Source organism: Amblyomma maculatum, chromosome 2 (genome assembly GCF_055883805.1).
Source record: "Amblyomma maculatum isolate TAMU_Amacu chromosome 2, ASM5588380v1, whole genome shotgun sequence".
NCBI classification, from domain to species: domain Eukaryota; kingdom Metazoa; phylum Arthropoda; class Arachnida; order Ixodida; family Ixodidae; genus Amblyomma; species Amblyomma maculatum.
Window position 1 is genome coordinate 175,954,462 of NC_139345.1, and position 144,179 is coordinate 176,098,640.

At 47.2% G+C, this 144,179-nt stretch overlaps 2 protein-coding genes and 1 pseudogene across 3 annotated transcripts; 1 reads left to right on the plus strand and 2 right to left on the minus strand.

Moving 5' to 3' along the window:
• Positions 1-2,170: 2,170 nt before the first annotated feature.
• Positions 2,171-21,845, plus strand: LOC146200489 (chitinase-3-like protein 2). Its single transcript, XM_084592378.1, has 10 exons — positions 2,171-2,231; positions 6,522-6,659; positions 9,563-9,801; positions 10,921-10,994; positions 11,185-11,311; positions 12,435-12,544; positions 14,165-14,297; positions 16,286-16,453; positions 20,284-20,403; positions 21,533-21,845. Exons 1-10 carry the CDS (start codon positions 2,171-2,173, stop codon positions 21,662-21,664), a joined length of 1,302 nt encoding a protein of 433 aa, XP_084448504.1. The 3' UTR covers positions 21,665-21,845.
• A 6,604-nt stretch (positions 21,846-28,449) lies between these two features.
• Positions 28,450-89,151, minus strand: LOC146200490 (4-vinylphenol methyltransferase 1-like). Of its 2 annotated transcripts, none has more exons than XM_084592951.1 (5): positions 89,054-89,151; positions 37,695-37,932; positions 32,364-32,694; positions 30,741-30,897; positions 28,450-28,763 (listed from the first exon to the last, which is right to left on the minus strand). In XM_084592951.1, the coding sequence occupies exons 2-5, from the start codon at positions 37,925-37,927 to the stop codon at positions 28,600-28,602; spliced, it is 885 nt and encodes a 294-aa protein (XP_084449077.1). In that variant the 5' UTR covers positions 37,928-37,932; positions 89,054-89,151; the 3' UTR covers positions 28,450-28,599. The 2 variants fall into 2 exon arrangements, with proteins under 2 accessions (XP_084449077.1, XP_084449076.1); XM_084592950.1 differs by lacking the exon at positions 89,054-89,151 and adding an exon at positions 61,565-61,717 and having other exon boundaries at positions 28,451-28,763.
• A 39,803-nt stretch (positions 89,152-128,954) lies between these two features.
• LOC146200491 (4-vinylphenol methyltransferase 1-like) overlaps positions 128,955-144,179 on the minus strand; it is a 51,779-nt pseudogene continuing 36,554 nt past the window's right edge.

Below are 144,179 nucleotides of genomic sequence, written 5' to 3' on the forward strand. Positions count from 1 at the left end.
AGCGAAATGGGATGCTTCCTTCAATCAATATGATAGGATAACGTATTCGTAGATATAGTTGATTAGAAAACACGGACCCATGATCTCCGAACTTCGCGGCTGGTTCGCTATACCATTGAGCTACTGATAAGTCTTTTGAATCTTATAATTTTTCAGGTATTGTTTATGTTGCCTGTAAGTTATCCTTCAGTGTGTGTACTTGCGCCACGCTTGTCCATATCGGCAGACAAAGGACGCCTTCTGAAACCGCGAATGTGCCACGGAACGTGGCAAAATGGCGAAGGTGGAGCTGCGCGGTAACCTATGACATCAAGTCTGTCAGAAGGGCAACATACGAAGCTCTGCGCGCATTACCTGTACCACAGAAAACAGAAACAAAAACTCTGGTTTGCGCGAAAATTGTGTAGGGTAGGTTACACAAGAGAATTGCCATTAAAACTCGCTTTTATTACGAGAGAAAAGCAGGTGATCATCGTCTCAGCCGGACATTAAAAAATAAAAGAAATAAGACGTTTGAAAAACTAAATTTCATAAGAAATGTTTCCACCTGAAAAGACACAAATAAAACGACAAATAATGTGGATATGCGGATAATTACAAACGTTATTAGGAACCTATCACTCAAAACTTTAGACAGCCGATTTTGAGGACTTCGCATGATATAATGTGACAGAAAAGAATTTCGGAGTGCGTTACATTTGAGAGATTCTTAGTACGCTTTCTTCATATTTTCTTTGTCCTCAATTTAAGCAATGAAAGCCAAATCGCTTTGCACGGTGCTCGTGTTACTCCGTGTTACGTCCAATATTGAAATGTTTTCGCCATGTCTTAGGACTGTGTAAATGATCAGATCTCTTAATACGATTTGACGTGTGTTTGATTATCGCTTCATTGTTCTTAGGAAAATGGCATAAGGCTAAATAGAGTTTTTACACAACGTTATTATGTAATACTTTGTACTGGGATGTTATAGTCTCCTGAGATGTTCGTTTGCCATGCGCATCGTTTCGTGGCATCACAGTGTTTGCTTTTGATAAGCTTTCTTAAGCTTTTGAGAGACATCTTTTGTTCGAGTCCCCTGCATCACATGGGCGGTGTGACGTCTGAATATAGATAACATTGTTACTACATAAATTCATGGACGATAAATGATATTGTGAGATATACGCGAGACAATTAGACTTGTATAGGATGGTACGTGATTATGTCTTCGCCCGCGTATAGAAATGAGAGATGAGCCGAACGTCGTTTGTGGATCATTTACTGCGATTTTTCCATGTGGCGAAATTTCGAATGGGAGGTGCAAGGATCCCGGTGCTTGTGACCTGCCAACTAGCACCTTAGAGAGGCACGCCCGCAATTTATGATATTGGGGCACGAATATACTCGCATACTGTATGCTGGAGATGTGAAGTCACATGCTAGAGGATTTTTGAGGATACAAGGTTTCAAACAGTCGACGCCAACGAACAGTTATTATTATCTTCTTTTTGACAAGGTGGCGCGCATAACATAGAACGGCTAACGTCTGTAAAGTAACGAATACTGCACGAGTACAGTGCGTGCCGAACCCTTCGCACGCAAATCTGCGAGGAGGATGCGGCGAAAGCGCGCGGCAAATGCTGCGAACAGCTCTAGACGAGTGACCGACTGCCGAGAGAAAAAAAGCGAGAGGTTACTACTCGAGGGAGAAGGCGGTGGTGACGGCTGCGCAGCAAAAAGAAAAACGAAATAAATTCACCACCCTCCGCGGGGGCACCTCCAAACGGGCACTGTCGCGAAAGCGCAGAAGCAAGCACACCCCGGTGCGCCACTAACCGCGTCGCATAGTCGGACGAGCGCCGGCCTCCACTCGCACCTCCAGCTCGCCCTAAGATTCCCGCTCCGCATCTCCGGTCTGCTTTTTCCGCGGGGCTTCGAGGGCGGCTCATACGGGGACACGCCTCGAGAGCGCTCGGCCGAGACGACCGCGACGAAGTACCACACCACGCTGGCTGCGGAGGCGATGCTGACCCTGAGCCGGCGGCTCGGAGAGCAGCTGGCCGACCGGCACTGGTACCGACGCACCGGCACTGCAGCTATGCAGATGTGTTGTGTGCAGTGACTACATCGCGACCAAAGGAGAGAAAGGAAAACGCGTCCGTGCGCCGGAGTTTCGTAGTAGCCAGTCATGGGATCCACAGCTGCAGAGGTGGTGGCCAACTTCACCGCCGACCTTCTGGCTCAGTCGAGTGAGTGAACGTGTTTTGAATTCAGCTGTGATGACCTGCGCTTTCACCAGCTTTTTTTTTTTCCTTTTTTTACGTTGGCCCTCCGCCCCCGACTGCATGAAAAAAAAAATAACGTAATTTTATTGTAGATACGACCACTGACATTTCCAGGTGTAGCTTGTTCGTTCTGCGACAGAATACTCATTACAGCGTTTTGGTAATATGTATTTTTTCGTTTTCATGTACAGTAGACCTCGTTCGGATGAGGATGTCTTACGACATTGCGAAGACCGAAATAAGCAAAATATTTACCTGAACTGGCTAGTGCAGCACTAATTTATACGCTGGGGAAGATTTTCGATTTTGCAGACGAAGCATCTGCGCATGCTGCTTACATTTGCTGATTCTTAGGCCAGGTAATAATCCCTCTGGGAAACACCGGTGCTACACAACCACAGACTCTTGCCTGCTGGAAAATGGCTTCTCTGGTATTTAACGACCAGCTATATATGTACCACGAAGTGATTAGCGAACATAAGAAATAGCTTGCAGGTACGTTGCTACATTAGGACTAATGCCGTGGGTTATCAAGCCCATGATCTTAAGCGGTTTTAGTCGTTCCATACTGCCGTGGTCTTTGGTGTCAAAGCGTCCTGAGCGAAAAATGTTTTTGTTTGTTTGTTTTTGTGCCCACAGTAATGGTTTGGCATTAACAAAGAACATTTTTAGAGCGAACGTTTGCTGTAGCGTTGGTGAGGAAGCGTTTTGTAGCTGTTGTACTATAATGGTCAAATAATAAAAGCTTTTTTAAAATGCATGGACTGTGACGTGCTCGAGGTAATCAAGAGTGTGAGTTGAGGAGGGCTCACGATTTTTGCAGGATCTCAGATTTCGAAGCGAATGTCCAAAGAGTGGCTGTGCCTTTAGATAGAGGTCACGTCACGAGAATTAAGTGGCGGTTCTGTAATTTCTTTGTTTCGCTGTCACGTGCCGTTTCGTAAAGAAACATTAGCAGACATTATTGTACCTGCGCTATCTCTATTGTACCGTACATAGGGTATCGTGCTGTATAAAGGGATTTATAGTGATTCCTTTCTCCGAATCATATTCGACCAGATGACAATGTGGCCATTGTTTTGTGGTCTGGTACGAAACTGATCTGCCATGGACATCTGTTTTTATTTATGCGTCAGACGTTATTTGCGCTTTTCGTTCTACGGTTTAATTGCATAAGAGTCGATGTACAACATTTAAATTGTTTATAAAATTTATTATTGTGTGCTTGTGCTTAGGGCCACAAGCTTGTGTATTACATCCTGGCATAACGTATCTGGTTGGTAATGAAGACAATTTTGCATCGCTTCTAGCACGCACATAGTTTGCGGAACATCGAAGACCTCGGGCGTCCCCAAAAAGATTAAAAGTCGGATGGAACCACATTACGACTTTACAGAGTTGGTTTCGGTACCATAAATGTCTATAGTGTATTCCAGCCCATCAGCGATAAGGGATAGCTGCTCATTGGCTTCTCCTGCTAGCGGAGGCAATAGCTGGAAATGAGATGACGCTATCGAGATCAGATTGCGCACATCTGACCAGAGGCCCTACCAACTGATGCTTGTGCAGACGGCAGTATGACATTCGCGCACATACGCGCTGCAGACGCAGCATTAAAGGAACGTGCGGAAAACGACGCAGAAATGCCTTTACAACCAACAGAACACTATTATTGGAAGGAACATACTATCGTGTAGGCTGACGGACAGAATACACTGAAAAGGGCGAGAGTATGTGTAAAATGGCGCTCCTCTGCGTAAATGAATCGCAGGGTGAAATGCTAGATAGCCTTTGACTTAACCTGACGGGAGAATGCTCTATTGGCAATTGCGTCTTCATAGCTAAGTGGCACGAACAATATGTTTTGGTCTGCCTGGCTTAAAGGCGTACACTCAGGTGCAACGTTTGTGGAGCGTGATATCAAATTACGCTTCCATTGGTAACATGCGGTACTTTTCTCGGGCTTTCTCAGCTGAAATGAATAAATATTAAAAAAAAAATGCTCCATTTACTGTTTCTATTATTTATGTAATGAACAGGCTGAATTGTTTCGCCCACTCACGCGAATAATTAGTAAATTAAACGAATTATAAATGCTGGTTTCAACGCTTTGAGGGGAATGGGAAAGCTATAAATCCTCGTAAATGGTTGCCTCCTTGTGGTTTCGACGAGGCTACCTTAGCCTGGAGCTTAAAAATGAAAGCCCGCGATGTTTTATAATGCCACATCATAGCGTGTTCCGATCACCCTTCCTGGTATGTGCCGTTTACCAAGGTAGAAGAAGGACAAGAAGAGAGCGTGTTGTGTGGGCATGAATGTTCTTTAAATGCTCCATGATTACAGCGACTTTTCTGCGCTGTCCAAAGCAGAACTTCGCGCCGCTGTTCGAGATCAGCGCCGACCATACAGTTTCTTACTATTACTACCTGATATTGAAAGTGGACGTTAATTTCTACGCTAATTTCTTAAAAAGCACTTCATCCTCCATGGAATATGCTGGAATATGCTCTAAGCACCGTTTGGCAGACGAGATACTGATAGCAGAACCGCAAATATTGGTAAAAAAGATACTTGAATACTACTTGAAAATTTTGTTCTACGATCATTGGCGGCATTTATTAAGCTGCCCAGAATGGACACAAACAAAGTTGACTAGAAAAGCACATCAGCGTAAACGAGCGAGCGCAAATTTGCCGCAAATGAGAGATAACCATCTTCTCGAGCTATTTCTTTTTGCGTTTAAACATGCTCACTTTGAGAGAAACCTTTAAAAAATATTCAAACTCAAACAATAAGAGCAGTTTTTCTGGCACTGTGGCAAACAAAAACATTCTGTTCGCGTTGTCTTCTATTTATTTTCGCCACAATTGTTTTTCGCTCGTGGCTCGAGAAACTCGTTTGAATTCGCCAAGTGCCGGCTGTCATGCCGCTTTCGCGCACTAATTTTGCAAAAAAGAATTTTAATATGAGGCGAAAATTTGCTCTCCTACCTCAATTGACGCTCTTGATCATGATGGATGGCGTCACATGCGAATCTTTCTGTGAAAGAATTCATGAAGCCGCTTCTGCGTGCAAGCTCCTTATATACTGGTATTTAAAACAGAAGTGACTTCGTGTTTAATAGGGGTGCCACCATGGAAACAGATGGTGTTCTAGCGTTCTCAGGTAGCATTGAGAAATGAAACAAAAGATAGACAAAAGACAAACTAACAATCTGTTCACCGGGCCCTGCGGTGGTTCCGACGACAGGAGAACCACGGTGGGGCCATCCTGAGGATTTGCGCGCGCGTGTTCACAGGTCCCCGCTGCTGAGTGTCAAAGGTTTGATTCCTGGAAGTCGTGCGCAGGAGTCAGTTGTCCACTTCTAACCTAGGCAGGCGCCCGCACACACGTAATGTCTGCAGTGCGATCTTTCACTATTCCGCCTACGCGCGTTGTCAATGGTCAGGTGGCGAGTACTACTCTGTAAACTTTCGAGTATTCTCTCCTCCAGTCTGTGACTGCCTTTTCTGAACGTAGTGGAGAGGACATGGCGACACGCTGAAGGCTACGCACTTTCCGTCGGTCATTGGCGGTGGTCCTTCTATGGTGGCACGTGGGCCGTTTTACTATCAGGTCGCGTAGGATTAACGGGTGCTTGATAGAAAGGAACATATATATAACTGACCACTCACCGAAGGAGCCCATTGTAAGCATACGCACGGCACCACCGAGCACGCGCTGTTCTCTTGCTTGAAATCAAGTCTTTAGCTTGTAAGCGCTACCTGTATCTAAGCTCCAATATCCTTATTTTCTTCAGCGCCTTTTTCATCCGGACGATTCCCAGCCAACTTTCCGAGACCCTTTTTATGCTTTATTCAGTGTATTTAAGCAAGTTTATTTTTCTCGTAAAGATCATTTCAAGGGTTGAGACGCGACCAGTGGAATTTGATTGGCGCTTGAAATTCTTATCCGCGCAACTCAAGTAAAAGCCTTACATCAAAAATGCCTCATATGAGCTCTGAACTATATAGGAATCCTTTAAAGGCATTCTTTCTTTTCATTCAACACATTTCTAATTATGCTTTCTTTAGCTGCTGTCAATCTTATTGATTGTATCGACTACTGTTCTAAATGCAGGGCAGAACTCTTTCTCGTTTGTTACTTGCTGGTTATTTGCAGATTCTCAAAAGGTCGGTATACACTGGGTATGTGAACAATAGGAAAATGGGAAACTTATCCACCCATGGCGACGATGTCACGCTTGCATTTCAGGCAACCCGCAGGCAATCCGCAACGTGGAGTACGCAGTAGGCACGATGGCCATGCTGTTCCTGGCGGCCTACTACCGCGCCTACACCGAGCTCTACAAGCACTACAAGAAGAACATGGAAGACTACAGGCATCACCAAGGTATGCGTGCCACTCCGGCTACTGGGAGGCGCCGAGAAAGCCAAACTTTAAGACATGCTGGTGGCCCACATCCGGAGTCAGGGCCTGTTTCTGCACCAGCATATCGACGGCTTTGAGCAACTTCTGGAGGCTCTTAGAAAATATGCGTTCATTGCCTCACTATGTTGCGGCCTGTGAAATATTGAATTGAATATGCATTACCCGACAATAAACCCTCAGACAAAATTCATGTACATCAGCATTCTCGGTTGGGGCCCGCAACCCACGGATATGGAAATTTATACTTTCCACGGCTCGCGTGCACTCCATCTGTAATTGCTTGCTCGATTGATATAGTTGTTTCATGAGAAGCACATGAAAGACTGACGACAGAAATGTTAAGGAACATTGCTGCTTACGCGAGTCTACCTAGAGGAGAGTATAGGCGACAAATATATTTATTTACATTGTCGAAAGTTATCTCCGCAAGAGGCCTCACCTAGACGGCCGCGATTTCTCGGCAGCCGGAGTAATTAAGTTGTTTCAATGGAACAGCATTGAACAAGCTGTTTTGCGAATCGGCTCGTACAATACGTTTTAAACGAGTATTGTGGTTCCAAATTACACTCGAAGGCAACATAATGGATGAAACACACCAAGTAAATGACTTACTAGGTATATTATTAGTTAATAAACGGGATGCTTATTCAGTGCGCCGCACAAGAATCAGGAATGTACACACATTTTAGTCTACTTTCAAGAAAGCACCCTGATCCATTGATAAGGGGCGCTATGCAACCAGTATTCAGCCAGAATATAGCGAATATAGCCTTCCAAGACATGGAAGGGGCGTGCGACAACGTAAACAGGTAATGTTTGTGAAACCTATTAAAATGTGATGGTGTAGGCCACGAGGTAACGAATTGCTTATAGAAAATATGCCGGGATAATAAAGTAGAAATTACATGGAAAGGATAAGAATTGCGGAAACTGTCGAGATATAGAAAGGACTTAGACAATTAAGCATGTCCTCTCTCACCACTACTGTACTACTGTTTATGTTTTATATAGTAAATATAGAAAGATGGCTGCAAGAGAGTAGTCTGGTTTTTGTCTATCGTATCGATTAGGCGAAAATCTCGTAGAGCAGCGTCTCGCGGTTTTAATGTTCGCGGACGATATTGTACCGTTAGAAGATATCTAGGAACACTTACAAACTCTAGCTAAATCTTGTGTAAGCGAAGGGGACACTCTAGGTTTCAGTGTTAATGCAATTACGTCGGGTCTGATCATTTTCAGTGGCTAAGGAAGAAGAGATGCCGGAATTATGAAACATAGAGCATTGTGGGGATAAAACGGGTAAGCGGTGCTGATGGCTATTTGTAAAGGAAGTATGGTGCCAGTGATTACTTTTGGGAAATAGGTTTTGCGCCTAAAATCAGACGTACAGTCGACATTAAAAATAAATCAGAGAGCCGTTGGACGATTAGCACTGCGTACCCACGGCAAAACCACAAATGAGGCGGTACAGGGAGATATGGGCTGGGCATCTTTTGAAGTGCGGGAAGGTCAGAGTAAAATATTATATGAGGAACGCCTGAGGAAATTGCTCAGTAACAGATGGGCAGCTAAAGTATTTAAATATCTGTACTTAAAAAGCGTTGACTAACAATGGAGGAAAAAAAACTAGGAAACTAACTAGTAAGTATGTTAGTCACAAGGACGGAGAAATAAATACCGTTAAAGAGGTGAAAAACACAGAACGTAAAAATTGGATGATTTCTATGGAAAAGAAGCTGAATTTAGGAATATATCGAAATTGGAAGAGGCAGATCAGGAAGGAAGCTTTCTTTGAAAAAGATGTAGCGCCAAAACGGACGACACTCAGGAAGAGACAAAAAGGACAGGTCTCTTTCTGAGTGTTGTTCGTTTGGCGCTACATCTCTTTCAAAGAAATATGCACCAACTAGCCCCCCAACAAGTATTAAGGAAGCTTTCTTTCACATCTCAAGAGGCAGTGCCCTACTTCTTGAAGCTAGATCAGGCTGCCTTAGAACACGTAGTAAAAAAGAAGTAATTTAACCAAGAAGATGACACATGTGCAGTATGCGGTAAATCCATAGAAGCAATTGAGAATCTTATACTCGAATGTGATGTTGTCCATCCGGATGTCGATGCAGAAGTCGTCAGTCTTCATGAGGCCCTCGGGTTTAGAGACACCAATGGCCGGGTGAATGAATCTGCGGTGCAAGTTAGCAAAAGCGATCAGAAGATTGGTGGCTGGAAAGCAGAAAGATGACATAAGTGTAGAAAAAAATTTAATAACAGTGCTGACGAATTAGTTTAGGGGTTTATAACTGCATCCAAGATATAGGGGGAAAAAGCCGAGCACGGTGGAAACTGCCATCACCTAGTTTCAGACGGGATGCTCTCACAATCCATCCATCCACCCTGATCTACAGTTTAAAGAATGAAACCACGAAAGCGGGACTGTGTATGTTTGCTGCAAACCTCAATGTAGTTAATTTGACCACGTCGCTTTCGTCTACGTGACGGCAGAATGCAAATGCAATCGCGTACTTAAAGTTAAAATAATCTTTATTCCTCTACTTCAAGAACCTATAGGTATGGAGTCTTTCGCAGAGCAATGTAATAGTAAGGGTTTGGTGTCTATTTCAGAGCCTCTCCCACTCCACGTTGATGGCTTCTAATTCTGTATGCGGGGTTACCTCGGTACCCGCGCATCGAAATAGTTTGTTAGCAAATGTGTTAGTAAATTAGTGCTGCTGGTTAATGTGAGAAATAATTTCCCTTGCGGTGCTACAGCCGAAGCGTGTTCCTCTAATGATATCCGTGGACGGTACTGCAAATGAGTGTCAATACGACACACCCTGTACTTATGACCGGTACTCGACTATTCGCAGATAGAAAGTACCGTTACTTCGAGATGAAGCGCGTCTGCTACTTCCTACTGCCGAGGGAAGATGGCGCCGGCGCACACTGGGTGGATTCGCGGCCGAAGCTGAGTCCCGATGCGCTGAACGACACCCTCTGCACGCACGTTCTAGTGGGTGCACTGGCCGTGTCATGGGACGGACGACTGGTAACGCGGCACCCTGCCCACGAAGACATCTTCGCAAAACTGGCAGACACCAAATTGAAGGTGAGCGAGAAGAAATGACTTTTAAAATAATATGAAAACACTTTCAGATCGGGTTTTTGAAATGGTTCTTTTAGGAAAAAAGATGAGAACAAAGTATAAAAAGTTGAACTCACAGTTTACATCAGTCGTGGCTAAATTATAAAATAAAAATTGTTTAATACAACATTCTTGCTTATGTAAACCTGGAAGAAATGCGCCTCGCACAAGATTGTCCAGGATGGCTTCCACACTCTCCGTAGACCTTTCCGCACGCGCTTTATGACGCCTTTGCTCTGTGGCGGAAGCCTCGCGTATGTGCACCATAGTGAATTGGAATCGTCAGCCACCATTTTAGGGTAGACTGCCTGAGCTGGGCGCTACAATGTTGTTCCAAGACTGCGCTGGTAGCAGAAGTGCAAAACGATGGCCACGCCGTTAGTGACGGAGTTGATAAGTAAGTACATCTGGGCGGGAAGCCGGCCGCTACATCTTGCTGTGTGTTCGTACACAGTCGTCGCTTCATGGATTCGTTTTCCCACGGCGATTTCATCGCTGCACAGACAGCATCCGCTGCCAGTGCACTTGGACACAAACTTCGGGGCATCTCCATTAACAGTCCTTTGAGTAAGTGTCCAGACGCTAAAAAAAAACAAAAAAAAAACAAGCAAGCAAACAAACAAAGACACTGTAGATTGTACTGATTTGTCCTAGCTCGGCAAGCAACATGACCAAACGCGCACTGTTTGAGATCATTTTGCTTTAACAGGTCTCTTGTTATTGCTTTCTAATGTGTTGATATCAAAGTGTTACTGCGTCATGTTGTAATAGTATAGCGTTTTGTGCAATACTAGATATTGCTGTGCCGCTTAATTATTAAAGTAGTTCGATAGGTATTGAGGGCAAAGTAAAAATAGGTATTGTAAGCTTGAGACTCGAGATTTAATAAATTGTTCATCGTGCTTCAAGGGCAGGGTATGCATGCAATTAGCGAGTAGCATTAATGAGTAGCATATGCAAATATTTCCCGGAAGCATTTTAGAAAACGACCACTAGGCTGCTTTCAGTGGCGCTCTTATAGACGGTGCACGGGACGGAAAACTGTGGAATGCAGCCAATGTTTCCTACACTCGTCGTGTGCAGGTTCTTTTGTCCGTGGGGGCCCATGGTCCAGCAGCTTTTTCGCGCGTCGTCGCCTACAGGTGGACAAGGCTGAAGTAAGTATTAGCATTCCAGTGGGATCATCAACCTCTCTGTGCCAAGCCTTTAACTGCTTCATTTGTCGCTGTGTCTATACAACGGAAAGCGAAATACGCAGTGAATAAAACACCCCAAAGCTGTCGAAAAACTACTGCTTTGGGTTTCAAGAGTGGCAGCTTCCTCCTCTCTTACACGTTTCGTAACCAGGTTCATCAGATCCGCTGTGCGCATGGTCCGGCGATTCCACCTGAGCGGCATCGACTTCGACTGGGAGTTTCCTGGATGGCTGAGCGGACACGTGGGCGACCGGTACCTCTTCCGGTTGCTCGTGCAGGTTTGTGCCCGCCCTGTGAACGCGCAACAGTGTCCATACTTCGCAGATAGGTGTTTCATAGATAAGTTTGGTTTATGGGATTTAATGTCCCAAAGCGACTCAGGCTGTGAGAGACGCCGTAGTGGAGGGCTCCGGAAATTTAGACCAGCTGGGGCTCTTTAACGTGCACCGACATCGCACAGCACACGGACGCCCTGCTTTTAGCCTCAATCGGAAAGCGGCTGCCGCGGCCGGCGGGGACATAGATAAATTGCGTCAGTAGAGTCGAGCTTGAGGATATGCCAAATTATTGCTTACAGCATTAATAAAAATTATTAGAACTTTTGTTTGATGAATCTCTTGCAAAATTTATTCCAAATTGTGCAGCAGTATTGTTCACGTGTAAACAACCTCATGTTTAGCGCAAATTCGATACCTCGAATAACGTATCAGTGGGCGGTGCGTCTCCCAGCGGGCTCTTCCGAGGCTTTTCACGAAAAGTCTTGAGTACCTGGTAGCTGCACTCTAGCGCTATGATATCCTGTGCCGAGGTGAACGTGGGTGTACAGAGGAAGGGAGGGGGCAGCATTCGGTTCCCTGCCATTTTCTGTGCCGCATCGACTGCACCATACATACCATCTGAAGATTGGTTTGCATTAAAGAGAGGGCAGAATAAAAGCGAAATATGTTATAGCTGCAGCCCAAAGTTATAATATGGTCACCCCAATGAAAAAAAAATCACGGGAGCAGGCCGGAAAAACCAGTGATACTTTTTATTTTCGAATCCAGAGAAATTGAGGTGCTGCTTGTGTGCCTTTAGCGGCAGCATGGCGGTCGTGCAAGAACTACCGGCTACTGACTTTGCATTAGGGAGATATAAACATTTATCTATTCTTTCGTGTTAGTTCACTTGGTTCAAAAAACGGCACAGAGAGCTGGACGCTTTTGAAAGAGACTTGTCAATAAGAACTGCACGAAGCGGGGCCTCTCTTCTTGCAGCACCATTCTCATTCGCGTGCTTTGAGCCGTAGTGTATTTGAAATCGCGCATGGTGGCTAGCCATTTTGAAAATATTTTAATAGGTCACAGTTATTCAACGTTTATTCACGGTTGAGTTCTCCCCACCATTTCTGTACTTGCGCAGGACTTTCGGACTTACATGAGCGAGACAAAGAAGGAGTTCCTCCTGACGGCCAGCGTGTCCGCAATCCCTGAAATCATGCTGACGGCGTACGATGTTAGAGGGCTCGCCAAGTATGTGACCATTTCATTTTGTTGCTGTTAAATTCCGGGTGAAGCCGGCAAGATTACACGCCTTTATGCGTCGTGCTGCGTTTGACTGATTCAGACGTCACTTTCAGCGCTGAGAAAGTACTTACAGAGAAGAAAAGGAAGAGTACGGGACAGTATGTGCATGTCCTTCTGTCTTTCTTAGCGTTAAAAATGTCATCGAATCTGAAAACGATTTAGCCCTTCTACAAGTTCTCTTAAATCAATTGGATCACTGCACGTGGAGGATCCTGGTATAAAACAAAACGAAAGCCATCAGCAACTAACACTATGCGGACAGCTGTAAACGAGGTGTGTTTCTCTGTTTTAAAGGTGTTTACATCCAATGAGAATACATTTTGAGAAATCGAGACATATTGTATGGCGGCCGGTCCAGCGCTACGTACCACTGGTTTCACCTTACCGTTGTGTAGGCTGCAATAGCGCGCACCACGTATACGCGTGCGCCTCTATGGTTCATAGCTAAAAATGCGTAGTGACAGTGAAATCAGTCTCGAAACGCAATGACAGCCGACTATCAATTCTTACTTCTTATTCCTTCCGAGCATGATTATAAGCTTACGGAAAGTTCTGCCCCCACGGTCATTTGTGACCAGTCTGCCACCCCTTTACAATCAAAAACTATCAATGTTAATTAAGAAAGCAAAAATAATATTTTACATTATACCTGTCTTGGTCCCAGCCTAAGCATGACGCGCAGAGTTCACTCCAGGGTCACTGTTTACTGCTAGTAGCCGCGTTAAGACAACACCACCCAACGAATTGCGCAAGCAAAATAGGGCCTGATCCTTTCGTGCATGTGGGTTATATAGTTGGATATGACCCGAAATTCGCACAATTTGAACCAGAGATCCCTCATGCAAGGCTCGTTTCTCTGCCGTAGCTTGAAAATTGGAGCAATTTGAGAAACTGAGAGGGATTTGGTTCGTAAAATTCTCTTTTAGAAACATTTTTCTTCTCAAATTGTTTAAAAATTAGTTGTGGTCTAACTCTGGTTAACCCTAGTTCGATTGCGATTGCAACGGCTGAAGCTTCTTTTGCCTGCTACATCATCCCCCTATCCTGCCCTATCAGTGTAAGGTGCTACATTATTGGGGACACTTAGACTCATCCTTTAGGAGTATAATGCGAGAGCGTAAGTTATCAGTCTTCTTAGTCTTCTTCTCCTTCTTGGGAGGAGGAGGAGCGTGGCCAAGCGTGACCTCCGCAGGGACCATGCGACGGCTGGAAACCTCGCGCAATATTGCTATCGCAATAAAAAAATGCCAAACTGCGGAAGCGGAACACCCCAGCTGGAGATTTCAAGCTCGGTCATAAGGCACAGAGGCAGATCAGGCTCACACCTAACGATGATGTTGGAGAGCTTGCCGGGATACGCTGTTATTGGGTGGCAGAAGGCGGTTATAAATGGGTATTACTTGACCTCTGCTCTGCAGTGAAATTAATATTTCCCCTAACACTCTACTAATGTTGCCAACAATGCTGTTCTTGGAGATGAATTAGGTTGAACTGATATTGTTGTGTCTTGTGCTCAACGGCGTATAATAGTACTTCTGTAGGAACGTGTTCAATAACGTGTCGCAGGCATCTTGATTTCATCAACCTTATGGCCTACGACCTCGACTTCTTTCATTGGCGGCGTCCACACACCAGTCATCACAGCCCACTTTTCCCCAAGCTTCTGAATAAGCACAAGGAAGAGACCACCTACAGCGTGGTGAGTAGAGCATGCGAATCCAACATTTTCAAACAGCGCACGAAGCTGTGATAAACATGAGTATAGCTCATATGGAAAAATGGCGCTGCGCAGACGTCTACGCTCCCGTCTAGGACACCGGAGGGACGTGCTGCTTTGTACGCTAGTGGTACACACTGTCGACCTTTATGATCATCTGAAGGTCAACAACACCCACAGCAGGAAAAATGTTACCTTGCTTTGTATCTCATTATATTCCCCTCCTGTCTGAGCCTACTAAAACTGGCAGTATCGAATAAATAAAAATAAAATAAATAGACGCGAATGTCGGGTTTTTGAAATTAACCCCGTTAAGCGTATCGAATCATCTGCAAGGGGCGAGCATCGGGACGCCCAGTATAAAAGAACTGTCCGGCACTGACTTTAAATCCCTTCGGGGGGAGACAGCAGATAGGAGAGGAAGAGAGGAATCATCATTTACGCTTTCTGAGGTAGAGGAGGGAAGAGAAGGGGAGGATGGGAGCAGGCGGTTAGCTAGAGGCAAACTGCGGCCGCCATTGGGCTGAGTGGTATCACAGTTAAGATGAGATAAACCGCGTGGCGCTCTGCTTCCTGGACTGGATCGGGTGAGTGGATAGGAAGCTTGGCGTGTCACTCGACGATTACTTGCCTCGAGTACATCGTCCGTTTCTACGGTCTGAAGTCGTCAGTGGCAGCATCTACTCCTGCAACGGACGACACTAAGGCTAATGCCTACTCTGCCACATGGGTGTCATAATTGATCCCCCTGTTAATGTCTTCCTGCGCCCTTCTGTCAAGTGCACCCACTGAAGTTCCTCATTCCAGTGGATCCAAGTTGCAACACTCAGTTGGATGCTTGACCTGGGCAAGTCAGTAATTCCTGATTTAGGAGAGAAGCGCAAAAAAAATAAGATCACGAAGGATGAAGGGCAGAAACGCAAGTCATAGGTGGCAGCATCTGTTATGCGTGTCTTTTTTCTTCATCCTTTGTGTTTTTCAAGCTGCACTCTGAAGACAGTTCACTACTGCTCTAGCTAATTTTAGAAACACACGAAGCAGTGACGCGCAAAACCTGTTGCGTCAATTTGTATGCATCATGAATGTGCTGTTTCCAGGACCCTGCTTTCATTGTGCAAATGTAGCTCACGTCCTAGACGTGAACCTACATATTTGGATTTGAATATAAATGCTCGCAAACGTTTTTACAAGAGAGAACGTAGTGACTCTGTTCTGGACGGTGGTACAGAGCCCCCTGAAGTGCGCTGCCCGGCCTTAGTTGAACGTTGTACGGGGTCTTCAGAAGTTCCGGTTGTCGCTGGGACGCCAAAGCGGTGTTGCAGACACTAAGGATTATGTACGAGAGGATTAAAGTTCGTAACGAAGTCACATATATGATACATGCGCGAGGCATGGCTTGAGACGCAGTCGTAGTCCTAGACATCAAAGCTGTAATGATGGAGTCGAACTTCGGACCTGCATACGACATGGAGTCCCAGGAGCACATTTATAAAGCACATGTTTGATCGTCATGCTCTGAGCGGCGCCGGGAAGCTGGCTCAAATACATTGTTTCTTTTTCTTGGTAAAGGTTTGGATTAGAGACCCAAGTAAGTAGGTCTGCTTCGACATTAGCAATAAGACATAAGAGAAGCGATGGATGCACTTAATCTATGCCACCTCCTGTGCAAAATGTTGATAAGCGCTCATTAGCACTTTCACGGAGAGATATAAGCAATCGTCATAGATTTCAACACAGCCATTGTTTTACTCGCTTCTGTCGATACTAGGAATGTTTCGTTGTTGGCGTAGAGTGTATGTTTTATTCTTTTCCTAATGAGTTACGAAAACTTGACGATACTTGTCTCTTCTTTCAACGCCTTCGTGACAGTGTAGTGCAATTATTATCGGGAAAACTTGTTCCATTGCACCTTTTGTTCTTGTCTGATGCCATGCTTGGAACTTGCTGCTACTTGGCTAACTTCTGCACAGGTGTCGGCGGTGGACCATTGGGCCGAGTTGGGCATGCCGCATGAGAAGATGGTGCTGGGCATCCCACTGTACGCTCGCACTTACCGTCTTGCGAACCCTACTCAGCATGACTGGGGAAGCAAGGCACTGGGGCCTGGACCGGGCCACGGCATTCTGCCCTACAGCCAGGTGCGTAGCATTCAGCACTGAAAGGAAGGAATATCACAAAGTGCCTCTAAAATGCCCTCACCTGTTGGAACGGCAGAAATCTTACAATTATTATGATGCTTTTCTGCCAGCTGGCAACCCAAGTGTATACAAGAGAGCCATTTCTATCGGAGCAACAAAGGATGACACATTACTGCAATAAGTTCTGTCGCTATAGTAGTATTTACACGCTGTGATAAGAGTTCAGGATGCACACTGATCTTAGGTTTAACGAACTTTAAGACTACAAAACATAGTGATTTTTTATGCTGGGCCATTGTAATTAAACGGCTGTAGCGTCTGTAGGCACTGCATAGCGAGGAGGACCCTCTTGTTTTCTTCATCGTTGTGCCGCCTAGACTGGGAACATTTTCTCTCACTGCTAGCAGGTAAATAAGGGTGATCTGAGAACTGCTGAAATAGTCAAGTCTTGCTTTTGGCTAGCCATATTCACTGCGAATGCCTTCATACCAAAGCTCAGTAAGCTCCGAATTAGCGTATTAATTAGTTAATTTTCCAAATTTGGTATTTGGGATTCTCGAGTAATGTGCGTACGTGGGATAGCGCACGTAATAAATGGCGGAAGAACGTGCCTGTGGTTTTGTTTATTGGTCATCTCGAATTTGTCCCGCACCGTAGCTTTTAATCTGGGATCATTCTTCCCTCAGTCAGGCGTAGTACTTAGCTTCTTAGTGCTTAAATTAAAAAAATCACTTAAGCGTTCTTAAAGCGCAAGCATTCTAAGCTTACTGAGGTCAAGCAGTAAGGTTTAGAGACCGATATTTTTAGCGCCCCCCCCCCCCCACCCACCCCCATCTCGCATCTCTCTCTCTCTTTTTTTTAAACTGTTTTTTTTTGTATGACCAACTGGCAATTATGTGTTGTTGGTGGAGTCCGGCCGACAGATTTCGCTTCGTGTGAATAAGGACATTATTGATCATAGCTGCGTGGCAGGGCCGAGAAATATGACTCGCAAGCACATGCATTACGAAATATGGAGAGCTGGTGCCAGCATCACTGGTTCCTCGAAAACATGCCAGCAAATAACAACACAAAGAATAGGAAGAAGGATTGGGAGAGGGTAATCTTCCGCCACTATATGAAAGATGCCTCAGATAAGCTCCGAAATGCAGAGATGAGATGCAGGAGGAAAGTAAATTGATAGTGTTATTACCTTCTAATTTGATCTAGGGGGTGTGCAAGTTGGTATTGGACATTAGTGGGCTTTCTCACGGACAAAAAACAATACTTATTTTTGACGGGGAAGGCGCGATTACAATGAGAACGAACTAAATTTATCCGCCTACTGATATCCGCAGCTGCACATAGGCGTCGTTTCTTTCGGCAAACTATTCAGTGAATAAGTCTTTCGTACGCAGCCTAATAGTGTGACATTTCAGAGCTTTTAGTTTCTCGCAGTCTTCAGGATGGGCGTCGGTGCAGCAGCACACCTGCACGTTCGCAGGTGGGGAACTGTAGAGGGGAAAATGTCCCTCTTATCATATAGGCGAGGGGGAGAAGGAAATTTGAAGAGGGGGGGGGGGGGTAAGCAAGAGTGACTGGCGACGGATGCTCCAGTGGATTTGGAGGTTATGACAAGACTGGAAGAAAGCTGAGTCATAATGTGGCAAAAACAAAATGAATCTATAGAGTGGCTACAAAGGAAGGAAAAAGATGTAAAGAGGGCCGAGGTACGCTCAACATGAAGAGGATACCACGGGAAGAACTCGGAAAGTGGTCATCATGGAGGAAATGTATGGGGCGGAAGCGGAGAAACGCGAAGGGCACGCGCTTACCAGCTTGTCTAAGAAGGGGTACATGCAGGGCAACTGTCACTGATGTACGCAGTGTTCCTAAATATGTTCACAGTATTACTGCAGTCTTGAGCACATCCAAATTAACCTCCGGGTGTCTTATTTTGCGAGAGAAAAAAGAAAGTCTTGATGAGATATTCCCCACTCTCACACGCAGCACACATAACACTGCTTCGATTTTTCGACCCAGCATGTAGTCGGAGAAACTTATTTTGGAGCGACCAGACAACCACTAAGGTGTTGGGAAAATTTCGCGGCTGCTTCAATCCACTTCACGCGGCACTGGAGGACATCTTTTGGAAGCCGCTATTAAAAATGAGGAAGCATGATAGCCTCCTTGGAGGACAAGTATGTCTCCGCCTGGATCGTCACGCTGTGACGTTATAAGAACATGTAAAGTGGCCGAGCGTTGACTGTTAGATGGGGTGTGCAATGTCATGAGACTAGGTGGAATTGCCGAGTTTGCAGGTGCTCTGGTCGCATGACATGGCCGAGAGCGGTTGCGCGCTCTACAGCACCTGGTAGCTCGCTTGTAGTGCGCAGATGTGCCTACAGCGCTTAGCGTATCAGATTGGAATGGAGCCAAAATCAATGGCAGATGTGTCTACCGCAGTAAGAGAAGCATGCTGAGCGGACTTCAGCCTTTAGTGCTGTCGCATTCTCGATGTGTGAAGTAAATAAGGACCCCTTCAATTTTTTTTAATTTTTTTTATACTAACTTCAGACCCCAACTCTAAGCGTAGCGATTCGTGACACATCGATTGAGCGGTCAGTGAAATACTTCGTTTGGCAAGCTGTTTGCCAAACTAGTAAAAATAAGGACGATCAAGAGCAATAAGATTAGCGCGCCCTACCTTAATTTGCTCTTACTTTTTTCGACGCGAGCTTTATATTTAATTCTGCCATGCACGTTTAAAGTTGAAGTAAAAGTTGGGCAGAAATTTGAGCCCCGCCTCTAAGGTTGCGAAAAAACATGCGATGACTCCCGTCTTTGGTGTCCATTGTGGGTTCTCGTTCGCTTACATGTGCTCTGCTACTGAAATAACCACGCCTAATTTCGACCTGTGTTCTTCACAAGTACTCTTTATCAGAGAGTCACATGACCACTCGGCATAGATATAAAGCCTCGAAGCCTCCTTTAAACAGTATTAAATAGCACTCAACAAGTAATGGGGGCAGCCTCAGTTCTCAAGTGAAGCCAAAGTTTAGACAAGGGTTTCTGAAGTGAGGCTTCTCCTCAAGGCTTGTTCAATGCTCTTTCATACTGTGTAGCCATCATTTTGCTCTCATTCTGCCCCTTTAAACAAATCATGCCAAAAAGCCTCCCTTCTTTGCCCAGGGTAGAATATTTGACTCGGGGCCAGAGCGTTCCGGGTAGTTACATTCGAATCTCATCATCCCATCTTTAAGGAGCGCCAAAGCTGTCAGCCACTGTCATCTTCGATTAACTCAACCTTGGCACTTAATTTCCTCACGAAATACAATCCCACTACCAATAAGCTGCCGGCAATGTCATCTGCCAACCATGCCACCGGCCAAAGGGCATGGCTGCGAATTTACGCGCAGATTACACCACACTACATGTGCCTTATGCAGTGCCCATATTCCACAATGCCACGCCGAACCAATGGGAAACTGCGCTGTCCAGTTGGGAATCGAAAGACCAGCTTTGGCTTGTTGAACGGGCCTGCCGGGCAGCAAAGGTCGCGGGACACCTGCGATGAGGCCCAACCACGGGAACTCTACAATGATTTTTAGAATATATAAAATTCTTTCTTTCTATTTTCTCTCTCTCTTAAACACAACAGGGACAATTAACACCGACGCCGGATACAATAGAGAATAGTAAATAACACACCATAGCATTGAACGGGACCTTGCGCTGGTCGCACTTAGCGCTGTTGTGCAGCAGGCAGCTGTGACCAGAGGAGGAAGTCAAACGAGGAGAAAGGCTTGGATAGTTGCAGGTTTCACAACAATGCTTATCGTTCCCTGCAGGTGTGCCAGCTTTTGAAGAAAGGCGCCGTCACTGAGATAGACAAGACCGCGTACGCACCTTACGCATACTTGGACGCCATCTGGATCTCCTACGACAGCGTCGAAAGCATCGTGCTCAAGGCAAGTGAGCACCTCCTTTCCAGACCTTTCGTTACACGCGTCAATCATGTATGATGTAAACGTTTGGGCAGTACCTGACTCAGTCTGATTCTAGGCGTTAGATTGCACATTTTTCTAGATTTGGCTTCATGTTGGCTTCATTCGCCCTTAACAATACAGCATTCTGTGATTATATAGCCATTTCCGCATGGCGTAATATAGATTGATTCTACTTCGAAATTTAGTGAAATTTCAAGAGGCAGCAGGTGAACTGGCTCCGTATGTTTTAGGACGCCCCTAATTCCAATGTGTTCTCCTAAAACTCAGCATGTAAAATTTGTGCATGTGATGAAAATTTTCGCTGCCAGCTACAGGCAGTGAACGATGACACGACGGCTAAGCAAAACACCCTTAGCAGCTTGAAGTCGTCTGCCATTGGTGTAAACATTAGTTATGCAACTGCCGCACGTAGCAACACAAGATAGGGAGAACATTTATTTTTTTCAAACATTGGAAGAAACAAGATTTTCACCCTCAAGCGAGCTTTGTACTAAGACGACCTGTATACGTTTTTCAATGCGCAAAGCTGACACCGCACAAAATTGTTTTCAATAACATGGTTACCATTTCAAACATGGCATCACCCGCTATCGCAGTCATTCAAGAAAGGGAAAATCAGAGCGTTCAAAAAAAAAAAAAAAGAAAAGAAAAAGTTTGTATGGTGCCTAATAGAAAACATCAAATTGCATTTTGTGCAATTTGATGTTTTGGAGTAGACCCAATATATATACCGCCAGAGTGAAGGAAATCTCGCTATGATTGTGCGTTTAAACGAGTCTCCTAGTCAAATTCGTCGCGGTTAGCTCCATTAGCAGGTCTTTTATTCTGCGTGTGTGTTTAAGCCCTACTGAAGCAGGTCTCTTGATATCAAAATACTTCTTCATCCTCAACCACCTCATATCTTCTCCTTTGATCCCGCCTCGCTTCTTGGAGGTTATTGTTGAGGACAGTGTGGAAATGTAAAGCATTTATTGTAACGTAAGAGGGCGTCTCCACAGCACTTTTACTGCTGATGTCTTACATTTTGCTCGTGTGACACCGCATACCAGTAACTTGGCCGAATCTGACGTGGCGCCATCCTTGTCTGCAGTGCCTGTGGGCAGAGTCCATGGGTCTCGGCGGCGTTATGACGTACGCAATCCAGATGGACGACTGGGAGGGAAAGTGCGACAACAAGACCAAGTTCCCCATTCACAAGGCCATCTGGAAGGCAATCGGCTGAACAGGGCCCGATCTGCGCGCTTTGATCACCACCACTGTGCCGATGCTCACCGAACTCGGAGAAGAGCTGGCGTGCGTCTCTGCGATAGTGCAACACTCTAAACAAACAAACAAAAAAAAACACACCAATGAGTGCGTTCTCTCGATAGTTCAAACCTTTGGTATAGAAGACAATGTGTGAATGTGCGTTCGTCACTGGACTTTGTCAAGATGGCGCCATAGTTGGAACTCTACATCGCGCGTATTGGGTGAAACATCAGGGCAAGGAGTTGCGTGTCTTCTTCCGTGAGTAGGTGCTGGCACAAACTGACACTGTGGGCTGCTGGCAGCCTCACACTACAAAGGTAACTATAATTCATGTATTTTTGTTTCCATGGTACAATGTACCGGTGTGATTTTCCTATGCGGCTGTACATCAGCAGCTAAAGACATTTGCAATAGATGGAGAATGCGCTGAGGTCTGAAGAGGAATATGGTTGACATTAAATTGCTGCAATAACCGCAGCAGTGAACAGGAGGGTGCGTCTAGTGCACCAAACGTCTCAAAAGCTTACGGGGTCACCAGAAAAACTAATATGCTGTGCTAGAAAGGCCACCCAATTGATCTCTTCCTTCGTATTCCCTAGATAAATAGTAAAAAAAAAAAAAAGACATATCTTTACGTTTTTTGCTACTTCATGTTTGCAGATTTCATAACGTCGTCTTATCACAGGCATTTCCGTTGCCTCAAACCTACAGTCCTTAATAGTTGCTCGCTATCCAATGCCAGTCGACATTATCATCTGCGGGCGTAACGTCGCGAAACTAAGTGCCTGACATAATCTCATTTTGAATAACTTCCTCTGCAGAGCAATCTCATTCGTTATTCCATTATCCAGTCTCATGTAAATAGCGTCACCGCGCTCCACAATTGTACCTGCAACTTCCTTTATGCCTTTCTGAGGTTCGAGTTTAGGTGCGGCCAGCAATTCGCGGAGAAAATATACCGCAGTGAAATAAAGGTAAACACCCGTATGCGGATGTTCCTAGTACGGCTGTGAAGGGTGGACGGGGAAATGTTCATCATTTTTCTATCAATTGCGAGCAAATGAGGCGCGTATATGTAGCTCGTCATGCTGATTTCACGTTTCCATTTTATTTCACACTAGTTTCTATTGTTGCTGACTAAGCCCTCCTAAGGCGGAGAAAGTTCTGAAGTTTTTGTTTTAAATCTGCGTGTTATCAATGCCCTGTTCTGTGCAATAAAGCTGTTGTGATGCAAAAGAATTAAAAGGCTCATCGTGAGTGAAACACGGCGTCGAAGGCGGCGGGGTGCTTTCTAGATGGCGCCAAAATTCGGAGGCACTGTAGGAAATACCCATGCAGTACGCATAAGAGCCATAGTGACTATAGATGGAATTGATAATGAGTTGAGTAGAGAGTGTAAATTCGTAACTGCTAATTCATGATGAGTAATCATTGAATAAAACATGAAAATGCACCGAAAGTAATTCAGTGAGGGAAAAATGTTGGCTAATTCACTGGATTTAACGCCTAATTCATTCATTCATTCATTCATTCATTCATTCATTCATTCATTCATTCATTCATTCATTCATTCATTCATTTTTTAGCACTTCAAACCAACTATTTTGAGCGGCTGCGAGCCTTTGCAAATTGAAAAGCTTTAAATTATATATATATTGTTTACTTTGAAAGCGCTTAAGAATACGCGAGCTTGCAAGCACGTCGTAAACGTGCGCAGCGGCGTCGGCAATGGTCGTTGAGCGAATATGCCAGCCATGACGCCAATTCTTTTCGCTTTTAAGCAGTTTTGTTTTACTCCTAAAAACTTTGTTTTGGGTGAAATTGACATTACTGGTACTGTGGTTGCGTACTCTGTTATGTAACAGGTGGGTGCCGACGACAATGAATTTTTAAGTGTCCCCATGGGGTAGAAATTGCCGGCAGAATGCCCCACTGTATACAAAGAGCGCTTGAAAGGGGTATGCCACATCAAATGTTTGGGCATCACGTTGAACAAATGTAATCCATTAGAGCACGGAAGACACTGATCTGTATTGAATGGTGCGATGCTGCATTTCCGCTTTACGAGGCGAGCGCAGATGAAGCCACCGGAAGTGTCGCCTCGTCCTTGAAGTCGGGTGTCCAGTCTGTATTTCACTGGAAAAGGTTGCTAATTTTCGGTCTTTTATTCAAAGCGTATAGCTGTGTCTTCATGTAATATTCGCTCTTATAACAAAAGAACAAGAACTGTGAGCATCGTTTGGGGAGCCTTGTATTTACAGAGATTCCGAGCAAACCGGATAGGCCAGTGCCACCCAGCGGTGGTAAAGTTGCACGTAACATAGTACACATATTCTTTCTGGTTTTTTTCTTGCGATTATAAGAGCGAAACTGATTCTAAAGGCGACTCTTCATGCACAAACAAAAGAAGAAATATGACGCAAATCACAAAACCCGTCCTTTCGCAGGTCTGTTGACGTCGCTGTTGGGCGACAAAACTCACTGCTTTACAGCTTCCAATGTTTTTGCAATGTTTTTCAGTCTAGTGTGTGTTTTTAACCTAACTCAATTGCGCAAACACGATTGGGCGCTACACTTGTAGAAACTATAAAATTTTCCGGTTGATGATCAGTAACTTAGCCCAAGACAAATGGGCAACAGAAAAGAACGCGGGAAGAGAGCTGAATGAGGCATCTTAAATAAGAACTCATTCAGATGTTTTGCATGGTTTGGTACAATTCTAAACAGTAGAGTAGGGTCTCCGTTAGAAAAGTAGTGCCGCACTTTCTGCAGGCGCTCAAGCGAACCAACACAGTCAGCAGACTGCCGGGTGCTAGCCGCGTCCATGCTACTGATTAGTCGGTGCACCAGTCAGGTGCCTGGAGAAGGCCTCGGCTACCCGTTTCTGGCATAACTTCTGTGTGTGGGAACGTGCATCATATGAAGCCTGGCATTGGCGACGCTAGTGCAAAGGGACACGCAGAGCAGAGCAGGAGGCCCTGCGCATGTCGTATGCAGCGACGTCTAGTCGCCTGGAAGTGTTGTCCCATCCCAATGCATAAGGCCCATTTTTTCCAAACCTCTTCCCTGAAGATTTTCTTAGTATTGTCATGTCATTGATGGCACAACAGGTAGGCACTGCGGCGGAAAAAAAATGAGACGGCAGAATCGACAAACTGCGAAGCGCATAATGAAAAGTGCAAATTAAAAAAATAAAAAAAAATAAAATGGAGGATTCTTAAGCATCGCCTTTAAGAGTTGTGGTTTCTACTTGGACATAGGCCACGAACCACCGCGGGTTCGAGCGTCGCGCGAGCCGAAGCCCCAATCAGCCGTCACCACGCGCACACTGAAACACTGCAGCGCGCACTCAACCTCCATCGGGAGGAGAGCACTTCGCTGCAAGGACACAAACCCCCGAGTTCACAAAGGAGACGTTTATTGAAACGCCATCCTCCAGCGGCACACACACACATACGCACACACATACACATATTTACAAACGCACATACGCACACATATACACATATTTACAAACGCACATACACACACATACGCAGTCACCGTGTCAAGGGAGCGCGCGAGGAGCTAGGCTCCCCTGCGCGCACGAAGTGACACGGAGTGCGCGCCGCAAGCACGCAAGGGCGTGCTGTGATCTCTCTCGCAGTGACCAAAGGGTTCCTTTGAGAGAGTGTGGGCAACCACCGCAAGGTACGCCTGTCGCGGATCGTTGGATCACCATCGACAGGCTCGAGCTTCGCTCTCAGGTAAGACCCGGAGCAGACGAACTCGAGTACACACTGGTCTGCGCGGACAAAGGCCGGCAGACAAAAACAGTAGCGTACGCACCTTGCGATGTCTCGGAGGAGTCTCCCCCTGAGCTCCGCTCGGACAGTAGCGCGAGCGCGGCTGTCGAAGCGGTGCCGTGTTCCCGCCAAAAGGCGCCAATGAGAACCACCACTGGAACGCCAGGGCGGAGCTGTGGCCCGAACGACAGTGACAAGTCGCTCGAGCCCCTCTCCGCCGCCTCAGGCGGGAGAAAGGGAACGGGGAGAACAACTGGGAAGCGGGCGGCGGCCGCGCTGAGGGCAGCCGCAGCAAGCCCGGATCCCACAGAGTTCACCGCGACAGCGTTTATACTCCAATGCTTTAAAAGTGATGAATTGATGCATAAGGGTTTGAATCGGGCGGTGACTCACGCCATCTGTTGCGGCAGCGCCATACGGTCGAAGAAATTTCCCGATGAGTGCTGAATCGCATCTAAGCGAACCTGAAATGTTCTTTGTTACTCCCTGAACTATTAAAACCTTAAAAGCGTTAACTATTGGGCTAGTTGGTTACCAGTCTTAAGATTCGTGTAGTTTAGCGCAAAAAGGACAGGACACACAGTAAGGAAACACGATGTGGTAAACAATATTAATTTTAAGCCTGAACTTTAGTTACGTAATTAGCTTCTTTCTAATGACGCACCGAAACATTAACTGATAGTCTTAAGGCAATGCATACAATAGGCCCAACGTTTTTCGAACAGAAGCAATGTGGTTTTGTGGCAGGGTAATCGCATGCTCGCCTCGCACTGCGAAGGAACCGTGTTCGACTCTGCAGGTTTCAGCAAAGATTTATTGTTTCTTTACGTTCTTATGATTTTCGCGTTACAGTCACAATGTCGACACCGGATTTTCTGCGACACCTAGGTTAACCAGGTCCTACGTACCAACACGCTACTGCACTACTACACTAGTACACTACTACTACTGCTACTTGAGTGGTAGCAGGTATTACCAGGTTCAATTCGTGGTGCTGCCGGGTACCCACCGGCTTTTTCAGTGGGTACAAGCTATCCCCCGGCCTGGGGCTCGGCTCTCATAGGGTGAAATGCTTGGGGAAGGGGTCATGGCCCAAATAGTTGCGCCGATGGGCCAGTGATTCGTTCCGCCATCGGACAACCATAAGTCCGCCTCGCGAAGCAGAAGCCCTTATGTGGCACTTTTTTTTTTCTCGCAAAGTCAGACAGCCGGAAATCGTGACTTGCCCAGGACTGCAGTGATTCTCTGGAAGTGAACTTCATCAGTAACAATGAACCTTTACGTATTTCGACACGCTGGTTTAGAGCGTTAATGCTATAGTGTTGAAACCGTGGTGACTGCCCAATTTCGTGCATTGTCCAAGGCCGACTTCCCGGACGTGGTCGTTTACTTCCGATCATATGACGCACATAAAACACGAAACGACAGTGAGAACAGGGCCGGCTTGCACGATAAAGTCCGAGCTAAGTCCAGACTTAAATGGTGTCTTTAGAAAGACCAAGCTTATTTAAGACGGCTCGTGTTCCGCACGTCGAACGCTTCGGGTTCATGTTCACCAGAGTGGCTTCCCAGAACGGCCTCAGCAACCACTTGGGGCATTTTTCCTCGTAACACAATCTTAAGCCGCAAAAAGCAATGGCACGGATTTTACACAACGCAAAATTGACGGAATGTGTACATCTTACAGCAAAGACAGTGCCAGCGCATCCCTGTATTTCCCTAATTTCTCTACTTAGACACCTGGCGTCCTTGTGTCTTAACCAAGACAGCACTAGAGTCGTAATCATACAAGCGACTTATTCAAGTCAGGACTGAAGCCCAGTCTTGACTCCAGTCTTAAGCGGCCATGCTATTGGCCTATTCTTTAGACTCCAGTTAAGTCTGGACTTAGCTAAGACAGTCTTAAGATTGTTTTGTGCTAGCGGGCCCTGGACGGACAAGAGCTCACTAGCAACTGATGCGTGATCGAAGAATAACCTCTGACTCAGTGAGCATGCGCCAGGACATTCAGCAGTGTCAACAGCACAAAAGACAAATCAAACCATGACGTAGCTGTATACTATATACATACGGAAGAAACCAGGACAAAAAGTAAAGCCAACGGGTTATCGAAGCAACCAATCTACACATGTTAAAGGCGAAACCCGCATGAAAGCGCTACAAAAACGGCTATCAGATACCGAGGAACCTGCGTTCTTTTTTTAAGCAAAAAAAGAAAAAGCTGATAAAGGACTGACACACGTTACTACCTGTGGCGATTATGTTCGAGGCTTCCAATATCTCTCTATTCATCTCCCGATAATAAGTTGCGCACTCAGGTTGATCACACATCCGGCCTCACAGTCTTTGCATCTTTTAGCCAGAATAGCAGCTTAGGCTTGTTGGTTATGCATCTTGAGGTAACAGCGCAAAACGTCGTTGTGTCGTCTTCTAATCTTGTGCTCCCGTCCACGTTTTGCGCTGTTACCTCAAGATGCATTTTTTGGAGTGCAGGGGAAGGTACAAACCATGGCCTGTTCTTAGCGACATAGCATGGTCGCGTACACTTTCGTTCACGCATTTACCCGTCTGGCCCACGTAAATACGGCCGCAGTTAAGGGGAATGCCATACATGACACCTGTCGCACAAGGAACGAACCTATTCTGGTGGTTTACCCCACAGGAAGTTTTCTTTGTGTGCCCTGCATATTTTGGAAAGCTTATGCGAAGCGTAAAACACGAGACGAACACCAGCCTTTTGTTTCTCTTTCAGTCGGGTTACTCTTTGGAACTAATTACTGCTGCGTCTGAGTCATTACTGAAGGGCTACCGAAAGAAGAAACCGGTTAGTGATCTCTGCACACAAGTGCTTAATCCTACCAAACAGGCCTTCGAGGTGATACCTTACATTGACAGCGTGTCTTACAACCTTGAGAAAGTAGCAGTGTTTTATGTGCGCTGTTATTACATGGGACTACGAGGACTACGAGGACAATGGGACTACGAAGACGAAGACATGATTTTGGACATGTCATAATATTTGTTCTGATATTTCAGAAATTGTAACTGCACAGACTACTGGGAAGTTTTATTTTTAAGCGTAATACAAAACGCAGACAGGTCCGGGCAAAGAAAGTAGTAACAATTAAGGTTTAAATGCGTGCACAACGAAACTGGCGAATGGCAGTGGGTTGTTTTCGTGGTAAGCAGAGCGCCAAGCTGGAACGTGCTTCCTGGCGTCCGCTATGAATGCTTCCTTTTCTTCCTCGGGCAGAATAGGCAGAACCGGATTCGACATCAGGAATATCTCTGTTGGAGAAAAAACGGAATATAACCCATTGCGCTGGCATAAGCATTCCACCCTGATGGTTCTGTTCTTGCTCTGCAATAACTTGTTTGTGAAACTGAGCTCCCTAGACACACTTTGCAACTCATTTAAGGTGACTCATGAGGTGAGATAACATGGAGGTCGGTGGCATATCTCTGTATACAAAAACATAATGGGGCTCCCGTCTTTCTCCACCCTTTCAGAAACGACTATGCCTCTTAAGACACCTTAATATTGAATTCGATAGTAATTGAGTTTTAAGGCACATTACGTTTGTTTTATTTGTTTGATTTACACGCTTCAAGACGCAACGCGTCTGAGGCTATGAGGAACGATGCACTGGAGGCCTCCAGAAATTTCGACTACCCGGTGTACTTTAACGTACACTGACATCACACATTAAAGCCCCTTGGTGCCGCCGTGGCCGGGATTTGACCCCGCGTCCTCAGGTTCAGCAGTTCAGCGTGGTTATAATCAATGTGCCAAGGCGACGGGGGTGCTTCCTCGATTGTCTGCGTCAGTTTTATTGTGGCATTCATTAGCGGATTTGCCGACGCCTACTGGTGGTTAAAGTAGGGCACCAGATTTTTAGGTTGGGTCAATGCGCAATTTTAGAATTTTGAAATTGTGCTCTTGATTAGTTCTTCGTAGTCACCTGACCTTTCTGATGACATTACTGCTTCGGCTTATAAAATAATTTTGTATTTCATGCCTTGGCCTTCTCTTTTGACCGGGTTTGTATCACCCCCAAATATTTGTGATTTTCGAGACTCAAAATTTTGTGTTTGACTTCTTCAATTGGCGTTTTGTGATCGTCCTTCGTGGTAACGTGCCCTCGGTGACGTTATCACTGTATAGCCCAATCAGAGAATGTGGGTACATTCGTGATGTCAAAAGCGCTAAATAATTAACATCTGTGGAGTGCTCATTGACAGCTGTCAATAAACATCGCGGTTGCAGTGCTTGAATTCACTATTCGCTGTCAGGGGCACCCAGCCTTCCAGCTGGCCAAACACAACACGCATTGCGAACTCCGCCAACGATGTTAGGTCTACCAGTCAAACGGCTGAACAGCCGGTAGAAGCTGACGTACATAATATTACAACGAGTGCGTGTCCTTTAAAGCGCGTGACAAGTCGTCGACAAAATTGGATAACACAAGGTGACATATATCATCTCGGCTTCTGGCTTGTTTGACTTCCCAAAGTGACGCAATTAGTATACGCTAGCTTTGAAATATAAGCGCACACTTCAAAGCACGGCATTAAATGTTGAACTTGAATGCAGGGCGGAATATCTCAATAGTAAAGAAAATAAATTGAAATAGCGGACGTAATATGATATGCGTTAAGAAATTTCGAGTTATGTATTACTTCTAAGTAGCAGAAGCGCCACAATTATCGCTAGAAGAAAAACACGCTGTATTGTGCATATTCATGAGATATTTAATAATAATAGAGTCGAACGCAGAGCTAGTTGGTCACACATCTCTTGGAAGAAGGCAGCAGAGTAGGTTGAAGAAGAAAGTAGAATTTTTGCGCAAACCGGCAGGATGTTAAAGACAAGGAAGAAGTTGGCTGCAGACGTGAAGTGAAGAAAGAAGATGTGCGGTTGCTAGTCAATATAGTTGTCAGTGCAACGTTGTCCTTGTGTGCGAGTGTGTGCCTCTTACGCTTTGTGTTGTTACCTGCTCTGCTGCCTTCTTCCAAGAGACATTTAATAAGTTTAAGGAATGCATTTGCGCACGACGATAGAAGTAATATTGAACAGGTGGGCAATCACGTATTCGTCAGTAATACAACAGCGAACAATTCAATGAACGAAACAATTCGAAGTGAGCACAGGAAAAATGTGATCTCTGTTAGAAAAGCAAATTTCCTTTCCCCCACCGCATTTCTTACAGCATGTGCGGAGGCAAATACTGAAAGGAACCTGGTGCAGCGTGTATGTCTACTTACCAACAGCTTTTTCCGTGTCCAAAAACGAAGACTCTCGCTGCCAAATATCTAATGTTATTAGCGTCAGGCCGGCAGAGTGGACAAGGTTCTCCACGTAGGATTTAAGCTCAGCCGCATCGGTGATGTCATGGGTCTTCGGCACGGCCCCTTCGGAAACCTACGACAGAAAAGCTGGTAAGCTTTTAAGGCTACACTCAAAACTGCCCGAGAAAAAATGTTTCATCTAGGTACTTACTACAACGAGGTATTCACGAACTGTCGTCAATAACAATAACGAGAATGACAAAATATTTGTTCACAAAGATTAGCGTAGTTAATTTCCGCGTGATTTGGTCATATCAAGAGACAGTAGTGAAATCAACACATTAGAGAAACACCGTGACAGTGTTTAAAGCGAAAAACGACAATTTCACTGCAAGGGTGAGAATGAGGAAGACCGGATAAGGCAAAAAAATAAAGACGAAAGCCATATAAAACAGGGCAAACCAGGATGGCGAACAAACGCAAAGGAGAAGGTCGATGCCGACTAGCAATTGCACTTATTTCATATTGTATGCCATTTTGTTTAAAAACACCCACTCGCACTCAGCGAAGTACGGGCATGAAAAGTAGCCTATAAAAAAACAAACAAAACGCACAAGTATTTTGAGAAAAGGAATGAACAAAGCATGAAACAGGCATCTGTTGTAGGCCGTGAAAATATCGACATTGAAGCACGTCTTGTTTTTACATTTTTACTACTTTAAAAGGAAGCCTGTCTTGTGCATCAGCGGAGCCTCTTTCCAAAACAAGTGCCATCTTTGCCAAAATTAACCAGGCTGCAGCCGTGTGGTAGTAAATTCATACCGTATCCGAAGCTTCAAATCTCTGTAAAGTGAAGGCGAGCGCCTGTCCTCACTACTTAACGAGTTGTGATTCTCTGGGAATCCTTATTGGGCTTTATAATACAAGTGAGAAACCAAACAGAAAGCCTGGTTACTTTTGGCAAGATGGTACTTATTTTCTGTATTGTTCAGTGTAGTTGTGTTGCTATTAGTGGCCGCAGGTGTGAATTATGAATATATATTTTGTACGGAAACTGGCCTGCATTAGGAATAAATTCACTTGGTAGCGCCTGTCTATCTTCTGCTTCCTTTCGCGTTCGTCATCAAAGTAACTGATGCCGCAATAGCAGGAATTCCAACTCCTTTTTATGTTCGTAAAATGAGCTAAAATGAGCTATAGAACTTAAGAGCTATCAAACTAGACTTTTAAAACGTTGTGCATTCAGTCTTGCTGACATACCGTCCTGAAAATTCTTATTTTGCAGCTACGATGAGTTAATGTTTTGATTTAGGCTCATTAGATTAGATTTGAAATTTTCCTCCGCGTCAGTAAATAATTGCAGACATTGTTGTTTGTTCTGAGCTCTAGCTTTACACTGTTTCAAGATCAATAACACATTGTTACTGAGGCTGCCTCTGTTGGAATGCCGACACACGTTGGACCTACCGATTTAAGAATAAATACCGCTGGTAGCATGAAGAAAATTATCTCGTATTACTAAAGAAGATGCGAAGAGATATTGTTTAAAGAAAAAAGGAGACAGAACGCGACCGCTAGCTTTTTCAACATCGCGCGTACATCGGAATACTTTGTCCAAGGCTCCATCTTGGCCATCCGCCGAATAAAGTCGAACACGTCGCAGCGACCCAGGAACAGCAGCAGGCACTCCCCGCCGGGAGACATGAGGCGGGAAATGTTGTCGAAAGCCTTGGCCTGGTCCTTCACCCAGTGCAGGGTCCTCATGCTGTACACGCGCTGGAATGTGCCGTGCTCGGCCAGGAATTGCTCCACCTCCATGCCTATGTCCAGATGCTTGTACTCGATCTTGGGGTGCGGGAAGTGTTGCCGGGCGTACTCCAGCATCTTGCCAGAGAAGTCCGTGGCCACAATCCGTCTACATGGTGGACACCTGCCAGACCCAGTGTAACGTGTGAATAAACGCACAAAGTAAACCGAATATATATATATATATATATATATATATATATATATATATATATATATATATATATATATATATATATATATATATATATATATATATATATGCCGTCGCCAGTGACTGGCTTGATTGAATAAGCTAGAAAATCTATTTGCCTCATAAGTGACAGAGATTAGCGGGCATAGTAATGTAATTTATTTTGTAAGGTTTTATTTTGATCCTAAAGTACTTTGTAGTGTAGGGGGCAAGAAACTATGGCGAATAGAGTGATAGAATGTAGTCGCAATGGTGACAGCATGAAGACGATACAAATAAGGAGACCGCATGATGTCAGTGGCAACTGAAGCGTCACAGACCATCATGTCGGTCGCCTGAGTCTTTGGACACAGGAACGCCGTAACTCACTGCGCCTATGTCGGTAGGCATCAAGTCAGCAAGGTCGTACTAATTATGTATTACTCTTTCATTGGAAGCATCACGAAATACTCGATAGTCAAGGTTACTGGAAAAGCAGAAGCGAAGCCTTTTACTGAGGAAACCATTTATTCAGTTGGGACTCATGCAGGAAGAATATTGTGCTTGCAGTTCTACAAGACGAAGTATATAGGCGAGTTGGTTGTGTACGTTACGGTGACTGATATGAGTAATTAACACAATTGACTTTGCGGCAAAGACTGTCAATAGCTCTCAAAACACTTACGTTTTATTCTTTAGGCGCATCAAGCTGCGATTGAAGCTGCGACTTAAGGGTATGACGAAATAGCTACCTGTAGTCCTCTGTGGTGCTTCTACATTGATAATTCGAAGACACGCAGTCTGCACAAATAAAGTCGCTTTCAAACTTCGAACGCGAAGACGTTATCTGTCTTGATAACGACGTATCACGGCTCGACTTGTGCTGGTGGCCACCGCATATCTGCGCATATTTTTACAACACATTTTTTTTTTTTTTCAGTTATGGGGTACGGCTGCGGCAACGAAGACTGCGATGCCTATTCGACCTAACGAGCTGAATAAGTTAACACAGCTCAGCACAATTTTCCCAAAGCTGCTGCTTCTAGGGCAGAAGGCCGGTTTGAATACGAAGATGAGTAAGAATATTGCCACAGACCATCGTGAATATATATAGGCATTTCAAAAATGAGACATCCTTCTCCGTGTTGGTCGTTTCATCGAGACGATTATCAGGGGTAGTCTAATACTGTATTGGCACTAACGGCCCTTACATACGCTAAACGCTGGTGTGATTTCAACGTTTTTTCGAACAGACTAGGAGGGGAGAGAGAGGGGGAGGAGATTATGAATAGTGCACACCAGTTAAAATCTAGAGATGCTCTATTCAGCTAGAAGACCAGGCGCAGCTGTTTATGGCCTTTTAATGTTTGTTTAGCCGCTTGCATTCAATACCGAAAGTTCATTGCCCCTTTTTTCCAGTAACTTCGTCGGTATGGCAGATGCAGTGCGCATGAATACAAGAGCTTATGCCACGTTTGATTTTGCATCAGTCGCCGCGTCTACCTAATAAACACTCTGTCAGTTATTATCTACGTCTTCAGCTTTATGTGAGGAGGAACCTCCTAAAAGCTTTGGGATACGCTCTTTTACATACGTAGCGCCTACTCTTTGCATTATGATCTAGATTTTCTTCAGGGCAAAAAGAGCAGTCCACAAGAGCCACTTTGCTCGAGGGACAACAAGTGAGCAATTTGGTCGGCCGCGGTCTTGCCCCGGCTACGTGGACATGGGGGGCCTTGCTGCTTGCTCGCAATGCGAACGCCCGTAGTTTTTAAGCATAGCATGCTCTTAGCTTCCGTTGTCGGCCACCTTGAACTGACGTCGACTCAACACCGAGAGCGAACATCCGGGCACCGATTCCTATACATGCAGGCTCTGACTGACATTTGACGAGACAAACTCTCCACTCTTTAAGGCTTCTGTGCCCTCCCCAAGTATGACGCCTCAGCAGACATGGCAGTAATTGAATTACTGTAATTCAGTTATTGTGTCCGGTAATTTAGTAATATAATCAATTAGTTTTTGACAGCAATTTTGCAACAAAAGTGAATACTTCATTATTTTTACAAAATGTATCACTACTCTTTCGATAGACAAAACTGAGAGTGTCACAAGAGGAGGAATGACGAGCGGCCAGCCTGGGTCAACGAAACGGATCGGCAAAGGAAACATAATTGAGAACTCTGCGTCTAAGACCTGTTTCATGTGTATCCGGGTCGCTTAGTGCGGCTACAATTTGGGTAGTTTCAATCATTCCCCAAGCAGCAGGATGTCAGGCGTCAAGCGCCGTTGAAGGGACAAATCGTACAAGACGACCGGAGCTCAGAACTAGTTCGGAGCTTGCAGTGGCACTCCCTGTTGCGTCGCCTAGGACGCAGTGGGGCCTGGTAACACTCGTCACCACAGGCAAAAGAGCAAAAGAGGGTGGGGTATTCGGCCGGAAAGGGTCCATGGCGTGAGCATTACTGAGCCAATGTGTCATGTCGGTTCTTAGGACCTCGGAAGCAATAAATAACGTAGCTTCGGGGCCATCAAACGGTGGAGCTCTGGGCCAGCAAGACGCTGGGTTCGCCGATCATTTGTGAGCTTTCTACCATGCTTCTGTTTTCGTTTTTTTTTTTGCCGTTGTGTTATTTTTATAATTATACGTGCTGTAATAAAGCGTGAGGAAAACGTTTTCTGGCTCGAAATTTGGCGGGAAGACGAAAGAATATGTGTGTCGCGTCTATAGAGAGAAGCTGTTTTCTAGCTTTACTTCGTGTTTGCATGAATAAAAGGTAGAAAGTATTTAAAAGATAATTGTAATGCAGTTTCATTACTTTTTGGAAGCAGTACTTAATAATGTAATTCAATTACATATTTTGTCAATTTCAAGAAAGTAATTAGTAATGTAATTTAATTCATTTTAAGGGATAAGTTCGCCATCTATGCGCCACGGTGCCACACACTTGCGCGTAGAACATCACTCGACATCGGCGATAGGTTCAAATGTGTTCGGGTGTTTGGAATTAAATCTGCCACTGCGATGCGGCCGGAGCTCGTGGCGTTCATGGTCGTATATACGCGCAGAGAGTACTCGAACTGTCAATTTCCCCTATATTCTTGTCGCGCAAGGGTTTCGTAGTGGCCGCGTACTATTCTGCATCGTTCCGCCGTCAACGCCAAAGATGTTTAAGCCGAACAATGAAGCCTGCTGAAAGGAGAGGTAGGAAGCACCTTTCGAAAAACGATCGCTTTGTGAGTTATTCGTCAAAACTGAAGACTGCTCGCCCCTGCCAACAACGTGCTGCCCCCGTAACCATCTCATTCTCATGCATACTCTTGGTTACACGGGAGAAGCAGTCGTTCATTTTTTTTTCATGTCTGTTTTCATTCTTAATATTGCTATATGTTCCCAAATGACTGCAAGCTTTAACTCTTTTCTTTGCTGCTTTCTTTCGTACATTTGTTTGGTTCCCGCGATTATTTTTTCTTTTCTTTTTATTTTTTGTTCTGTTGCTATAATTCCTTCCGTAACATTTCCTCTCTCCTCCCTGTTTTTGATGTCTGCCCATATTTATTTCTTATATTATTTTATACTCGACTTCAGTTTCCTGTAGGCCATTTATCTCGTTTTTTTTCTTTTTTTTATCTTTCATTTTCCACCGATATTTCTCAGCCCCTTCCCTCCCCTCCCCTGGCCACCTGTGAGCACATCTGACGCTCATGGGCACTCTGGATCCAACCGTGCTTCATTTAAAGCGAAAGGCGTCATTATGCGAAACTCCCTCTAACATTATTCTTGCCTTTTTCAACAAAAACCCGTTACCCATAAAAATGGTGTCGGCGTACGGCATCACTAACAAAACTCTATGAGATACCAGATCTCCCGTTTTTCGTGTCATAATTGTGACGCAACCGTTTTTAGTGCAGTTTCAGGTAGTGCCATACTGTTTCATTTCAACTGAGCATGCATCTGATAGTTGGAGACTTATCAGAGATGAGGTTCAAACCGACAACATACGTGTACTACGTCCAATTGTATGCCTCAATCAGCTCAACACAACGTGATCTAGGTGGGGCTGCCAGAGAAGCAGAATGAGTACAAAGGGCTCCAAGCCGCCATTCACGTGGTGGGAAGCGCCACAAGAAGATGAGTCGTCGCGGCTGCGCATCGCGTGAGTGAGCTTTCGCTTCATATAGGCAGGTGGTCTCTGTTGAAAAGTTTCTGGCTTCATAATTTAAATCCCTCTTAAGCCTCTCTGGCCTCCAGAAAGCCACAACCCCTCGTCATTTCTTTTTTCTACAAATTAGTATTTCTCGGATTTTTATTCGGCGTCTGCCCTTTTCTTTAAAAAAAATGGTTCTGACTGCGATAATATCTCCGTTTAGACGGGCTTCCTCACGCATTTATTTTAGGCTGTTCCGTTCTATTGCTCTTTCTTAAAAGATATTAAGCCCCAACTAACATCTTTTATGTGGCCGAAACTAAAATATTTGGCTGTAATCGACTGAATTTGGAAACGTAGATTCATTTTTGCAGTACTAAATACTTTGCATCGAGATGTCAGCGCACATCACTAATGTTTATACTCAAAAGTATTGAGCGCGTTAGTACTGCAGCCTTGGCAACAATTTAAATAGCTCCCAAAGCTGAGCTTTTCTTCTATTCCGCTGTGTTATAGTTTTATTTTTTTTAAGAACAGCTAACTTTAATACAGTCTTTGGTAAGAATTAGCGCTCACGTATAGATTTATATCATCTTCTAAGAGTATTTGGGATGATCGCAGTGAAATTCGTGGACTTATAGTTTAACCAATTTTATCCGTTTCCTCAGCATATAAAGCTGCCAGTGTGTGTTGCGGGGGTTATAAGCAACCGCGCCTGGAAATATTTTGAATTTAGGAGTTCTCAAAAGACTCGCGGCAGTGGCACTGCCTTCATGGGCAAAAGTTTGGCGCAATGCATGTCACCTGGGCAGTATGTGCTCTCGAGTGATGTCTCCCGTTCCGCACCCGATGTCCAAGAACTGCTGCTGGGGGTCGCTGGCAGGGTACTTCCACTCGAACGAGTTTAAGAAATCGAGGAAGGGCTTTTTGTGCAAGGCGATCTTGCTGGCATATGCGCCGGGAGCGTCCTCTGTTAGAAAGGGACCCGTCGACGCTGGCGTGGAGGCGCTCAGCTGATGCACAGTTTCCAGGGGCATGATCTCTGCAGCAGGGAAGAGAAACAGAGTAGTACTTCCTTGCTTAACTGCAGTGGCATTAGCTTCTTGTTTCCGTGCCATGGCGATGCCATTATTTACTTATTAATTTATTTATTTTACGCTCAGGACACGAGGGCAATACAGAAGGGTGGGGGGATACATAAAATCACAAAATACACATAAATGACAAATAGAAAAAAATACAAGTATATAAAAATAGCCGCAAATGAAGAAGACAAATATGTTCAAAAGGCAGCGGGGATAAGTACAAGAAACTTTTGGAGAGTAAAAGGCAAATAGTCACATAGTTACGAGCATAAAAACATTCAAAGAGAATCAATAACTTCGCGAAATGCGTTATAATCGGACACACAAGCAATATTATGGGGAAGGTGATTCCAGCAGGCACAAGTTCTGGGTATGAATAAATAATGAAAACATTTTGTGTGACAAGATATAACGACAACTTTGTGGCGGTGATCAATGCGTGTCGATATGTCAGATGGTCTCGTTAGTAATCTGTCTTTCAGATAGCTCTTGTGATACATTTTATGAAAAAGGCATAATGACGCTACTGACCTACGGTGAGATAGAAGTGGAAGGAACAAACTTGATTTCATGTAAGTTGCACTACTTGTTCTGCGATTGTTAGAAAACTCTGGTACGTTAAAAATTAGAATATTCATCATCTGTTAGGAGCCATGGCATTGATTCACTTGTTCCCGATTTGGAAGCTGTGTGCAGAACAGCGCCTGTCGTTTCATACTTTCTAACTATCGCAGAACAAGTAGTGCAACTTCCATGAAATCAAGTTCGTCTCTTTCACTTCTATCTCACCGCAGGTAAGTAGCGTTATTAGCATTTTTTATAAAGTTTTTCACAAGAGCTACCTGAAAAACAGATTGCTAACGAGACCATCTTACATATCGACACGCATTCATCACCGCCATAAAGTTGGCGTTACATCTTGTCACACAAAATGTTTTCATGATTCATTGATACCCAGAACTTGTGTCAGCTGGAATAATATTGAAGAAGAAATGTTACCCGCTAAGTCATTTATATAGATGAGAAAAAGGAGGGGCCCAAGGACGGACACCCGAGACATGCAAGAATGGACAGGCAAAGAATCTGAGTCAACGTTGTTTACGGTTAAATATTGTGAACGGTTAGAAAGAAAGCAGTGCAGCCATGCAAGTACATTAGGGTCGATGTTAAGGTTGCCTAATTTGAGGAACAGAAAGTCGTGAAAGACCTTGTCAAACACTTTAGAGAAGTGAATGAATATGCAATATGCTTGAGATCCATGATCAAGGATGCAATGAAGGTCATGTGTGAAACATATTGTTATGGACTTTTTCTCAAGCAGAGCACGGAGGAGGGAAGAAGGAAGAGGGAGAAGAAATGTGTGCGCCCGTTCCACCTTTGTCTTGGGGCACCTGTGTTGCTCCCTGCTGGCCGTGTGTACCTGGCGTACTGAACCGGCTAGAACGTCTCGGTCGCGACGCTAAGGACGTAGCATTGTGGTAGAGGTGCGGGGTAACGATCCCTGGCGCTGCACTCAGCACCGATACAAGTGGAGCCTCGCCGGTGTCGTCGCCTTGCGGGCCTCGAGCCGCAAACCAGCGCCATGCAATAGAAGGTTTACAAAAGTAAGTCTGGCAACCATGAGCGGCACGCTGATCCGGTGCTGGCAGCCATATTTTGTTCGCTCCAGCCGTTCGCTTTGGTTCGCTTCGTGTCCGTCCGTCAGCGCCCGCCGTTCTGTCCGCGCTTTTCATGTTGTAACCTAGTGTGCTGTGCTTGGACCTCTCTTCTGTCCCTGGCGGTGTCTGTTAGCGAAGCCAAGAAGCGTATTTTGACAGCCGAGGCGTAGCGGTTACAAACTGCTCTACGAGTCGTGCATGGGCCCCTCGTCGATCCGCGCAGCGTCGTTCGTATCCAGGTACAGTATCTAGAGTTTTGTAATGTGAGGATTTTTTTAGTCTGTGTGCCTTTGCTATTTACTTTAACGACTATGAGAGACGATCGCGAGTTTGCTTGGTTTGCGCATCACCGTCGCTTATCCCATTGCTACCAGTGGGATACTTGTTGGTGAAATGAGCGAGGATGCAATTTGTTTTGAGATGAAAGAATCGTGCGTAATTTGACGTTAGTCGGAATGGCGCTTAGCACTTTCTTGCCTATGCCGTCGACCCAGTTATTGGCACGGGTCTCGGAAATAAACAGGGGCTGCGTAAAAAAAGAAAAGAAAATGTGTCATTGTAATTTTTGCTTCCAGTGAGTGAAGATTGATTGGTGTGCAATAGGCGATGATGAGATAATAAAATATTTGTAATTAATTAAGCAACTGACGAAATAAAGCAACAAAGAAAGAAATTGGAAATTGAGGGTTTAAAGGAGACAAAAGGCTCAGAAGGAAAAACCAGTACTTGGTGATGCTAATGAAGAAAGTTTAGAATGTGCAATTGATTAATTGAAATAATTGAATTCGTTCAAAGGTGTAAAATTGCTCAGAATGGAAAGGTGATTGTAGCTGACCCTGATTACTGGTGTATAAAAATATAAAACATTAAATAAAATAAAGAAACAAATAATCGAAATATGAAATAAATCAAAGATAAAAATTCAAAAAGGGCAGAAAGAAAATGTGTGTGTGTGTGAGACAGAGACGCTATCGCGTCATACTCTTAACGGCGGAGCTTGTGTCCCCTTAATGTTTTATAACAGTATTATATAATATAAATCTGACTTTATGAACACATCCAGTTGCACCAAGCACTGACATTTCGCAGTAATGTGAGTTGACATTTCAAATTTCTTTTCGTTTGAGCCGAGTTCCTCTTCCTCCGAGTTCCTCGAAGCTTCTCATGACAGCACTTTCATATGAGGTTAAGGCTTCAAATGTCTGCTATCTGACAGAGGGAATAAACAAGAAATCGGCATGTTTACAAAATCAACTGAATTTCAGGTGGATGTCAATTAGCGAACCATGCGGCGACTCGATAAAACGCACAAAAGTGAAAAGCAAACTTCGTTATTTTATCGGCCGCACTAGCAGGTATGAAGGCACAGAATGCAAACCTGAGGTGCGCGCTCTGGACGCGCACCGGACTTCGCATGCATTATTACGTGATAACATCTTTCGAAACGGGCTGGACGTGAGCATATTGCAGCACACTAGTGGGATGTCATCTTCTCCTGCTTTGCTAGACGCCGCGGGTTTGGAAGCCGATTTTGCAGCGTGAAACACGCACCTCGGGCGCACTAGACAGCCGTATTGCTCTCTGCACCAAGCAATACAATTTCGTATGACTGTGAAAGTAGTTTCGGTAATCATGCCCTTGTCTTAAATCAAATACACAATGGTAAATGCAACCTATGTACAAAATGTTTCAAGGAACGTATTTGAACTATAGTTCAAATACGTTCCTTGAAACAATACATGTTCCTTGAAGCAATACATGTATATCGGTATACATGTATTGCTCCTTCTCTCGTGTCCTCCATCGAAGCATAATCTTATCCTTCAAGTTAACAAGGCTCCATAGCACGCAAAACAACCTTGCTGTTTTAGGTGATAGCACGTTCTGTGAGCTAGGTCCCAGTCAGAGGGACGTGCAGTAATGCTTTACATGATGCAAGTGAAACTTTTAAAATCGATTAAGATTGGGAACGAGCGGTCGCATATACGCGTACACCTTGTTTCCGTGCGCATCTACGACGATGCGCTTGCTGCAGAAGGGTACGCAGCAACATGCTGGCATCATTCCGAATAGAGCTTGGTTCTAGCAGCGACTGCTGTGATGTTAAAAAAATAAAACAATCGCTTGTGATCATTCCAATGCTCCTTGCGGTTTAAGCACGGGTTCCACGAAGGAGCAGGTTGACAGCGTACTCGATGGGAGGCGCGGGCGGACTGAACAAAACATGGCCGCCGCGCACAGTTTCTCTCTCTTTCACTCGATGGCGCAACTTTTGTACAGCCTCTATTGGCCAATGACCCGCAAGCAGCCCGTGGGGAGGCGGTGATCCAGGCTGAAGACCGGCCTGCGGGCGCAGCGAACAGTTCCTCACATCACTATCGGGAGCCTCGGACTTTGGCGGGAGCGGCAGGCGAGACGTCGACGAGTGGTTGACCTCATTGCCAACGGGTGAGCCGCTACAATCGATAGAACGCCGCCGCTCAGCTTGCAAACGTAATTTTCTTCCTAACACATACCGCCCTTGTTTGGTTCGAAAACCACGAAGACGCTCTTACCACCTGGGACCGTTTCGTTATCGAATGCGCCAGTGATTTTGCGAATGCCTTGTGCGAGGCAAGCGGGTCAAACACACGCTTCCGCACAGAGCTCAGCTACCTGGGGAAACATGCACAACTTACATAGAGGAGGTCCTGAAGCTATACAAAATAGCAAGCGCTAATATGACCGAGGAAGATAAAGTAGAACATCTTCTGAAAGGCATCGCAGATGATGTTTAGAATTTTCTAATTGCCAAGAGGACCAGAAAGCCGTCTGGAATGTAATTCGGCACGTTCACATATTCGAGACATTGCAGACTCGTCGCATAACGCCAAAATTTGGGCGGCTCGCCAACGTTCTATCTGTGACGAGTATTGAAGACAGCTTCATGGACTTGTCATCGACGATCCGGCAAATAGTTCGCGAGGAACTGCAGCGGTTCGAGCCCCCTGCCCGGTGTCCACCATCCTTGCCCTTTGACGTTGTCGGCTCTCGAGGGCCTCTCTCCTTGCTCTCCTCGATGCCCGTTCTGAATTCTATCAATACGGCACACGCCGATGCTTGCTCCAGCAGCCTGACGCCAAGGTTCGATAGCTCTGGTCATCCGCCTCGCTACGACTCTCGCCCGGCTAACGTCTTGTCGCACAACGATCGGAACTATGAGTACCATCCTCAACCACCACCTGCTCGCTATTTCCAGCGTCCAGCCCGAAGGCCTAAGATGAGTTTCTCTACCCAATGCGCCCTGTTTCCTTGCAACCCTCTAGGGAACAAGGTTTTCGCCGCACAACCCCCGTGTGCCACCGCTGCAGCATTGAGGGGTACATAGCTCGATACTGCCGCAGCCGCCCACTCACCCGTTATGATCGGCCCGTCCAACATGCTCCGTCACGTAACCGTTTCTACGACGCTCCTTGGCAATGGCCGCCATCTTCTTATAAATATCCCCAGACCGATGGACCGCGCAGACGCTGTCCTGCTTCCGCCCGAAGTTTCTCGCCACCACCTGCCTCTTCTGCGCGCGCTCTCCGTTACCACGGTCACAGCGGCGGTCGCCATCGCCTTTGCTGGAAAACTAGTCAGCGCGGCCGCCGGAGACTGTGCGCTGCTTGTAGAAATTCCTCCATCTGTTGTTATGTTAAAGAACAAGGGCTATGTGCTTGTAGATGGTGTGGCGACAATGGTTTTAGTGGATACTGGGGCAACCATTTCAATCATGAGTTTATCGCTTAAAAGCGGTTAGGACGCAAAGTTATGTTTGTTTGGGACAGAAATGTGTTTTTATGGCGCGGGTGGTGAGGTGTTGTGTCCGCGGGGTATGTGTCGTGCTTCGGTGTCTTTGGGTGGAACGGTATTCGCAGCGTAGTTTGCTTCCGTGATGCACGCATTACATAATTCTAGGTATTGACTTTTGAGAATGTGTGGCGCTACGGTCGACTGCCGCTCTGGGGAACTCTGCGTTGATCATTCCCTTCCTTCTGGGCTTTTAGAGGAGCCACATGTGTTCTGCGTAACATAGGATACCAATGTGCCAGGCCTGTCTATGGTGTGCGTCCCAGTTTTGTGCCCCAGCCGTGCTTCCGACACTTCGAGGCTAATGTGGCACCGCTTCATTCTAACTGTGCAAAGAAATACATTCTGGTTCCTCATTGCCTACTATCGGTGGTCAAGGGCTGCTCACGGCTGTGGGCCATCAATTTTTTTTCGCAACCTGTAGTTTTGCCTGTGAATATGAAGATTACGACGCGTAGCCAAGACGACGCTCCGTAGGTGGCTTTGGTTTCTGATGCACCCGGCGAAAGTGCTTCCGCTCCAGCCCCTGACTCATAACTGCATCGGATGATCAGCCGCTATCTATAACCAGTGAACAGCGTGACGCTTTGGAGGCCTTACTGGTCAAGTATTCTTCCATCTTTGATTTTTCGGAGCCCAGTGGTTCACGGTGCATTCCCGTGACACGTACCCGGCATCGCATTGGCACAGGCTACTCACACCCAATTCGACAGAAGCCGTACAGTGTCGCCAACAGAACGCCAGGTCATCAGTGAGCAGGTTCGGGATATGCTGGAAAAGGGTTTTATTCAAGAGTCATGCCGTGCCTGGGCCGCTCCTGTAGTTCTGGTGAAGAAGAAAGATGGTACATGGCGCTTTTGCGTCGACTATCGCCGCCTGAATGCCGCAACAAAGAAAGACTTGTATCCCCTTCCCCGGATCGATGACGCCATAGATTGTCTGTTCTCCGCATCACACTTTTCATCCGTCGATCTGCGATCGGGATATTGGCAGATCCCTATGCACCCTGACGACTAGGAGAAAATGGCTTTTATCACACCCGATGGTCTGTTTGAATTTAATGTAATGCATTTCGGGCTCTGCAATGCTCCTGCAATTTTGGAGAGATTTATGGACGCGATCCTACGTAGACTAAAATGGCAAATATGTATGTGCTACCTCGATAATGTCGTCATTTTTGGCCGGACATTCAATGAGCACAATGAACACCTCGCTCTTGTGCTGGACTGCTTCAAAAACGCCGGTCTAGTACCTAATTAGAAGAAGTCTCGCTTCGGTGAGCGTCATATTTTGGTACTAGGACACCTCGTCGATCGTGAAGGCGTCAGACCTGACCCCCAAAAGACCGCGGCCGTTGCATCCTTTCCAGCACCTCAGAAAGTCAAGGAACTTCGAAGTTTCCTAGGACTGTGCTCATATTTTCACCGCTTCATTCTTCGTTTTGCTGACATCGCTAACCCGCTCACGTGCCTTCTCCACAAAGACGCTCCCTTCGAGTGGACATGAGAGTGTGACTCTTCTTTTCGCCAGCTCAAGTTTTTACTAACATCATATCCGATTCCCCGGCATTTCAACCCTTCTGCTCCAACGGAACTGCACACGGCCGCCAGTGGTGTTGGCATTGGTGTTGTGCTGATTCAACGTTACGGCGACAAGAAACATGTTATTGCTTACGCTAGTCGTTCCTGGAGCAAACCTGAACGCAATTACACAATCAGTGAGCAGGAATGCCTCACTGTACTTTTCGCCGTTGAGCAGTTTCGCTGTTATCTATACGGGCGACCCTTTCCAGTGGTTACTGAGCATCCCCGGTGCTGGCTGATAAACCTCCGTGACCCATCTGGCCGTCTTGCACGGTGGGCAATTCGTTTACAAGAGTTCGATTACACAGTTTCGTACAAGAGTGGATGCCGGCACGCTGACGCGGACTGTCTCTCACGATTACCGCTTCCCACAACGGAATGTGGCGCCGACAATTTTGATCATTACGTCGCTGCGGTTTTAGCTCCATTCCCCAATACCTGTATGTTCCGCATTGAGTACAGGAAGGACGAGAATCTCCAACCATTCTTTACCGCTGCAGATTACTCTACAGCTTCCAGTCCCTATTGTATACGGGGTGGTCTTTTGTACAAAAAGGACTATTCTGCCACTGGTCTCCGCTACCTTCTGGTGGTGCTCGTCAGCCTACGCTCCTCTGTTTTGCACGTTATGAGCGATGACCCCACTTCGGGACACCTGGGATCTGCGGGGACGCTCTATCGCATCCAAGAGCATTTCTACTTGCCACGGATGCGTGAAACCACTGAGAAGTATGTGGCTAGCTGTGCTCAGTGTGCGAGTCACAAACGCACCGCCGGCACGCTTCCTGGTCTCCTTTACCCAAGGACGCCTCCAAGATCTCCTTTTGAGAAGGTGTGGGTAGACCTTCTGGGACCATTTCCCAAGTCTCATTCTTGCAGCCGCTAGTCGTCATCTGCACTGATTACCAAACTCGTTACTGTGAGACGGCAGCTCTTTCATCGGCTACTGCACACCAAGTCTCCATCTTCTTGCTGCACTTTGTTACACTGCGCCATGGGCCTCCCTGAGTGTTGATCAGCGACCGAGGTCGTCAGTTCACCGCTGATTTTGTCAAAGAACTCCTTTGTTTGTGCCAAATGCATTTCCGAGATTCTACCCTTTATCATCCGCAAATGGGTTGACCGAGCGAACCAACCGGACACTCACCAACATGCTTTCAACGTACGTCGCCGCCGGCCTCAAGGGCTGGGACTCTAAGCTACCATTTATAACATACGCATACAATACTGCCCAACAGGAAACAACAAGTTGTTGAGGGTGTGTCGAGGAGACCAGGCATACAATACCGCCCAACAGGAAAGAAGTTACAATCCATTTTTTCTCCTCTATGCCTGGTCTCCTCGACACACCCTTGACACCATTTTTCCGTTCTTCGAAGACGACGATCCTGGGATTGCTGAGATCCTCTGCCGGGCTGAAGAAGCCCACCGGATAGCCTGCCTGAAAACTCTGCCTCACAAAAGCGCTTGAAATCCCGCTACGACGACCAACATTGCCACGTCACCTACCTCTAGCTCCCTGGCGAGATGGTATGGCTTTGGCGTCCACTAAAGAAGCGTGACTCAAGTCAGAAACTGCTCGCGCACTATATCGGTCTCTATGTTATCCTCACGAAAATTAGTGACCTCACCTATGGGATTGTGCGCCTTACCAAAAGTAGCCGACGTTCTTCACGAACTGAGCTTGCTCACCTCGCGCGTCTGAAACCCTGCCATCCTCGTGCTGACGATTGACTCGCCCTGAGGGCTTCGCCTGCGACGGGGGAAGTGTTATGGACTTGTTCTCAAGCAGAGCACAGAGGAGGGAAGAAGGAAGAGGAAGAAGAAGTGTGCGTGCCCGTTCGACATTTTTCTTGTGGTACCTGTGTTGTTCCCCGCTGGCCGTGTGTACCTAGCGTACTGAACCGGCTAGAACGTCTCGGTCGCGACGCTAAGGGCGTAACAATATTGGCTGAGTTTCGCGTAAAAATGACTTACGAAATCCATGTTGGACAATTTCGAAAAAGGAATTTGATTCTAAAAAGGAAATAAGATGCAAGTATATGATATGTTTCATGATTTTACAAGGAATACTTGTGAGTGAATAGAACGAAAGTTGGCAGGACAATGTTTAATTTCAAACTTTTGCAGGGGAATCACCTTCCCTACTTTCCAATCGTCGGGAATACAACCTGTTTTATAAGATTGATCAAACAATATAGTAAGGATTATGGAACGATCGTAGTCTGTGTTAATCAAGAATTTAGAATTAATGTTATCAACCCCGCAGGAGAAGGGAACCTTAAGATTTTCTATAACGCTCACAGCTCCTGACACCAGGAATAGAACAGGATCGATTGGAACAACACCAAAACCGGCCTCACAGCATTTTCAAGCAAAACATTGTAAAAAAAAAGCCCCACAAACACATTGTCAACAATTGAGCAATACCGTCAGAAGATGTAAGTAGTACTGTGAAAGTGTCTTTCTTGATGACAATGTTCCAAAACTGGTTAGGGTTACTGATCAACATAGCAGGCAAAGTGTTGTTAAAGAATGCATCCTTGGCGTTTTTTAGTGCAGCAACACCTGAAGATCGGCGGCAAGTGCTCAACGAGCTCCGCCCTCTTCAGCCCACTGGGTCTGGGTCTATCCAGTTCGAATCCTACTCAAAGGCTCTCCAGTCACGGAGTCCCAAGCACCCCAGCGTACCAGCTAGGGAGCCCCCTCAGCAACCTGTGGCGGTGGATATCCAAGCCACACTCACTTCGGTAACCGAAGCGCTACGACTTGCTGTCCAAGCGCTCATGACCCAGCTCCCACCCAACTCTGGCGCTCGCCGATTGGGAGAAGCTGCTGCTCTCATTACTGGGAGCCCTACCACTCGCCATCATGGCCAGACGTAGGAACAGACGCAACCCTGTTCCCAGGAGACCGCGTGTCTTGCAGTGGAATACCAACTCCCTGCGAGTACGACACGCGGACCTCAAAGATCTAATCCTCCAGAAATCTCTGGAATTTGATGTCTTTGCTTTACAGAAGACCCGAGTCCCAGCGGAGAACCTCCGACTACCAGGATTCACCGGGTACTCTGGCCGCTCATGCTGCTCCAACCAGGACTGCAGTGATGCCCCCTGCCTGGATCCTTCGCATCCACAACACAGGCCCCGCACAGCCATCTATGTGAGGAGTGACATACCCCACACACTGATGGATGTTGCCCAACCTGACCTAGGACAACTGGAGATCTGTGCCGTGCGCGTCCGTATGGGTGACACGGACACCACAGTTGCTTCAGTATATGTCCCTCCAGGAGTTCCTTGGGACCCCTCCTGCCTCATTGCCCTTCATTCCCGTCTAGGTAAGGATGTCCTTATCTGCGGGGATTTCAACTCCCACCACAGGGCATGGGGCAACCAGTCCAGCACCACCCGAGGCAAAATGCTCTTGGACGCCATCAATGCGGCTGGCCTTCGTTTCCTACAGCCTACCTCCCCAACCTCCATTCGGCCAGGACGATCTTCTTTCATCGACCTGGCTCTCATCTCTGATGCCTGCCACTATTCGTGGGCCAGAGCACCTGACTCTTTGGGCTCGGATCATTTTCCCATCTTCCTTAACCCCTCTGTAAGGGGTAGGAGGAGGGAAAAGCTCTACCCCATTACCAAATGGGCCGAGTTCAGAGAACGAGTGAAAGACATCCCACTTGCAGGTGACTTCCTGGATTTTCTTGGACGTTGTGCCAAGAACTCCACAATCACCTGCGCAGTACCACTACATGCACCAGTCCCGGACCTACGTCTACTCGGACTTAGGGCCTCCAGACGAAGGGCTGAGCGAGTGGCCGAGCGCACCCACCATCCCGAACATTGGAAGGCCTTCTGCAGGATCGATGCTTGCTGCCGTCGTCAGGCCAATCGTCGTTCCCGGGAAAGCTGGGCCAGCATTTGCCGGTCCATACAGTCAGCCAGACAGTCCTCTGCTGCCTGGCGCATCCTCAAATCCCTTTTGCAGGTTGCCTCCAATCGACAACCTGTCCTGGGAGCAGCCATCGCAAGAAGCATTTCCTTTCAAGACTTGGCAGATCAACTTGCCGACTTCCTTTCCAAGTCAGCCACGCCCCCCCCCCCATCCGCTGGACTTCCAGTGGCGAATCCCCCTTCGCCCCTTCGGGCTACCCCTTCACCACCAGCAGCTTTGGCACAGACCATCTCTGCCCTCTGCAATGAACCCATTGCCCCTCATGAGCTTCAACGTGCCCTCAACCGCTCGAAGAAGAAATCAGCTCCTGGCGCTGACGGACTTACACTCCAGATGCTCCGTAATCTGGATGCCCCGGAGAAGAAGCGCCTCCTCGCAGTCTTAAACGACACATGGGACAGCAGCATACTACCGGACAACTGGAGAAATGCCATCGTTGTTCCCATCCTTAAGCCCCGTAAGCCGGCTAAACAACTATCCTCCTACCGTCCTGTATCTCTCACATCTGCAGCCTGCAAGACCATGGAGTTCATTGCCCTGGAACGACTCACATGGATCGCCAGAGCAACCAACTTCCTTCCAGAGATGCAGACAGGATTTCGGAAGCACCGCTGTACTGCAGACTCTATAGCAGATGTGGTCTCCACCCTTGAGGAAGCCAAATATGCGGGCGATGTTGTCTTCCTGGTCCTTCTGGATGTCCAGTCCGCTTTTGACAACCTGCCCCATACCATCATTGAGCAGGCTCTGGATGCCCTTGGAGTGACTGGGAAACTGCGTAGCTTTGTCTCGGCGTTCCTCTCCAATCGCACCTTCCAAGTTCGAGTTGGGCAAACACTTAGCTCTCCTCGTCCTGTTACATCTGGGGTTCCCCAAGGATCAGTCCTCAATCCTTGGCTGTTCAACCTCGTCCTAGCTGGCCTGCCGAAGTTCGTTCAGCAGATCAGAATCCACAAAGTTTCCTGCTCCATCTATGCAGATGACATAGCCCTCTGGATCCGAGCTCCAAAGAGACGTATTGTCTCCGCTAGGAAGGCTATGCAACAGGCACTGGACGGCGTCCAGTACTTCCTATCATCTAAGGGATTGACCCTCTCGGCTACTAAGTCTGAGGCCCTCGTCTACCATCCCAGAGGAGCACGGAGTTCCCGCCGTCTTGCAACTTTGCATATCGAAGGAACCCCTCTTCCATGGAAACGCCAGGTGAAATACCTAGGTCTCACAATTGACGAACGTCTCACCTGGATCCCAGCTGACAAAGCCCTCATTCCCCATCTTGATCGTGTGGGAAGAGCAGTCCAGCGTCTCCTTGCAAATGGCAATGGTTGTTCTTCCACTTGGGCAATCAAGCTCTTCGAGGCAGCGGCGACTTCGGTCATCCTATATGCCCTTCCCTTCGTCTCCCTTCGGTCGACTCGAGTCATTCGTCTCGACACGATTCGAAGGCGTTGGATTAGAAGATTCCTCGGAGTCCCTCAATCCTCACAGATTCCCGCTACCCTTGCGGAAGCTGGTATCTACCCTCTGGATCTTCTCCTCGCCCAGAGGGGACTGACTCACATTGATCGTCTCAGCCATGCTCCAGATGGTGCCTCACTCCTAGCACGGCTGCACAGCAAATCCCATTCTCGTATGGGTAAGCTGTATACAGTGTACAGAGAAATCATCGGTCCTGTCCCAGGTTTCTCAGTCCTTCCCCCTCCACCCAATCGACCCCCAATTCCTGTCTTTTTGGATACGGATGGTCACACCAAACGTCACACCCCTGTAGCTGCCTTCCAGCAGACAACTGCAGCCCTCCTTGAGGAGTGTAGAGAATCTACACTCCTCTTTACGGATGGCTCGGTTCGACCCGCTACCTTCCAAGCAGCTGCTGCCATGACAGCACCGCAGCTAGACCAGTCTAGGTCCTGCCGCCTGTCATTCCCTGCCAGTTCAACAGCTGCTGAGCTGGCCGGTCTACACCTAGCCGCACAGTTCATCGCTTCCAGTGTCCCTCCTGGACCTGTGAATGTTCTGTGCGACTCCAGATCTGCTCTGCAGCTCCTGACTATCTACCACGGCACCAACCTCTCGGTGAACATTCTCCAAGCCCGTTTCCTAGCCCTTCAGGACTCGGGGTATCAACTGGCCCTACATTGGGTTCCAGGACATACTGGAGTCCAGGGCAATGAAGAGGCGGATGCCTTGGCCAAAGCGGCGCACGACAACGGCGCCCCAGTCACTGAGGCTGTCACACCTTTTGACTTTTCAAGACCCCTCTTGAGAAGGTCGATAAGGTCTTTCCATCCTGACCGTCGTATTGCCGCTGGTGAACGTCTCCAACGGCTCTCTTACCAACTTTCACGGAAGGACAAATCCCTCCTCCTACGACTTCGAATAGGCTGCACGTGGACTCCGTCCCGCATGTATGCCTGTGGCCGAGCTCCCAGCCCAGCCTGTCCCTCTTGCGGCAATACTGGCACACTGGGACACTTGCTCCTCGTGTGTCCAGCCTCCGCTGGCCATCGCCAGAAACTTCTGAATGGTTTCGGAATCTTGGTCTCCCTGCTGATACGGAAGGGCAATTGCTCTTCCCAGCTCGGAACCAACTTTCTGCTCACCGGCTCCTCCTGATTTATCTGGAGGAGTCTGGCCTCAGCTCTGTTCTGTAGGCCTGCATGGGCCTATAGTGCTTCGTGCGGAAATGGCGGCGACATATGCGGCGTCAGCAACCTTCCCCTCCCCAACCTTCCCTTAATCCCAACTTCCCCTTCCCCCTGGTCACCAAGAGTGATGCCACAAAGATGGCTAACATAAGACGTGACCAGTACCCCCTCCCCAAAAATAAACCATAGTCACCACCACCACCACGCAGCTTCAGCAAGAAAGTAGGATTCCCATCGTTGCTTTGTATTGGACAGTTTTTCAGAGCAAAACAAACGCTTCTTCTTATTGGTGAGTATTTTCAAATAATTATTAAACCAAGGTGATTCCCTATTACACCTCAAGTATAGTGTTCTAGAATTGAGTAGTGTGCCGTCTGCCGCCGGCGAGCTGGTCGTTTCAGCGATGACAGGAGAGAGGGCGCTGTGTGCAGGAGGAGCGCAGTGAGCGCGGAGCAGACAGCTGGGTGAACCGTCACCGCTAGTTCAATCGAACTCCGAAGGCGCGTAGCAATAAATTGTGTCGCTTTAGTTCCCACACGCTTGTCTAAATGTATTAAAAAGGTTATGTTCATGAACAAAACAACTAGTTCCCTACAAAATAAGCGGCCGTCGTCAGGGAACGGCAATACAAATACAGGCAATGTAAGATACAGATTGCCGACGAACTGACAAGCAACGGCAAGATATATTTCCTGAACGTATTGGGTACTTTATTTCTCGATCACTAGCGGGAGGTTCAATGACGAATGTCTAACGTATTTCTATGATCATGTAAATTTTTAATATTGTATGCACTGGTTTATGCGGGCTAGATTGAAGTCTTCCATCGACGCTCGCACGTACTGAAAACGCAGTGAATGGTGTTTAGGCTAGGCTAGCGTACTTTTTGCGCCACATGTAAATAGAGGTATGCGAAGATTGCTTGAAGACAGAAATTATGCCAGCGCTTACTGATGACTTTATTTAAATGTGGGCGAATACATATGAACTGGCAGTTCTACTCAAAACGAAATGAATGAATGAGAGCACATAGCAATGAACGAAACCACACAATGGACGGCGTGAAAAAAAAAAAGAAATCGCGACTTAGTGCAAGAACATGGTACAAACGTATAAAACTGTACAGAACTATATGAGAATATTAATTAACTGTACTAGGCCGTGAATAAATTAAGCTGGTAAATTTGAAAACACACAAGAGAAAGGCAGAATGATTAAATAATAAAGTCCTCAAACACGATTACTTGCACCTCCTCAGCTTTAGGTGCTTTACCTGCTCTGCTTTAGAGGTCTGCTCTTGGTTTAGCGACTTGGCATAAAAACGCAATCGCATGAGGACGTAGAACTTCACTATGTTAAGTGTCATTTAATTCTTCCTCATGAGTAGGGCAACAAAGCTTGGGAACCTCTGCGCTTTGTAAAAAAACAACGCAAATTCACGCATGCTATTTGCGTTATTCTTTCTTGAACTGAAAAAAAAAGAACAGTGAAAGACTCTTCCAGCGTGTGCACGAGCTTTGCAAGCTCCGAGGACGGATAAAGAAGACCCCCGTGGTCGAAGTTTGAGATAAATTGATTTTCTTCTTTTTGCGCCGCGCACAATTTGCTTGAAATGAGATAAGCGGAGCAGGTACTGCATTTTGACTTCTTCGTGAACTTTCTAGCGACATATCCTGCAATATACGCTACGAGACGGCTAGAACTGTGCCTAGTGACGTATCTGTGGTCATCTGAAGGAAGGGAATTCAAAGTAGCTTCGACGTCCTCGAGCCTTCCCTCGTCAACCAAACGGTCAAGCTGATCAATAGGATTTGAAAGAAGCTGGGTAGGTTTCTCGCTTGTACGGCTAATTCCAAGTAAGGCATTTACAATTTTAGCATTACAATTTCCTGTCTTTGGGGGCTTCGCTAAGGTGTAAAATGCCAGGGCATTAACTGTCACTAAAAATTGAGCCAGCGTGGGATGAAATTGCCTCACGATGCCGAAGAGGTTTTCTAGTTTGTCTTGGCTTAGTCTCGATGTGATAATATATGTAAAACCGCATTTCGCAGATAAGTAGTCAACGAGGTCGACTGTGGACTGCAAAGTTACCCGAAAGCCTTCCGCGGTGCTGTTGCTTAGGAAACCGTGCTTTCAGTCAACCGCATGCTTCTGCCATTCAGTGATGAAAGAAAGAAACTCTTTCAAAAAAGCAATGTCACAAGAGTCCTGTCTCAGGGCTGAAGTGGGGACATGTGACGTCATGATTTTCACTAGCTTTGACATTCTTAGAATGAACGCTTCCGTTTCATGTGCCGATCTCCCAAATATCCTTTTGATCTCTTTACGAGACGGACGAAACTGTGACTGTGCTCTCTGCAAACATGTGTTTTTCTGCTTAGCCAATCATCTCTGTTCGCTCAACAACGCGCCATAGTACAACAGCCAGAGAAGCAACGCGATGCAACAAAATTCACGCAGGAAACGACCCGTAGAAGCAGACGCCCCAAGCGTTTCCTCTGCGGCGCGCGCGCTTGTGATGCGCTCCTACGGCTGACAGCGCCACCTACGCTTTTCATCGCTCCGGCGACCACGTCGCTGCCATTGCCGCGCGCCGAAGACGGCACACTTCCCAATTCTAGAACACTATACCTCAAGGACCTCAGTGGCATAAAAACGTTAGTGAGACGTTCAACGGCACCTGTTGTATCCCACACAAGTTTCGGTTTCGTTTCCATACACCAGTGCTATCATCATCAGCACACACTCACACTCTGAGATAAATAAACAGTCTACCCTGAGCTGCGGTCTGCGCCTGTTCGTTCCCTCCGTCCGGATACCGGACACCACAAAATGGCGACGAGGATTCAAGCATAGTTTTTCGTTCCGAAAACTGTACATTCGCCAACATGTCGGGCGGATCTTACCCGCCGCCCCCCCCCCCCCGTTCCTGCCTACGCCAGGCGAACCTGCAGTATCTTGGCAACAGTGGAAGCTGGTCTTCCTGAACTTCCTGGAAGCGGTGGGAGGCGACGAGCTACAGCCCAAGCGTTGCAAGGCAATACTTCTGAACTGCCTCGGAATCGAAGGCCAATGTGTGTACCACAGCCTCGACGCAACAAGGAGCACTGCAGATGCTTGGGCCACGTCAAGTGCTCACGTGTCACGTCACGTGCTCACGAAGACCCCTTCAATGCTGCTGTCGCAACGCTGGATGTCCCCTTCGCAACAGCAACCAACGACCTGGTGGAACGTCACCGGTTCCGTCAGGGCAAGCAACTACCCGGTGAGAATTTTCAAGCCTACGTAAACGGTCTACGAGAACTTTCCGCCACGTGCAATTTCGGAACTGCAGCTGACAGCATGATCCGTGACCAATTACTTGAGGGAACAACTTCGCAAAAGATACGAGAGCGCTTACTTTACGAGGGATCGTCTCTCACTCTTCAACGCGCAGTTGACATTGGAAAGCAGATCGAGCAGGCAGAAAGGCAATTAGAAGAATTCAACGTCAGCGCTCCTGTGAACCGCGTGCGAGAAACAAAAACGGAATCATTCGACCCCTCGCATGGCACGTGCTACCGCTGTGGTTCGGCTTCCCATCTAGCAAATTTCTCTGCATGCCCAGCAAAAGCCAAACACTGCCGCAACTGTGGAAAGATTGGACATTTTGCAAGCGTCTGCAGGACAAAGAAAAAGAAAACGGCTAAAAGAAGAGCACCGTGCCCGAAAGCAGAGACAGCCAACGCCATTACAATCTTAAACGTCAACGATAAAGATGGGCAACCGAAAGAAATTCGTGCCACAGTTACGATAGGGCGACGTCCTTTCTCTCTTTGTTGACACTGGGGCTACAGTCTCTCTGCTGAGCGAAGAACATTACCGCAGATTCTTCGCGGATGTCTATGCGTTGTGCTCGCCTGTTGTCACCCTCCACAACTACTCCGGAGAAAAGATAAACATCATCGGATGCTTTCTGGACGACGTGGTTCATGGCGAAACCACCGCCGGCGTGCTGTTCCACATCACATCACATCACAGCACGTCTTTGCTGGGACTCGACGCCATACGCAGTCTGGGCATACATTGTCGGTTCAACTTTAACCTGCCGCAGCGTCGTGCACGCAGACTCTTCCCCCTCGCTCCCCGCCGAGCTGCGGGATCAGTTTTCACACCTCTTCTCGACGGGCCTCGGGCTCGTAAAGAACTTCGTGCACCACATCCAGCGTCGATCGTCCGTGCCGCCGGTTTCTGCAAAACTGCGGCGCCTGCCCTCGATTCTGCGAGAGGAAGTTTCCGAGGAGCTACGCCGTCTGCAGTCGCAGGGGGTAATAGAACCCGTGTCTGCGTCGGAATGGGTCTCCCCCATAGTCGTCGTGCGAAAGAAAGATGGCTCGCTTCGGTTGTGCGTGGACCTCCGCGAGGCTAACAAAGCCGTCATCGCCGACGCGTTTCCTCTCCCGCACACGGAAGAACTGCTGCCTCAACTAGCAGGTGGGACGTGTTTTTCGAAGCTTGACTTGGCGTCTGCGTACCACCAAGTTGAACTTACACCGGAGAGTCGTGACCTAACAACTTTTATCACGCATGATGGGTTGTTTCGATTCAAAAGAGTATGTTTTGGTCTGGCTTCGGCTCCTGCGGCTTTTCAGAGAATGATGCAACTGTTGTGGAAGGACTTCAAGGGTGTGCTCGGTTACATTGATGACATAATCGTCTGGGGAAGGACACGCCAGGAGCGTAACAAAATTTTGAAGCAGGTACTTGAACGTATAAGCGCTTCAGGATTGAAGCTAAATGATAAATGTCTTTTCGCGGTTCCTGAGCTGCACTTTTTGGGACATGTCGTTAGTGGGAAAGGTTTGTGCCCATTGCCTTCCAAAGTAGACGCTGTTGTGAAAGCGCCTGCCCCTCATGATCTCTCAACATTGCGTTCTTTCTTGGGACTGGTAGGGTACTACTCCCGTTTTATTCCCCGATTTGCTGATTTGGTCGAACCGTTGAGAAAGCTTTTGAGGTCAAATCAAAAGTTTGATTGGAATGAGGAAGCTCAACGCAGTTTTGATCTCGTCAAAAGTTCCTTATCAGCTAGTCCCGTCATACAGATGTTCAACCCAGAGTTAGATGTAATCGTCACCACAGATGCTTCGGAAAAGGGCGTGGTTGCTGTGCTTCAGCAACGAGATGGTGAAGAAATCCGCACCGTTGCATTTGCATCGAGAACCTTGACCGCGGCGGAACGAAGATATTCCGTGGGTGAACGAGAGGCTTTGGCATGTCTGTTTGCATACGAGCATTGGCATGTCTACCTTTGGGGAAGAAGATTTGTGTTGCGCGCAGATCATCAGGCTTTGGTAACTTTGCTTTCGTCAGCTGGCGCAGGACGTCGGCCTCTTCGATTATCCAGATGGTCTGCTCACTTACTGTACTACAACTTTTCGATCGAGTATCAGAAAGGGTCTCAAAACGTAATTGCAGATGCACTTTCACGCCTGCCTATTGAAAGCGCTTCAAATCAAACCGTAGACGAAGAAATAGTCTCGGTCATGTCATCATCCGTGACAAAAGAGCAGCTGCAGCTTGCTACCGCTGCAGACGAACTATTGCAAAAGGTTGTGGGCTATGTCACAAAAGAGTGGCCGCCGAAAACGTTCGTGGCACCTGATGTGTTTCCTTACTTTGACGTGACGTGCGAGAGGAACTGTCTCAGGTGGATGGCTTGTTAATCCGAGGGGAAAAACTTGTACTCCCCGATGTGCTGAAGGCTACGCTTGTCAGCTTCGCACACGAAAACCACCCTGGCATGGTAAGGACTAAGCAAAGGCTGCGTGACCTCTATTGGTGGCCTCGAATGGACAAACAATTTGAGGAAGCTATAAGTCACTGTCACATTTGTCAGACACTAGACAAGCCTGCTAAACTATCTTTCGCGCCTTTGCAACCTGTGGGATTCCCAGACAAGCCATGGCAAAAGCTCGCGATGGACATTGTAGGCCCTCTTGAATGGGCACTTTCCAACTGTCGATACATAATAACCCTGATTGATTACCGCTCGAAGTGGCCTGAAGTTGCATTTTCACCGACAGTAACGTCGCATACTGTTGTTGAGTTCCTGCAGGGAGTATTCAGCAGCGAGGGTTTCCCGGACGAAATTGTAACTGACAACGGACCGCAGTTCAAGTCACAAATGTTCGAGGAATTCTTGCGCGAGAGGAGCATTATGCATCGTTGCTCTTCAGTGTACTGCCCTCAGGGAAACGGTGCAATAGAAAGATTCAACAGGGTGCTCAAAGATTGGATACAAATGGCGAGATTGGAAAAACGCCCGTTAAAACTTCCTTGCTTGACTACCTCGGTACATATAGATCAACTCCGCACGCGACGACTGGCTTGTCACCTGCGAAGCTCCTACATGGTCGTCAACCCAGAACACGGCTCAGTATTGCTGGAATGCCCTCTGGGAGCGACGTACACTCTAATGCTGTATTGAAGCCCGTTCGCGAGAGGGTGCAAGCTAAGCAGTCGTACGCCCAACAGTATACGGATATGAGACGCGGTGCTAGGGCCCCAACATTTCGAAACGATGACCTCGTTCGAGTAAGGATTCCCAAAGCTGGATGCAAGGCATCGCTTTCATACATGGGTCCATTTAAAGTAGTCAGAAAAAGAGGCCGGAATTCATTTCTCCTAAGTGACGGCCGCATCTGGAATGCATCTAAATTATCTCGCGTACCAGAAAACAGCTCTGACTCTACACCGTCCTGGGCACTGCTTCCAGACAAGGATCCAACTACTTCTGAAGATCGCGCGGAACCAGCACTAGCTGAAACGACATCTGAACCGCAGTCTCCAGTGGTTGAAGCAAGTTCAACTCCTCCGCACAGCAACGAAGTGCAAGAGACCGTCACCCACCTGACAGACTTCAATACTGACTTTACTGTTTCTGCCCTTCTGTATACTGTGCTTTTACGTGTGTTTCGTGTTTTTCTTTTTAAGCGGGAGGTGATGTTGTATCCCGCACAAGTTTCAATTTCGTTTCCATACACCAGTGCTATCATCATCAGCACATTTTCTCTCTCTCTTCTTTCGAGCTCACACGCTCACACTCTGACGTAAATAAACAGTCTACCCTGAGCTGCGGTCTGCGCCTGTTCGTTCCCTCCGTCCGGATACCGGACACCACAGCACCCTTAAACAATTCCCAGTTAGTTTGAACAGAACGTTATGGAAACCCTGGTAAGTACTCGTCTAGAAGACAACGGCAAGTATATATTGCTGTTTATATTTTGCTGGTAACGCTGCCAGGTGGTTTTGGCTGCAGGCAATTTCCTCTTTTGTTCTACTGTGTTCTAGCTTTTTTTTTCGAAAACAGTTATGTCTAATATACCCTCGGTTAAATGAGCTCTCTCATACAGATTCATATCGTCGTTTTAGAGTATTTTGGAAGATAATCCCTCCTCTCGTTCCTTGTTTACCACCTCCCTTTGTGTGCGCCGCAAACTGCGCATATGCATTCACTCATCTACAGCACATTATTGTAACGATAATGAAACTGGCAGAAAAGTAAATTTGCGCGCAAACATTTGTTGCGGAATAGAGTTACCGGCATATTACAAGAAGCATAACGCAAGAGTTCGGTGCAAAGTGACATGACACGTAGCAGCCGTGTAATGTGCCTAATGTGTAATGGCCGGACTTCGGGCAACCACTTCCTTATGGGGCTTTCATTCCTGGGACGTTTTTGTTGAGGCTTCTGCGGATATCTTTTCCGCGAACGTTCTTGCCTACACTCACGCCTGATACCAGAGCTTTCGGGATAGAAATGAATAAATGAAAGTGACTTGACAACATTCCGAAATGCCTTTTTTTTACTACAGACTGTTAGCGGTTTCAGAGATACCAGCCATTCTGAGTTCTGTTATTGGCACCAATGCAACGGAAGCTCTAGAAGTAGCAGAAACAGAACGATCGCGCGACTCCTAGCACGCCATCTCAATCTTTACCTATCATCATCATCATCTTCATCATCATCAGCCTGATTATGCCCACTGCAGGGCGAAGGCCCCTCCCATATTTCTCCACTTAACCCGGTTCTGAGCTAGCTGCATCCACTTGACCCCTGCGAACTTCTTAATCTCATCCGCCCACCTAACCTTCTGCCGTCCCCTGCTACGCTTTCCTTCCCTTGGAATCCAGTTTGTTACCCTCAGCGACCATCGGTTATCCTCTCTTCGCACTACATGTCCTGCCCATGTCCATTTCTAATCCTTACCTATAGCAGGCAAGGATTAGAGAAGGGGTAGGGCAGAGTTGTTGTGATTAGCAATGACAAAATACCTATATGTTGTCCTGTACTGAGCAAATTATGAGGGGTTATGAAGGTGAAGATAGCTTGTTTGCAGGAAATACGCACTATAGGTCAGTCCCCATCTTCCAAGCCTTATCTGGGAACGCCGACGTAGGTTGGCGCGAGCTCAGCTGCCTTTCCGGTTTTGCTTATGCACTTTCTCGACAGTGCCTCGTGTACCAGGCACAACAGTGCTCATGCAGCAAACTAAACGACGTACTGAGCAACACGGTAACTACGCCTATGCCTTTGCATTCCTTATAACAAAGCGTCAAACAGTTCTCAAACAGAAACGTAAAGGCAGTTAAATAATTTTGATCAGCACTTTAAAGCGCTGAGGTCGGCTGATAGCAAAGAACTTGTTCGCCCCTTTTTTTTTTTAACCTGAAAAAGCAGCTGGTAAAATTTGGGCCCAATCCTATTACCCATGAAAAGAAAAAAAAAGATCAGTACCTTGTCTGCTGTTGTCCTTGTTGTGGTGAGGCTTATGGGAAATGAACAGTAAGACAGCAGCAATCAAGCTCAAAATACTAGGATGAAATGTAACGTTTAATAAAGAAGGAGTTAAAGACATCAAACCTACAACTCGCTTGAAACTTCCCTTCTTTAAGAATTTAAACAGACATGACAGGAGGACGAGGAGGAGGAAGATGAGGAGAAAAGGCAGGGAGGTTAACCGGTAAAGGAACTGGTTTGCTACCTTGCACCGGGGGAGAGGGGTAGGTGGGTATAAAAGTTGTGGGTGAGAGAGGGATGGGTGAAGACAGTAAAGTCACATCACAGACATGTCACATCACGTCACAGTCATATCACGTAACATAAAAAATCATAGCCTTTCGATCAGTCCTGTGCTTTTCATAAAGCGGAGCATTGCCTGGGAGGCCTTCACCGCAGACGATCGCCGTGGCCAGGTACCTAGGATCTTGATTTCAGTCAGTGGGCGTCCATCTAGACGCTCCAGCGCACGGCATAGACACTGTCTTTCCTCGCTGTATATGGTGCAATCACAAAGAATGTGGCCTATAGTCTTGTCGCACCCGCAGTTTGTACATGCAGGGTTATTTGCCATACCGCAGCTCTACAATAGCGTAAGGGGGAGAATACGCACAATACAAAGCATATTTCCCGCATATTAACAACTCCAGTTGTAAATGCGCCGTTATGTTTTGTTGGCAAAATTATGAAGTCTGGCACTCTAAACGAGACTCTCAGCGCAGGCGGGAAAAGAAACCTGAATCTGAGCAAGCAGCTTATGAAAAATTATTATCCGCAGCGAATTTATTTAGGCAATGTTTTGTCACATTGCGCTACATTTGTTTCGCACTTGAGAGAGAAAAATTCACATCAGTAGTTGAGAATAAAAAAAAGAGCTTCATAACATCTTTGCTGGAACATGCCTTGGTCGAAACCCTTTGCGACTCCGATGACATGCTAGGCGTAAAACATTAGAGCGTCAACTTCTTCGAACACGTCATTGAACACTGGAATTTTCAACTAGATAAAACTAATCAAGTGCAGTAATAACTGAAATGAAGAGCAAACACCTGCTAAATACAATAGCGTTCCTCCATTTTCTTACTCACCACTGGCTGCTTCATGCCTCCATAAAGACTATCAGCTGTCGGATCACCCGAAAGAAAGGTCGACGGACCATGGGCTGGTGGCGAGTACTGAAGGTAATGCAGTCCACACAAAACAGCGACAGTTTGTCCGATACGGGAAAGGCGGACATCGCATCTGCCCCTCACACCTCCTTCCTCTCAACGCCAGCTCTTTTATCGCTGCGGCACACGTGAGAAGGATGGGGCTGTTTCCAGATAACTTGCGTAAACGCCTCGGCGGGAGAACTCTGAGCGATATCTTCGTATTGTGACTACCTAGATAACAATTCGTACTCTTCAAGGGCAACTTACTTTTACGCCAGCGAGCTGCTAAGGAACAGCGCGGAAAGTAGGATAGGCACACTTCTGTTGTGATTCGTGAAACAGATTTCCAACGAATCCACGCATTGTTCACATTAACGTCGTGGTTAAAAGCAATATGTGTAAAAATGAAGTATTCTTGCTTCTTAAGCAAATACGAACTCAATAAGGGCTTCTAGACTAATCAAGTTTTCTAGATTTGGTCATTGCGAAACCAGACAAAATCGAAGCATTTCCGTGGCATGAGGTGATCGTTTCAAACGCAAGATATTCCCGTTTAGAGGTTAGAAACAAGCCATAAAATTTAGATCTATGCACATTTTGCTCCCCAAAAATAAGATTGTGTCGAGCCGTAGGGGCCAAGTGGTCAGGGTGCTCGACTGCTCATGTCAAGGTCGATGGATTCGATGAAGCAAAAAAAAACAACAACAACAAGGCGTCCGATTAAGGGCGATGCTATAGTATAAAGAACTCCAAGTGGCCATATTTTCAGAATCCATCTATTCTGATAATCTCCGCATAATCTGATTCTGTTTCGGATGTTAAGCCCTATAAACTGAACAAAACAGAAGTGAGATCTTGGCTTTATGAAAACTGAGTTTACTATAAGAAAGAGAAGACAGGGCAGGCAGAAAAAGCACAACCTTCTTACCTACAAGAGTGGCCGAAGAATACCTTTGGGAAGATTGAAACAAGATCCTAACTAGTGGTTCTACAAGCCGCTTCTAGTTATCAAAACGGCGGAGGTTCAGTTATCAATGCGGGAATCCAGCAGACTAGAGCCACAGAGGACGAGCAGCTCGAAATAACTCTGGTAAATTACGTCACAAAAAAAAAAATGAAAGTGAATGAGCACACATCTGCCAGCCCACGCTCTCAGGAAAGCAGGGAGCGCCCGAAGCTGGCCTCCCAGAGTTCAAACTCTTCATGCATGGAGGATGCCTTTTTTTATTCTCGTTTTTTTTGGAGACCCACATCAAAAGCAGCTGCAGCTGCTGAACCTGCGATGTGTATGGTCTCACTGGTTTCCTGCCCGTGTCGGGGGGAGAGCACATGATGCAGTAGTCTGCCCTACGCTTCGAGCCTGCGCTCTCTTTACTTTAGTGAGATAACTCCGTGCGCAGCTGTTATTTCGCGGCCCGCGTATGAGCAAGTGCGCTGGCAGTTGTGTGCAAGCGTAGTCCGGATTTCCGAGACAGCTAAGATTGGTTCCGAAAATACGTTGTTTTGAAGAATGAAATGAGCTGTTTCGAAAAGATCTACCTATATTCGGCAAGCATTGGGGGATAGGCAGTACAGATTGCCTTGACACTTTTGCTTTGAGCCGGAAGCTACAGGTGCTAGATGTATACAATCGTTTTTGCAAGCAATTATAAACTGCGGTCTAACTTTAAAAGGTCAGAATGAGACTGCGGAACAGACGTAAGGATGGCACGTGCGCTCCATTTTCCATCCATTCATTTGTCGATGGCTTTTTCACGGTGTTTGCGATAAATATTCTATGCCTATTATTCAGCCTATGTCCCGGTACTTTATTTCCTCGCTGGCTTTGTTTTGTCTTGAGGAGAAAGAAAATAATGGCAAACTTGGTCTTCATTATTCGGCGGGAAGCTGCCGTAGTGAGACAATTCGTATTAAGTGAACGCACTAGGTGTATGTAGGTATGACCATTTTGAGTGTAGTTAATGTGTACCTTATTTTCACCTACGCAAGCAATCAAGAGGGAGTTTTGCGCCTTCACAAATACCTCTCCTAACCATTCAACACTCGACCATTCTCCCCGTCGAGGTACCCCGAGCCCTGTCCTTATCTATCAATGGCGTAGCAATCAGCGCCTGTTTTCACAGCTATTGGCCTCTATGGCCTTAATTGAACTGTTTCAAGTGGTGGTACGGATCGATTAGAGTAGGCCAAGAAACAATTAAGAGCACGAGACCAAAATGTTGCTGGATAGGCGCTAGTCGCAGCTAATAATTCGACTTAGCTACGCGCCCTATTATAATATGAAACATGGCTGAAAAGCATGGCTCAGAAAACACAGTGATGCTTTCAATGTAGATTCATCACCTCACCTTTTTGAACATTGCATGAAATGTAACATAAGTGAGCGGTAATTTTAAATAACACCCATGCCATTCAAGGAAGTCGACAGTAAGTTAATTTAATAGAAGTGTAATTTATTTATTTGTGTTGTAGCCCTCGGACTTCCACTGAGCAGAAAAGTTATCGTCCATCAGCTTGGAGTTCTCTATGTCCTTGAAAAAGTAAGATATGTATGGCTTCGACGCGACTGGGCTTCGATCCCCAGGAGGCCGGAATGGATCGGCTTCGCTACCCACCGCGCGCAAGAACCAGACAATCGTCGCCTTTTCTCCTTCCGACAAATACAGAAAAACCCCATACAAGCAGGTTGACGCCTTTATTAGAAGTTTCGCGCACTCATTAAAAAAATTGTGTCAATTCATTCAATTTATCACTTCCTCCTTGGTCCTTGAATACAGCTTGCAGAGAGAATAAACTTAAATTGTTCATGCAATTGAGTCGTTGGCTTTCCTTAGTCCAGAATTCCAATGGCTCCGGCTGCGACCCGGGCCCGGTGAGCAGATTGCGCTGCAAGACGTCCTAAAAGAATATAGTACATCCGCCTTGTTCTTCTTACTTGCTAAATGACAATGTAAACTGCACAGACAAAGCTTGATTTCTGTCGTATGCAGATGATAAGACCGTTTCTATTGCAGGCAACTTGGGCACAGATATATGGACAAGAAAGAACAACATAATTGTTCACAAATAAACCCTAAGGAAACTCGATTGACTTTGTACATACCGAAAGGGAAAATGACCAAGAAGACGAATCTCGTTATGAGTTCTCAGCAGTTGATATTGTGGATTTAGTTACTATCATTGAAGTACATTTCTGAAGGAACCTCACCTGGAAATAACATGTTGATCACCTCCAGTTCAAATTCTCACCTACCATTTGTGCCAATAGACGCATGCGACGCATGAGACTAAACCAGAGGTTAATCTGTACAGTGCCTTCGTACCACTGGAATCTTGAGTACACAATTGAAACTGAATACACAATTACTCAAGCACAATTTGCTGCCGAAACGAGCCGTGCAGTATTAAGCAGATGTCACTTATACTTATTCCATAAAGCTCCCTTTCCTCAACTATAAAGATTTTCTAGTGTTTTGTTTGTACAATTACAGGTTGCTGCATTATAAACATTTCGTTAAGTTTAGTATTGATTATGCAATTCTCCTCGCAAAACTGAAAGTGGCCGTCAAGCTAAACACGGAGAAATGTGGCCCGTGTCTACCTCGAGAACTTCGTACGACAAACACTCTTTGTCTTACAGGCTGACTTCACCACTGAATTTTTTTTTTAAATTAAACGCATTGATCCTTATTTTAGCCAGAAATACCCCCTGACACATTTTCCAATTTCATTTTACATTTTCCACATTAGCCTTTTTCTTCTATGCTTGACCGCCATCTCTCTCTCTGTCCAGCCATTTATTAAGAATCCTATCCTTTCAGCACCCTTGCGTTCCGACTCCAGCACACTACTTCTAGGCCGCCCAAGCACAATCGTGCGGCTTATAAGGCGGGACGTTCTATCTATGTCGGATGGCCGTTCACATACGACTGTATGCTGAATAGTATGTGTGATATATCGAGGAACAAATTAAGGGACTAATAATTAGGCCAGTATTATATTTGATATAAGAAAACAACGATTCGCAAGGAGAGTTAGCAAACGGGAGCTGTATAAACTCCCGAAATATAACTATTAACGTCGGAGATGAAGTGTGAAGAAAATATTTTTCTCCATTTGTACTGAATGACATCGGCACCTATTGGCAACAAGAAAAAAATTAAGTGGCGAAGAATCACGATCCACCCTTAGTGATACGAAGTGACAGTTTTATCCATACCTCTTTAATACGACCAGAAATGTCATCTTTTATCGACTCCCGTCTGGTGCTCTCCTTGTGAATTTTCGTTCGTGTACATGTATTTTTCTACTGGCCCATCCTTTAATTCGTGCCTCTAGTATTCCCTAAATATTCATCATCATGCAGTTGTGAGCAACCACGTTACGCGAGAGACTTCCCGACATCGGATGCAACGCCCCGTTTCGGCCAAGGACTGCGAACGTGCAGCAGCGTGCTGCACTCGAGATGCAAGTATCCCGAAGGATTCGTTTCTTCTGACACTCTCCCATCTCAAAGAAGCTGCATTCGTGGTTTCTGGCCTTTTGCCTGCACCACGAAAATTGCTGTTGTTGCCAGCGCGTCCCCCTGACGTCACGGGCTGGCGATGCCTACACAAGCGAGCTGCCACTAACGCCATCAGTGGCGCACTCTAGTATCCGCTTTGCAGAGTAGCACTTTCACCATGACTGAACGCGACGGTCGGTATCATTCGATCTCGGCACCATGGCCGGGTATGGATAATACAGGAGACTCGGCTTTCATTTTTAATAGCGCAGCTCGTATGCACCTTTCAGCGGTTGAGGAGCGTCGCCGTTGTTGGTGTAACTGCGCAAAAGAGAGCCACGAACCGAACAGAATTTCTCAGACGAGAGAAAAAAAAAAAAAAGGAGGCCCTTGTAAGTGCACATGCACACACGCATCTCAAATGATTTGCCTCGAATACGTCGCAAAAACGCTTGAATATCTGCACTCAAATTTCGTGTCAGGAAGTATCGTAATCTTTGTTAGATTTTTTTTTTTCTGAATAAAGACGTGCGTGGTATCTGAGAGCGAATCTCTCAGGCGCAGGAGTTTTTTTCCTTTGCTCAAAAATGCGAGCACACTTTTGAAAAACAGCCGCTTAATGTGAGAAATGCGAAACTAATGCAGGGCGTCAATCCTTTTTCGCAAAGCAGGGGCATGATAATGAGTGAGATTTGGCCAGTCACGGCTGATCGCCTAAGCAGAAATATGGTCGGTAAGCATTGTCGTTCCTCCTATCTAGGCCAATGTTAAAACACCAAAGCTTCAAATGTCACATAGCCAGGATGAATGGAACGCGAAGTTGCGTCTTATCAAAAAGCAATAAAAGATTACTTTCGCACAAACGAAGCTGTGGGTATGACAGCTAATTATACCTCATCTCAAAGCAGCTTTTGAGTTGCGGATCTCGATGTTTTAGGGTGAACTGCTTTTTTAGCTCGCCTGACAACTGTGTACCTGCACTTTTCGGTCACTGACAGTCTGGGCGCGTATCTTACCAACCTCTGACAACTGTTTTAATTTGTGGTGAGCTCGCAATAAAAAGTCTGAAATTCTTTGAACCACGACAACGAACTGCGGGCTGGCGCGAAAGACAGTCGAAGTGAACAGGGAAAGGGAAGCTTACAGTTGACAATCAAGGTATAAATGGCGGAGCGTTACAAGTGATTATTTTAACGATTCGGGGATTTTTAAGGTCTAGAAGGGGCGTCATCGGCACGCCATTATGGCAGATTTAAAAGAGCTACAGTTAAACGAACCTGGGTGGTATCGTTTGTGCAGGATGAGTATTAATTAAAAGAACTTCATTAAAGTGCCTATGCGATATTGTTTGTGTACAATAAGAACTAGTTAAAAAAAAAAGAATTTCTGTAAAGTGCCTAGGTGGTGTCATGTCTGTAGAAGAGGTAATAAATATGCCTAACGAAAAAAGGTTAATCGCTATCTCACACAAATAAGCAGAAGTAAAGGTAATCATAAGAATTATTCCCTTTCCACTGCAACGCTTTTTCCCCTACCAAGCGAACCAGGTTTACTTTAAAAATACGTAATAAAATTATCATTGAAGAGAGCGCTTTGAAGTAGCTGCCAATAATATACAAAGAAGAAGGAAGATGACTGCACTAATAGGCCCATTTGTCTTGGAAATATGTACTGTACTCTGATTTTGACTCAATCTTTATCTAGCCCTCTCGATAATTTTGATTCAGAGCACATTTGTAGTATGCTATACAGCGTGCTATAGACAGCTTATCCTTTATTTCGGAGAATGAGCGTAAATTGCTGCCTTGTATTCGACATTAAACCAAACAACTAAGGCCTAAATAAAAATATTGCCACCTGGTGTCCCCATGTTCTTGCTGCGCCTGAAAGAAGAGGACACTGAAGTTGACTCTCGCGTGCTGTGTGCCGAACTTCGCCTGCTGGTACAGCTTCGTCCCGGCGTTTTAGTCAAGTCTAGCCCTGTTGTCCGTGACATATTTTGGTGTCGGCGCAAGGTATCGATCCCAGTATATGTCCCGCACTCCTCCGCATACCCAGGATTCAGGTCCTGTGCCAATCGACACTCCTGTTCACCGCGCTAGCCGGAGTAACCTAGGCCTACCACCTGAGCACGGGCCGTTGGAATTCACCACCGCAGCCGCCCCTCGACCTGTCATGCAAACTCCAACGTACTACACTCTACAGAGCCCACGACTGCCTAAGGCTTTCCACGGCTGTCAGACGGAAGACGTCGAAGACTGGCTCAGCCAGTTTGAACGGGTCGCCGCATTTAATCAGTGGGACGACGCCGCAAAGCTCAGGAACGTCTTCTTTAGCCTGGAAGATGGCGCTCGTACTTGGTACGAGAATCGTGAAGGCGTGCTAACATCGTGGCGCGAGTTCTGCCGCTGCATCCTGGACACCTACACCAGCCCGGATCGCCGAGAACGAGCAGAAAGGGCCTTACGCTCTCGAATACAGATGCCGAACGAGACCATAACCATGTACGTGGAGGACATGACTAGGTTGTTCCGACGATCTGACCCGGCCATGCCCGAAGAGAAAAAGGTGCGCCATCTCATGCACGGCGTTAAGGAGCAACTGTTCGCTGGGCTCGTGCGCAACCTGCCGAGCACAGTTGCCGAGTTTGTTTCGGAAGCAATCACGATGGAAAGGATGCTCCAGCAGCGGTCTGCGACCTACGACAGGCCGGTACTCGCCGCTTCGCTCACTGAGCCGCCTTCGGCCTTCGGGGCTAGTCCGGATCTTCTTCGCAACATCATCCGCTCCATTTTGCGCGAAGAGCTCCAGAAGCTTTTCGGTGCTCCCCAGCCGACGGTCAGCTCTGTCGCTAGTATTGTCCGAGAAGAACTCCAGCAAGCACTTCGGCCTTCGGTACCAGCTGCTAACCCGCCATCCTTTTCCACCGAGGCCTGTCGGCCAACGTATGCGGAAATCTTGCGACGTCCCCCGACTGATTCCACGCAATTACTGCCACCCGACCAAGGCTCACTTTATTCAGCCCACCCCGAGCCGTACATCGACAACCGCCGACCACCCCAGCGAAAGGCAGACCTGTGGCGTGCCCCAAATCGGCAGCGCCTGTGCTTCCACTGCGGAGAAGCTGGTCACCTGTATCGCCAGTGCCCATATCGACAACTGGGACTGAAGGGTTTCCCCATCGACATGCGTAACCCTCCTTTAGGCCAACGACCCCGGGATATTGAGGACTACGTAGCCCAGCAGCGCATGACGCCAACTTTTAGACGACAGTCACGATCTCCGTCTCCACACCGGCTATCCTCGCAGCCCAGCTCATCCGGGATGGCGCAGCGACGGTCGCCTAGTCCGAGCCGGGAAAACCAAAGACAGCGACCTCAGGGGGCGAGGCCGCTTCAAATCGACGCGACGAAGACCCCCCGACAACGCGACCTGTGAGTGACCGCGACTTGACGGCCCCGACGACAGTTCGTACACGTGAAGACAGACTCTCGCTGGATATACCTGTGCTCCTCGACGGCTATAAGGTTAGCGCATTGGTAGACACTGGTGCTGATTTTTCGATTTTAAGCGGGAAGCTAGCGGCGCTTCTAAAGAAAGTGATGACGACATGGTCTGGCACGCAGATTCGAACCGCTGGCGGACATGTCGTAAGTCCGAGCGGTCAGTGCACGGCGAGAGTCCAAATTCGCAACTCCACGTTTGTTGTCAGCTGCCTTGTGATACCTGACTGCTCCCGCGACTGTATCCTTGGTGTCGATTTTCTCCGGGAGTATGGGGCCATTATCGATCTCCGGAAGCGCATCGTGACCTTTTCGACCGAGAAAGCTGATGATACTGACACCGCAGACCGCCAAAGCCGTGCCCCTCTTCGAATTTCTGCCGAGAGCGTTTCTATTCCGCCACGTTCTAGTGTTTTTGTGACTGTTAACTGCGATGAACTACGTGACGGAACGGCGGTCGCTGAAGGCAACCAGTCCCTTTTGCTCACCCACGGCGTCACCTCGGCGCGGAGTCTCATCCATCTGCGTAACGGCCGATCTAAACTCCTGGTGACTAACTTTACGAACGAACCCCGCCATCTTTTCCGCGCTACTGCAATCGCATTCGCCGACGCCTTAGCGGACGTTTCTGAATGTTTTACGTTCGGAGAAGTTGAAAATGTCCGCCCATCCCTTGATCGTCTGGATATTAGTACAGATCTCTCGGAAACACAGCAGCACGATCTGCGTTCTCTCCTTCTAAAATACAGTGCTTGTTTCGCGACATCATCGAAAATTCGGCAAACGCCTCTTGTGAAGCACCGCATAATTACTCCCGACGATGCCCGCCCTATACGCCAGCAGCCGTACCGCATCTCAACGACGGAACGTGAAGCGATTCAGACACAGGTTCAGGAGATGCTTCGTGATGGTGTCATCCAACCCTCCAACAGTCCGTGGTCGTCCCCTGTCGTGCTGGTGAAAAAAAAGGATGGTACCCTTCGCTTCTGTGTTGATTATCGAAAGTTGAACGACATCACTAAAAAAGACGTCTACCCGCTGCCCCGTATCGACGATTCGCTCGACAAGCTTCGCCGTGCCCAGTACTTCTCCTCCATTGACTTGAAGAGCGGGTACTGGCAGATTGAGGTCGATGAGCGGGACCGCGAAAAAACAGCTTTTGTCACCCCAGATGGACTGTATGAGTTTAAAGTGCTGCCATTCGGCCTATGTTCAGCGCCGGCTACTTTTCAGCGCATGATGGACACCGTTCTCGCCGGCCTCAAATGGCAAATCTGTTTAGTTTATCTCGACGACGTTGTCGTGTTCTCTGAAACCTTTGGAGAACACCTCGAACGCCTTCGCGCAGTATTAGACGCCCTCCGGTCAGCTGACTTGACGCTCAAGCCCGAGAAGTGCCACTTTGGCTACAAAGAGTTGAAGTTTCTCGGTCATCTTGTGAGTGCCGCAGGCGTTAGGCCAGACCCCGACAAAACTGCCGCTGTCGCCAAATTTCCCGTTCCTGCCACGAAGAGGAGTTTAAAACGTTTCCTGGGTTTGTGTGCGTACTACCGCCGCTTCATCGCCGACTTTTCCAAGATAGCCGCACCCCTGACCCGCCTCACGCGGGATGATACACAGTTCGTGTGGGCTGCCGAGCAGCAGGAGGCTTTTGCGGAGCTGCGCAGACGACTGCAAACTACCCCTGTTCTTGCGCACTTTGATGAAGACGCTGCCACCGAAGTCCACACCGACGCCAGCAACATCGGCCTTGGCGCTGTACTCGTACAACACCAAGCTGGCGTGGAAAGGGTCATTGCGTATGCCATCCGCACGCTCTCCCGCGCTGAAACAAATTATTCCACTACGGAAAAGGAATGCCTCGCGGTTGTGTGGGCAACTATGAAATTTAGGCCTTACCTCTATGGCCGTGCGTTTAAAGTCGTTACTGACCACCATTCTTTGTGTTGGCTGGCCAATCTCCGTGACCCATCGGGGCGCCTAGCACGATGGAGCCTTCGCCTCCAAGAATTTGATTACTCCATTGTGTACAAATCTGGTCAGAAGCACGAAGATGCTGACGCGCTCTCCCGGGCACCCATCGGATTTGTCGATAACGTCACGGATGACAGAGGGTTTCTTGGACTAGTGAATGCCTCAGACATAATGACCCGACAGCGAGCTGACCCAGAACTTCGACCTGTCATTGACCACCTGGAGGGTCGCGCTGCTGACGTCCTCCGTCAGTTTGGAAGGCACCTGTCTGCATTCTGTCTTCGGAATGGCGTTTTATTCAAGAAAAACTCCAGCATTGTTGATCGAGCGCACCTCCTTGTCGTGCCGGCCGACCTTCGCGACGATATCCTTTTTGCTTGCCACGATGAGCCCACATCCGGCCACTTGGGCTGTGCACGCACACTCGCTCGAGTTCGTCAAGCCTATTATTGGCCTAAACTTTCTGACGCTGTCCATCGCTACGTCAGAGGCTGCCGCGAGTGTCAGCGTCGAAAGGTGCCTCCTCTCAAGCCTGCGGGTTTGCTCCGACCTATTATTCCACCTCGGTCGCCGTTTGATCAAGTCGGCATCGACCTACTGGGCCCATTTCCGCTGTCATCGATGGGTAACAAATGGATTATAGTCGCGACTGACTATCTCACACGTTATGCGGAAACCAAGGCAGTGCAGCGGGGCACATCAATTGAGATCGCCCAATTCTTTATGCAGCAAATCGTGTTGCGTCATGGTGCACCGTCCCTAGTCGTAACCGATCGAGGCACCGCGTTTACGGCACAGCTCATGCATGACGTGCTCGAGCTTAGTCATACCAGCCACCGAAAAACTACTGCATATCACCCGCAGACGAATGGCCTCACGGAAAGACTCAACAAAACCATCGCCGACATGATTGCAATGTACATAGACTCGCAGCACAAAAACTGGGATGAAATTCTCCCCTACATCACATATGCCTACAACACGGCCACCCAAGAGACGACGCGTTTTACACCATTTCGCCTAGTCTACGGACGTGACGTTCAGACGATGTTGGATGCCATGCTTCCGAGCTGCACAGATGATCATCCACTCACGCCAGACGCTGAGCAGTTTGCTCAGCGCGCTGAGGAAGCACGTCAACTTGCCCGCATTCACATTCAACAACAGCAGGGCACGGATGCACGCCGCTACAACCTCCGTCATCGACACGTCGCATACCATCCTGGAGAGAAAGTTCGGGTGTGGACCCCGGTGCGTCGGCCCGGCTTGTGTGATGAACTGATTTCCCGTTACTTCGGACCTTACGAAGTTCTGCGCCGAGTCACGGAAGTGACTTACGAAGTTCGTCCAGTGGGTACTGTGCAGCCCTCGCGTCGGCAACCACGCTCCGAGGTCGTGCACGTTGTCCGCATGAAGCCCTATTTCACGCGGTAGTGCGCTATGCGCTTGTTTCGTTGTCGCGTAGGGCACCTTACCCCGCCTCCGTTATCTATGCTGTCAATGTGCTGGTCTTTCGTTTCGCTTACATTGGCCATCGCTCGCGCTCCGTCCCTTATTTCGTTTTAAGAGGGGGAGTAATGCCACCTGGTGTCCCCATGTTCTTGCTGCGCCTGAAAGAAGAGGACACTGAAGTTGACTCTCGCGTGCTGTGTGCCGAACTTCGCCTGCTGGTACAGCTTCGTCCCGGCGTTTTAGTCAAGTCTAGCCCTGTTGTCCGTGACAATATATGCCTGGCAATGTCATTGTGGAAGTTCATTCGCTTCGAATTCGGGATGTACCAGGCTCGATCCACGGTGCCGCCGGGTGCCGACCGGTTTACAATGTGTACAAGATTTCCCCTGGCCTGGTGGTCGACTCTTTTGGGGTGAAATGCTTGCGAAAAGAGGCCATGAACCAAAAATGCTGGTCTCAAAAGCGCCCTTTTTCCTTGAAGTGTGAAATCAGTTTATTTATCATAAACTATGAGCGCAGTCTCATATTAAGGCAGCCGTGCTTCTTACACATTCCCGAAAAATATTTATTCCGAACTATGATCACCTTCTGCTAGGTGATCTCAAATACTTGTCACACCCATCGTCATTCTTAGTAGCGTTTTGTTTTTAATAAAGGGCACTCACTAGCTTGTTACTTTCATCTAATTCTTAAAGTGTTAATTTTGCCCCAATCAATCTGTTTTTATCGGCGGAAGTCAAAGTCTTTTTGTAAAAACTTGGATGCAATTCGTTTTTGGTGGCGCACATTTCGTGCCATAGATCACCTTAAGAGTACGCTTTTACATTACTTTCTGAATTACGTGCTTTGCGTGCAACATTACCACTTTCTATTACCACACGTGTATATTAGCGAAACTTTTGAGCTGGAAGGTGGTCTGCATTGTTATCTGTAGCCATCTTAGTCCTCACGCTTGCGGATCTTGTGAGTTGGCGAAATTACAGTCAGCTCATACATGTCGGAGTGATACAAGTAATTAAGACGTGCCTGCGTGTTCCGAAGGCGGGATTTTAAATTGAAAATATGCTTAAGAGTTACAATATCCGGCTTTTTCGAACTAGCAAATTTGTACTGAACGCAGACATAGATCTCGTCAACTCCACAGTATTTCTTAGACATCAGAATTCTAAAATTAATATATACTAATTGCAGGGGGTGCAGCGGTGGCGCAGCGGCAGAACATCCGCCTCGCATGCAAGAAGTCCGGGGCTCGAATCCCGCTGCCGCACAATTCTCCACCGGAAAAAAAAAACGCGTGTCGATGGAATTGCATATAAGCAGGTTTGGGGTGCGACTTGATGCCGGTGAACACCTCCGGCTACGCACTCCATCACCAGAACAGGCAGTAATTGACTGCGACCTCCCATGATTAGTCCTCTAAAACCCTGGCCTTCAGTAACCAGCGGCTGCGGAACAACGCACCACGGCGGCGGTCAGACCTGTGACGCAGCGGGGGGTGCTAAGAATTCCTGGCTCCACTGGACAGGCCGCCATTGGAAACTGACCCTGGCAACGTTTAATGCTGAACCCAAGCTAGTGAAGCTAGTTTAGCAGTGCTGTTAGAGGCACTAGAGGGTATGAAATGGGATATCATAGGGCTTAGTGAGGTTAGGAGGCCGAATGAGGCATATACTGTACTGAAGGATGGGCATGTACTGTGTTATTGAGGCTTACCAGAGAGGCGACAACTTGGAGTAGGTTTCCTTGTCAATAAGTATATAGCGGGCAATATAGATGAATTCTATAGTATTAATGATAGGATGGCACGCACCATAATTAGGCCTAATAAGCGGTATAATGGTAGGCTTGAAAATCAATATGCAGAAGACTAAGGTAATGTTCAACAGCCTCGGGAAGGAACAGCAGTTTACATTAGGTAGCGAAATACTGGAAGTAGTAGGCGAATATGTCTACTTAGGACAGGTAGTAACCGCAGATCCGGACCACGAAAAGGAAATAACAAGAAGAATAAGATTGGGATGGAGCGCATTTGGCAAGCACTCGCAGATTATGACTAGCAGCTTACCGGTATCGCTCAAGAGGAAAGTATACAACAGTTGCGTCTTGCCTGTACTCACCTATGGGGCTGAAACGTGGAGGCTAACCAAGAGAGTTCTATTTAAGTGGAGGACAACCCAGAGGGCTATGGAACGAAAAATGGTAGGGGTAACAATAAGAGATAGGAAGCGCGCAGATTGGGTCAGAGAAATAACTCAAGTTACCGACATTCTAGTGGAAATTAAGAAGAAGAAATGGACAGGGGCAGGACATGTAGTGCGAAGAGAGGATAACCGATGGTCGCTGAGGGTAACAAACTGGATTCCAAGGGAAGGAAAGCGTAGCAGGGGGCGGCAGAAAGTTAGGTGGGCGGATGAGATTAAGAAGTTCGCAGGGGTCAAGTGGATGCAGCTAGCACAGAACCGGGTTAATTGGAGAAATATGGGAGAGGCCTTCGCCCTGCAGTGGGTATAATCAGGCTGATGATGATGATGATGATGATGCGGTATAAACTGCAGGTTGTACAGGCCTATGCACCTACATGCAGTTATGATGACCAGGCAGTTGAAAGCTTGTACGAAGATGTAGAATCGGCAATTTGGAAAAGTAAAGACGCAGTATACGGTACTAATGGGCGACTTCAATCCCAAGGTAGGGAAAAAGCAGGCAGGAGACCAGGCAGTAGGTGACTATGGCATTGGTTCTAGGAATAGCAGGGGGGAGTTACTAGCTGAGTTTGCAGTGCGCAGTAACTTAAGAATCATGAATACCTTCTTCAGCAAATGGAAGAACCGGAAATGGATATGGAAAAGTCGTAACGGGGCGACTAAAAACGAAATTGACTTCATACTGTGTTCAACCCCGCCAATTTGGAAGATGTAGAGGTAATCGGGAAAGTGCGATGCAGTGACCACAGGATGGTGAGGTCTCTAACTAGTCAAAATATGAAGAAGGAACGCAACAGATTAGTAAAAAAGAAGTCCAACGAATTAACGGTGAGGGGGAGGGCAGAAGAGTTCAGGATCTCGCTACGGAATAGTTATTCAGCTCTAACCGGGGATTGCGACATTACCCTAGAAGCGATGAACAATAATTTCTGAGATATCATTACTGAGTGCGCTGTAGAAGTAGGCGGTAGGATAGTTAGAGAGGATACAGGTAAGCTGTCTAAGGAGACGAGAGATTTGATTAAAAAACGCCAGATTATGAAATCTTCCAATCCAACAGACCAGATAGAATTGGCCCAGATATCAAAGCAAATAAATAAGCGCAAAAGTGGCCGATATAAGTAAGTACAACATGCAGAAAATTGAGCATGCCGTAAAGAACCGGGGAAGCCTTAAAGCGGCGAAGAAGAAATTGGGCATAGGCAAAAATCAGAGGTAAGCGCTAAGGGACAAGGCGGGCAACGTCATCCCGAATATGAACAAGATAGTCAAAGTAGCTGGGGAGTTCTATACTGATCTTTACAGTAGCCAAAGTAATCAGGACCGTAATGAGATTGACGGTAGGGAAAAACAGTCAGACGTTCCACCAGTGACGAAGGACGAGGTCAAAAAAGCACTAGAAACTATGAAAAGGGGGAAATCAGCTGGAGAGGATCAGATAACTACAGATTTGCTGAAGGACGGGAGGGATATCGTTCTAGAAAAACTGGCCACCCTGTATACGCAGTGCCTGGTGTCCACGGTACCGGTACCATGGAAGAACGTAAACAGTATCCTCATTCATAAGAAAGGACCTTGAAAATTACAGACCAATCAGCTTACTGTCTGTTACGTATATGGTATTTACTAAGGTAATCGCTAATAGAAACAGGACAACCTTAGACTGCAATCAAGCATAGGATCAAGCAGGGTTTCGGAAACGATACTGTACTATAGATCATATCGATACCATCAACCAGGGGGTAGAAAAATGCTCGGAATATGGCCCTTATACCTAGCATTAATTGATTACAAAAAGCATTTGACTCAGTTGAAACCTCGACGATGATGCAGGCATTGGGAAATCAGGGGGTAGAGAACCGTAGTTGAAAGTCCTGGAAGATATATATACTGGCTGCACATCAACCATGGCTCTGCCTAAAGAAAGTGACGAAAGTCCCATAAAGAAAGGTGTTAGGCAAGGAGACACGATCTCCCCAGTACTATTCACAGCTTGCTTAGAGGAAGTATTCATATGCTTGGAATGGGAGCAATTAGGGATAAGGGTAGACGGGGAATACCTCTGTAATCTGCGATTTGCTGATGACATGGGTAACTCAGGAGATGAACTGCTAAGAATTATTGGTGACCTGGACATTAAAAGTATAGAGGTAGGCTTGAAAATCGATATGCAGAAGTCTAAGGTAATGTTCAACAGCCTCGGGAAGGAACAGCAGTTTACGTTAGGTCGAAGCACCGGAAGTAGTAGGCGAATACGTCTACTTAGTGTCCTAAGTAGACATATTCGTAGTAACCGCAGATCCGGACCAGGAAAAGGAAATAAGAAGAATAAAATTGGGATGGAGCGCGTTTGTAAATCACTCGCAGATTATGACTAGCAGCTTACCGGTATCGCTCAAGAGGAAAGTATACAACAATTGCATCTTACCTGTACTCACCTATGGGCCTGAAAGGTGGTGGCTAGGAAAGAGCGTTCTACTTAAGTTGAGGACAACGCAGATGGTTATGGAACGAAAAATGGTAGGGGTAACATTAAGAGATAGGAATTGTGCAGAGTGGGTCAGAGAAATAACTCAAGTTAATGACATTATAGTGGAAATCAAAGAGAAGAAATGCTCATGGGCAGGACATGTGCGAAGAGAGGATAACCGATGGTCGCTTAGGGTAACAAACTAGATTCCAAGGGAAGGAAAGCGTAGCAGGGGGCGGCAGAAAGTTAGGTAGGCGGATGAGGTTAAGAAGTTGGCAGGGTTAGAGTGGATGCAGTTATCACAGAACCGGGTTAATTGGAGAAATATAGGAGAGGCCTTCGCGTTGCAGTGGGTATAGTCAGGCTGATGATGATGCTATACTAATTCTCAAGCAGAAAGGAAGAGTAAGGAAATGTAGTTCGGTACTCTGTTTAACGCTAACATGTTCGATATCTAACCAAAACTACCAGTAGAATTAAGCAAAAAATATGCCCATTTTTTAGACCAGTACGGTTGGGATGGCGAAAAGAAAGCTACAAAATGGAGGCTGTCTGGTTCTTACTCTTGCTCCCATCTCGAACTGTGCCTATCAATGACCAGGAGTTGATGCAGTTGGAATGATATTCACAGAAGCTCGTGTTCTTCCTCTTATTTATTAGTTTTTTGTGCACCTGAAATGCCCCTGTATAGGGACATTACTTGAGGGAGAACACAATATACAAATAAACTGAAATTAAAGGCACTCGTTTGACAGAATAATATTTTCGATGGAGGTTTTACAATGGACGGTGCTGAAGTGGAGTGCAGCGTCGGTAGGCAGGCAATTCCAGTCGACTGAAATCTGGGCAAAGAAAGAGTGCCAGTACGCAGTGCTACGTGCCTGCGGGGGTAATTGGCTTTGGGGTGCGAATAGAGACATGGGGAGTTGGTTTTAAGCCTGCTGGAGATAAGTGACAAAATTTGTGGGAGAGATTGAGCCGGAAGAGTTTGCGTCGCAGCTCAAGGTCAGGAAGGTTAGCTCTTGATTTCATGGTAGTCACATTTGAGTGATATGAGTAATCTGAGTAGATGAATCTAATAGCACGGTTTTGGATAGATTAAAAGTGCTTTAGTCAGACAAGCAATGTGAGGGTGCCAAACTGCACATGCATATTTCAGCTTCAGATGAACCAAGGTTATATACGCTAGAGATTGTATAGACGAAGAGGCTAATGATAAACTACGCCGTAAGAAAGGACACGATTAGCTTCGCCAGTAATAGCTGTGATATGGGCGGACAAGGAAACACCATGCGAGCTGTTAATTCCCTAGGTACTTACATGATGATGTCGGAAAAATAGCGGAGCCGCAAAACACATTGACAGGTGTTGGATACGACCGTCGCCGGTGTAACGAAATAATAAAGTTTTTTTTTTGACATTCAAATGCAATAACCCTCTTTTGCTCCAAGATTCAATAATTACAAGGTCGGTTTGAAGGGTACGATAACCGGCATTATTGCTAATAGGACGGTAAATCACACAATCATCTGCAAATGGGCAAATGGTAGATGAAATGTTTGAAGCGATGTCAAATATATAAATTAGAATGAGTAGGGAGCCAAGGACAGTGCCCTGGGGTACATCTGAAAGGACGGGAGACCTAGAAGAAACCGTAGTGTTAGAATATACAAACTGCTGACTTGTAGGTAGGAAGTCCCAGATCCATTCATAAATTCGTGGGTGAAGGTTAAGACGCGAAAGATTTAGGAAATAGCCGTTTGTGAGTAACCTTGTCGAAAGCTTTTTCGAAGTCTAAAAACAGGGCATCAACGGGAATTTTATTGTAAAGGCTACAACTGAGGTCATTAATCCCATCTAAGACTGTGCCTATCAGTGACCAGCATTTGATGCAGTTGGAAAGACCTTCACAGAAGCTTGTGTGCTTCCGCTTGCTCCTATCTCGAACTGTGCCTCTCAATGACCAGCATTTGATGCAGTTGGAATGATCTTCACAGAAGCTACTATGGACATAAAGCTGCCTCGATTGCAGGACCTTAGCATTGGATCTATTCATCCGAGTGACGTTGCCGGAATTTAAATTAATAATTGTATATCCTTGAATAACTAGCTTAAATAGCTAGTTATTCAAGGATTGTTTCGCAAATTGCTAGTCGGAGCAGATAAAAAAAAGGCTTGTTATTGGATAAAGTGAAGCAAGAACAAATATTAATTTAAATTCCTGAATATACATCATTTTTTAGGTGGTTCCCCATATATGTAGCGAATAGATTCGCGAAGCGTTACAAGTTCAGCAGCGGTTGATATGGAAGTATGTACCAAAACGAAATGTACAGTCGTTTTTTGAGCTGGTATGACCACAGCTACCGCGAATGCCTGTGCTGACACAGATCCGTCGATGCATACGTGAATATAATTGGGATATATTGACCAGATGTGGGCCAGAGTAAGTTGTTTGAGCCCACGAAGTAGCACCATTGATTCCTTTAGTATTCCGGGAACACGAAGGTGCATCAACGGTTTATCCATCGTCCATGGTGGTCGGGCGGGACGATATGGGAGTGCATATCTTGTTGGTACGTGCGACTGATTCCAGCGGAGTGTACTTGCAAAACTGCAGTCCGGCCGATTTGAAAATGGTATCGTGTAAGTGTTCGTAAATATACACGAAGTGCTTCATGTGACAAGCATATTGATGCTGGGCGAGCATGTGCCTCTTCAATTTTGCCTTTGTTAGAGGTGCATCTGGGCAGTCCAAGGCATATTTTCAGTGCCTGCGTTTGCACGCTCTCTGAATTACGCAAGCAGGAAATGCTCATATTATAGAGTACTGGGAGACTGTACCGAATGTAGCCAACAAACAGTCTCGTAAAGCAGTAAAAATCAGCGCTCAGTTAGACCCCATTTGATGCCAGCTATGAAACGAAGAACATGGCAAAACTTGATTAGCCATTTTCTTCATCATATTAATATGTTTCGACCAAGATAGTCTGTGGTCAATAATTACTCCAAAGACTCTGTGCCTCAAGGCGTACGGTGTCACAACCCCATGAACAGTAATCGGGTAGCGGGTGACACATTTTCCCGTAAATGCAATCACTGCGCACTTTTCTCCCGCTAAAAGCAAGCCTTGATGCCGTAGGTACAGTTGTGAGCAAAAGTGGTATACAACACTCAGCTGGTGGCGGAGCTCGCGAAAACTGCATGTCAGCTTCATCTAGCAACAGCTATTTCTGATCGGAATAATAGTGGCAGTGCCCCATTTTATCCACATACATGTGTCACTGTCGCTGTCTCTTGCGCTGTCGCTAAGCGGCATTTTTACGCAGTTTTCCCGAGCTCTGTCACTGGCTGAGTGTTGTATACCACTTTTGCTCACGACTGTACATCAATGTCGATGACACAGCTCGTTGCAATATCGCACGCACTTGGTTGTGGGCACATCGAACCAGAAGGCCGGATGCAGATGTCGTCAGTATATGCACTAATGTGGATATTCAGTTCAGTTCAGTCGTTCAGTCGTGTCCGAGTCTTCGTGACCCTATGGACCATATCAGGCCACGCTTTCTGGTCTCTCACTATCTTACTAACATCACATAAATTCATCTGCAGCGCCTCGAGGATGCCATCTAACCATCGCGTTCGCTGCCTACCCCTTCTCCGGTGACCCTCAACCTTTCCCAACATCAAATTTTTCTCCAGCGACTCCTCTCTTCTCATCAGAAGACCAAAGTAGCTGAGCTTTAACTTCAAAATTTGACCCTCCAATCAGCAGTCAGGGTTTATGGTCGACAATATCGACTGATTTGATCTTCTGGCCGTCCAAGGAACTCTCAAGATTCTCCGCCAGCACCACAATTCAAACGCGTCAATTCTTCGGCGGTCAGCCTTCTTCACAGTCCAACTCACGCATCCATACATCGCAACTGGAAATACCATAGCACGAGTTATACGGATCTTGGTTGGCAGACTAAAGTCTCTGCTCTTTACTAGGCGGTCAAGGCTAGCCATGGCTCTCTTTCCCAGAAGTAGGCGTCTCCTAATTTCATGGCTGCAGCCTCCTTCCGGAGTTATCTTGGAGCCCAAGAAGAGAAAATCTGTCACAGCTTCCACTTCTTGTCCCTTGATGCTCCAGGACTTGATGGGGCAAGACGCCATGATCTTTGTCTTTTTAATGTTCAGTTTAAGCCCAAACGTCTCACTCTCTTCTTGTACGCGCATCAGAAGTCTCTTGAGTTCCACTTCAATTCTTGCAATTAAAGTGGTATCATCCGCATATCTAAGGTTGTTGATACGTGTCCCAGCAATCTTCATTCCAGCTGAAGACTCTTCCAGACCGGCCTTCCTCATGATGCACTCAGCATATAGGTTAAATAGGCAGGGCGACAGTATGCAGCCTTGTCTCACTCCTTTCTCAATCGGAAACCAATCAGTAAGACCATGCCCAGTTCTGACTGTGGCCTCTTGCCCTTCAACAGGTTCCTGAGGAGATAGATGAGGTGACTTGGAACTCCCATCTCTTGGAGAGCTTGCCACAATCTGCTGTGATCTACGCAGTCAAACGCTTTCGCATAATCAATAAAGCAGAAGTAGATGGGTTTTTGGAACTCTCTCGCTTTTTCCATGATCCAGCGAAGGTTGGCAATCTGGTCTCTAGCTCCTCTGCCCTTGCGAAACCCAGCTTGCACGTCCGGAAGCTGCCGATACACATACTGCTGCAGACTACCTAGGAGGATTTTCAACATCACCTTGCTAGCATGCGAAATAAGCACGATCGTGCGGTAGTTGGAACAATCTTTGGCACTGCCTTTCTTTGGAATAGGGATGTAAACTGACCTCCTCCAATCCTGATGATGATGATGATGATGGATTTTAATGGCGCAAGGGCGACTCAGGTCAAAGAGCGCCAGACTCAAGGTTAACAGTAATGGAATAGTTGTGAGTTTTCATGAAGGAATAAAAAACAGTGGTGTATAGGGCCTAAAAATGTATTCGCTCTGTAAAAATGCTAAAAACAATGGTGTATAGGGCCTAAAATTCATTTGCGATATATAATGGATGTGCAATGTATAAGTAGATGTTTTAAAGGATCTCATCCGTCCTCTCAAGGAGGAGCGGGCTGAGACCCACGTCGATAACTCCTCCTCCAATCCTGTGGCCACTGCAGGATTGTCCAAATTTGCTGACATAATGTATACAGAACGTTAACAGCGTCATCATGGTTGAGGTATTGAAGCAACTCGGCTGAAATGCCATCAATTCCGCTAGCTTTGTTCTTAGCAAGGCTGGCTAAGGCCCATTCAACTTCTCTCTTGAGGATGCCCGGCTCGAGATCAGTAATCACAGCCGTCTTATGTTGGGTTTTAACATCCGGGTCCTTCTTGTACAGTTCTTCTGTGTATTCCTGCCACCTCTTCTTTATCTCTGAGGCTTCCGTGAGGTCCCTGCCTCGTTTGTCCTTTATCACGCCCAGCTTAGCACAAAAGCTTCCTTTGATATCTTTGATTGTCTTATACAGAGCTCTTGTGTTCCTTAATTGGCTGTTGTCCTCAACTGCTTGGCACTGTATGTTCAGGAAGGCATTCTTATCTCTTCTTGCTATTTTCTGAAAATCCGCATTGAGAGCCTTGTATTTTTCTTTTCCCCCCATAACTTTTGCCATCCTCCTTTCCTCAGCTATTTGCAAAGCCTCTTCAAATAACCAGTTTGCTTTCTTGCATTTCTTTTGCTTTAGAACTACCTTAGTAACAACTTCTTGTATTATATGACGCACATCAGTCCACATCTCTTCAGGCTCTCTATCTTCTAGATCTAATTTTGAAATCGATTCCTCACTTCAACAGCATATTCTGATGGAATTTGATCCAGATCATACCTGAAATGCCTTCTAGTTTTCTGCGTTTTTCTCAATCGAAGCTTAAATTTGGCAACAGGAAGCTGATGATCGTTACCACAATCGGCCCCAGGCCTTGTTTTTACTGCTTGTATGGCTTTTCTCTATCTCTGCCGGCAAAGCATATAATCAATCTGATTCCTTTACAGACCGTCCGGTGAAGTCCATGTGTACAGGCGCCTCTTGTGCTGTTGAAAATGAGTATTCGCTATGGTCAGGTTATTTTCTTGACAAAACTCTACAAGCCTCTGCCCAGCTTCATTTGCCTCACCGAGACCGAACTTGCCTGTAATTCCGGATATTCCTCCACTCCCCACCTTAGCATTCCTGTCTCCAAAGAGAAAAAGGACGTCTTATGAGGGCGTGCGGTCTAAAAGGGATTGCAGGTCAGCATAAAATCTCTCAACGTCATCTTCTTCAGCAGTAGTGGTTGGTGCATAGACTTGGATAACTGGTATGTTGAAAGGCTGACCTTGGATCCGAAGTGAAATCATTCGGTCGTTTTTGGCGTTGTACCCTAGCACTGCTTGGCCCATTCTTCTGTTTACTATGAGAGCGACCCCATTCCTTCTCCTGGATTCGTGTCCACAATAAAAGACATAATGGTCGCCGGAATTAAATTCTCCCATTCTCGGCCACTTGAGCTCGCTGATACCCAAGATATCAATGTTCAATCTGTTCATTTCTCGCTTGACTGCATCCAGCATACCTTGCGTCATAGATCTTACATTCCATGTTGCTATGTGATTTGCTTCCACATCCCCCCCTATGTAATGCCCTATTGGGCCTTTAGGGTATTTCAAATAAATAAATAAAATAAAAATCTCCTTGCAACATCGGACTTTCCTGTCGCTTCTCGACACATCCACAACTGAGCGTCCTTTTGGATTTAGCCCAGCCGCTTCATTCGTCCTGGAGCTACTAGGAATCGCCCTTTGTTCATCCCCAGTAACATGTGGGACGCCTTCCAACCTGGGGGGCTCATCGTGTGGTGCCATATCATTAATGCTATTGTGACTGGTCATAGGGTTTTCTTGACAGGAAATACTGGAGTGGGTTGACATTACCTTCTCCAGTGAATCACATTTTGTCAGAGCTCTCTGCACTCTTTTTTTCTTTGACTGCTGCAGCTGAGGCTCCAAGGGAGCACCTCAGGTGAGGCTGAAATGAAGTACTTTTGCAAGACAAGCTGAACCACCTTTGCAGGCTGCGATGTTCGAAACTGGGTTTGGGCCCACCGCGGAGGAGGGGCGCGCGGCGGGGTTTACTGAGCTTCTCCTTAACGCACACCCCTAGAAAATCCGAGTGCCAGGCCGGGGGACGCTTGCACCCATTTTTACCGGTGGGTGTCCGGCGGTGGGTTTTAAACTAACCACCTCCCGCAGCCGAGACGGGAGATGTGAATATTAGTTGGAAGTTACCTCACCAGGCCAATTAGCGCAACGTCACACAATGTTTGGCTGAGGATTCCTTCCTGTGGAACTCCAAGATCGACCTGATAGTGGGTAGTATCTCCTTCAGGCGTAGTCATGTAAACAGAGCGGCCGTTGAGATAGCCCACAATCCACAGGTACAGCCGGTCACCAACTCCCAACTTGCCTTTGAAAACTTGCCTCGTAAAAACACCTATTTAAAGCGTCCAAGGTTTTCCTAATGCCCAACGACACAAAAAAGTAGCTTTAGTTCGATCAAACGAAGAAACTAGGAAGTGGATGGAATGAAGAAGGCTCTGAACGTTTTTTTTTTATTAAAGTGAGGTTAACAAAAGGCGATGACCGAAATTAATATATGAAATTTATTTATCCGATTGCCAATAGCACCTGTAGACATTAAAGCGGATATGAGAAGAGTATCAAGAATCAAACCTCAGTTGAGGCAACGCAATGCTTTATGCATTCATAAAGAAGGAAAGTACAATTTCGTAAGCGTGCTGTGACGAATAATCACAAGTATTCTTTAGTAGTCATTGAAAGCATAGAAATACCTCGTTTTACGGAACCATCGCGACATTCGAGTAGTAGCTTGCTTTAAAATAAAGAAGCGCCAACAATAACAGAACACAAGGAAGTGGCACGGACAAGCACTTGTCCGTGTTCTGTTATTGTTGGCGCTTCTTTATTTTAAAACACGTACCAACTAGCCCAACAAAAAGTTATACTGGGGTAGCTTGTTTCAGTGGCTTATGGGGTTTGGCAAGGAATACATTTTAAACGTTTTTACCTTAAAGTGGTCATAGTTCGAAGTAATCAGTTTGCCAAATCTTTAACCCTTTTATAATCCCCGCCGGGGATTATCGGCCACATCTAAGGCTCAACAAGCTTACTGTAGGATTCTACATCAACTTTAATATGGAAGGACGAGTAGGAGTCGTACCTTCTTTTCAGCTGCCGGCAGGAAATGGGGGTAATATTCACTGATTTTGGATGGTTGGTAAGGTCTACCGATGTTGTTTCGGGACTGAGCTTAGAGACAAAAATAGTCTTCGAGCGCTTCTTTTGGTAATTGGCAACGTTAAGGACAGATGAGCTCGATGCGCAAGTGATGGCTCTACTTCGGCGCTTCTTCATCGCACTAGGTGGGTTAACCGCACGGGGTTAACCCTGGTTAACCGCAGAGGCAGCAGATGAACATGTAATATCGCCGGGAGTCATCCTTCGATGAAGAGCGGCGGAGTAGTCCACAGACGGCTGCTCCTCACGGGTAGGATTGTCCACGGAAACGACGAGAGGACGCTCACACTGCGAAGCAGCGCGCCGCACAAGCTCCTGGCGTAGGCAGCGAACATCGGCGAGTAGAGAGGCAATGACCTCGGCTTGTTGCACGAAAGCCCGCGAGTTCTCTCCATGAAGGAGCTAGTTCTCCTCCCGTAGCTGGGCAACCGCATCGCTCAGAAAAGAGATTCCCTCAAGCGCGTCGAGGAGGAGAGCCCGTAGCGAGGCAAACTCACCGCCATGTTCGCCGGTTGCGGTTGAAGGGGCAAAACCGGTCGGGTGGCTGGGCAGGAGCGGGGCGATGGGAGAAAGGAACGTAGATGCCGGCGCACCACCGTCGCTAAGCCTAGTACCGTCAGACGACGACGACGCACAAAATTGCACACGTATGGCCGAGAGCCGGACTTTAAGAGTTGCAGCTTATCATCCGCCCAAGTGACGCACTTTATGTGAACACGTTTCGCACAGTCGGCACAGCGTAAAAACTGCTGCTTGCCAAAAAAAAACGGGCGAGAGCACAGTGCACGTGTGTCCTTACTGGGCACCATCTTGAAAAAAAAAATAATGATAATAGATAAATTGCTTATTCTGCAACTATTCACATACACGACGTCAGTATTCTGTCGGACGAAAGCGACTGAATTTCCAGAAGCTGCAAAAAAGATTTATTCCCTACCTTTCATGCAATACAGAAAACTCCCGCACAGGCCGTTCTAACAGCATCATCCCGCATCGTGCCCTAAGTACTACTTTTCAGAAGTCTTTTCGTGTACGCAGCTTACGATTGGAATGACCTTCCTGGCAGCCTTTCCCTAATCTCAGACCCTGCTGATTTCAAGACTGCCATCGAAGAAGCCTCATCATCTTTGTAATCGCCTTACAAAAACCATTGTTAACCGCCATTCAAATGCCCACCCCTCACGTATACTGTCCCATCTGGGGGCCCTTGAGGTTCTCATAAATAAATAAATAAATAAACTTCGAAACTGTGCAGAAGCTTCGCACTGTAAAGCATGATAGCGCAAGAAAGGCTGTCACTTGAATCATGTGAACTTTTCATTGCGTTCTTTACTAGCCTGCGCTCAAAATGCAGGAAATGAAGTATCTAGTTAGGTCAGTAGTGATTTTGATCTCATCGTTGTTCATATTAACGTAGCTAAACTCCGCGTGCCCAATGGACTCCGTGCATTTCGGCCTTGTACACTCACCAAATGTTTAACGGTGAACGTCTACCGTTCGCTAGATCAGCGAACCCTATCCCTATGGCAGAATGAACCGGCAAACTTGCCGAGAGTTTCCGCATGCGCACCAAGACCAGGCCACACGGTGGCCGTCACCTCCTAGGCTGTTCCCGGAGCTTCGCGCAGCCCCTTACCTTTTCTTTTGATCGTAATATTGCTGGCACACGCCCCCGATATTCAGGAGAAGCCACGTGCCGCCCAGCTGCAGCCAGTGTACGCATTGTTTCTCGAACTAACTTTGCGATGTATGTTTCGTGTGCTCTTATAATGCATGCAGTTGTTTGCAGTTCATAAGCGCATTATGCAGTTGATAAGCGCGAAACGCAAAAATTTGTTCGAGGAATGCTTACACTGCTACTATCAGCAATCTCTCTTGCCTTCTTCGCTCTGTTAGCGGCTAGAATATCAGGTAGTGCGATTAGCGAAGAAAATGGTCGGGGCTGGGCGCAACTTCTGGAACAGCTTAGCAGACGACGGTCACCGTGGCCTGGTCTTGCGCATGCGGCCACTCTCGGCGAGTTTGCCGCTTCATTCCGTCATAGGGCGCTGATCAAGCGAACGGTCGACGCTCGCGTGATACCGGTAAAAAATTTAAAGGTGTACGGATGGGAGTATCCATATTAACGAGTCATAAATACGGCTCGGTTGCATGGCCAGGATGACCCGCATTGCCGGTTACTTTGCTTGCTTGTGCAGTTCCTTCCGCTGGCCTGTTTTCAAGCTGTGAGCTGTGGAGTGCCTTGCGCTACCGTCAAAGGACAGTTCAGCCATTCTTTACACCCTAGCGAAACTTCACGGTTCCTCCGGACACAGGAAACAGCCTTCCATCAGACACGTTCCACAAACTGCTACATCGTCACGTCAGTTCCTCGTAACGCCACCGCCAGATCTACTGTATCTACTACCATCGCACCTATCCTGGTCACGAGCAGCTGAGGCCAAAGTGACGTCCCCACCCAAGAATAAAACGCCACGAATCACGCGCCCGCTTTTCAGTGGGCTCGGCAGCACGGCCGCAATGACCCGCACTAACAGGTTCCTTTGCTTGTTCGCGCAGGTAAAAATTGTTATTCATCACTTGCTTCACGCACTTATTACAAGACGTAGGTTGTGCATGCCGAGCCCCGGCTATTGTTTTACCATTGTTTGCAATTGCATTCACGCTATCGGCTGGTTACTATGGATGCCGGCTGGCGATGTTGAACTAAACCCCGGTCCTCCTAAAAACTCCCACTCCTCTACGCAAGTAGTTCCAGAGGTCTGGTCGATGTTGCAAGAACTACAAACCGCACCAGACACCCTCTTAACCGAGTAAAAGTCAGTTCATTATTAACTAGCCGAAAATGACAAAGTACTTGACGACATAACAAAAGAATAACGAAAATAGAAAGCGGTTGCTCCTCCTTACTGTCCCTAAAACGAGGTCGAACATGTGCAGGCACTTACAACACAAAAAAGCGAACAAATTGCTAACCTGTCTGCAAGGATCGCCGATTTTGAGTACCGTGCTCGCCGATCTAACCTTGCTTTCTTCAGTCTGAAGTACAGCGAATGAGAGACCTGGTCGCAGTCTGAAAAAGTGGTACTTGACTTGTGCCACTCAAAAAGTGACGTCATACATGAACCAAATGATATCGAAAGAGCGTACAGAATTGGTCGATTTGATGCTAACAAAATAGGTCCATTATCATTGGCTTTTCTCATTACAAATGTAAATAAAACGTCTTATCAAGTGCAAAAAGAAACTCAAAAGAACCTTATCTGTAGATAATTCTTGAGAAAGTCGCCTTGCACGGAAGAAATTGGCTGAGTTTGCGAAATCAAAGAACAAATCAATAAAACCCTGGTACAACAAACTTGTTTTTGATGACGCCACGTACGTTTTCGACCACACTGCCCAACAAGTAGTCATACTTAACCCTCAGCTAGTACGATGTGCTTCTGCGCACCCTATCAGAGATAGCATATCCCTCCATTATACTAATATTAGAAGCCTTATACCTAAACGCGACTCGCAGCATCACCTTAGCGAAACTACTGAATGCAACATAGTGCTCTGAACTGAAACCTGGATAAACCCATCAATAACTGATAGCTAGTTGGCATCTTGTTTCCCTAACTTCGACATTTTTCGTCGCGACCGTATTGATAAGCGTTGTGGCGGGGTACTCATAGCTGCGCGTCAGTAGCTTCAGTGCTCTGTCGTCAACATCCGATTATCGTGAGAAATCTTGTTCGTATCATGTAACGCATCTTTTTTTTTTATTTCCTTCACGGGAAAGGAAAGGCGCAGTATTTGTCACACGTGTTCTGTGGACAGCTGAACCGCGCCGCAAAGGAAGGGAGAAAGATGGGAGTGAAAGTGGGAAGAGAGAAAGGGGGGCCGTAGTGGAGGGCTCCGGCGTGATTTCGACCACTTGGGGATTTTTAACGTACCTTCCAATTATTGTCGGCGTTTGCTATCGCCCGCCACCACATAACATTAACATGGGAATGCCCGTATTCTCTCAAGGGGACGCACAATGTAGGCAGTAGAGACACTTGGGATACCCTGCTGCGCAGCTCGGACCCTGAGCTCCATCTCCTGCTGTCCAACTGGCTGAAGAGGCTGCTGGGACCCAAGACCTCCCAGCCTGCATCTGAGGCGGCGGCACCCGCCCCCTGACCTGCATGTCAAGGGGGGGGGGGGGGGGGGTAGGGGGTAGATCACCTTATCCTTTCGACATTAAAGTTTAGTCTATCTATCAACGCAATTTCCTCCTCGTTTCCGAGGGAACAGTCGGGCGGCGGATAGACCCTCCTCCTCGGCTTATAATGTTCCGTGATCTCATTGTATGAAATCAAGATATTTCATGTGCATGCGAGAGGGCTGCTCTACGGTCACCCGGTGATAGAGAGATCGGGTAAGCTCGTTTGCCCATCATTTCCTGCAATAAACTCGTGCGCTGGAATCCCTATTATCTCTATTTTACGTTTTATCGGCCTCGCCTCGAGGACGCGTTTGGCCTCTTCCGAGATTCTTCCTTTCCCGAAGTTCCTCACTGCATTTTTGCTTTCACATAAAATTTTCTTCGCCTTGGTACCGACGCAAGCGCTATCGCCAACTCTTCCGCCGCGCTGGCATCTCTCGTGCAGCAAGCCGCTACAATTGATGCACCTGCCCTGCTGACTACCGCGAATACAGCCGCCGCGTGCTGATTGCACGCGGCGTCTACTTACGCCACCTGGTTGGCCAGTCGTTTCCTCATCTTCCTCCCGCAGGCCTTAGCCCTATGCTCTCGCCTTTCGTTTTTGTTGCACTCAGGGTGCATGTTTCGCGGCATAGGTGGGATGCGTATTGGCCCTGATTACTGGCGGGATGTTTAACGTATTGTGCGTGCTACTTTCTGGCCGGGATATTCTCACCCCCTCTGTAAGCTCAGCCCATCTGTTGTGAACCCCCAATTTCTCAAGCCGCTCTGTCGACGTGGATATGGGGACTCCCAGAGCTCGCTTGACGCATTTCCTCAATATTCTATCATCTCTATTGCTGTCATGTTCATGTTAAGGTACGGTGTCGCGTAGCAGATCTGACTTATTACGTACGCCTGTGACATTTTCAGGAGATTCCTTTCTTTCAGTCCTCTCCCCTTAAAGGAACACTAAAGACAGCCAAAGATGGTATGAAAATCTAATAAACTACATTTGGCGACACTGTCGCCGCATATCCGGCAGCAAAAAATCGAATAATTGCTGAGATATTGCGATAAGAAGTTGAGGTTTTTTCTTGTTCCCGCCGGTCGAATTCAAACTGTGGCCTCCATCTACGTAGTTGGAGTTGAGTGACGCACACTATGACGTAAGCGGAGACTCCGTGATAGCTAGCGAGCCGGCGCGGCCCGCGGCGTCGCATCCCTCAAGGGCCGACTTGGCAACAGCGTACTCGCAATGACGGCCTCAGCCGAAATAAATAGAACGATGAAGAGAGTAATTTACCGAGCAATGGGCTCATAAAGGAAGAAAAAAAAAAACATAGAGCGCTTGTAATGCACAATACTTTACATGTTTCTCAAGCTTTTGCGCTCCTTCTTGCACTGTGTATAAACAAACCGAGCCCTCGGTCATCGCAACGCTTCCTGACATGTTTACATACAAATAAGATTTAGTTACCAGCAAAATAGTGTCCTCGCTGCTGCGCTTGTCAGTTTTGAAGCTTCGTCGCACTTTTTTCCTTCAAGGTTTGTGCTACAGCTCTGTGTTCAGCGAAAATTACGTCCACGGTAGCAGAACATGACCGAAGTGCCGGCGCCACTATATTTGCCAGCGCTGTGAAATTTCACATGTTAAAATGGATCCAGTGCACAATATAGTGCGCATAGGCATCCAGAACATTAGTTGCAAGACGTGAGAGCAGGCAGCATGCGCCGATGATCAAGAAGTTATAATTTTTAGACCGGCAGCAGGAACACTTTATTGTAAATGGGGCCATGACATAAAAACTAGAAATATTTCCGAGGTTCTCGTGGCGCGGCGTAGCCGAGCGGTTAGCGCCGAACGTTAGGGAGCAAGCACTAGCGAGTTCGAGTCTTACCGCTTCTGGCGTTTTTTTTTTTTTTTTTTTTTACAAATAGATTTTTTTTTTAACCTTTTGTAATGTATTTCTGGTGCTTCGTTATTTTTAGTTTTTACTTTTTACCCGAGGCCCTTTTCTTCGCCGGGCGACGAGCGCAATATCTCGACGCGCTCCTTGGTATGAGCGGCAAGTATGCCCCTTTTGTTTACGACGCCTGCAAATAGCCCGTTGAAGGTCTTGTTGACGCAGTATATGTTGGTCAGATGTGCCATGATTTAGTGAACAATTGAATGATAATGTGTTTTTCCTTCGGTACTTAGCATATGTATGCTTTTCGTGGCGTACGTAGCTGCAGTCAAGCGGTCAGGTCGCAGTCGAAGCGGCAACGGCGGCGATATGTTGGCGCAGAAGTGTGAACGAAGGAGTGTGTCGGCGGTAGCGGATTTCGCTCGCTCGTGCCTCCGAATGCTCAAATGGGAACCATCAAGGCGCATCTGCTGCTCCAAGCTCGTAATTCAGGCGCTGCAGGTTCAAACAAACTATCCGAGTGCGCACGAAATGCCTGAGCCGAAACATAACCAAAACTGAAGTGGGCGCCTGTGGCGCCTCCAAGTATATTTTTGTATTTCCCTTGCAACGTTTACGTTGTCTTTTCGCCGTCGTTTACGTATGATAAAAGCGTGTTATCATGTTCGAGAAAAAACGTACTACCGCATTCAAACATGCAACGTAATTCGCATTTGTCAGCCTCCGGGATCCCTAGCGCGTCACGTGATTTGTAGTTGCGAGCCTCGGCCGTTTGGCTGTGGTGGCGATACCTGTATTTCTGTTATTCTTCTTTACTACCTTATAACAGCTCTGTTTTGAGTAAGAGTGGTCTTTTTGTAATCAGGAACTGGCATTCTATCGATGCAAACCCACTTCCTTTCTCTCTTTAGTGTCCCTTTAACCGCTACCCTCCTGAATATGCCTCTACTTGGTCTGCATATGTGGCTAATTTCTTTATGGTGTTGGTGTTGTTGCCCTTCTTGTTGATAAGCATGCCTAGGATCCTTATTTCCTCTACCCTGGGCACATTCAGGCCTTCCACCATCACTTTAATTTCTACTTCTCTCTTGTTCCTACCATCGCTATTATACATAAATAGCTCTGACCTTTGAGGTGAACATGCCAGGTCTTTTTCGGTCGCATACTTCACCACTACGTCTGCTGCCCTTTGTAGACTTTACTCAATTTCCGCATCGCTGCCGCTATCCATCCGAATGTTTATGTCGTCAGCGTACATGCTGAATTTTAGATCAGGGATCTTGTCCAGTATGGCCGGGAGACCTCCCATCGCTATGTTAAATAGGAAAGGGGACAGTATGGCTCCTTGCGGGGTCCTTTGCTGCCCATCCTTATGCTGGGGGACTGTGTGTCCTGGAATTTACTCACCGCCTTCCTATCTCGGAGGAAGTCCTAGATATACTCGTATGTTCTTTTGCCCACGTTTACCTCCTCCAGACCTCTGAGCACACCCTCGTATCGGACGTTGTCGAAGTCCTTCGTGAGGTCAAGCCTTAGGATAACCTTGGCACCTTTCTTGTCTATAATGCAATATTCTAGTCTGAGCATTACACCTTGCGTGCTCAGCTTAGGTCTAAATTCCACCACCTCATGCTGCCTCATGCTTCCATCTTCCATCTATCTCGTTAATCTCGTTTGCACTACGTGTTCCATGAGTTCCCCCACATACAACGTCAGCGAGATAGGTCTTCCCCGGCTTGGGGAAGAGCCTGCCTCTGCCTGTTTCCATTCCTCCTGCAATTTGCCTCCCTTCCATACTTTGTTCATGTATCGTGCAATCGCCTCTATCGAGTCGTCGTCTAGGTTCCTGAGCATGACATTAGATATTTTATCCGGGCCAGGGGCCGAGCGTGTTCTTAGCCCAGCAATAGCTGCTCTGATCTCCGCTATCCTAATCTCCTCTTCCAGCTCATCATTTTCTGCTCCTTCATATTCTGCCTGTCGCACTTCCGTCGCGTTGCCCCATGTAAATGCCCCTGAGCTTGTCCTTCAGCTGTTTGTCCGTCCGCTGGAATGCGTGTCTCGCTTTCACCTGGTTGATGCTCGCTGCCTGTTTGGATTTGCTCAGGTCGAGGAGATGCCTCAGTATGTTCCACGTCTTTGCTAGACTGGTGCTCCTTTCCATCTCGCCGCACCTGCCGTACCAATTTCGCTCGTTCAGTTTCATCGCATACCTTTTCATTTCTTTAATTTGCTAACGAGCGCCTTAAGTTTCTGCTCCATTTTTGAAATTTCAGTCTTTCCTCGAGTCTTTCCTTCTCCTTCCACATGGTCATTAGTTTGCTGTCCATTATCTCTGGTGCATCTTCCCCTTCGACTATCACTTCCGCGTCCGTGGCATCTTTCCCTCAGCTGTTTTGCCCAGTCTCCTACGTCTTCAATTTCCTTGGCTTTGTGGCTTCTGCGAACCGCCCGGAATTTGTCCCACTCCACAATTCTCGCCTGTTTGAGTTTCCTCAGCTTGACGCCTTCTCCCAGCTTCGTGGTTACAATGAAGTGGTCACTAACCATATTTTCCATGGTGTTTGCCCATTATATTCTGCCAGCATGTTTACTCAAGGAGAGGTCCGGCGTAGTGTATCTGCTTACACTGCTACCTATTCTAGTGGGCACACACTGGTCGGTATGCGAGGTTAGTCCGAGGTTTGGGACTCGCCAAGCAGAAGTCTACTCTTCGGATCTTGCCTCGCGTACCCCCATTCCTGATGTGCCGCAGTAATGTCCCCCACGATCACCAACGGGCTTGACCCGGCCAGTAGATGGTTTTTCTAAATATCGTTCCGAATTTCATTTTCCCATGCCTTGGGCTGCTGTAGATATTGTGACATATATGGCCTGCATCGCTGGAAGTTGAAGATGAAAACGATCAGAAACAGTGGCACAGAAGAAGACAAAGTGGTAGCAACGATTGATGCTGGAATAAGGTCGACGCTAAAGGGTATGGGTCCCAGGCCACAGCAATGTGACTTTAAATGAATATGCTGACAATTTGGCAAAAGAGTCCCTTAATGGCCCCGTATTATCTATCCTTCCGGCGACCGCGTACATCACCGCAGCGACGTTTCGAAGAAACGTCCTATTAAATATGAAAATGGACATCTTTTAAGATCTGATGACTACCTGCATCTAAATTATTCTTGGAATAGAAAATTATGTCATTCACGGCAACTTGAGATTTCACTAACAAGGTTGCGATGCCGTATCCCACCTTTAAATTTCTATCTTTACAGGTCTGGTTTGGCACTGTCTCCCGTCTGCGCATTTTGCGGTGAACAAGAAACATTAGATCACTTTTTATTGTTTTGCCGCCGCTTTACTACGCTGAGAAAACAGTTGATGGAAAGGCCATTGCAACAGCTTGGCCTTAGTTTAAGCAGCCCGACATTGTTATCATTTGGCGCCACCATCCTTGGGTACAGTCACAGGTCTGTGTTTACCGCCATGCAAAATTTTTTACTGGGCTCAAATCGTTTGCCTTGCTAAATATTTAAACATCACTTGTTCTACAATTGTAGTGTCAATCTCCCGTGAGTGTTACCACTTTTCATTTTATATTTCACTTATTTCCCGTTTTGTTTCCTTTGCTCTACCCCTCAAATCATTTTTTTATGCAAGTATATTAAAAAAAAATTTCTTTGCTACCCAATTCTTGGCCGATCCCTCTCTGTGGGTATGTGCCATAAGTTATTTGGACAACAACAACAACAACGACGCTGCTGTGTTTCTGTGTTCTGTGTGCGGTGCCAGCCTGGACTAACCTTCGTGGACTAGCCTTGCCACGTATCATCTTGGTGGAGGTGAATCAAGATCCCCGTACGCGCCGATTAGTCCATTTACGCTGCCAAAAGCTGGATTTACGAAGCGGCCGCCACCTACCTGAGATCACAACCACGTCTCAAACAGCCACGATGACCTCCGAAACAGCCCCTACCACCGCGGGAACATCGGCGCAGCCAGTTGTTCTAACGAAAATACGCCACCCTCCCGTCTTCAATGGCAACGACAATCCAGACGTTGACGATTGGCTTAAAGAGTACGAGCGCTGCAGCCGCAACAACCACTGGGACGCCACCATCATGCTCGCTAACATCATATTTTATTTAGCGGGAACAGCTCAAACATGGTTTCTCGGGAAACCAATTGGACGCGCTCTGGCTGCAAAAACGGAACTTTCTTCTCGTGTTCAATCCCCCACGGAGTCCTACCTCGCCTACATTCAGGATGTTCTTGCGTTGTGTCGCAAGATTAACACCTCCATGCCGGAAAGTGACAAAGTAGGGCATATCCTCAAGGGTATCGCGGATGATGCATTCCACATCCTATTCTGCATGGATTGCTCTACCGTCGACTCAGTGCTCCAAGGCTGCCGAAAATTCGAGCAGGCTAAACAAAGACGTCTCTTATATCGCTTTGAGCGTCTTCCGAACACGGCGGCTACCTCATCCTGCGATGACCTGGCCCCTTTGCACCAACCCTCCCATCCCACGACAGTGACTCGGATCGTCCGCAGAGAACTTGAGGCCCTAACTCCTGCACCACTCTCGTCTCCGCTGCCCGACACCGTTGTCATGATACAGGCCGTTGTCCGCCAGGAACTTGCAAACGTCGCCCTCTCCTCTAGTCCCCCTTGCCGCCCCGCCACCATCGCACCCTGTTCCTTTAGTGGCTGCTACAGCCGCCAGCACAGCCTCCCCACGTCGCTACCTTGGTCATAACCCTGCAGTGGCGCACCTCAGACGACAGGCCAATCTGCTTCATTTGCTGTCGAGCCGGCCACACTTCGCGGTATTGCCGTAGCCGTACTTTCCCCACCCCTCGCTTTTATTACAACGCTGACCGTCGGTATTACTATGGGCCTCGACGCTTTGTCGCCCCACCAGAGGAGCCCCGCTCCGCCTATGATCGACCTACACACTCTCCTCCTCAACCAGATGAACCTCCCACCGAAACCGTCCCACCTGCTCGTCGCTACAGCCGATCTCCATCTCCCCGGGCTCATAGATCCCGTTCACCGCTACCTGGTCGCGGCTTCTCTCAATCATACGCCTACTCGGAAAACTAGCGAATGCAGCGCCCGGAAGTGACACTGCATTACCGACCCGGACTGTCAACTCGGAACTGACCCTCGCACCCAGACGTAATCTCACTGACATTCTTGTGGACGGAGTCTCAGTTTGTGCCCTTATTGACACTGGCGCCCACATTTCCGTCCCCAGTTCCTCGCTCCGTCAAAGCCTCAACAAAGTCCTCACACCCGCTCCCTCATCTACCGTTCGTGTTGCTGATGGCAACACAGCTACTGTGATTGGTATGTGTACTGCGAGAATCACCATTGCCGACCGCCATATCCCTGTGCTATTTACAGTCCTCACCAGTTGCCCTCACAACGTTATATTAGGACTCGACTTTTTAACTGCACATTCCGCGCTCATTGACTGTTCTTCTGGACTGCTTCATCTGGACCTGCCACTCTGTCCTGACAAAGAGGCCTCTGATACCTCAACGCTCCGTCTCCGCTCCTCTACATTTACTCGTCTGCCACCAGAAGCTGCAGTGTATGTGCTCATGTCGCCTTTCTCCTCCGTTCCTGATGGCGACTACGTTGTTCGCCCCATAACCGACGTGACACTGCAGCGTAGAATCGCTCTCCCTTATAACATCGTGCACGTAGAAAATAACAACGCTTATATTCCAGTCTTGAACTTCAGCCTTTTTGTGCACGTTCTTCCTGAGGGCATTACTCTCGCCGAACTGACCCCACTGTCTGATGTCACAGTTGCCGCTATTTTGCCTGACCCTACTGCTAAAGTGTCGACATGACCTGCACCGTCCCCATCTCCGGAGGCTCGCATATCAGGAATGGTTGCACCTAATTTGCGCCCTGACCGTGCTACAGCACTTACGAGTCTTCTGAATTCGTACAGCAATATTTTTGATTTTGGTGACCGCCCCTTAGGACAAACGTCCCTCGTTACACATCGTATCGAGACCGGAGACGCCCGCCCAATTCACAGAAGACTTTATGGAGTCGCCATTTCAGAACGACGCGTCATACAAGATGAAGTGGACAAGATGTTAGCAAAAAACATTATAGAGCCTTCGAGCAGTCCCTGGGCGTCGCCTGTCGTACTTGTCAAAAAGGACAATACCTGGAGATTCTGCGTTGATTACCGACATAACAAAATTACAAAGAAAGACGTTTGCCCGCTCCCCAGGATACATGATGCCCTCGACTGCTTGCACGGTGCCAGCTATTTCTCTTCCATTGATCTTCGTTCCGGTTATTGGCAGATCGCAGTCGACGAACGGGACCGGGAGAAGACCGCCTTCGTCACTCCCGATGGCCTGTATCAATTCAAGGTGATGGCTTTCGGCTTGTGTAATGCGCCTGCAACATTCGAGCGCATGATGGACCCTCTCCTGCGCGGCCTGAAATGGACGACATGCTTGTGCTATCTCGATGACGTCATTGTATTTTCCTCTACATTCGAGAGCCATCTCCACCGCCTTGATGCCATTCTTGGCGTTTTCCGAAGAGCTGGCCTTCATCTGAACTCGAAGAAATGTAGCTTCGGCCGACGTGAACTCAAGGTGCTCGGTCACGTGGTCGACGCCCGTGGCGTTTAACCCGCCCCAGACAAAATACGTGCTGTAAGTGCATTTCCTACACCCCGTTGTACCAGTGACGTACGTAGTTTTCTTGGGCTTTGCTCCTATTTTCGGCAGTTTGTACCCAAATTCGCGGAGACCCTCGACCACTCACCAATCATTTGAAGAACGACACTCCATTTTGCTGGGACCAAGAACAATCTCAGGCCTGCAGCGGTGGCGTAGCGGTAGAACATCCGCCTCGCATGCAAGAGGACCGGGGTTCAAATCCCGGTGCCGCGCAATTCTCCACCGGATGACAAAAAAAAAAAATATCCGCGTGTCGATGGAATTGCATATACAGGTTTGGGGTGCGACCTGATGCGGCTGAACACCTCCGGCAACGCACTCCCTCACCAGAACAGGAAGTGGCCACCCTGGTGCAGTAATTGGCCACAACCTCCTATGATAAGCTCCATCAAACCCCGGCCCTCAGTCATTCTAGCATCAATCAAGCAAAGGATCAAGCAGGGTTTCGGAAGCGATACTCTACTATCGATCATATCCATACCATCAATGAGGTGATAGAAAAATGCTCGGAATATAACCAGCCCTTATACATAGCATTCATTGATTCCGAAAAAGCATTTGACTCAGTTGAAACCTCGGCGGTGATGTAGGCATTGCGAAATCAGGGGGTAGACGAGCCGTACGTGAAAGTGCTGGAAGATATATATAGTGGCTGCACAGCAACCATAGTTCTGCATAAAGAAACTAACAAAATTCCCATAAAGAAAGGTGTTAGGCAAGGAGACACAATCTCCCCAGTACTATTCACAGCTTGTTTAAAGGAAGTATTCAGAGACTTGGAATGGGAGCAGTTAGGGATAAGGGTAGATGGAGAATACCTCAGTAATCTACGATTTGCTGATGACATTGCCTTGCTAAGCAACTCGGGGGATGAACTGCAAATAATGATTGATGACCTAGACAGAAAAAGTAGAAAGGTAGGCTTGAAAATCAATATGCAGAAGACTAAGGTAATGTTCAACATACTGGAAGTAGTAGGCGAATATGTCTACTTAGGACAGGTAGTAACCGCAGATCCGGACCATGAAAAGGAAATAACAAGAAGAATAAGATTGGGATGGAGCGCATTTGGCAAGCACTCGCGGATTATGGCTAGCAGCTTACCGGTATCACTCAAGAGGAAAATATACAACAGTTGCATCTTGCCTGTACTCACCTATGGGGCTGAAATGTGGAGGCTAACTAAGAGAGTTCTACTTAAGTTGAGGACAACCCAGAGGGCTATGGAACGAAAAATGGTAGGGGTAACATTAAGAGATAGAAAGCGTGCAGAGTGGGTCAGAGAAATAACTCAAGTTAACGACATCCTAGTGGAAATTACGAAGAAGAAATGGACATGGGAAGGACATGTAGTGCGAAGAGAGGATAACCGGTGGTCGCTGAGGGTAACAAACTGGATTCCAAAGGGAGGAAAGCGTAGCAGGGAGCGGCAGAAAGTTAGGTGGGCGGATGAGATTAATAAGTTCGCAGGGGTCAAGTGGATGCAGCTAGCACAGAACCGGGTGAAGTGGAGAAATATGGTTTGGTTTGATTGGTTTGAGGGGTTTAACGTCCCAAAGCAACTAAGGCTATGAGAGACGCCGTAGTGGAGGACTCCGGAAATTTCGACCACCTGGGGTTCTTTAACGTGCACTGACATCGCACAGCACACGGGCGCCTTGCTTTTCACCTCCATTGAAAAGTTGCCGCCGAGGCCGGGATTCGATCCCGCAACCTTGGGAACAGTAGTCGAGCGCTGTAACCACTGCGCCACCCCGGCGGGGTTTGGAGAAATATGGGAGAGGCCTTCGCCCTGCAGTGGGTATAATCAGGCTGATGATGATGAAGAACAATCTCAAGCCTTTTCTGCGCTCATTGCAGCCCTCACCAACCCGCCCGTCCTGGCACACTTCAATCCCTCGGCCCCAACGGAGGTACGCACCGACGCCAGTGGTCACGGTATTGGTGCCACACTCGCTCAACAGCAGATGGGTCGCACTCGCGTCATTGCTTATGCTAGTCGCCTCCTTTCTGCAGCTGAACGGAATTACTCGATCACAGAACGTGAGTGCTTAGCCCTCGTGTGGGCCATTACAAAGTTTCGCCCCTACTTGTTTGGCCGCCCGTTCTCCGTCATCACAGACCACCATGCTTTATGCTGGCTTTCTACGCTGAAGGACCCTACTGGTCGCCTGGGCCGTTGGGCCCTCCGCCTTCAGGAATACACTTTTTCTGTCATCCACAAGTCTGGCCGGCTGCACGCTGACGCCGACTGACTGTCCCGCAACCCGGTAGATCCACCACCTGCGAGCGAGTGTGACGATGACACATATGTGTTGGCCATCTCTGACCTTTCAAACATTCGCCAAGGTATATGTATAAGGTATAGGTATAAGGTACTTCCGCCATGCATTCGCCATGAGCAGCGCTTAGATCCGAAGCTTAACAGCATTATCAATCGCCTCAGCACTGACAACTTTGACGCTACCCTAGCTCTGTTTGTGCTCCACAACGGCACCTTATACCGACGGAATATGCGACCAGATGGCACCGAGCTTCTGCTCGTAGTCCCCGAACACCTGCGTACCACCGTTCTTCAACAGCTGCACGACGCACCTACAGCGGGTCATCTTGGCGTATCTCGTACGTACGGCAGCGTCCGCCGCCGCTTCTTTTGGCCAGGCCTCAATCACTCTGTTCGTCGTTACGTGGCTTCTTGTGACCGGTGTCAGCGACGGAAGAAGCCCTCGGTTATGCCAGCTGGATCCCTGCAGCCGATCGACATCCCTGTAGACCCGTTTTCCCGAGTTGGTCTTGACCTTCTCGGGCCTTTCCCACTTTCTGCGTCGGGGAATAAATGGATTGCGGTGGCCACGGATTATACTACGCGCTACGCTGTCACCCGAGCGATACCCACCAGCTGTGCAACTGACGTGGCTGCGTTTCTTCTGCACGACGTCATCCTGCTCCATGGTGCTCCTCGCCAGCTGCTCACTGACCGTGGCCGTTGCTTTCTTGCTCGAGTAATCGACAAAATTCTTCGGTATTGCTCCATCAAGCACTCTTTTACCACCGCTTACCATCCACACACGAACGGCCTCACCGAACGCCTCAACCGCACGCTCACGGACATGCTGTCAATGTATGTCTCGGATGATCACCGTGACTGGGATATTACTTTGCCGTTTGTAACGTTTGCGTACAATTCCTCTCGTCACGACACAATGGGCTACTCACCCTTTTATCTTCTATACGGCCGTGACCCTCCCCTTCCGTTTGACAGCGTACTGCCTCCCACCTCTAACGCCAGTACCTACGTTCGTGACGCCATATCCCGAGCTGACGCCGCCCGTGTTATCGCTCGCCGCCGACTAGCTTCCTCACAAAGTTCTCAAAAACGGCGCCATGATTCTCGCCACCGGGATGTCCACTACTCTCCGGGCTCTCTCGTCTTGCTCTGGACTCTCGCTCGTAAAGTAGGGCTGTGTGAGAAGCTCTTGCCACGATACGCAGGACCCTACCGTGTTTTACGGCCAGTCACTCCTGTGACATACGAGATCGCCCCTGCACATCCGCCGCAACAGTCCTCTATGCCACGCACCGAGATTGTTCATGTCGCCCGGATGAAGCCGTATTACCCCTGTAGTACTTCGTCCTAGTGCGCACCGGGACTGTGCTTTTCGTGGGGGGGGGGGGGGGGTAATGTGACATATATGCCCTGCATCGCTGGAAGTTGAAGATGAAAACGATCAGCAACAGTGACACAGAAGAAGACAAAGTGGTAGCAACGATTGATGCTAGAATAAGGTCGACGCTGCTGTGTTTCTGTGTTCTGTGTGCGGGGCCAGCCTGGACTAACCTTCCTGGACTAGCCTTGCCACGTATCAATATTAAGCAGGAATATGGTTTTTGCTCTCCTGTGTCTCGAAATGATTTCTATTATAACCGCTTCTGTGTCTCCTGTGCTCACGTCGTGCTCTAGGGTTGCTATATTCCTTTTGATCAGCGTGGCCACTCTGCATTTTTCACTCCTATCGGTACAGAAGCTTTGGTATCCGGCCAGTTTGTCCTCATTTCCTCCTGTTTCCTGCAGCAATACAGCAATTGGTTCGCCCTCTACATGTTCCAAGCGCTGCTCTAATAGCGCTTGCTTCCGTCGGTACTCACGGCAATTCCATCGCCAAATGGCGGCGTTCTTTTTCTTATTTTGATTCCTGTCCATTATTGGCAAAAACGACGCGCTCAAGGTTTGCCATCCTCTCGGTGAGACCGTTTAATACCGTTAGAATCTGGTTCATTGAACCCTTAATGTCTCCTAGAGCGTACCTTGCATTCACATCCTGCCTCTGCGTTTCCAGCAGGTCAATTTTGCTTCCACATTTACTCATTAGTTTCCTCTCAAGCGTTACAAGGGGGTCGGTGTCGCCTGCCTTTCGTTTTATCAAAGGGGTTTTAACCACCTCCGTGTTCATTTCCTCATCTGCATCTTCTGTCACCGGTTTTGCCTCCGGTGGGTTTTGCGCTACCGCTTGTGTGGGAGGCACTACCGGCCTCGGCTTGTTGTTTACTATTTCTGCTATCATGTTTCTCAACTCCGCAATTTGCATTGCTTGCCTTTTTGGTTATGCCTCTTGTTTCCCTATCTTCGCAACTCAGCATTTTTATTCCTCAGAGCTATCTGTTTCTGGGCTAGCCTGGCGAACCTTGCTCGCGATGCTTACCAATTTCTCGGATCCCTCCTTGGGTAGTCCCGTGTCTTCTCTGGAGGCCAGGGTCGGAAACTCCTTCTGATCCATGAGTCCCGCCACAGATCGCAATCACCCGCCAGATGCTGAAGGTTCTTTCGTCATGTACTTTCACAAAGCTCTTCACTACATTACTGCTTCCCATCCTAAAGTTCCGATTGTGCTACTGGGTGTTTTTAACCTTCCTGAAATAATATGATCTGATTTGTCACAAACCATGTCTAAGCACAACACCGAAAGTGACTTGATAAATTCATGTCTACCGATAGGGCAATCGCATATTATATCTGAACCAACTAGACAGACAACTCATTCGTCCAACATCCTTGATTTGCTCCTCACGTCACACCCTGATCGCCTTACATCGCTAACCCACCTGGCAGAGATAAGTGATCGCGAAGTTATCCACGCTTCATTCGATTTTTACCTAACTGCATCAAGTAAGATAAAGAAGGAGATAACCTTCTACGACAAAGGAAACTACAAAGTTATTAATGAAGAACTAGCTAATTTCTGTTTGTCGTTCCTATATGGATTTTCCAATCGCGATGTTGAATCGAACTGGCTTCTGTTTAAACGCAAGATGCATAGTCTAGTTGAAACTTACATTTCAACCATCACCATTACTGAGTAATCCCAATCACCATGATTCAACGCAGAACTGAAACGACGTAACAACAAGAAAAAGCGACTGTTGCGATCTGTTAAGCGCGCATATACACTGAGCGCATGGGAAAAATATCGCTGCACCGAAAACAATAAATCGCTTGCCAAGATAACTAAAGGCTCATTTTTCACATCAACTGTACCTAATATGTTGCGTAGTAACTCCAGGCAGTTCTAAAAGACAATTAGCCAGCAATCCTACAGAAACTTATCGGTATGTGATGACCAAGGTGTTCCCATATCTGAAAAAGAAATTCCGAACGTCCTTAACGCCGCTTTCTGCTCAGTATTTACATCAAAACCCGGAACTGGACTACCTTTTTTTTCTCTCTTCCAGGGCTTCACCCATGTGAAATAACATTTGACGCTAGCGGCATTGCAGCAATAATTGATTTCCTGAAGGTAACTTCATCAGCCGGCATCGATGGTAATAATTCTAAAATATTAAACAGCAGTAAACATGTAAGTAGCGTCCTCTTATCGCACATTGTTTAGCAGTCGCTCTCATCTGGTGTGGTTCCACCAGACTAGAAAATGGCGGAAGGTCATTCCAGTTCCAAAAAAAGGTAATCTGTTTTCCCCTAACAACTATCGTCCCATATCACTCACAAGTGTGTGTTCGAAATTAACAGAACACATAATATACTCTCACATTGTAAAAGTTCTTATAAATGCTACCTTTCTTCATCCTAACCAGCACGGGTTCCGCAAGAATCTCTATTGTGACACTCAGCTAGCTCTCTTCATAGTCACTAATACCCCGGTCCACGGCTTGTTTATGGATTTCAAAAAAGCATTAATTAAACTACTCCACAAACGTCTATTTCTAAAGCTGTCATCTCTGTCCCTCAACGTTCTAGTTTTCAATTAGATAGGAGACTTTTTAACCAACTGTCACCACTTCGTGTTACTAATAATGACTCCACCTTTATCCCCCGTTGTTTCCTGAGTACCGCAAGGCACCGTTCTAGGCTCTCTTCTATTCATAATCTATATAAATGACCTTCCTAATAATATTTATCCATTATCCGTTTATTCGCAGATGACTGCGTGATCTATTGCCCTGTTAACAACATAACAGATGTTAATTTACTTCAGTGTGATCTTGATAACATTCTAACTGGGTATGACAAATGGCTCAAGTCCTTAAGCATTAAAAAATAATCTCTTCTTACCTTCCGTCGAGGACAATCCCCTACTATCCGGAAATACACTCCTCTTGACCTCAGTTCCGTAACTATTGTTACGTTTCGCCACCGACAAGTGTGACAGCTGACGCGGCCATCATGTAGGAACAGGCAGAGCAGCGAGCGTTTCGCCCATTTCGGCGCCGTCCAGTCAGCCACCCAACGTTTCCTCCCGCGGGCAAGTCTCGGCATGTTCTTGCCACGTGCCAAATGTGTGTGCGTGCGTGTGTTTGCAAACGCTGGCCAAGCCCGGCGCTCGAGCGAAAGTGCGTCGCCCTCGCCCGTCTGCAGGAGGTGGAGGAGATGCGGTCGCACCACCGGCGATTGAGTCATCTCGTCTTGCCCGAACATATAGGGCTCTCCTTTTCCCTCTGAACTGGCAAGCCTATAAAAAGCAGCGGCAGACAGCGCTGAGACAGAGACTACTTTGTGGCGCCGTACAGACGACGCTAGACACCAGCTGTGTTAGAGTGTCTGTATTCTGTCCGGGTCAGCATCTTTGCACGTTCCTTCATGATGTTGTAGTAAAGGTTGTTTCGTTAGAAGACGCCTCGTCTTTGCTGGGACGGTTGATGCCGTCTGCGACCCACGGAGCCGCCAGGCCAACGCTACCGAGGGGCCGCGAGCCGCATGTAATAACTGGCGGCCGCGGTGCGATACCCAGAAGCAAACCCAAACGTAATAACTGGTGACAGCGGTGGGATGACCAAGCCGTAACCTTGGTCGGTGGGACGAGTCAGATGAGCCAGATGATACCGTCGTCCAACAACTGGTGAACCGCTGAGGGACGACGACAACCAAGACGTGACTGTGGTCGGTGATATGAGCAAGGCCTGGCCGAGGTGCAACATCTGGTGGGAAGAGCGGAGATGTCCCAGGCAAGATCCGTGCAACAAGCAGCTCAGCATGAAAGCCGGGAGCAGTGCAACGAGCCCTGTGTGATGACTGGTTGCCTGCAGCGGAACGACTGCATTGGATTCTTGGCTGCGAGGTTTGTTGAGTGGGGACTTTCTTTTACTGAGTTTTGCCATGCTTTTGTTAAGTAGAAAACAGAGCTGGTAATTGTGTTGTCGTTGTTGCTGGGTTAGTTGCAGCAAGGCAATAGTGGGGGGTAGAGAACGCAGCACTCGGAACAGCCATGGATTTGCAAACTGAAATTGCTGGAGCTTGCGAAGGAGTTGGGTCTGAATTTATCAGACAAACTCAGAAAACCAGAAGTGGTAAAGGCTATTCTTGCGTTGAAAGCTGAAGATGACGAGCTTTCGGAATGCCTTGATATCATTGACGAACGTTAAGAGCAAGAGGAACGTGAACGTAAGGAACGTCACGAGAAAGAGGAACGTGAACGTAGGGAACGTCACGAGAAACAGGAACGTGAACGTCACGAGAAAGAGGATCGTGAACGTCACGAGAAAGAGGAACGTGAACGTCAAGAGAAAGAGGAACGTGACCGTAGAGAACGTCACGAGAAAGAGGAACGTGAACGTAAGGAACCTCAAGAGAAAGAGGAACGTGAACGTAGGGAACGTCACGAGAAACAAGAACGTGAACGTCACGAGAAAGAGGATCGTGAACGTCACGAGAAAGAGGAACGTGAACGTCAAGAGAAAGAGGAACGTGGCCGTAGAGAACGTCACGAGAAAGAGGATCGTGAACGTAGGGAACATCACGAGAAAGAGGATCGTGAACGTAGAGAACGTCCCGAGAAAGAGGAACGTGAACCTGAATGTCACGAGAAAGAGGATCGTGAACGTAGGGAACGTTACGAGAAAGAGGAACGTGAACGTCAAGAGAAAGAGAATCGGGAACATAGAGAACGTCACGAGAAAGGGGAACGTGAACGTCACGAGAAAGAGGAACGTGAACGTAGGGAACATCACGAGAAAGAGGATCGTGAACGTAGAGAACGTCCCGAGAAAGAGGAACGTGAACCTGAATGTCACGAGAAAGAGGATCGTGAACGTAGGGAACGTCACGAGAAAGAGGAATGTGAACGTCAAGAGAAAGAGGAACGTGAACGACACTAGAAAGAGGATCGTGAACGTAGGGAACGTCACGAGAAATAGGATCGTGAACGTAGGGAACGTCACGAGAAAGAGCACGCCCGCGTAAGGCAACTGATGCAGCTGGAGATTTCAGCACATGGAATGAGCGTGGAAAAGATTAAAGCTTTCAATGCCATTCAGTGTAACGGTTTGATACCGCGAGACGGTCCGCCATCGTTCCTCATCGCCGAGGATGTGGCAGAGTATTTGGCAGACTTCGAGTGCGTCTGTAGACGTAAACGCTTCGGGCGAGATAGTTGGGCGCAGAAGCTGGTAGCTCTTCTCTCCGCTCAAGCGTCAGAAGAAATCAAGCGATTGGTTGGCGACCGCTTGAAAAATTAGATGAACTAAAAGAGTCGTTGCTGATACGATATCAGATAACGCCTCATGATCTTCGGAAGAGGTATGAGAGCAAGAAACATTGTTACAAGTTGTACTTTGATTCGGCGTATCAGTTGAAAGGCGCTGTAAGCGAATCGCTAGACAGGGCGGAAGTTTCGGAGCAAATCGAACTTGCACCGGACTGTAAGAAACAGCTTGGGGAAGCGGCCGAGCAACGTGACCTCAGTAGCGAGCCGACCGAGCCTCGAACAGAAGAGTAGCCTGTCACCTTGGTCGAGCCACTAGCTGAGAAGGTTAGCGCCGGCTCCAACGGCGAGAAGTCGGAAGTGACGCCGTTAAGCGAGGTGAACTGCACGCCGACCCAAGTAGCTGTAGAAGATACGGTTCCATCAAATGAGAGTGGGGAACTGGTAGTAACTGAACTGCCTCTCGAGTCGAAAGCAGAAGCTTGTGTAGAGCGCGACGGAGATGGAAACGAGCTAGAAGATGAAAAAATTGCGGTTTCCGAAATCAGCTGTGTCGTGGAGCAGGGCACGCAGAAAAACAAAGTGCCGATCAGGGAAACTGCGCAGCCCGCGAGTTGTGATCAGCCAGGGCATACCGACGAGGAGTGCGCGTCCGCTGTAGAGAGCGAGACTTGCGAAGGCGACAGCGAACGACCTAAGCAGAGTCATAATCATCATCATCATCATCATCATCATCAGCCTGATTATACCCACTGCAGGGCGAAGGCCTCTCCCATATTTCTCCACTTAACCCGGTTCTGTGCTAGCTGCATCCACTTGACCCCTGCGAACTTCTTAATTTCATCCGCCCACCTAACTTTCTGCCGCCCCCTGCTACGCTTTCCTTCCCTTGGAATCCAGTTTGTTACCCTCAGCAACCATCGGTATCCTCTCTTCGCACTACATGTCCTGCCCATGTCCATTTTTTCTTCTTAATTCCCACTAGAATGTCGGTAACTTGAGTTATTTCTCTGACCCACTCTGCACGCTTTCTATCTCTTAATGTTACCCCTACCATTTTTCGTTCCATAGCCCTCTGGGTTGTCCTCAACTTAAGTAGAACTCTCTTGGTTAGCCTCCACGCTTCAGCCCCATAGGTGAGTACAGGCAAGATGCCACTGTTGTATACTTTCCTCTTGAGCGATACCGGTAAGCTGCTAGTAATAATCTGCGAGTGCTTGCCAAATGCGCTCCATCCCAATCTTATTCTTGTTATTTCCTTTTCATGGTACGGATCTGCGGTTGCTACCTGTCCTAAGTAGACATATTCGCCTACTACTTCCAGTATTTCGCTACCTAAGGTAAACTGCTGTTCCTTCCCTAGGCAGTTGAACATTACCTTAGTTTTCTGCATATTGATTTTCAAGCCTACCTTTGTACTTTTCCTGTCTAAGTCATCAATCATTATTTGCAGTACATCCCCCGAGTTGCTTAGCAAGGCAATGTCATCAGCAAATCGCAGATTACTGAGGTATTCTCCGTTTACCCTTATCCCTAACTGCTCCCATTCCAAGTCTCTGAATACTTCCTCTAAACAAGCTGTGAATAGTACTGGGGAGATTGTGTCTCCTTGCCTAACACCTTTCTTTATGGGAATTTTGTTACTTTCTTTATGCAGAACTATGGTTGCTGTACAGCCACTATATATATCTGCCAGCACTTTCACGTATGGCTCGTCTACCCCCTGATTTCTCAATGCCTGCATCACCGCCGAGGTTTCAACTGAGTCAAATGCTTTTTCGTAATCAATGAATGCTATGTATAAGGGCTGGTTATATTCCGAGCATTTTTCTATCACCTGATTGATGGTATGGATATGATCGATAGTAGAGTACCGTTTCCGAAACCCTGCTTGATCCTTTGCTTGATTGCAGTCTAAGGTTGTCCTGATTCTATTAGCGATTACCTTAGTAAATACCTTATACGTAACAGACAGTAAGCTGACTGGTCTGTAATTTTTAAGGTCCTTAGAGTCCCCTTTCTTAGCACGCTAGGTTGTATTCGCACGCTATATAGCACGCTAGGTTGTATTCGCGAAAGCAACCCCAGTGCGAACGCAGACGTGGCACACATGGCCCTCACGCAATCCGAAGCGCCCCAGCTGTCGAGCCTGATCGTGCGCCGGTTAGTTCTGAACGAGGCGACGCACTGAGTGGCGAGCCGCCAGAGCAAATGCCTAGAAGTGGGACTGCCGTCAACCGTTATTGTTCGTATTTGACTGAAAGTGACTCATGCGCTGCTGGCCGTGGTGCAGACGCGGTGCGGCACTTCGACGACACCGATGTGCTACTAGCTCTGGTTACCGCTAGCGTGCCAGAGCTCGCGCCGAAAGAAAGCAGAACTAGAGTATTCAAGTGCTGCCACCGAAAAACGCGGAGGGCAGGCGCGAGAAAGTATGCTATCATCGTAAGGAGAGAAAACGTAAACGATTGCGAAAGGAAAACAAGCCACTATCCCAGCGGCACAAATGCGCTCGTGCCGAGAAAAGGCGTGACTGGTGCGCAACCCATAAGGAGAGGGTTAGGTTTTCAGAGAAGTGAGTGATTCATTCTCATGTGTTTCTTTGTACAGAAACAGGAAGGTGAGGGTGTTCCGAGAAATGGACACCCGGAGCTTTAGTGAAAAGGATGATCTCAACGGTAACACCGATGGCTTAAGTCGGAGCCTATAACGTGATGAAGAAGCCTCAGTTTTCACATGTTGGTGTTTTTCTTCCTGACAGTGTTTTGAACATTTGGATTGATTATCTTTGTTTGAAGCGATGTTTTTATTTTGAAAATGCGATTTTCAAACTTTTGGATGCGTTCCAAGTGCTACTGAGCTGCCCTTTAATATAGATGGGGGCATAAGAAGGGAATAGTCTGGCATAACTTAGTGAAGATTGTGTCGTACTTGCTGGCTGAACGGTTGAGTCTTAAGCGTGGTTGTGACGTTGTGGGTTGTCAGAAAACTATCCCGAAGACAAGTTACAGAGTGCCTTGGGAACAAGGACTGGCCAAGGACGTCTTCAGGTTGACTGTCTCAAGAGAAGCAGAGTCGGACGACCCCGGCTAGGAGCAACATCCCAATCCCTCCGGACAGCGGATGAAGTCCCCTGCCCTTCGGGATCTCCCTTCCCCGGCGGGGCAGTCTATTACGTTTCGCCACCGACAAGTGTGACAGCTGACGCGGCCACCGTGTAGAAACAGCAGAACAGCGAGCGATTCAGCAATTTCGGCGTCGCCCAGTCGGCCGCACAACGCTTCCTCCCGCGGGCAAGTCTCGGCGTGTTCTTGCCACGCGCCAAATGTGCATGCGTGTGTTTGCAAACGCTGGCCAAGCCCGGCGCTCGAGCGAAAGTGCGTCGCCCTCGCCCGTCTGCAGGAGGTGGAGGAGATGCGGACACGCCGCCTGCGATTGAGTCATCTCGTCTTGCCCGAACATGTAGGGCTCTCCCTTTCCCTCTGAACTGGCAAGCCTATAAAAAGCAGCGGCAGACTCCGTTGAGACAGAGACTACTTTGTGGCGGCGTACAGACGACGCTAGACACCAGCTGTGTGAATGTGTCAGTATTCTCTCCGGGTTAGCTTCTCTGCCCCTTCCTTCATGATGTTTTAGTAAAGGTTGTTTCGTTAGAAGATGCCTCGTTTTTGCTTAGACCATTGATGCCGTCCGCCGAAGCACGGAGTCGCCTGGCCAACGCTACCGAGGAGCCGCGAGCCGCATGTAATAACTGGCGGCAGCGGTGCGATACCCAGGCGCAAACCCAAACGTAATACTATCTACAGATACTTAGGAATTAACTTATCCGCCGACCTCTTATGGACCGATCATGTAACCACACTAACAAATGAAGCTTACCATGTTCTCAGCTACTTACGCTGCAACCTTCCAATAACTCTTCCCACTGTAAAATTATTACCATACTGCACCTTCGTTCGACCCAAGCTCGAATAAGCATCCGCTATATGGGACCTCTACCAATTTAACCACATTAACTTATAGTAATCTGTTCATAGCAGTGCGGAGCGTTTTATTTGTTCTGATTACTCATGCATGTCTTGCGCAACTCAGCTAAAAAAAAAACGCTATTCTCCCCAACCTTATTCACCGCCGCAAAGTCGCCCGCCTCTTCCTCTTCCATAAATTCTGTCATAAATCCCCTCGTCATTCTGCTATTCTATCAGTACCCCGCCATTCCTCTCGCCTCAGCCACGACAAGATGGTACACCCACCTTCAGCCCGATCATCTGCCAATCAATCTTCGTTTTTAGTACAGACATCAAAGGACTGGAATGACCTTCCTTCTGTTGCTGTTACCATTGCAATCACGCCCACTTCAAGCACTTCACCGAAGAACTCATCTGTATTACCTAAGGCCCACCCCTTCACAGGGGCATTTGAGGTATTGAAAATTAAAATTAAATAAATAGATATACTTTATATTTAGATGCTCAGAAGTATTGTTCACAGTTCGAGCTTTTCTTATAAATCGGGTCGTATTACCCAGGCACGACTGTAATCAGGGATATTCTGAGAAATAGAAGGTTATCTTACTCTAGAACACTGCTGTACATGCTATAAAATTTGAATATCTTTTTTTCATAATGAGCCAAATCGTGGAACTAAGCTAAGCAGTGTTTGCAGTAGAAATATAATATACATATCTTACTAAAGAAGATTGGTTGAAGACGGAAGCTGCGTCTATTAAAGTGCAAAAACTTTCAAAGTACAAGTCATGAAAAAATATTTTTAAGGTTTATTTACAGAGTGCTTCTGCCCCTTAGCCTGGTGCGCTAACCAACAGATGGCGAGCTTCCTCTTCTTCAACCTCTATCCTTGAGAGCCTCTTTTTGCACTTCCTTGGCCTCTTTTGTGCGCATGCCTGACATTTCCCCATTCGCAGACGAAGCCCCTGGGCTGTCATTCAGAGCCCCGAGAGTGGCAGCGCTTCATTCTTGTGACATGAACTACTTGTGTTTTCCGAGAGGGGCGACCTTGGGAAAATTGGCGAGACACGACGTAATTCAACTCATTGATGCATTTGAGCACAATAAATGGGCCTATGTAATGCGACAACAGCTTCTGGGACAAACCATGCTTGCGGAGAGGTGTCCAGAGCCACACTAATCCCCGGGAAAATAGGAGACATCCTGATGCCGACGATCGTAGCGCTGCTTAGAGCGGTCCTGCGAGGCCAGAGTGCGTAATCGGGCGACCCGACGAGCCTCTTCAGCGCGGCAGAGGGTGCTCGAAACAGAAGGCTCGGCGTCGAGAGAGAACGGCAAAATCGTGTCGAGAGAACGCCGAGTCGGACGGACGTACAGGCGGAAAAATGGACTATAAGAAGTTGTTTCATGCTTCGAGGTGTTATATGCATACGTAATGAAAGGAAGCACGTCATCCCAGTTCTTGTGCCGCGAGTCAACATACATCGCAAGCATGTTCGTCAGTGTCCGGTTGGTATGTTTGACGAGGCCATTTGTCTGGGGATGGTACGGCGTAGAGTGACGCAACTGGCAAGTACAATAGCGCAGAAGCTGCTCCACAACATCTGCCATAAACTGGCGGCCTCGGTCACTGATAATTACACGAGGAGGCCCATGACGGAGGACGACAGCGTGGAGAAGAAAGACCGAGACGTCAGCGGCGGTGGCGGAAGGGATGGCGGCAGTTTCACAGTAACGTGTGAGATGATCAACGCACACGATGACCCAGCGATTGCCTTTGGACGAGCGGGGAAAAGGGACTATGAGGTCAACACCCACTTGCTCATATTGTGTTCGGTGGTGTCACCGGATGTAAGTGGCCCGGCGGAGAAGTCGTAGGGAGCTTGAACCGTTGGCACTGCACGCAGGAGTTCACGTAACGCTGAGTCGTTCGACGCATATTTGGCCAGTAGAAACGTTCCTTAATGCGCGTAAGAGTCCTGGCAAACCCCAAGCGCCCAGCTGTAATGTCATCGTGCATAGAGTGTAGAACAGAGGAGTAGAGGCTAGCCGGAACGACTAGCAGAAAGCGTGCACCGCCAGACGAGTAATTTTTTTGATACAGCAAACCATCGCGAATGCAGAAAGGGTTCGCAGATGCCGGATCACGAGCTCCTTCAAAACGTGATACCAAGTCTTGATCTTTTCGTTGTTCTCGCTGGAAAGTGGCAAGATCCGGAAATTGTACGAAAATGGCGGCAAGATAGTCGTCAAAGTTGCCATCGCAGAGCGTAGTTTCGAGAGGCAGCCGCGAGAGGAAGTCAGCGTCAGCGTGTTGGCGGCCACTTTTATACGACACTGTAAAGTTGAACTCCTGAAGACGTAATGCCCAGCAGGCCAACCGACCGTAGGGGTCGCGTAGATTCACCAGCCAGCAAAGCGAATGATGATCGGTGATGACTGTAAAGGCACGTCTATAAAGGTACGAGCGAAACCGCTGTACGCCAAAAACGACGGCAAGGCACTCTAGCTCAGTCACGGTATAGTTGAGTTCAGACTTGCTAAGGGTGCGACTTGCGTAAGCGACAACGTGTTGGTTTCCGTCATGCCGTTGTATGAGCACAGCATCCACGCCAATGCCACTTGCGTCAGTGTGGAGTGCTGAAATGACGCAGTATGGGCCGCGAGGTAAGAAGACACTTGAGCTGGCGAAACGCAGAATCACATTCAGGAGTCCATTTGAAAGGAATATCTTTCTGCAAGAGGGATGTGAGGGGGTAGGCTACGTCAGTAAACTTAGGGATGAAGCGTGGAAAGTAAGAGCAAAGTCCCAGGATGCTCCTGAGTTCTTTCACAGACGGGCTCTTTGACGCAGCTGACAGCTTCAATCTTCTGGAGGTCAGGCCTAACAATATATTAGCCAGATTCCGCTGATTTAGAGACCGAAGTGAACGAAATCTACTTGTCACAGTCTTTCATCTCAACTGCCGCGTCATAGGCGGGACTGTTTCCAGTATTATTGTAATTATATTCCATCAGGAGCACTGCGTTTTCATTGGGAATGATATAAAGAAATCAGTGAAAAGTGGTAACCCAGATGACAAAACAATGGTATCAACTCCACCGCGGATGAAGCAGTAATGTATCTCAGCTACAGATAATTAACATTAGAGTATTTAGTTAGGTAAGCTGGCGGTACCTTCACCATTCAATCGCAGAAGCGAAACAGCTCAGGCAGGCAAGAAACAACAACACTAGCTGTTGCCTTGTTGTTTTACTCCCTGCATGCATCTAGCAAATCACGCTCCCCCGTGAATATACAGTGGTAGCGTGAAATAAAATATTTATTGAATCAATACATTATAGCTAGTTTATTTGTGAAAACCTAGAAAAAAGACAGTGTTTGAAGCAAAAGCCTGCTGTTAGTCATTACTTGCTCGCTTTAAAGGAACCCTAAAACCCTTCCCGTGAATGGCTTGTAATCTAGCTCATTTGCTACATCGAGCAGTAGTTGAACCTTCAAACGAAATAATACATCTCTACGCTCGATAGAAAGCCCACAATCGCATTCAAAAGTTGTTAGACTCTCTTCGAATTTTGCATTCGCTCTCTCCCCTCTATGCAACGCTTATATATATTGAGGCTTTTTAATGGTTATTGGTGAGCTTCCTACGGACATCACGCATCTGTTATACACTACAACTGAATCAAAAAAAGTTGTAATATTAACGTTTGGTTACCGCAAAGGAAAATATGAATTTGTCGCGCATGGCATGGCTTTATTTTGAATTATTTTTGTTTTGCACTTCCACTCTCGCGCGGATAGCCGGCCAGGCCGACGGCCTTCGCCATCTTTGCGCAATGTCTCTGATCGCCGTAGTTGTGGAGGCTGCCTTTTCGGCGGTTCCAGTGCGTTTTCGTCTGTATAGATACGTTCACATTTCTTGTGTTTCCCATATAATAACATCTTCAAGGCCCGTTTAAGCGTCGGTAGGATAGCGACTGCAGTGCCTCTGTATTTTACGCTTGCGTACTACGCCATAGGTGCAGCAATATTTTGGAGGCACCAACGTCACCAATCGCTCCAAGGCGGTAACATACGCTGGTAAGAGATATTCATCATGTGGAACTGTGCGCTGGACACACAAACATTTCAGGCGTGTAATGGGCAAAAGTTACTAAAGCGAGAATCCATGCAATGCATCGATAGTTACAGTAGGTGCTTTAGAAAATCATCCCGCCTCATTCACGCTGTCTCCTCTGCTGTGAAACTACGAAGGAAGACTCAGTGTTGTATCGTTCAAGGTTTTTTCCTAACTTGTGTCCCAGAGGAAGTCAGACAACAGTGAAAACCTGGTTCGGCCGTATAATACGAACCCACAATTGCCGCCGTCGGCCCATTTTATTTCCTCAAAGTAAGCGCAGACTCCGGGTTTCCATTAAACACTGCCGGACCAGTCAAGGTTGCCGCTCTGTAGCTGGCTAAGCGATAAATTTACCGCATTATGCAGGCTCATCGCAGTTGCACCGCATTGGGATTGCATGCTGAGTAGTGCCTCGCTATCACTGCCATATCGAGGCAGCGATAGCGAGAATTGGTGGTGGTTTCTGCAGAATGCCGGCATTTGCATTAGATCGTGCGTCCCGTCGGTATTATGCAACATTTTGCTTTCACAAATGGACTGATTGCATCTGCAGGTTTTACCAGCTGACAACATTTTTAAAGTTTTTAAATACGTGAACAATTTTTGCAGTTATTTTAAACCAGGACGAAAGCTCAAACTTCTCGGATACCGTAGAGTGTTTTGTCCCTTTTTAGACAACGTGAAAAAGACCTGGATTTTACTCGTGCACTGCCTGAGACCAGGTTTACAGTTCTTAGATTTAAAATTGAGTTCAGTACGGGTCAGGAGTGTCGGTAAATGCTCCACGTGCAAAACAGGGGGATTCTGCAATTTGACTGCTGGCATTCGAAAGCAGTGAAAAGAAGCATGGCTTCCCTTTGTCTTGACTCTGCACTCAGGAAGTCATGCGTTCATAAGATGTGACAGAGTTTTGAAAACCAATTGGTCTGGCTGGCTTCAGCTAGATTCCCTGGTTCGATCGTGACACAGATCGCCGAGGGCCTCTTACAAAAGATGAAGAATAACATAATGAGAGCAATGGTAGATGTACAGTCGTGAGCAAAAGTTGTATACAACACGCAGCCAATGGCGGAATTGGGGAAAACTGCATTTAAAAGCTATCTGTCAATATTTATCTGGGATCGAGAAAATCGTGCTCCATTGTGTTCACATGCATGTGTCAGTGTCGCTTTCTCTATCACTGTTGCCATATGGCGTTTAGATGCAGTTTTTCCGAGCTCAGCCTCCGACTGCGTTTTATATACCACTTTTGCTTACGACTGTACGTGGAGAAGAGGTGAGAACGGTGGCCGTGCCGTATGTGCACAAGTTAGTCCACAACCTGAAGAAGGTATCCAGAAGGCATGTGGTGCCGCTCTTGTTTTCGGCCCTACACAAGCTCGGAAGCCTTTGCCCTCGAATAGGAGAAAGAAAAAGAGAGAGGCTCTCATACCAGGCATGGCCATTCTTGAAATGTGCAAAAGGGGTTGTATATTATGAAGTTCCCCTCTCGTGCGGTCGTTCTACGGCTGACTAAAAGGGTGATGGGGTAATCAGTGCATCAGGGAACACGAAAGAAACGTATAGCAAAACAAACAGGGTCCCAGTTTACCGAAAGATATCAGATCCTGCACTTAACGCCCTTATTGACCATGTTTTTCAGGTGTACAGTTTCTTGCAAGGGGTGGCAATACGAAAGCCAGATAACTGATTGAAGCTTTCCAGATGAAAAAAAAAAAGCAATTTGTATGTTAGCGAAACATTGGTAAATTTGTATAAGGCTGAGAAAAAGTTTCATGAGCGTTGCTTATCTTGTGCAACACAGTCTGTGATTGTGCTCCTTGCGCATACGCCGGCAGATGGTATATACGTATGTTTTTTCTACTCGAAAAATCAGTTGCGAGTGGCGCTCTGTCCCGTTTTCCTCCTTTGTGTGTATATGTGTGCGGTTTTCGATGCATTTAAATTTACGATACCGATGTGTGTGACCCTCTGTCACAGCCGGATGACATCGAGGATGACTCAGTGATGTCAAGCGGTACTCTCTACATGTGTCATAAGAGCAATTTACATTAGCATGCCTCGACAGAACAGCAGCGCTCGTGTGGCTGGGCTGCAAACCTGTGTTGTGATCATGTTGCTTCCCGCAAAGCCGCGTCTCTTTGAGATGCATGGGAGAGTCTCAACTTCGGTTCAATTTATTTTTTTTTGCTTATTGAAAACAATTGCTTGTGTGTTGTTAAAAAAATTGAAGAGCACTGCAGAATCTGCGTTGGAGTAATGCGAAAGCACGGATGCGGCTGTTGGCAGCTTCTGGTTCCTTCTAGTTGCTTAATTCACTTCTTGTTTAACCCATTTTAGGGTTTCGTACTTTCAAATGGCGCGCTAATCCCTTCCCGCGCCCTTTTTTCGGCTCTACTTCCGGTTGCGGGACGTCATATCTTTGATGTCATCTACTACGGCACCCCTTTATCTCTTTCTGCTTTCACTCCCACCTTCCTCCCTTAACTTACGGCTCGGTTCAGGTGTCCACAGAACAATTCTGGCAGATATTGCGCCTTCTTTTCCTGTGAATTAGTTATTTTAAATAATTTTCTAATTAACGTATTGGCCTAAGTTTTATCCGGCAGCAACATTACGTTATCCTCTATGATTGACACCATTCATTAGCCTCTACCGCTTCTCAATTACTCACAACTCCTGCGGAAACGATTTTGCGGACCCGTTTTGCGGACACGGTCCGCGGACACGGTCTGCGGACAGAAATCTGTGAAAATAGCGAAATAATGCTTTCGCATTAAAATTGGAGAACACACTGCGATGAACAACCCTTCAGCAACATAAATCAATGATTAACTCAGTGCTGTCGAAAAATTGACGAAATCGCCCTTTAATTTAACGCTTGAGGTTTTGTCTAGACTGGCCTGTGGTCCAGTTTAAGTTTACACGTACTTGGTAATACACTGTCCTGGCACGGCTTTACTTGAGAGACCACAACACTCACATAAACTCCCCCAAGCAGCACGCCGTCAATGGACCGCCAATGGTCCAATATTAGGATATATTGGTCCCAATATTGGTCAATATTGGCGTCTGATTGGGGCGCACAAAGAGCGAAGCAATTTGTGCGCTTCGCCAACCAATTTGATCGGCTCTCCTATCAAAAACAGTATTGGCATACTACCTTGTTTACTGGCATTCAATGGCTGCTCAATATCTTCCACCCAAGCTCACTCACTAATTGTTATATCACGGCCATCCCGCCAAGCTCACTGGCCATCCAATATCTTGTATCCATGCTTATTCACTGGATATTCACAACTGGCATCCAGCCAGATTTATCGGCTACCCAATATTTCCAATCCAATCTTGCCCAGTGGTTTTGCATTATTGGCATCCAGCCAGAGCAGTTGGCAATCCGGCTAGTTGCTTTTTCGTGCTATGACTAATAGGCACCTGCAAAGCCATCCCCTACTTATACAGTGCAGATATTTTTCATGCAGCTTTTTATTTAAATAAAGCATGCTGAGGATATCCATGCACAGAAAATAATACAGCTGAAAGGTTCACTGCATGGTGATTTATTAGGTGTGCACGTGTTACAGGGCATGGAAACATTTAGGCAGAACTCTTAGACTTCAGTGCTCCTCCTGTCTTTGCGTCCCTTGGCAAGGTGTTCTCAGGTCCCAGGTTGGAGGAAGGCGCTGAGTTCATCGCAGCTTCTTTTGTGGTCGGTTGTAGGGGCAGTAGCTCCATGCAGCCTTTAAAGATGTGGACTTGAGCAGCGTGCATAACAATGTATTTCCTTTCGCAGCTGGCACCTGGAAATAAAAGCAACATTCATAAATTCCATTAATACAGAAAACTTTTGAAAAGTGGAAGTGCAGCTAGACCATGGAGTAAAAATGCAACATAAAGCACTACCTGTTGGCCCTCCGGCAACTTTCTTGTCTGATTTACTCAGGTTGAAATAAGCTGCATGCTCAGTGAGGCCGGCCATATTAACTTGGTTACATTGGTTGCGACATCTGGCAGTGCACGGCTTCCCATGTGGATGTGTTGTTGACGCTGGAAACATAAAACAAAATGATATTTGCCGTTATCTATTCGTTAAACGGTAGTCAGTGCTTGCCCCCTTATACTTGTAGTGCCTTTGTGATCGAACACCTGTAGAAGAAAGACGTCGTCATAACTGGAAGCTTCAAATCAATAGCTTTCCTTTGAATAGATTGCCGCAAGAACTAAAAAGAAACTACAAAGGAAAAAACACACACAAAAAATGGCAGAGTGTAGTTGAGTCTAATTGGAGTAGACTCCCCGCACCACTAATGTATCGCGGGTAAACAAAAAATGGCAGTCGCACTCCGACCGCCGCTGCTAAATTTAGTGTGCACTGCATCATTACTGCAAACAGAACGTTTTAAAAGTTGCCAAAGCGGCAGCCAAAACAACGTACGACACAGATGCGTTGGGGTTTGTATGATACACTCGAACCGAAAAAAAAATAAAGAAATCCGTAACTTAGCATCACGTTTGTTGTGGGAACAAGTTTGTACGTGTGGTAAAGTATAAGAACTATGGTAGCAACTGTAAATAACCTATTTTAAGCGGCTATTTTATGACACTTCTACTACTCGGAATTAGCGCAAGAGAAAGATCAAACACGTGAATAAGCTACGCGTCGTTTAGACCATTCCAATAGCGCATTCATAACGGCAAGTTACAATATTAAATATTCGCTCGCAACTAAAAATCATTTTCCAGAAAGCTAGACTTAACTCTGAGTTTTGAATATAGTTTGTAAAAGAAACTGACCACTTCAGACACACAACACACGCGCGATGAAGTTGTAACCTGAAAATCACACAAAACACGCGTCATGTTTTACAGGACCACGTTTTTCTTTTGCGATACAAATTGGCCACCTCTGCGCCGTAAATATTGTCATTATGACCAGAGTTTATGCATACAAAATAGTGCGCAGAAGATACAGTTCACAACTGACTGGCGTGGTGCAGTCGAAATAAATGACTTTCCGTTCTCGCAAGCATATCGGTTATTGACATGATGATCAAGGCTGACAACATACTGCACCAAATAATGCAAAAAAAAGTATCTTACCATACGGCTAGCACAGATTTGCAGACCTCAGTTGCAACAATTCAAAATGAATGCTGCCACGCAAAGTACATCCCAGGGATCTGATGCTTTATACACCTGGTAAGAAAAAGCAGCGATATTACAAGGAGACAAAGCAAGAAATAATCTCAGAGAGCTCAGTTATCAACAAACAACTTAAAATGCTGGTGGTACTCAGAAATATCCTCTTTCAGGCATGGCCATTAAAACGAATCGGAACTTTCACAAGGCTTGGTTTTTCGGTTCTGCTGTCCAAAGCTGCGGGAGCTCGAGCAGCTCGAGCGGGTGGGGATTGTGTGGCCGACCAGACGCCTCTGAATCAGCGGCTTGAAAGCTAAACGTTTCGACAGATTTGCCTGTCTGGTTGGGTTGATAACTAAATAAAACTTGAAATTTCTCCAACCAACACTTTTATTTTATAAAACCCGACGTTTCGGAGCCGGCTCGGCTCCTTCTTCAGGGGTGCATGACGCGGGGCTGCGTGCAGCTATAAGTAAAGGAATGGTCGAGGGGGAGAAGAATGTGGGGGGGGGAGAATGGGGAGGGGGTGAGATGTGTGGGAAAGAAATGAGAAGGAAGGAGGGGTGTTTAGACGAGTGAGGGTGCCGCAGGTGCAGGTGTGCTCGCTGGCGACTTTTTTCTTTTCTTCTGTGAAGTGGCCAGGATAGAGCGAAGACCTTGCAAGTATACAGCAGGGAGGTTGCCTATTGTCCGGTTGATGTTATTTGCGGTCGACTGTATGTGCCATGACTCGAGGAGGCGTCTTTTGCGGTAATTGGTCTCGGTCTTCAGGATGAATGTTTCTTCGAAATTTATTCTGTGGTCGGAAGGGCGATATCTGCATTTCACTTCGAACCACCCGACAAGCCATAAAGCGTCAGTTGTGAAGACCTTATTACAAAGAGTGGAAACACATTGCACCACAGAGCCCGACAAAGCAAACGAAAAACGCTTAATATTCAAGGAACTATCCATGAACGGCTACCCCAAAAAATTTATCCGGAATATCATTCACCGCCAAAAACGCAACGACAGGCCCCGGGAAGAAAATAACCAGCAGCAAACAACTACATCTCAAAAGTACGTCACTGTCCCCTATGTTCGAGGCGCCAGCGAAACCTTCACCCGTATTCTAAGAAAAGAGGGAATTCGAGTGGCGCACAAGCCTTCAAACACTTTGGGGAGCCTGCTACCCTTCCCCAAAGATCGACCACCAAGAGAAAGAGCCCAAGGCATTGTCTACAAAATTCCCTGCGCCGACTGTGATGCTAGATACATTGGCGAAACAAAAAACCAAAACGAAAGAATTCGGCAACACAAGAACGATGTACGAAATTTTTCAAGAGAACGCAACCCCGTAGCCGAACATTCAGAAGATTCCGACCACAGAATAAATTTCGAAGAAACATTCATCCTGGAGACCGAGACCAATTACCGCAAAAGACGCCTCCTCGAGTCATGGCACATACAGTCGACCGCAAATAACATCAACCGGACAATAGGCAACCTCCCTGCTGTATACTTGCAAGGTCTTCGCTCTATCCTGGCCACTTCACAGAAGAAAAGAAAAAAGTCGCCAGCGAGCACACCTGCACCTGCGACACCCTCACTCGTCTAAGCCCCCTCCTTCCTTCTCATTTCTTTCCCACACATCTCACCCCCTCCCCATTCTCCCCCCCCCCACATTCTTCTCCCCCTCGACCATTCCTTTACTTATAGCTGCACGCAGCCCCGCGTCATGCACCCCTGTAGAAGGAGCCGAGCCGGCTCCGAAACGTCGGGTTTTATAAAATAAAAGTGTTGGTTGGAGAAATTTCAAGTTTTATTTAATCAGTGGTTTGTGTCGAGTTTTCAGGCACGGTTGGAAGGGGGCAGAAGGATGGTTGTGTTTTCTCTCCCTCTTTTTTTTTTTTTTTTTGCTTGAGATCTGTCGAAAAAGTAGGCATAAAGCTCGAAAGGGGGTGAGAGAAATGAAAGAGGTCCCGCAGGACCACGTGAGCCCAGAAGGCTGCCGGCCAGGAAAGTTGGCGGGAAGGAAGGGAAAAGTGCGGGGAAGTAGAGTGGGGGGCATTGTGAGCAACGCCTGCCTAGCCGGGAGGAAAGAGAGGGCAGTGAAGGTCGCTTGACTTCCGCGATGACTGCTTTACGGGGAGAAAAGGCTACAAGACGGTGTGTTGAAAGCGGTTTGGAGAATTGCTTTAGTCAAGGCCCTCGGGCGGAGAGGCGACAAAAGGACGAGAGAATGGAAGCCATATGTTCTTTGCGCCAAGCGTGTGAGGAGGAATGCGCAGAGTTTTGCCCTTGGCTTCGCTAAAACAACGAGGAGTGCGTTCGGAGCTCTTTGGTCGCCTCGACTGTTGGCTCGGTAACATTTTCAGTGGAATGATAATTTCGCTATATCTTTTTTGTTAGTGCAAAATACGTTTTACCTCATAGTTTCAAATAATAATCACATACGTAAAACAATCTTCAGTTTCACGGAATCGTCCTCGGTTCGAACAAATGGACATATTTTTTTTTTATTAAAGGTGGCACACAGGTCGCTGTTCATGACGGAGTGCTCTTGAAACGTTATTATGCGCAACCGAGCGATGCAACAGCCCGTATACTTGCTGTATTCCTATTAAGGAAAAGAAAAGTGAAAACGACCATAACTACGGGTATTTAAAGGTTAAAAATTCCCATGTTATTAATTTTTTTTCAAATCAGGTCGACGTTTAGTGCAAGAAAAAATCCGCGTTGATAAGCGTGGGCATATCAAGAAATACAAAATACTCGACGAGCTAAGATCTGAAGAACTAAATTGGCAGTAAAGAAAAAATAGAAGGAAAGCAAGGGTCAACATTGAAACTATATCTACGAACTTGGGACAAGGTTGTCCTCAGAAAGAAGCGCGGTATAATCAGCTTTCAGCCCGCGGAAGCAGCGCTTGTGAAAGCGGCAGAATATTTCACAAAGGAACCCTAATTCTCAATCATGTGTTAAATTCTTCGAGAGTGGTGTTCTCTAAAAATGCCTCAAAACTGCTAAAGTAACGCACTCGCATTACTTTTAATATATATGAATTGCAATTAGCTGCCTGGTTGACATGATGGGATATAATTATTTAGTTCTCTGAAGGGAAACGCCTTCGGTGCGGTGATTATATGGTTGGATAATAAGGCAGTGAATGTTTGAAGAATAGTTTCTGAACAATGCTTAGGAGAGCGCTGTCAAACGCTGGTCAAATGCATCATTATGAGCCATATATTACAGCTTTCGAACAAAAATAACTTCCGTAAAGAACATCGTTATTATGCAATTTCAATTTTGTTACCATATATGCTGGCGACACATGTGCGCGCATTCATTGCACTGTAGGTAATTGATTTAAATATTTATTTTTTTTCGTTTACTTTGCCCCATGCAGTGCTGTTGATTTTTTTTATTATCTTTTACATGTACACTACTTTTTGGCAGTGTGCGATTTACGTCGCGTTAGAATACGAACCATTCCAGGACAGTTCAGATTTGTTTTCTTGTCAAGTGAATTAGCTAGACATAACGTAGAATATATGTTGCTTGTATTTTTTCTTTGAGCTGAAATATTTTATGCGCTGCTGCACCGATGGCCAAAGTCGTTTAGTCTTTGTCTGTTGCTGAAGCCCACAGCAGAGCGCAAAAGAGTACAGTACAAATTTGTGTTTAGTAGATATTAGAACTCGAAGGCCCTGAAAGCAGCCCAACATATCTGTCTATAAGAACAGCTAGTACTGAGGCATGGTATAGTCGGTGCTGATGCTGAATGCTGGAAACAGCTAGCGTAATGGCGAATCATGCAGTGAGTGTTTGATTGGCTAGCGCGATCGATCTCTCCCACCTCTGCTATCGCTTGAACTTATGTAGGGTTTCTCTCTATTGCGTAAAACAAGGCGGAAATAATAATGCTACGCGTGCGTGTTTCCAATCATGGACAAACGTTTACAGGATGTGGATTCACCGGATATATTCGATCGTTTCTACGTTTACTATCCAAACGTAACCCATGGTGTTTGTTCAAGCGACACACACGTTCTGTTGCGTTCTTTGCATTTGAGTACCTTGCGTTTCTTGACTGTGCAGGACTTTTTTTCGCGGACACGCATCTATTAAACATTTGCTTGTCAGATCAGATGTGTGCTCGAGCGTGCGCGTATGCTTGTACTCGTATGCGTATAAATAGGCCCACGGAACGAAATCCCGTGCGCGAGAGTTGTGCGCGAGATGTGTTCGAGATCTGTGCATGGATATATCTGTGCATCGGATCTGTGCATTGATGTGTCAATCACTTTCAATCATCCTGATTTGACGAGATCAGAAAAACAAATCGTCTCCACCGGGAATCGAATTCCTAGCCTAGTTAATGCTTTAACCAACTGCGCTAAACCCTGGATCGCGAAACTAGTTCTCATTGTCTACCGTGAGGATAGCGACGAGAATGACGCTCCAATTAGTGATAATGAGAATGATGACAGAATCAATGGTAATGACGCTGCGTTTAGTTGATAACGATAATGATACGTGATGCACCGTATGCAGTAGCATTAATCTCGCCTTCGCTAATTTCTGCAGTGTAGATTCCACGTGCTGTCAGAATTTTTTCAACACTTGGCTAAAGTTTGGAACACTATCTGGGTTAGCTACGTCCACGCGTGATCGAAATCCGGGCCTCTAGTCTGCAGGAATTCTCTCGAAGATATTATATGCAGAATTTTACATAACAATTAATCGTGCCTAAAGTCGTAAATAAAAGAGTTTTCTACCAAAACTGTCAAGTATAATCGCAGGTCATCCACAACAATTAGCGAATCACGAAAAATGTATTCAGAAAAATATATTCTACATTTCCCATGATGGGCATTTCTGTTCATTTTGTCTGGTCAGCTCAGCCAAACAATTTTAGGACAATCTATACATTAATCCCAATAAACATTATATATATTGTGGCCCAAATTACGTATGGCGTATGAATATCTTCTACAGTTGAACATAAACTGAAGTCTGGGCCAGCGAAAAATTTAATTGCGACGAAATTAGTCCCAACACACTGTCATATTGAGATGCAAGCATTAGAAATGTCTCTGTCGGTCAGAGCTGCTTCTACTGTTTATTTAGCGCCGCCGCAGCCTGAAATGTGCAAAGGTGGCCAGCCATCAAAGCTCGTTAGACAATATCGACCACTAGTAACCATGATATATACAATGTTGGGATGCCATCAAAGCTGATGGGACAATATTGACCAATCTATGTCAAGATATATGCAGTGTTGACAAGCCATCCATATTGGCAGAACATTATTGCCCAACCTATGCCATTAGGGTGCAATGCTGGCTAGCCATCACCGTCCATCGAACAATATTGAACAATATAATGCATATGTATACATTGTTGGCAGGCCGCCATGACAGGCGGGTCACTATTGACCAATATATGCCATGATTTATTTATTGCTGACAAGACAACCATAATGGCCGGACAATATTAACCTATTTATGCCATATATGTGCAATGCTGGCCAGCCATCAGACCTCATTAGGCAATATTGACCGCTATAATCCTAGATATATACAATGTTAGGTGCCACCAAAGCTGGTGGGGCAATATTGACCAATGTATGCCAAGATATATTCAATGTTGACGAGGCAACCATAATGGCCGGTCAATATTAGCCAAGCTATTTCATGATATGTGCAATGCTGGTCAGCCATCAAGGCTCATTAGACAATATCTACCACTAGAAACCAAGATATTACAATGTTAGGAAGCCGCCAAAGTTGGTTGGACATTATTGACCACTGTATGCCTAGATATATTCAATATTGAGAAGCCGTTGTTATTGACCGGACAATATTTACCAGGTTATACCATGGTGTGGAAGATATTGGTAAACAATTGCAGCTGGTTGGCCAATAATGACCAGGCTGCCTCATTGTGTATACAATAATGGCAAACTGTTCAATATAAATGGGCATTATTGACCGCTCTTAGCCGGTTGAATGCCAATAACGGATATGGATGAAGTTCACTGGACCAATAATGATTATGGTATAGCGTGGCTGCACATTATTGGTAGCTCAATGGCACCATGGGGCCACTTGTGGGCCAGTAATCCCCAATCAATCCCCATTATTGGGCCGATGAAATGTGCTGCCTGGGCCCTTTGTTACCATGCCGCACAGTATCCCTTGCAGACCTATTCGTCAGCGTGTCTGCCTTGTAACATAGGGGTCTTGATTTCGAATTCGCGTTAAGAGTCCTTGTAATCTTTCTCTGTTAGAAATCACTTTCGTTATGCAGGTAAATCATTTGAGACATGTGACTGTCATGTTCTAATCAAATATAATGCATTGCATAAGTGACGTCATGTTTACCCTAAGCGCTTTGGAGGGCTTCAAAGTTTGCCAGAGCTTTATGATCCTCTCGTTTAATTAAAATTTTTCGCTCGCTTGCGACACCGACGACAACATCGAATTTCTGCGACACGGGACTCTCAATGCTGTCACGTTAGAAGCTGGGGGAAATGGTTAGCACTTAGAGTTATGAGGCGACAGCGTTATTTGTTCCCATCTGAGGCTTTCTTTACGGAACCTAGTTCACGTATGCATGTACTTTCCACTTGTTTAGGCACTTATCCTAACTTGTACATTTATTATCTTATACATACTTATTAGGAGAGAGGTACAAGTACCACATCATAGAAAAAGCCACCTCTGGAATAACGTACCCGCTATATCTGGCTATATCTATATCTGCTATATCTGCTTTAATCAATTCGTACAAATGTGGCTTCATAGCGTCAAATAGCGTCTGTGAGATGGTATCCAAAGGTCTTCAAGGGTTGAAGTGCTATTCCAGTATTCCATCTCAAAGGAGCGTTTTTTGATTGCCTGCTTTATCAAAAATTCAGTTCAAAGCGCAAAAAACACAGGTACAGACAAAAATTTCGCTTACACACAAAACTAAAACTTATCTTCAGTACAGGAAATTTGTCGAACAAGCCCAACAATTCGGGCTGAGCTCTGAGAATGTGCCACACATTTAATTGTCCCACATCCAATGAACTTTTCACCCGCAGGGAGTACATGTTTACCTGCGTTTGTGACCAGCAATCTTGTCCTCCGAAGGCTGCGGAGATTGAGAACCAATATCACTTATTGTACTTCACACTCATTTTTGACAAATAAATAGCGAATGACATGAGACAGGACTGGTAAATCTCTATCAAGGTTCTTTGAAGGAAGAAAATAGCATCCCTGCATCCACTGAAACACGTTCAATCGTTCCAGGTTTGTTGCAAAGACTGCAGTTGGTTGACCAAGAGACGAAGATAATTGTCGCATGAAGCCATAGTTTTACTCAGTGGGCAATTCGGCCATGTTTAGTGATCCCATCCCATCACACAACCCGCCTAGCAATCTGCGTTCAGCTATATCTTCCAAATATCACATGCTGCTGACATGCTCGGGATTTTTTGCTGACAACGTTGACATCAACGACGCAGTCTTTTTCTTTTTCTCGAGAACGGGGACATTGAAGAGGTCGCATGAATAGCCCGAGCAACCCCAAGCGATGCACTTAGAATTCTAACTTAATGGGTTCGATTCATATTTGGGTAGAAAGCAAAAGCACTCAGATTTTTAAGCCTCAAATTTGTAAGAAAAATGCCTAATATGTAGCTTCTTGATATAACTGTACAGCATAGAATATAACTGCAGCAGACTGCAGACAACGTAAGGTGGCGCCTTTATAGGATGATTGAGTATACCTGCTTTGCGCGCTTTTCAGAAAACGGCATGGACATGCTCACTCGCAGAGTTGTCTTCGCAGTAATTGAGAATCTTTAGAATAAAACGTTTCGTTTTGCAGAAAAAATATGAGAAAGGAGACAAGGACCAGACCAAGAGAAGGAACAAAGTAGCAGTCAATGTTTTGAAGCATGCACTACGACGAGGGCGTATGGAAGCGGGTTGTTCTCGTGGTAAGCCGCACGCCAGCCAGGCACGTGTTTTCTGGCGTCCGCTATGAATGCTTCCTTCTCTTCCTCGGGCAGAATCGGCAACACTGGATTCGTCGTCAAGAACGCCTCTGTGGAAGATGCAGAAAATGCGCAGTTAGGCGGCTGAGAACACCAGGGTATTGTCTGAAGCTGTATATAATAATCACGTCCCTTGAAACACTCATCTTTGAGGGCTGTAGGAAAGATTTTTATTCGTTTATTGCATGGACTGTAACTACAGCATGTGCAACACTCAAAGCTCTTGTGTTGAATGTGGTCAGGTTTAGTTTACGATGGCAGTAGATGCGCGTATAGACAATTCTAGCCTCTCATCTTTGTAACACATCTCGCCTTCATCTTGTACTTATGCTTCGGAGCCAGTCGAAAATCTGAGCTAATATTTTAATCGCAAATTCTTATGCCCCTAGAATATAAAAAAGCATAACAAGCCCACGCAGATCTTGCGACAGGGAGAAGTGAGGGGTGCAAAAGTTCTGTTTTACTCAAGGCTCTTAAATTACAACGGTGAGCTGTGAAGAGTAATACAACGCCATACACATCCAAAGGAATCTAAGCACCGAAGAACATGAATCGGTTTGTCGCAGCCTCAGATAAAAGCCTTCTCTCTCTGACTTTTGTATCGGGACCATTTCTTCCAGAGCATCCACGTTGCTGTGTGGGTAATCCTCAGCCTGTTACTGAGATCGGCTCAAACTGATGGCCAAGCAGTTGAAAGCTTCTACGAAGATGTAGAATCAGCAATGTGGAAACGGAAGACGCAGTATACTGTACTAAGGTAGGGAAAAAGCAGGCAGGAGACCAACCAGTGGGCGACTGTGACACTGGTTCTAGGAATAACTGGGGGGGAGTTACCAGTTGAGTTTCCAGAGCGCAGTACCTTAAAATCATGAATACCTTTTTTCGCAAACGAAAGAACAGGAAGTGGACATGAAAATGCCCCAACGGTGAGAATAAATATGAAATTGATTTTATATTGCGTTCTAACCCCGCCATTATGCAGGATATAGAGGTAATCGAGAAAGTGCGATGCAGTGACGAGATGATGATAGGTCTCGAATCAGTCTAAATCTGAAGAGGAAACGAAACAGATTAGTAAGTCTGGCAAAAATTAGAGGTGAGGGGAAGGCAGAAGAGTTCAGGATCTTGCTACCGATAGATATTCAGCTCTAAACGAGGATGACATTAGTCTAGAAGCAATGAACAGTAATTCCAGAGATATCACTGAATGCCCTGTCAAAATAGGCGGTAGGATAGCTAAAGAGGATACTGGTAAGCTGTCTAAGGACACGAAATATTTGATTAAGAAACACCAAAATATTGTTACGGGGCGGCGAGCCGATGAAGGCAGGAGACAGAACATAATCGATGGCGATGGTAGATGACGTTTTAATGAATGATGGCGGACCTAGCGCGAAATAAATAACGGCTTGAGAGGCTAGTTGGTGCATCATCGTATTCAGATATGTGGCGCAAACAAAGACAAACACAGGAGAAGATCCACAACACACGCGCACTACCAAGAGGAAGTGTTTTCCGGTTCTTCTTACAGTTGGTAGTGTGCGCGTGTGTTGTGGATCTTCTCCTGTGTTTGTCTTTGTTTGCGCCACATATCTGAATACGACCTAGCGCGAGCGCGCCTGCCCCTAACATTGCCCGCTTCTTCTTCTTCGGCCGTAACACTACACGGGGCCACCGAGCGATCGTCCCGATCGGTGGACAAAGAAGTTAAAGTTGATCAGATTTATGACGTGACGGTGATCTTGTGCGGACCGGTGAAGAAAGAAGGGAAAGAAGGTAACGGCTTGCCGCCATGATGATCAATGAACCCTGGCCCAGGAAGCTTTCGTTGAACCGGTCGTCAGGATTTGATGGCTGGGTCCTAGGCACGCATCAAATGGCACAGGTGGGGGCGATGTCTTCATCTGTAGTGTTGTATCGGGTCGGTGGGTTCATCTGGTCGGCGTCTCTGGTCGGTCGGATCCTTCGGTCAGGTCTTTCATGCGTTATGTCTTGTGATGTGTCCTTGCACGTGTTCGTGGCGTCTCGGATCGGTGGGATCCTAAAGCTGGGATACTTGTTTCTCCGTGTCTTTTGGTTTGGATGGCGGACTGGGCGGGGGTGGAGAACGGCGATGTGGCGTCAGGTCCGGCAGGCTGAGGAACAGCCAGGTGATGCGTCGCCCCAGGAACCCGCTGCCGACGGCGCAAGATGACACAGGGCGCCGAAGCTCCGGGCCAGGAAAACGAGGGATGATGATGTACCCCGCGCCTCCAACCAAATGTTACGGGGCGGCAAGCCAATGAAGACAGGAGACAGAACATGATCGATGGCGATGGTAGATGACGTTTAATTGAATGATGGCGGACCTAGCGCGAGCGCGCCTGCCTATGACATTGCCCGCTTCTTCTTCTTCGGCCGTAATAATATGAAAGCTCCAACCCAACAGACCAGGTGGAACTGAAGGAAGAAACAGCTCAAACGGACGGGACGTGCAGAAAGGCGAGACAGACACATGAGCTGACTAACAACCAAATGGTTTATTGCGACACAGGGAGCGAAATATAAGCAGAGCGCCACAGTGCACAAAAAAAAATCAATTGCGACAAATCATGGTCCTGATATACACACAGCAACTATCAAAAACGTCCCCGATTGAGATAGGTAAGTTATTGTGGGAATAGAGCAACGGACGGTTGGCTGACACATTTGTCACCAGGTTCGTGAATGTGAAAAGCCTAAGATATGAGGCGTGGGGCCAGATCTTTATATTTGAAGGGCAACGGGAGGATAACCGATGGTCTTTTAAGGTAAAAAACTGGATTCCAAGGGAAGGATACCTTAGCAGGGTGCGGCAGAAAGTTAAGTGGGCGGATGAGGTTAGGTTAGCAGCGGTCAAGTGGGTTCGGCTAGCACAGAACCGATGTTTCGGATGGGTATTTTACTCTTGCCTCTGTGGTGGTACCCTGTGTGCAAGGTATTCTAGCAGTTGGTGCCGCCTGAGGTTCATTTTCCTTTTATTGCATAGTTTGTAACTTTTCGCTGTGACATCCTGGCTGTATGAGTACCCTAAAATTTAGAATCCTCTCTGAGGGCTACCTTCTCCCTTTCGGGCCAATGTGGGCGAAGCTTTTCATCCGGCTTTGGGACTCGAGTTCTCAGGTGCCTTCCCATTAGGAGCTGAGCCGGGCTGAAGCCACTCACACCTGGTGTATCCTTATTTATATTTATATTTATTTATTTATACACAGTACCTACAGCGCCCTCACAGGGGCATTATTGTAGCTGAGAAGGGCCAAGTGAGGATATTTTGTCTTACGGAAGATGTCTTTCACAGTCCGGATCATTCGCTCTCGCTCTCCTTTAGACTGTGGGTAATGGGGGCTAATGGTGATGTGGTTGAAACCATAAGATGCAGTGAATGCGGCAAATTCGCGTGAAGAAAATGGCGGAACGTTGTCTGACTTAACCTGTTGCGGTATCCCATGACGGGCGAACAGGCTTTTGAGCACTTCATCAATGACCACTGGAGCTGTTGTACTTTTCAGTGTCGCCACCTTTGGGAACCGGTAGTAGTAGTCCACTACCATCAAGAAGGTTTGAAAATTGTGGTGAAAGAGGTCCATGCCCAGAACTTCCCAGGTTGCGACCAGGGAGCTTTGTAGGAAGGAGTGGTTCCACTTAATTCACCCGAGTAAGGGCTCACCTTTCACAGCTGGCCACGAGGGGGTTATCTCCACTGCTATGCCAAGCCAACACACAGATTCACGAGCTAGGGCCTTGGTGCGACCGATGCCCTGATACCCTTCATGCAGAAGCGTCAAGACTGCTGGCCTCATTGCTGTGGGGATCAATAGGCGAGTGCCTTTGAGGAGAAGACCATCACAAAGAGAAAGTTCATCCTTCACTGACACATAGTTTGAAACGTGAAGAAGTATCTTTTACTTCTTTTGCCAGCCGTGCTGGCAGAAAGAGATTAGTACGGTGCATTCTCCATCACAACTTTGGGCATTCTTGATATCCTGCATGTTCACAGGAAGCACATCTGGAGCAGAAGCCACGACTGAGGTAGCAAAACGTTTCACTGTGTCACTTTGGGAGGGATGCGAGACAATGCATCCGCTGTAGCCAACAATTTTCCGGGCCCGTACATGATCTGAAACTGGTAAGGCATTGTCTTAAGCCTGAGCTTTTGCACCCTCGGAGGAAGAACGTCAAGTTCCATTTTGCCAAACAATGACACGAGAGGAAGGTCATCAGTTTCTATGGTAAAGGTGATGCCTCTGATGAACTCGTCAAACTTCGGGATGGCCCACGCTGTAGCCAAGGCCTTTTTTCTGTTTGACTGTACCATTGTGCTGCAGATAACCAGCGCATGCGTCGATGGTCCCTCTTTCCTTCTTCCCCTCCTTTCTTTTCTTCTCTATATATTTCCGAGCCGGCAATAAAGCGTCGTCTTTTCGCTCTGCGAATCTACCTGGTTATCATCGCGTAGCTGCCGGCCTTTGGCCGGTAGAAAGCAACCGTGGCGACGAGGATTCTGCTGCAGCAAGGAAGCCAGCAATACGCCCAAGCACGACAGCCAAGCAGAAGGAACCCACCGCCAAGGATCAGCCATGGCACACAGGTTACCAGAATTCGAAGACGAAAAAGATGTGGCAGCCGTACCTTGTAAAGGTTCAAGCCTGTTTCGAAGTGAACGATCTGATAGACGATGCTAAGAAAAGAGCCCTGCTGGTAGCGGCGCTTGGTACAAGGACAATAGAAATTTTGAACGGGAAGGTAGCATCGCGAAATCCTAACGACCTTACCTACAAAGAAATTGTGGAGACGTTAAGCAGCTACTACGACCCAGTACCGAATGAAATCTCTGATAGTTTCAAGTTCTTCCATCCCTGTCAGCAAGAACATGTTGTACATGCTTCCATCTGTACATGCATTCATTGTGGCAATGCGGCAGATGGCACACAATTGCAACTTTGAAACTATTCAAGACAGAATGATCAGTGACCAAATTGTTCCGGTGTCAGATCCAAGAATCTGCAGAAGCAGCTGTTAACAAAGAAAAATCTGAATCTAGAAGAAGCCGAGGCTCTTGCCCTTGCGCTGAGAGCGCTGAACGCGATTCGCAAGGGATTGTTGCTGGCCAAGAAGAAGTGAGATTACTAAAGCTCTCTGGTCAATACGAATCACGCACGAAGTCGCAGTACGTGAAACAATGCAAATGGTGCGGTAAGAATGGTCATAGTAAAAAGGCTTGTCGACTAATCAAGCGCAAATGTTTTAATTGTAGATGGCCAGGGCAGTTAGCGCGAATGTGTGCGGCAAATGAGACAAGCAGGACGCTAGCACTAACAGCACAGCCGCCAGAAACCGAAGAGAGTGATAGTAGCGCGTCACAAATCTGGACCTTGACCACCACGCGCTCTCTCATACCGACCATCAGAGAATCGTTTGCATGGAATGGCATCGAAATAATGATGGATATTGATACCAGCTCCCCTGTTTGCATCATTCCTAAAAGCATTTACCAAATGCACTCCAATCGATGGCCGCAGCTGCAAAAGTCGCAAGCACAGCTTTCATGCTATCTCGGAAAGTTGCCACTCCTCGGTACACTGACCATGCCAGTTTCGTATGAAGGTACCACAGTACAATGCAGTCTGACGGTTTTAGACTTCAATGGCTCCAGTCTTTGCAGTCGGGATCTGCTGAAATAATTGACAGACGAACGCATTCAGGTGCTGACCATGTATTCGAATCCTTCCGTGTCAATGCAAGCCTGGAAGGACGTGCCGATGCGGCTCCAGCAAAACTCCGACCTGTTCACTGAAGGCGCTGGTCTCATGAAAGGTCCGCCAGCCTCACTGCACATCAAGGCCGGACCAAACCCCAAGTTCTTTATGGCAAGGAAAATTCCTTTTGCACTTGGTGATAAAGTGTCTAAAGAGCTTGACAGATTAGTCTCAGCTGGCATAACACCTACAGTTCCTCATTCTGAATGAGCAACGCCCATCATGCCAGTCTTGAAGAAGGACGGAACAGTGCGCATTTGCGAGAACATTAAGATTACACTAAACTCTGTGTGCGAGGTAGAGCAGTACCCCTTGCCTGTCATAGATGACATTTTTGCAAATCTACGTGGAGGAAAAAATTCAGTACTTTAGACCTTCGCGATGCTTACAATCAGGCTGAGCTAGATGAAGACTCGCGGAAATTAGCAGTGATAAACACACACAAGGGGCTCTTTTGCTACAACAGGTTACCGTTTGTCATCGAATCAGCGCCAGCGAAATTCCAACGAAAGATTGAATCGGTGCTGAAAGGACTAAAAGGGACTCACGCTTACTTAGACAATGTCCTGATAGCCGAAAGCAGCGATGCTGATAACGCAAACCTGCAAGCGGTGCTACAGCGCTTCCGCGAGAAAGGTGTCAAACTTCGTTTCGACAAGTGCAAGTTTGGTGAACAACCAGTGACGTATCTTGTCCATCGTATCGATTCTGAATGACTACACCCACTCAAAAAGCACGTGGATGGAATCAGGCTAGCCCCTGTACCGCGAAATGTTGCCGAGTTGCGATCCTTTGTGGAAATGGTTACATTTTACAACAACTTTTTGCCAAATCTTTCCACTATGCTTGCATCCCTGTACAGCCTTCTTGAAAAAGGTGCAAAATGGGTTTGGCATAAAGACGAAGACGCGGCATTTAAGAAGGTCACGAATGGCTTGTGTTCAGCCCCAGTGCTAACGTACTTTAATCCGCGCTGGAGGTGATGTTGGAATGCGATGCTTCACCTTACGGTTTCGGTGCTGCCCTTTTCCACCGAATAAATGGTGAAGACAAGTTAATTGGCTTTCGATCACTGACGCTCAGCTCAGCTGAGAGAAACAACTTCCAAATTGAGCGAGAGGCTTTAGCCCTGGTGTTTGGCGTGACACGGTTTTGCGATTACTTGTTGGGATGTGTGTTCATGCTTGTAACGGACCACCGCCCCTTGTTAGCTCTACTCCGACAGGATCGTCAAACTTCTGTCATGGCTGCCGCCCGAATTCAGCGCTGAGCGCTTTGCTAGGAGCATACAAGTACAAGCTAATTTCTAAACCTGGCAAATATGCTAATTTATGACGCTCTGAGCCGTTTGCCTCAATCGCTGCAGGATCCGCAAGCGGAAACAGAAGATCTGTCGGAAATGGTGCTTATAATCGAAGAATGGAACCAACCAGCGGTTTCCCACCAAGAGATTTAAAGCGCTCGCAGCAGCTGGCGGGTTTTTGCAAGAGATATGCAGGTACGTGACTAACGGATGGCCCTCCGTCGTAGAAGGTGACAGCAGGGAAGTGGCGGAATTCTGGAAAAGGAGAAATGAGTTGTCTGTGGAGAAGGGGCTATTGTACTGGGGGCATAGTGTGGTGACACCAAGTGCGGCGCGTGACAAACTGTTGAAGATGCTACACGAGTCTCATCAGGGTACGTCTACCATGAAGACAAGAGCGAAGGCTAAGTTTTGGTGGCCCGGTTTAGATCAAGATATTTGTAGATTGGTCTTGGATTGTCGAAGCTGCGTGCAGGCTTTGCCCATGCAACCTAAGAATCCTGTCAGCTGGCCGATTTCGAGAAAGAGGTGGTCACGGCTGCATGCCGACTATGCAGGGCCTATTGGAAACAAGATGTTGTTGCTAATTGTCGATGCACACAGCAATTGGATAGAAGCGATTCTAGCATCTCGAGCAACTGCTAACGCCACTGCCGATTGCATGATAACCTTGTTTAGCAGGTTTGTATCGCCCCGCACCATAGTTACCGACAACAGTGCACCCTTTACTGGGTTAGAGTTTGCGGTATTCCTACGGAAAAATGGAATCGAACACATTCGTACCACGCCTTATCACCCCAGAGCAATGGTCTTGCAGAACGGGCCGTAAGAACAGTCAAGGAGGGCTTGAAGAAAATGCCGGGCGTGGAGTTGACAACTGCTCTGACGAGAATTCTTTGTAACTACAGATATTCGCCAAAAGCTTCAGGCTCTACTCCGTCCGAACTTCTGGGATACTGTTTGCGTACAAAATTAGATATGTGTTTTCCTCCCAAGACCTACGAAATGCCCAAGCATTCAGAGACTGATCCGCCAGTTGGTACTTCACACCGGGAGACGCCGTCTATGTGCGCAACTACGGCCTAGGAGAAAAGTGGACACTAGGCAAAGTGAAATCGACGTGTGGCGCCCGTGTAGTCACTGTGGCTACTGAGGACGGAGTCTTTCGACGTCATGTCGACCAGATTCGAAAACGCTCATCAGACATCGACGGAAGCACAGAAGTATCAAGTCCTGCAGAATCACCTCCTACGGCCTTAGGGGTCTCACAGACGAGGCTCACGACATTCCCAAAGGGCCGATTCCTGAGCTACGCCGGTCCACAAGAACCAGAAAGCCAGTGGAGCGCTACGGCTATTAGGGGAAGCAAATGCTGCAGATAATTAGCGCATGCGTTGGTGGTCCCTCTTTCCTTCTTCCCCTCCTTTCTTTTCTTCTCTATATATTTCCGAGTCGGAAATAAAGCGTCGTCTTTTCGCTCTGCGAATCTGCCTCGTTATCATCGCGTAGCTGCCGGCCTTTGGCCGGTAGAACGCAACACTTTATTATTTGGTCGTCATTGCCCTTGAGGCAAAGGCTGCTAGCCTCGGCTCACCAGTCGGTAGTGCTTGTAGCAGGACTGCTCCGAGTCCAAAACAGCTGGCATCAGCAGATACTGTTGTGGCATACTGTGGGTGGTACTGGGCCAGGCAGCGTTCAGACGTCAGAAGTTCCTTGACGTTTTTGAATGCAGCTTTCTGTTCATGCTGCCAAGTCCAACTAGCATTCTTGTTGAGAAGGGTGCGCATGGGAGCAGTTATTTTCGAAATATGAAGCAAGAACCAGGCAAAATGATTTATCATTCCTAGTAAACGTCGGACACCTGCAACGTCTGTGGGAAGTGGCATTGCATACACTGCATTGATCTTTCCTGGGTCTGGCTTGATGCCTTGTGCTGCGACGACGACACCTAGCAAGGAGACTTCGGAGACCCCAGAACAAGACTTGTCTTTGTTCAAGGTGACGCCTGTAGTTGCAAGACGAGTCAATACTTGCTCAAGTCATACATCGTGTTCCTGCTTGGTACGTCCAAAAACAAGAATATCGTCATTTATGTTGACAACACCCTCCTGGCCTGCAAGGATCCTGGTCATTTGCTCGTGAAAATACTCCGGGGCGGAAGTGATGTCGAAGGGCAGTCGGCAAGAAAATAGCGACCGAAAGGTGGGATGAAAGTTATCAATTCTTGAGAGTCTGCTGACAACTTGACTTGGTGGAAGCTTGCAATTGCATCCAGCTTCGAAAAAACGGCTGCGGCACTGATGAGCCGAAGAACTTGTTAAAAGGTAGGCAAAATGTGTCTTTCCCTGAGAACAACTTTGTTTAGTCGAGGAGGAGGAGGAGGAAAAACATTTATTATGTAAACTTCCTTTTCTTCCTGAGTGGAGCCCTCAGTCCAGGGCTCCATGTGCCGCCTCAATCCTGCAGGCCCGCCAGAACAGCTGTCGCTGGTCTTGCGGTTTGGTGCTGATGAAGCGGTCTCAGAAGAAATAAATACACGTCAGTCCATAAGCCCATGGGCCACGGCAATCCTCTCGGCCCGCTCGATTAGCCAGCGTTGTTCGGCCAGCTCCGTGCGGGACAAGGCATCTTCCCAAGATGAGAGGGTGGGGTGAGGTACAGGTGCAATGCCGCCGGGTGGCTTTGGGCAGGCCCAAACAGAATGGTATAGTGTAGGTCGGTGTTGTTGGCAGGTGGGGCATTTATCTGGGTAGCGGGTGGGGAAGAACAAATGTTTGTGGTACAAATTTGTATACGTGTGAGTCTGCAATTGTCGCCATGCCACAGCTTCGGCCTTGGTGAGTGTTGGGTGCGGCGGTGGTAGAGTTCTTCTTTGTGTGCGGTAATATAGTGTAATGTGGGTGTAAGACTGTGGAACTGTGCTGGCGTCCTCTGTGTCTACTTCCTCCTCCGCTTCCGTCGACAGCGCCCGGAAGGTTGCTGCTCGGGCGAGCGCGTGCGCACTCTCGTTGCCAGGAAGGGAGGAGTGACCAGGAGTCCAAACAATTTTAACAATGGGAAAGGTATGATAGTTTATAGTTGAGAGCACGCGTGAAGCCTCGAAAGATAATGTATTCTTCGCGAAGGCGCGACACGCAGCTTGTGAATCTGTGATTACTGTGTATGTCGGACTGGTGGGATGTTTGTAACCTGTGTCCATGTGGTGTATGAAGGTGAGTGCTACCGCTATGGCAGTCTCCTCAGCCGTCGTGCTCGAATTCCTGCCACGAACGGAGCCCGTAATCTTAATTGAGCCGTTGGCGTCCGTAACAGCTAGCGCCATAGCGTCAGTGCCCGATGGATATCTCGCCGCGTCGACATATAAAACAGTTTGGACACCTCTGTACTGGCGCAGGAGTGCCTTGACTCTAGCGGTCCTACGACCAGTGTGGAGTGCGGGGTCCATATTCTTCGGAACTGGCGCGACCCTGATCTTAGCTGCCAGTTTGGGCGAGATGGCATGGTACCTCTGTTGCAGCGGTGTTGTCGGCTCCGGGTAGCCTAGTCTACGGAGAACATTCCGGCCCACTCTAGTGTCTCGAAGGCGCGTGAGTTGGCCATTCCTTTGGGCTTCTATCAGCTCTTCTGCGGTATTGTGGAGGCCAAGCTGAAGCAGGCGATGCGTCGAGGTGTACGGGGGAAGTCCGAGGGCTGTCTTTACTGCCGATCGTAGAAAGATGTTCAGATGATTTAGTTCAGTTCGATTGAACTTGTGATAAGGGGCGTGAAACGTCATACGGCTGATTAATAGCGCCTGCACGATTCGCATGGTATCTCTTTCCTTGAGCCCCCCACGTTTATTGGAAATACGGCGGATCAAGTGCGCCACCTGCGCGAATTGCTTCTTGAGCAGCTGTATAGTGTAGGTCGCTCTGCCGTTGCTCTGCAGATACAGGCCCAGTACCCTTAGTCGATCCACTCTAGGGATGGGAATTCCTTCGAGATGCAAGCCGATTTCCCGGTTGACTACTTGGGTCCTCGCTCGTGCACGAATGATAAGCAGTTCTGATTTCTCAGCCGCGCATGTAAGCCCGCGCTCAGATGCGTACTGCTGTATCATCTCAATTGCTTCTTGAAGGCTGTCTTGGATGTGGCCGTCAGAGCCTTTGGTGATCCACAACGTGATGTCGTCAGCATAGAGCGAATGATGCAGATCAGGAATTCTTGACAGCAGCGGAGGAAGTCCTGCCATCGCCACGTTGAACAATGTGGGCGACAACACCGAACCCTGTGGGGTGCCTCGACCAGTGAGACGTATCGGTTCAGAGCGTACGTCTCCGATACCCAGGGTAGCAGTTCTATCCATGAGGAAAGCCCTAACGTAATCATAAGTTCGTTGACCACAATGTGAACTCGCTAGTCCCTCCAAGATGGCATCGTGCGACACGTTGTCAAAGGCCCCCTTCAGGTCTAAGGCCAGGACAGCACGGGCCTGGGTCCTGCCGGGATGATCGATCACTTCCTCTTTAAGCTGAAGATGAACATCCTGAGTAGAGAGATGCGGCCGGAACCCGAACATGGTGTCAGGGAAAAAGATGTTGGTTTCCAAGTGTGGGTGCAGCCGCCGGAGCACTACATGCTCCATCAGTTTCCCAACACACGACGTCAAGGATATGGGTCGAAGATTCTGAAGGGCGAGCTGCTTGCCTGGTTTCGGAATTAAATTTATGTCAGCATGACGCCATTCTTGCGGGAGTGTACCTGTCTTCCAGACGTCATTATAATAACTGGTCAAGGCAGTTATTGATTCGTCGTCAAGGTTCTGGAGCATCTTATATGTAATACCGTCCGCCCCAGGGGCAGTGCTCCTTCTCAGGCTCGCGAGTACTGCTCGAACCTCTGATTCCGTGATGTCCTCGTCCAGGGGTGAATACTCATTTTGATGAGGGTAGTCTCTATATTGCGGTCTGGGACCCGTCAGTATATAGCGCGCCTCCAGGGCATGCAGCAGTGCAGTGCTATCTTTCGCTTCCTTATGGAGAAGTTTGGCAACCGCTTTAGAGGTTTCCTCTCTGGTTTTGGATGGGTCGAGAAGACCTCGGAGGAGTGACCACGTTTTGGCCGTTCCGAGTGTTCCCTGCAGCCTTGTGCAGAGCCTGTGCCAGTTGGAACTCGTGAGCTCTTCTGCATAGCGCTCTGCCGCAATTGTAATTTCCGCTATACGTTTCCGTAGCTTGCGATTGTGTCGCTGCTTCCGCCATCTTCGGACAAGTCCTCTTCGAGCTTCCCACAGATGGAGGAGGTGCGGGTCGATCTCAGGTGCCTTTTCTGTGGCCTTCACTACGGAGGTGGCGTTCTTTAAATCCATCTGAAGCTGTCTCACCCATTCAGCCAAAGGGAGTCGCTCGCCTTCTTTCAAAGCAATTCTTTGTTTTCGGAAGGCGTCCCAGTCCGTGAGGCGCAGCTGACGACCAGACACGCGGCCCACTCGCACTTGCATCGCCGTCTCAAGGATAAAATGGTCACTGCCCAGAGACTCTTCTAGGTTGGTCCACGTGCACGGATGTTGCGTGCGAACTAGTGTCAGGTCCGGGCTAGTGTCCCGGTTCACGCTGTTGCCCATACGGGTGGGATGGTCGGTTTCAGTCAAAAGAGTCAGTTGGGTGCGGGCAATAGCTAGGGCCAACTTACGGCCCTTGGGAGTTTCGGTTTTGTAGCCCCACGAAGGATGGGACGCGTTGAAATCACCCATAATTAGTAAAGAATTCTCACGTGGCTTCACAATCTTGAGGGCGTCATGAAAGAGCTCTTCAAATACGTCCCTCTTGCCCTTTTTGGGAGGACTGTACACATTCAACACAAATACACTGCCATGGCCTCTTTCTCTAGGCAGGAGCTCGAGCAAAACGTGTGAAATGTGTGAGTGTTGTGTCATTGAGCAATCAATCGCGGCCATATCATTGTTAACCAAAATGGCTACGCGTGGTGTTTCGTAGGGATCCAATATTTGTTGCGTGAATGTTGAATATCCCGTGAGTGTTGGCGTGCCGTTCGTTTCTTGGAGTGCGATAACATCTGGTTTGCGTCCGCAAGACTCTACAAGTTGCTGCAGACCTGCCTTTTTCTGACGAAAGCCTCTGGAATTCCACTGCCATGCAACCATGGTAGAATCCGGCGGTGCACTTTTTGACTGTCGTTTGTGCTTAAGGTGTCCCGCCATAATTAGTTCGGGCGCGAACACGGGCTACCTTATCCCTTAAAACTGAGCACGTTCCGTGGCCAGCAGGATGGTTCGAAATTTGCCCGGCTTCACGGCATGCGGCGCAACAAACAGCGGAGTCCCGCACACGTAAACTGCAAGATGTGACGCGGTGAGGTCCAGCACAGCGTGTGCAGACAGCTTTTGAGAGGTCGTCCGCATGCGGGCAGCGGCTCAGCCCATGACCATACTCAGAGCAGTGCGTGCAAAGGGGCACGTGCAAATCCTCAAAGACTGCGATTGACGTCCAGCCTACAATGACACTTCTGGCTGCCATCAGGCGGCGAAACGCAGCCGGGTCCACTTCAATTATATGTGCATAAGTTCCGCCTCTTTCTTTATACGAAACACGCACCTTACAAGTGGCAGGGTCCAGCTGCAGCGATTGGTTCCGGCGGTTTAGGGCAGCAATCAGGTCGTCCGTGCTAACACCCGCGTCCACTCCGGCAAGTTTCACATGAGGATTTCTCTGCTGCGGCACTCGAACAGCTATCGAAGTGCGGGTTACCTCAGTACGGTTGATCGCCTCCTTTATGCGTTCGAGGTCTGAGCGATCTTTGGAAACGACTGTGACCCCGCGCCGAGTGCGTCGCAAAGTGACGGCTCCGATGCCTTCAGCCTCAGGATCGATGTTAGCTTTGAGCACGGTGTCCACATCACGGCCTGCAGAGTCGGAGGGCTGGATGGGTGACAAAAACATGACGTGATCAGGACTGGGGATCACAGAGGACAAGTTGCCAAAGGAGTCAATAGGACCAGCAGACGGAGTTACAGGGACGCAGCTGGCAGCATCCGAAGTATCCTGAGTAGGCTGCTCGCGCACCACGGACGCAAAGGATCGAGGAGCCACTGTTCTACTTCGGAGGGCCCGCAAATCTTCCACAGCCTCCGTGAGCCGCACTCGTTGCTCCGCAACCAATGATTTGAGGGCCTCAACTTCGCGGTCTCTTTCGCGTAAAGTGGCGAAAAGGACATCTGAACGTCCACGCTCGCCAACTGCAACAGCGAAGAACCTTGATGATTCTCGGTATAGCTCGCTGACGGCCGTGATAAGCTCTGCACGAACAGTGGCCTGTACTTTGTGCAGTGGGTTCAGGATCGTTGCTATTATACCCTCGTGGAGGGCCATGGCCTTCGCAGAACTGCCGAGTTGAATACGGTCCGGGAGAACAGACGCAGAGTCCGGAGAAGACTGATGTGTGTTACCGGCAAGTGCATCATCCGATAGAGCCCGCAGCTCAGAGTTCAGGGAAGAATGAGCGTCGTGATGATGCGCCTGCAGTTGTACAGGTGGTAGAGGTCCGTCCCGAGAGCCAGAGCTCCCCGCCAGGGCTAGGCCATCAGAGGCGTCTGCAGGGCTTGGTGACCGGCCGTGGATTTCGTTCGAGGCGGCCATGCTAGGCCTCGCTGGTAAGAGGCCCTGTGGCCTGCGGCCACCGGGGACGAGCTGCCCTTCAACGAAGCTTGGGCTGTGCCAGGGTGAGCCCTACAAAAGGTCCTTGTTCAGCGACAAAAGCCGCTCAAGGCGAATAAGAAGTTAAACACAGCGAATAAATCCAGTCACTGCAGGAACAGACAGCGGGCTACCTGCTTCTTCTTCCTTTCTTCCTTTGTTTAGTCGAGTCAGATCCACACACAAACGATACTTTTCGCTCTTGTTTGGTACTACCACCAGTCCGGAGGAACACAGAGTTGGTTTATTAATACGGCGAATGACGCCGTCGCTTTCGAGTTTTTCAAGTTCTTGCCGAACAACTTCACGCAGCGGGATTGGTATCCGTCGAGGTGCACTGACT

Bases quoted from the DNA above. Each gene is read 5' to 3' on its own strand.
- LOC146200489 (XM_084592378.1), top strand. From the start codon at position 2,171: ATGGGATCCACAGCTGCAGAGGTGGTGGCCAACTTCACCGCCGACCTT. The intron at 6,660-9,562 runs GTATGCGTGCCA...GACTATTCGCAG, and splicing joins AGACTACAGGCATCACCAAG to ATAGAAAGTACCGTTACTTC. The intron at 12,545-14,164 runs GTATGTGACCAT...AACGTGTCGCAG, and splicing joins GATGTTAGAGGGCTCGCCAA to GCATCTTGATTTCATCAACC.
- LOC146200490 (XM_084592951.1), bottom strand. From the start codon at position 37,927: ATGCCCCTGGAAACTGTGCATCAGCTGAGCGCCTCCACGCCAGCGTCG. The intron at 30,898-32,363 runs GTACGCGCGATG...TTTCTGTCGTAG, and splicing joins CTTGGACAAAGTATTCCGAT to GTTTCCGAAGGGGCCGTGCC. The intron at 28,764-30,740 runs GTAAGTAGACAT...TTTCTCCAACAG, and splicing joins GGACACGGAAAAAGCTGTTG to AGATATTCCTGATGTCGAAT.